The following is a 144,179-nucleotide window of genomic DNA, read 5'->3' as shown; positions in this document are numbered from 1 at the left end:
TTGGCTACCTGCTCTTCCTTCCCAAAGGGAACAACAGTTAGTGTGTCTGAGCCAGAGAGTCTGGCTGAACCATCCTATTACTGTTTTATATAAAGCACTTACAGAATTCCTAGAGGGGAGAGGAGTCTCCAAGGGGAAGCCATCTCATTAAACTGCTGCCTGCTTTCCAAGTAGCCAGAGAGGATCTGAGCAGAGAGGCAAGACCTTGGGGGGCTTGGTGATGCTAATGCACTAACCTCTGGGTACATAAGCAACATAATGGGGAATGACCTCAGAGGAGAAAGTGGGAAATGTGCTTTTCTCCTTTGCCCCATTTAATGAGGTCGAAGAAGAAACAAAGGCTTTTTATAGAGTTATAAAAATGGAGCCAAGCTTCTAGAATCCCATGCTTAAAAACTCCTTATGATTTGTTCTTTCTTTCAAAAAAATTTCTCCTTCTGTCTGTGCTCTATAGGACTCTCTACTTAGCCTCAGATTGATAAAAAAAAAAAAAAATGGCCTCTGAAGATGTGGTCTTTTAAAAGCCTACAGAAGAAAGACCAGAAATTCCTTTAAAAGGCCTCTGGCCATGATGTCTTTCAACTCTGATTTATAGGAACTATTCAAAGGAACTCTCTGGAAAATGGCTTTTTTTTTTTTTCTCCTAAGAAGGCATCACAGAAAACAAGCCAACTCCCAGGTTGACAGGATGTTGTCTGGAGAGAGCTTGGGGATTGCATTTGCACAGGTTTCCTGCATGATGCACCTGGATGTGATGTACTCTGGATGCCAAATCATGAGGGAGCTTAGTTCTGCTGCCAGGGTTCGGTCTGTAGTCAGAAGAGAAGGAGGCCTGCAGCACAGGGACAGACATATCAGGGCTGTTTTCTGAATCCATCCTGTCCCAGAACGGGGTTGGCAAGTTTCTACTTTTTCCCCCAAGTTGCTCAGCATAGAGACGAAGGAGGAGCTCAGTTCATCTCCCTCCTAGATTTTAACTAGGCCTTTAAACATTTATACCAAGTGGCCAGAGAAAGTGTGTGTGTGCGAGTGCATGCCAAACAAGTGTGGCAGCCCCACTTCCGAAATCTGAGAACACCAGGATAACTCAGAAAGGGCAAGTTGGAAGAAAATGCTCTTCTGACCTTTATTTCCCAGGATATAATTTCTTTCTTTGTGCATAGAGCTCTTGTCATTAGATTTGAAAGCAAATATTCTAAAATTCCTTCTTTTTAAAAAAAAAAAAATTTCTTCCTGAGTTCTTTAGGACCTTTAATAGAACTATTTATTCTTACCTTCTTGGAAATAAGTTGTGGACATTTGATCATCTGACTTGCTAGCTCACTAAAATGTGGGCAGAAATAATTGTGTCACTTCCTTGTTGAGGTTTTAAGGATTACTAGGTAATTTAACCTTTTTACTTATCAAGGTGAATGGCAATGGCCCATGTTATGGCTGCTTCCAAAGTGAGGATGACTTGGAACAAAGTCTTATGCCAGCCCTTGATGGACACTCAGGAAGAATATGGAATAAGCTCTTGCTATTATAAGACACTGAGGTAACTGGCTTGTTTGTTACTGCATCATGGGATATCCTTTTCTATCTAACTCTCACAATACCCTCTTCAGAAGAGGGGGACTTCTAGTTGCCAATAGAAGTGCATTTCGTGGGAATAATCTAGTTTCATAGGAACATCTTTCTAGATGAGGGTTTGAAAAGTCTCACTTCCAGTCCAGGAAAATATACATGATCTAGGCCAGAGGAAAGAACCAAGTTTCATGCAAATTTAGCCTCATGTGATTCTGCTGTGGAACGACAGGTAATTAACCACTTTATTTCAAATGCATTGTTAAAAATATGATTAGACGGATAGGTCTTTCTCCCTAGGACTGTGTGCAATCTACAGTCTGGACAACATATACATATATACTATTTCCCCTCTTTACCAGAATGCATTTTATCCCTTGAACAAGATTAGGATAGAAGACTATGAACTAATCATGCCTCAACAGTGATGAAATCTGGCAGTCTTCTTGTCCTCAGCATAATTATTTTCTTAATGAACTCTTATATCTGTCATCTGCAGAAGAGACTTTGGAACAGATCTACTTTAGGACCAATAAGAGTAAACAAATTTTATAGACAGTATATTATCACCATTTTACTGACATCAAATGGGCAGTGGAAAATACTGTGTGTGAAGAGTCTGCAGAGTAAATTTCAGTAGACATAAATCATGGCTGTGATTATGTTAAGGACAGGGAAAGCCCTTGGATCTATGGACTTGACCACCTGGGTTCCCCAGAAAGGGCTTAAGGCAGAGTTTAAATGCTCGTGCTTCCTGGGGAATATAAGTTCAGGGCATAAAGACTCCAAGGAAACATGCAAAGCAAGTCAGAAGTAGTCCTTTCTGAGCCCTCCAGTTTCCACAAGAAACCCTGGTTACTTGAAGGCTCTGTAGGTGCCAGGAGGAGACACTGCACTTCAGAACAGTGTGCTGGGGAGGATGGGAGCAGTTTCCTGTTGGTCTCTTTCCGCCTCCTGCCTCCCTGCCTCTTACTGATCAGACTTCTCACTGAGTATTAATTCCCCCCCACCCCAGTTCTCTGAGTTGTTCATGCTTTATGGAAAACACTTAGCCCCATGCCCTGGTGTTTCTATCACTCCCCAAATGAGAAGAATCCAAGACTTCAAGGATTCAATAGCTCTGTTAAAGCACCACCTTCAGTGGTGATAGAAAATGGGATAGCAGCAGCTATGGCTCTCCATTGAGCAAAATTCAAGACCTGGAACAGAGTGATCCAGGGGAGACACAGACCAATTCCAACACAGGTGCTCGGCTTTTTTTTTTTTTTTTTAAAGAGAGAGAGAGAGAGAGAGAGAATTTTAATATTTATTTTTCAGTTTTTGGCAGACACAACATCATTGTTTGTGTGTGGTGCTGAGGATCGAACCCGGGCCGCACGCATGCCAGGAGAGCACGCTACCACTTGAGCCACATCCCCAGCCCAAGGTGCTCGGCTTTTAATTTTAAGAGTTATATCCCATCTGATTCAAATGTATGATATGTCAAGATCATTGTACTGCCATGTGTAACTAATTAAAACAAATAAAAAAATTATTTAAGAAAGTTATGATATGTCTGTGTGAAGATGACGATTACAGTCCTTGAAATTTTATTATGTGCAGGCAATTAAATGCTATAATTATTAATGACTGACAATTTTATATGGAGGGCTATGGAGAAAGAAGTAGTCAAATAAAGTTGAATAAGAGGTTAGCTGCGCATTGTGGTGCACACTGTAATCCCAACTACTTGGGAGGCTGAGGTAGGAGGATGGCAAGTTCAAGACCAACCTCAGAATTTAGTGAAACCCTGTGTCAAAATAACAAAGATCAAGGGCTGAGCTCATAGCTCAGTCGTAGGGCTCATCTGGGTTTAATTCTCCTATTGCAGGAAAAAATGCATGCGCGCGCGCGCACACACACACACACACACACATAAAATGTTTAAACTGGTATACTGGACATTACATGTTGAGAGCCACAGCCGAGTCAGAATGGCCCCTGGCATTTTGCCAGAAGTAATGGTTGAGAGGTGAGCCATTAAGATGATGCTGGATTGAAACAGGCTGTGTATTCAATTGTATATAGACCCCTGCTGTCCACCTCGGGTGCCCGCTACTTTGGAGTTGTCTCGGGGATTCCTGGGGAGTTCGCGTTGGTTGGTGAAGTTCTGGTGGAGGGAGTTCCGGTTGGTGTGTGGTGTTCCTGGAAGGGCCGCGTGGGTGGTGTTGGGGGGAGTTCGTAAATAAAGTTTGTTCCTGCTTGAGTGGCTCGTGATTTGTGCCCAGCCAGACTGCGGCAGTTACAAATCCCAGTTAGCCTACTGGAAGACTTGAGAAGATGACGGCTGACTTAATTCTATGATGGTATGATCAATAAGTCCTCGTGCCATTTCAAAGTCAAGGGGCTGGAAATCACACTTACGACATCACAGTCAAGCAGAGCTTGCCAGCACACACACATGCCCATACACAAATAAGCAAAGCCAATGTATTGAACTGCTGATGGCTGAAATAGTTGGAATAGTCGACCATGCCTATTGGGCCCAGTAATCATCCACATACCCAAACTGTGTCATGTATATACCTGGGAGTATGTCTGCAGCACCAAAGCTAAGAGGCATTTTCTTGTAAAGAAGCCTGTTCAAGTCAGCCTTTCCTAAACTTGTTTCATTGTAAACCACTCCTTTTTGTATAATAAATATTCACCTACCAAGGAACTGGCATTCCTTAGAAAACAGGCCACCTCTAGACTATTTGGAAGGACACTGTGATCATGGAGGAATTCAGGCAGCCAAGACCCTGAGCACTCCGCTTGAGTCATGCTAGTGACATTAATTCTCTGTCACTTTAAAATCAAGTCAGACATCCACACCCTAATCTTAGTTTCTTCATTTTCCAAGAAGAAACAGGTGGTATGTTTCAAGGCTATCAGGAAGGCCAGACAAAGGAACGAAGTGAATAGAAAGTTAAAGGAAAGGAAAAATAGGTGAACTCTACTCTTCAAATGAACAGTGCTCTCTACGATTGATTCAATAGGCACTCTTTCTTTCTTTCTTTCTTTCTTTTTTTTTAATTTAACAAATGAGTCCTGCACTGATCTGAGCAGGTTTTGTCTTTTTCAACAGACTCTCTCATCCTTTTATGAATGCACACAGTCAAGAAGAGCGGATGTTGAGTGGTTGCCAGAGTGAAATGAGCAAGCCCTGCTGTCAGCTTCCCACCAAAAAGTAGGTACTTAGACCATTTTATTCGAAACCAGTTCTTTGAATGCACTATGTGCTGAATAAATATTACTACAATACATGTGTGGCTTCTCTGTTTTGGAGACAGGAAATGAATAATTGAATTTAGGGTCCACTCTGTCCACACATTTCTTCTTGCATGTTCTTTCTTAGTAAAAAAAAAAATGGAAAGAAGAGAGTGAATCATAAAGCCTTCAAATGACAGAAAGGAAAGGGATTCTAGGAGTCACCTGTTCCCTCTCCTCATTTGGTAGAGTGGTAAACTGTGACCCAAGAGATATATTAACCTCCCCTGGTCAGAGTGGCTGTTGGGAGTCCAGCTAGACTCTACTCCATTCAGTTTCAACCGAGTGCTTCTTCTATGCCATTCTTTCTCGTTTCTTCCTCCTCAATGATCTCAAATGACTACCAGAACCCACCAGCTCTTTAAACATTAATCATCCACAGAGGAATACTGTTATGATTACAGAAAACCTCCATGGGACAGCAACACAGCAGAGCCATCTGCCTGTCAGGTAAAATGGCTTTACTAGAAGGGGGTTATATTGAATGACAGACCGAGGAGAGACAGGCTGAAGCAGGTTGGGTTCCTTAGAGGCAGAGCCTGACCCAGGGTAAGGCAGGGGAGAAGCCCTGCCAGGATGTGGCCTCAGCTAAGACTTAGCAGTGGTCTAATGGACAGGAGGAAGGTTCTGGTGCATGCACCATACAGAAGAGCTCTGCCCTGTAGGCAAGAAGATACCTTTCATAGTTGGTATCTGTCAGGCATTGGCTTGGGTCTCTGAGAAGTATGCTTTCCTTTCCTGCAAGGTGGCTTCTGTCTTCCTCTGAGGGTGGCTATCTGGGGAAGGGGGCAGCTGTGAGTTATAACCGCCACCCACACAGCAGAGCGGTTCAGTGGACCTGGGCCTGACACCCATGAATCTGCCAGAGGAGCAGAGTACAGGTGTAGGAGAGGGAAAAGCCTTGGAGATGGGCATTTGCTCAGTCCTGTCAGGGCCAGCAGGACAGGCGGCCAACTAAACTGGTTTGCATTGTCTCCTTTTATGATCACGATCAGAGAGTCTCATCCCTCTCTACCTCTCATTTCTTTGGGGGCTTCTCCTACATTTTAGTTGTGATGGTGTGCAAAGCAAGGAGCAGGGTGGTGGTGGGGGGATGTGATGATGTCCCTGAGGCCTTGTCCAGCCCAGAGAAGTTGCCCAGAACTTTCCCACTGGAGAAAAAGGCTGACCATGGTTAAGTACTCCCTGAGTAAAAGTGGAGCGTGGTGCTTCTACCTTGAAGCACTTCTACTGGAAACCACGTCTCTTATCCCCCTTCTCAGTTCCCTTTGGTATGTGAACTTCTGTTCCAGGCCAGATGAGTCAGCAGAGGTGGGAATGTTAATTTGCACAAATGTGTCAACATTACTCTCAAAACAAACTCACTTTTCTTATCATATTGGGAAGAAAATATTCATTCTTCACTTTGGAGAGATTAAGCCTCCGACACCTTATCTCTAGCACAGCAATGTATGGTTGGGAAAGGCTTTGGGACTATCCTAGCTCAACTTCCTCTCAGTAAAAGGGAGGAAACTGAGGCCCAGAGAAATGGAAGTGGTTTGGCCAAGAGTACAGTGCTGAATAGTGGCAGAAACAGTAAATGCCATTCTTTAAAAGCAAACACAAAAGCCTAGGAGGCTTCCATTGGGTGCCAAAGTTATGCTGGGAGCCAAACATACCAAACCAGTGGCTGCCCTCCAGCAAGGCACGGGGCACAGTGAACAGCACACTAACCACTGTGCAGATTATGCTTCATTTGAAGTCTTCAGAGAGTACTGGGGAAGGGTGCTGGTGTTGGATGACTGGCATATGAGTTGGCCTGGAGGAATTTGGGGAAATCCTTCCACACATAGATGATGGATCCAAGTTTGAAATTCAAGGAAAGGAGGAAGAAGCACTAGGAACGCACAGCCTGAGTTAAGATGGAGTGAGAGGAAGCAGAAGCATTTCAGGGAAGGCACAGGTGGACGGGAGCAGCTGTCCCCGGTGGGGCTGGAATGAACTCAGGAGAGAAATGGGTGTGAGCTTTGGGTTTAGAAGTCAAGCTGTGAATGGGGAGCTGGGAGAGGAGGGAATAGAGAAGATGGAGCTCCCAAAACAAGTTGGACCTGTGGCCAGGGATTTGAAGAGCAAGGATTAGGGCCTCTTAGCTATAAAATCACTCCCTGACTCTACTAGTTAGGGTTACTAGTGCCCTTTCAGCCATATGCTTAAAATACATTAGGAATTTATGCTTAAAATTCATTTAGGATTTATTCCTTTGGGTACTAAGGATGACTTTGCTTTAAGTCCTATTAAAATGTAATGCCTCTGAGTGAGATTAGTATAATCTAGCAGGTAATACCTCCAGGAAATTTGTTGACAGCTAAATGACAGCTAGCTGAAAACAAGATCTGCAAGGAAAGAAAACAGAGCAGGCACCTGGGGGCAGGGGAGGCAGGAAGTTGGGTGCTAAGAGAGAGAGAGAGAAAGATGCTCAGACAGGAGGTTTTGAAATTTGTGCCTGTGTCAGGCACTGCCTGAGGATGGTATGTACAGGGTAGATATGAGGTCAATAAAAGAACTTTATCTGGCCAAGAAAGTGATGGGTGCTGTTGTAGAGAATTTATTATTTTCCTTCTGAAGTTTTGATAATTTTAGCCTATGAATTGAACTGACAATGCACAGATAAACAGGAAACTAAGCATACAAAATTATTAACATGCATAAGCACAGGAGCCATACACAAAACATAAGACTCAAAGAAGGGTAAGATAGCTGAACTTTATATCATATCGAGCTAAACAAAGAGACAGGCACTTGGCCCTCTGGGGGGAAGGGGGGTGGCACAGGCTGTAGAAGGTTGTGGAGAGGAGGTAGACAGCAACCTTGTCTTATTATGCAGATGAAGCCTCCCGGTGACACCCACCTGTGGTCATTGCTATCTGTGCCAGATGTCAGAGCCCCAATAAATCTCTTCCTGTGAAAAGAGCTTTCCCAGGAAGAAAAGGAGAATATCAGAAAAACCTCTGCCTGCAGCTGCTGTTTACTAATGTGGATGGATGTAAATTCATTTTCACAAAAATGCAGGTTTTTCAGAGCCATTCCTGTGTCTGCACAGGTCTGCAGTTTCTCAGAATAACCAACTGGAAGTATGCCAAAGACATGTATTTAGGGTGGCAAATTTTGATCTTTCTCGGTGCCCAGGTCTGCAGTTATGACAGGGAACACAGCATGTGTAGACAAGGAAATGTCTCTTCAGCTGGTGGCCTCAGGGAACTGGGAGCCCAGCTTTGGAATATGTCTACCTTATTTGGTTTGAAGGGGATAAAGAGAGTGCTGGGTTTCCAGGAGACTTTTCCCTCTTAGCCTGTGGGAAAACATGATGAATACAACTCCAAGCTGGGATATTCTTAGACTCTGCTAGAGACCTGCTTCTCCACACTGCAGGTTTCTATGTACATGTGCAGGTTTTACATTCAACTTGCTTTAGACATCTCTAAGATACATCACCAAATTTACATTATCACCAAATTTGGATGATATTTTCTGCTTATTCTATAATAATGAAAAATTTATATTACTAAGTGAGGTATCATTTTAGCCTAAGGCTATTGCTAAACCATGAATACCATCTTCCTATAGTAGCCACCCTCCAAGATGGCCCTAGTAGTCAGGCTTTTGTTAGCATTCCATCCTACATGGAATTGGGCTGACATGTGTAACAAATAGGATATTTGCAGGATTGTTAGATTGTGATTTCTGAAGCAAGGTCATAAAAGACAGTGGTTTCCAGCTATACCCTTGTGTCACTGGAAGTGGGGAAAACTGGGTGCCATGTTGTGAAGACTTAGGCAGCCCATGGAAAGACCAATGTGGTGAAGGCCTTGTACAAAACTGGAAGCAGATCCTTCAGCACTATCAAGTCTTTAAATGTCTGTACTCCCAGCATATATCTTGACTGCAACCTTAGGAGAGACTCTTAGCATTTCTAAATTCCTGACCTTCAGAACTAAAAATAATAAATGCTTATCACTATAAGCCTTTAGTTTTGGGTTAAGTTGTTAGACAACAGCAGACATTGTAATAAATTAAATTTGGAATACATCTTATTAGATGTGAGAAAGTGCTGAACACCGGCACATATTACTTTAACCTATAAGAAGCATATGGATTTCTCTAAATACGTTACACACCTTAAAGTTCTATTTAATGACGTAGGGGCCTAGGTGGATTACCAGAATTGTCAGGGAATGTACCTGTACAAATTTATTCTTCATCAAGAACATAGGTGATTGTAAGGGAGAAATTGCTCAGTCTTGCCCTATGGTCTGATACAGAAGGGGGACTGGTAGAGGTACGTCCAGATGAAAGAAGCGGCAAAGCAATGATCACATGGAGAATCTCGAGAATTAAGTGGCCTTACTGTGAACCTCATTAACTTCTTGCTTTCTCAGAAAGTGGGATTGTGGAAAACTGGGGAATGATCAGCCACTGGGAGACCTGACAGGTTTAGTGAATGATGAACATAGCACACCTAAGTAAAATCGTGAACTCAGCCAATTCCCTCCCCCTGCCCCTCTAGGCAATATCCCATCTGGCCTTGATAAAGATGGATTCAGATTCAAAGATTATCATAAACAGAATGGAATCAATACAGAACTTTATGCACTCATGTTGAGCAGTGGAGGGAAAGCAGGGAAGGAATGTAAGAAAGGCATATGGCCAATATTTTCTTTCTCCTAAATGTAGTAATAGCACCTGCTTTTCCTTTGGAGAAATAAACCACTCTCATTACATGGGACTCTGGTGTGATTATCAAACTTTTTCTCTCATTTTGTCCTGAGGTATGTGATACAAATCTGGCCAATCAGAATAACCATTCATCTAGCTAGACCCATATCCTCAGGGGTGGACATCTGATGGAATCTAGCTGGGCCAACCTGATACTAAATAATTGACTTTGAGCCTTGGTTGAGATGGGAAAGTGATGGCACCCACTCCGAGAAAGCCTAAGACATTAGATGTTCCTAAAGCTACCTTGTTCCTGGGCTCCTCGATGACAGGTGAAAACAAATGGGCTTTGCAATAAGTTAGTCTAGTTTTAGTGTTCATAATTTACAACCAAGTGAGTATGAGTCCATTCGTGGTCACAGAAAACAGAAGAGTTCACAAAATAGTCCTCTAGAGTTGTAGAAAAATGAAACATGATATATATTTTCTAGGGGGAAAAAAAGCTCAAAAAGAAAATAATACGAAAATCAAAGAAAAGAAGATAAGACAGCTAAAAGGTTGAAAACCGAGCTGGCAGAGTATAGAAAAGAAATGAAAGAAAAAATAAAACTGTTACAAAGAAGAAAGCCATGCAAACAAAACACAAAAAGAAGAAAAAGAGATTGGATATAAACACTGTCAGAGACATGAACAACAGGCACGATGTTAAAATCTCTATTTAAATGTTTAGTTTAAAAGTAAAGTGATAACAGTAAAAGGGTAAATACAGATGGCAAACAAAGGCAATTATACACATGATATGAATGATTTGTCACACAGGTTTTGTATATTGTATATAAAACCAGTGTTCATAATGATAATGGCTAATATTTATATAGTGTTTCTTATATGATAGACATTTTATAAGACTATGGATTAACTCAACTTTTTATAAGAGTTCTGTGAAAGTTGGTCTCTACTTTATAGGTGAGAAAAACACTAACAAAGAAGTTAGTTTATCCAAGGCCACTTAGAAGGTGAAAGGCAGAACTGAGATTTGAAACTTGTGGTCTGGCATGTTCTAAACTGATGGACTGATGCAGCCTTTCATATGCAATACAAATCAAATGGAGTCTTAAAATATCCGATGATTATAATAAAAGAAAAACTTATGGAAATGTTAGTAGTAATAGTAAAATGTTATCTGATATTTAGTATGTATCAGGCTGTGCAAAATAGCATACCGTATCAGCAGAAAAAAATGATGTGAAATTATCTACTTGTGATCAAAGTAACTCATGAAAAAGGATAAAGCAAGAGTTTCCAGCATCCAAGAAAATAATAAGTGTAATAAAAAAATATCTGAGTGGTCTCAAACCTCTATGACAACATTTAATGATAAACTGTACTTGACCGACCATGTGAAAATCCATATGAAAAATAATTTCAATAATTTCATATACGTCTACCTTAATTTATACTTTTGGTTTAAACATATTCATGTTATATAAAAATTTCATTTTATTTTGAAATCCTTGGCTCATTACTGCCAATAGAACATAATACAAAAATCTATCTATTATAAAAATATGATTTTTTTAAAGTACAAAAATTAACATATAATACTTAGCAAATTTTATTATTTAAATATCTAAGCACATCATTAGGGACAAAAATAATTATGTTCTCTTGCCAATTATTATATTTTCCAACTTTTAATTACATTACAAAACACTATATGTTTACCAATTTTGACATACATGTACAAAATACATGTTTTTTCAATTTTGTTTTATGAGGGTGTATTTGTTAAGGTAGGAGGATAAAGTATATTTCACTTAACAGTATTTATAACATTTAAATATATAGGCAAAAGATGAGTTTTCATTTTACTGTTGCTATAGCCCTCACAAATGTTAGTGCCAGACTAAACAGCATAGAACCAATAAGAACTGTGAAATGAGTTGGGCACGTGGGCACATACCTTAATCCCAGCTACTTCGGAACCTAGGGCAGGAGGATCACCACAAGTTTGAGTGTAGACCGGCAACTCAGAGAGAACTTGTCTCAAAATAAAAAAATAAATAAAAAGGGCTAAAGCTGTAACTCAGTGGTAGAACACTTGCTTAGCATGTGCAAGACCCTGGGTTCAATCCCTGGTACCAGACATATGAGCATGCGTGGCACGCGCACACACACACACACACACACACACATACACACACACATACACACACAAAGAATCATGAGACAGAGAGAAAGGAGAGAATGCTAATTTCTGTACCACTTATAGAAAGGATCATTAAACATCATTTAAAGCCCAAATAGTGAACTGCTTTTTTTTTTAATCATCCTCAGTCTTTCAATGTTATCATTCTTCTTTTCCAAATAATAGGTATACTTTAGAAACTTTGAAATTTTTATCTGAAGAACAATATATTTTATTTTACTATATTTATTTATATCATGTTAACATTAGGTAAATTATATAATATTTTTAAACAAAAATGGCTTATGTATTAACTTCATTTTTGTGAAATTGTGTCCCCACCTTCCTCCTGAGTAGAGCCACCTGGGTCATGTTCCCCAAGGTTCTGTAAAGCTGAGGCTATTTCTGGCTGGGATGCATTCCATGTTTTCTTAACTTTGCTCTTTGTATTCTGTGTTCTTGATTTTTTTTTTCCCCATGAGCAGCTATTATTCTTATAAAAAAGTAAAAGTAAATGTGTATGTGTGTGTTCATAGAAAAAAAAAATTAGACCAGCTTCTTTTACCAGGGAATAGTAATTGTTTGACAGGTTGTTTAATTGGGGTTCCCGGCTCAATGATATCAGCCAGTGGCATCCTGTTAGGGTCTACCTGAGGTGATTTGCATCGTCCTTACTGATTTGCATGGCACCATATGCTGCCCCGGCTGAATCTTTGCACAGTATGAAATAATTCCTTTTGACAGGATAACTGCTATTACAGCAGGTAGGCCAAACTGGGGGAAAAGAGTAATCAAATTAAGGAAACAGTAAGTAGACAATTACATGTCCCCACCACCAAATGCTGGCACTAATCTGTTCAGGATGTCTGTGGAGCATTTGGTTGGGAACAGCTTGAGGGCCACTTAGAATGTTACTGCATTGTGAACATGGGACCTTCTGCATGTACTTATTCAAAAACTGCTTAGGCCTTATTAATGATGTTAAGTCCTGATTTTTGCCATGTTTTGAAAAGTCAATGTTTTAATTCATGCCTCAAAATCCTAAAGTATAGCCCCAGGACCAAGAATGCGACCACAAATTGACTTTCCTGTGTAGCCTGATGGCCTTGTGCATTAGTTTAATAACTATGTTTTTTTTTTTAATTTTAGTATCAAAGGTTGTTAATCACCTGACAGAAAAATACAGTCACATAGTCTGGAATGTAATGCTCAGATGACCCTTCCTATCCTCCCACCTGATACTCCCCACACCCCGCCCCCAGCTCTTTTCTTTGCAGTCAAACAGCAAACCATTTCAGTATGTCTCAGGGTGGGAACGGATTTTACAGACTATTTCACAGAGTTCTGCAGAAGTGCGCTGTCCACAAGGCACTCACAACCCCTATATGTTCAGAAGCCTCACCCTTCTCCAATGGCATCAAGAAGTTGACTCTTATATGCCCCAGAAAATTGCAGCTTCCCCCTACCCCTAGGGTATGACCCTGAACAGAGCTGAGACTCTAAGCCAAGCTGAAGCATCTGGAAGTGAGGGGGATGTGAGGGGTCAGAGTTCCAGTGGACAACTCCTTTGGGAGGGAGCAAAGCTGCTTCAAAGGAGGCTGAGCAATTCTAAGGATGCCATGGAGGTGAGGACACTTAATGTCTCCTGAAGTTCCAAGAAGAGATTCAGATAGTAATTGTGGGGTCTGATAGCTTTTTTTTTTTATAATAACCTAGGTCTTTAGAAACAGTCAATTAAAGTTTACCTGCTGGAGCATTTTGCAAAACAAATCGATATCTCATTTATTAAAAATTAAGAACCCATAAGCTTCAAACACATGAGTGAAAAAACAAGGAGGCAGTGTAGCAATGAAAGCTTGGGGGACTTGGTGGGGGGAAAAACCTCAACATACATTTCTAATTTTAAATATACCACAAAGTCCAGGCGTTGTCACCCTGCAGTACATGACATTTGCATAATCAAGTTTCCTTACTTTTAGTTTACGAGCTGTGACAGCAGTTAGGCTTGATTTGTATTCTGTTTCTTCTAAATCATGGACTTCAACCCTGAAAGCAGGAAAGTAGTTAAAGAAGGCATTTACAGAAGCTGAAGAGAATGGGAAGTTTACTAGTTTTCTTTGGAATAAAATAGGAAAGAGAAACATGGCAAAGTGGAGATTTTTCTTACTGAACTTCCCATTTGTGAATTCAAACTGGGTTTCTGCACCCAAGAAAGCTCCCCAGAATACAGTCCCCTTCCCATCCTTACACCCTAACTTTAAAAGCAATCATCTATTGACATTTCAAATGCTAATGCATGCTGCACAGCTAAATCACTGATTGGTTCATCAGATCAATACCTTCAGCCATAGGTTCTCACACTTGCCTGTGCATTTGAATTACCCTGATGTGTTTTTAAAAACAATGATGTCTTGGACTGACTCCACAAGATTCTGATGTAATTGATACATGGTGCAGCCTGGACATTAGGATTTTTAAATTCCCCAAGTGATTTTGATGAGCAGACAAGTTGAGAAACACAGCTGTAAGCGAGTGGTTCTCAAAGGGTGTTCCTTTAACCAGTAGCATCAGTATTGCTTGCAAACTTGTTAGAAAGCCAAACTCTCTGGCCCTGCCCCAGGCAGACTGATTCAGAAACCCAGGGAGTGGGCCCAACAATCTGTGTTTTAACAAGTCCTCCAGTTGGTTCTGAGACAGGCTCAAGTTTGAGAGAAATTGCTTTAGAATTTAGTTTGAGAACAAAAGCTTTAGAATTTAGTTTGAGAGAAAAAGCTTTAAAAACCCACAGAGAGTATGTCAACACCATTTATGAAGCTGCTCTTCATCTCCCAAATTGGTATCTTTTTTAGGGAGCAACTACAATGAAAACACAATGGGCTTTGGAGTCAGGCCAGACCTGGGTTTGAATCCTAGTCCCATCATTTATGAGCTGGGTAAGCTTAGACAAACATGCATTATAATTTTTTGAAGCTTCAGTCTCCTCATCTCTGAAATAGTGAAAATCTTATCTAGCCCACAATGCTATTATGAAAATATATGAGATAATAGTATCTAGAATGGACTCAGAATACCTTTAATTAGATCTTTCTCCCTCCTATTCCAAGCAACAGAGAAAAGTAGCAGAATCTCTATATGAGTTCAGAGTCTTCACTTTCTTGTCAGATCATAAACACTCTTTTCTACTCTCTTTGATAGCATCATTAATTTTTACTTGAATTAGCAGCATGACATCAGACTTTATGATGTGGTGAATCCCATGAACTAAGCACAGGACCAGGCTGTGGCTATTGGGCCAATAAGAGAAAGTCCAACCATAGTCTCATCAATTAATGAGGAATAGAAAGCAAGGTCAGGCCCAGGCAGACCCCTTTTCAGTGGCAAATTTATTCTCAGAGGCACCAGAGTTCTTAGAAGTAGTTACCTATCTTGGACAAATTGCATAGTTTATTCCAATAATTTCTTGATTCTGACCTGTACTAAGAATTTGCATTTATCAGGGACTCAATTGCCCACACCTGCTTAAAGAAAAGGCATCCAAGTCCACTCCAGGACAAATGCATCCATGTAGTATAATGCTTGATAATAGCAGTATCATCAATTAATATCAGAATAGATCATTACTGTTTAACCTCATCATCTCTGCAACTCCATTTCATTCTCTCAAAAACTCAGTAAAGGAGGCATAATATTTATTGTCATTTTACCAATGAGGAAGCAGAAGCTCAGAAAGGTTGAGTTGGTTGACTTGTCCAGGGTCATACAACTAGGGGAGTGGTCTTCTTGACCCCTTTCCCACGATCTTTTATTCTAATTGACCTCCGGCTATCATAATGGTAATGACAATAAACCATAACAATATAAGAATACAGAGTCCCCTGTGAAATGTATAGAATTGGCTACTAGAAGACAGGTGCTCTGAGATTTATGCACAAACAGCTGGATCCAGAATGGCTAATACTAATTCCCTACTCTCTACCTACTGCTCCCTCTGTCATCCCCCTCCCCATAGTGGTTTCAATATACTTGGTTGCTAGCATGATGTGGTTTTCATGAGAATACCTAATCATGTTTTCCAATTTTAGAGCATTCACTTCCTCATAAAACTAAAAATAGAACTACCCTAAGATCCAGCTATATCACCCCTGAGTGTTTATCTGAGGAAAAGGAAGTCAGTATGCAAAACAGACACCTGCATACCCTTGTTTATTGTGTCACTATTCACCAAGATATGGAGTCAGCCTGAGTGCCCATCAACAGACAAATAGATAAAGAAAATATAGCATATAAACAAAACGTAACATTACTAAGCTATCAAGAAGAATGAAATCATGCAAGAAAATGGATGGAACTGGAAGATATCATGTTAAGTGAAATGAGTGAGATACAGAAGTATGTATCACATGTCTTCCCTCTTATGTGAAGATTAAAAAAAAGAAAAAAGAAAAAAAAATTGAACTCAAAGTCAAATAGAAGAAATATCGTTAAGGGTGGGAGGGGAACCAGGAGAAGGGGAAAGATGGGAGGCAGGAGAGAATTGAAAGGAAGGTGGACATGATCAAAGCATATATAGTGAAACCCATTAACTTGTACACTTAATATGTGTTAATAAAAAAATCCATAAAAATATAAAAGTAATTGCCTAAAAATGAAGAGAGTAATGTGCTCTGAATCTACCAGATGTCCTAGAGCCAAGCTTGTTTTGTAGGACCAGCAGGAGCAGTGTCACCAGAGAGAAATGTAGACTCTCAGCATTTACCCCAGAACTTCAAATCAGAGTTCAGCATTAAACAAGATTCCAGGTAATTATTCCATATCTATGAAGCTCCTGAGAAGCTCCTAAAATGCCAATAACGCTGGTCTGAAGATTGTACTTGGGTACTAGAGTTCTAAATCCTGCCAGCATAGTCAGTCAGCTTCAGTGCTGTGGCAGAGCCCAGCACGCTGATTTCTAAACTGTGGCCTACACTGAGTCCGCCTAGTAGCCCCTTCCACCTGAGGAAAGGTGGGAGGTCGGAGGAGGCTCTTTGAATCACTCTGGGCTCCATGGCTTCAAAGGGGGTACTCTGAGCTTCAAAGTGGAAGTCTCTTGCCCATCTGAATGTGGCAGTGGAAAACTTATCTATGCAGTTGACTCTATGTGTCCCTCTATAAACATGTTCAGGACAGGGGAATTGCTGGCATAAGGTAGGTCTCCAATGGATCATACATCATTCAGGAGGGTGGCTCAAAGGAGCTGGATTTGTAGCTCAGTGGTAGAGTCCATATTTAGCATGCACAAGGCCCTGGTTTCAAACCCCAGTATTGGGGCAGGGGGAAGTGGCTTTAGAGTCACATCAGGTAAATAAAAGCACATTTTATAAAAGGTTTTATGGAATATCTATCTGTAATGAGTGTCTTCTCCTGCTTTTTATTGTTTATTTTTATTTATTTATTTTATTTTTTTGTGGTGCTAGGGATTGACCCCAGGGCCTTGTGCGTGTGAGGCAAGCACTCTACCAACTGAGCTATATCCCCAGCCCTCTTCTCCTACTTTTTAATAAATGCCCATTCCTCTTTGTGCAAATGAGCCACACTGCCTTATCTGTCAGTCTTGCCTCTTTCCCAGCGATCTTATAGCACTGACTTGGCCCATGCAGCTCTGTGTTGTCCCTCATACCTGTGCTCCTGACAGTGTCTAGTATGTGGTGTTTGAGTTTTGCTGAACTGATCCACGCGTGCCTGAATGTCAATCCAAGTAGCAAAGACCCATTTTTCCTGTTGCTCTTTTGACCCTGGGAACAAAAAAGGAAATATAGTCAGAAGCACTTGAAGGTCTCATGTTCTTTGGATGAACTAACTTATCCAAAGCACAACTTCTAATTATTGCACCATGTCAAAATCTGTTCTTCTACCATGGAACTTTCCCAGCTCAGGAGAGAGCATCATCATCCATGTTGGCTCTTCAAGCTGAAATCCCAGGTATGACTAATTATTGAATTCCTCCTTAGATCAAGCCCACATCCAGTACATCAGCAAGCCTGTCAGCATTTCATCCAGAAAACCTTGCAAAAGTGCACACTTCTCTTCCTGTCAATCACTACTGCCCTGATCCATCATGTCTAGGCTGCAACTGCTCCCTCACCAATCTCCCTTCTACTGGTCTTAAGTTCCACAAAGAGGCCAGATCTTTTCAAAACAAGTTTCTCAGATTATTGTTGCAAACTTCCCTTCCCCATTTCAAAATATCCAATGGCTTTTGGAGAAAATCCATCATGGACTTTGGTTTGTCCTTATCTCTTTCTTAGTTTTTTTTTTTTTTTTCTATTAATCTATCTCCTTCTTTCTACTCCAGCCACATAGGCATATCTGGCCTATGGGTGTCCTTGCTGCCTCTTCTTTCCATCTGGGGCACTTTTTCCTTAGAGGATCACACTATTTCCTTTCCCTGCTCAAATCTAAATTCAAGGTCTTGTCCACAGGGAGGGCCTCCCTTGGTATACTATCTGAAGCAAGTTCTCACAGAAACCCAATAATACTATACTGTCCTCTAGGCCTGTCACTGTCTAAATTACCTTGTTAACCTTTTTATTTGTTCCTGTTTGTATCAACACTGGACTATAAGCTCTTGAGAGCAATTACTATTTTGTTCATGTATACTTGTTTTTCATAAATTGAAAAAGAAAGCAGTGCCAGGAGATATAAACAATACCACCTCCATTTCTGTATTAATTTTTTATAGTATTTACAGTAACACAGAATGTCAAAACTATCTGTGTGGGTTGGAGAATACCATATGTAAGGAGCCTTCCTTGGGCAATGCTGGGATCAACTATAACTCCAGAGAGCTGGGCCACCAGCTGCCGCCACAGGGATGAATCACAGCTATCTTGGCTCGGGAGCCAAGGAGAAAAACTCAAATGGAATATCCTACTGATGATGAGTCAGCAGTGTCATGTGAAAAGGAGTAGATGAAGCTGAATCAATAAATCACTGATTTGCCCCCCAAAAGAAAATGTTTCCTACTTGGTTTCAAACTTCCAATTGAGTATGCTTCACCCAAGTTCAGAGCCAACATTGCATGCAGACAGGCTGATCTGTATATCTTCTGTAGGCTGATCCACATGGGAACTCTACACTCTCACTTCAGAGCAAAATAGTTGTATAGCATGTCTCAAACTATGCCAAGTGTTGTCTAACTACTAAAGGATGACCAAAAAAAAAAGAAAAGTCAAAAAAAGACAACAACCTAAGAAATATACTTTGCAAATAGTGTCCTCTCTATCTTCTTCATGAGTTCTTTCCCTTTGCCTGTTCCCAGTGTCTATGTTCCCACAGATTTTCATCTACACTCATCCATATTTATGGTCTAGGACAACTAAAATATTAATTCCTGTGTCTCCAACAAGATCTCTTTCCTGAGCTTTAGTCATTCATCTCCATCTGTTAGATAGAAATTAAAACCAATAGACTTGCAAGGCCTGGTGGCCTAAATCTATAATCCCAGCTACTTGGGAGGCTGAGGCAGAAAGGTGGCAAGTTCAAAGCCAGTTTCAGCAAGTTAGTGAGACCCTGTCTCATAATAAAAAGGCCTGGAGATGTAACTCAGTGGTAGAGCACCCCTGGGAGTAATCTCTAGTACTGCAAAAGAAAAAAAGATTGATATACAATGGAGTTCACATCTTGAAGAGTAAAATTTCACACATTTGACTATGTATACGGCCAAAAAATTAGCACCGTAATCAAGATAGGAACATATCACTTCCAAAAGTTTCCTTGTGCCTCTTTGTAATTCCTTCTCTTTCTCCTTTACATTCCCAGGCAAACACGATCTGCTTCTACTATTGATTATATTTCATGTTCTATAATTCATATGAAGGGGCTCATTCAGTTTATTCTCTTTATTTTCTGGCTTCTTTCAGTGACCATAAGTGTTTTGAGTCACACTCATGCTGTTATGGGTACATTCACTTTTTATTTCTGGGTAGTAGTCCATTGTACGAATATAGTACAGTATTTTTTTTATCCAATTACCTGTTGGTGGACATTAAAGTGATTTTTAGTTTATGGTTATTACAAACAATGCTGTTATAAAATTTGTGTACACATCTTTTTAGAGTTTCATTTTTCTTGCATAAATGCCTAGATATGGAATATTTAACTTTTTAAATTTTTTTTTACTTGTAGATGGACACAATACCTCCATTTATTTATTTTTATGTGGTGCTGGTGATCGAACCCAGTGCCTCACACATGCAAAGCAAGCAGTCTACCACTGAGCTAAGGCTCCAGCCCCCTGGAATATTTAACTTTTTTTTTTAAGAGAGAGAGAGAATTTTTTAATATTTATTTTTTAGTTTTTGATGGACACATCTTTATTTTATTTGTATGTGGTGCTGAGGATCAAACCCAGGGCCCCATTCAAGACAGGCGAGTGCGCTACCGCTTGAGCCACATCCCCAGTCCCCTTACCAAACTTTTAAGGTCATTCTTCTTATTTTTAGCCATTAGGGTGTATTTCCTGAGATTGGGATGTGATTACAACCTCACTGATTCATTGCAATCTCTTGCCCTCAGCTTTCTTCTTCCATACCTTGACTGAACACTTTAAGACTCTACGCAGGTCTGTGATGTCTTCCCACATTTCTTACCACCCAAAGAAACTCATCTCCCACAGACCTTGCCACTTGACAGTGCCACATCTATATTATAACAGATATACCTGGTCGGTGTGTTCTAGCTTGTCCTATCTTAAAAAGGAGGAAGAAAACAGAAGAAGGAGGAGGAAAAAAAAAACCCACAGCATTGCCTGAAATCCATTGAAATTCACAACAAATGTTATTAAAAGTTTCACTTCCTTAAGGAACAGTGAATTATGTCACAATTCAGACTGAGGTTTAAAACAAGCTTCTCTTTCAGATAGCTTTTCTTTTTTTCATAATTTCTCCCTTTCATGAAAGTGCCATTTATAGAGAAATATGACATTCCTATTTCAGAGAAATAAACCAAAAGAGGGCACTAGCAGGAGATGATTGCAAATGATGTGTCCATTAAGAATTTCCATTCTTTTCAAGTTTCAGGTTTACAACTTAAGCACTTATAACCCTGGGGAAAAAAGAATTCTAGGATTGCTCAACCACAGTTTATGGTAAGAAGCAGGACTGTTTCGTGGATGCCCCCAGGGGCCCCCAGGGACCTTTACAAAAGCCTGGTAGCTGGAGGACCACTTACTGCCATTCCCTATCAGGACTGAAACACAAGCTGAATAAGTGAAGGAAGGGAGATGGAGCGGAATAAAGGAGATTAATTTGCATTATTCTCCCCTTGTGTTCATCTTTCCTTTTGCCTAGTCAGGTATCAGTAGAAGATGATATTTTAACTGTTTCTTCTCTAAAATAAAAAAGAAATCATGTTCTTGTAATGTGCCCATCTTAGGCTTCACCAGCCAGTAAGCACAGATAGGGTTTTGAAGCCCAAATCTCAGAGGTTTCTGTTTAGCTGCACACCCTGCCCCACTTCACTCCCCAGGGCAATCGGTCTTGTTTCGATTCATTTCTTTTGCTTTCCACTCTTGTTCTCCTGTAGTTCATGGAGCCTCTGCAGCCCCGCCCTGATATTCCCAAGGAGAGGCAGTTCAGATTGTAGAATGCAGCTCCAGTCCACGGGTTGTTGCCAGGATCCTTCAGGAATTGAAAGCCAGCTGTTCTTGATGTCAATGAAACAGGAACCCTGCCTCAAGCCTGGATGCCAGGGATCCTTATTACCATTCTTGCAAAGTCAGGAAAAGAGGGTGCAGTCTGTATGGTGGAGAGTGGAAGGCAGGATTTCCTGTAGAAACTCAATTTAAGCCTCAGCAGTAAGTGATACAACTTTTTCCTCCTGCCCAGGTGGTGGGGGTGAGCCAGGATCAGTAGCCCACAGGCTAGCAGTTCCTCAGAGTCAGGAGCTGCAGCACTGAAGGTAGGAATCTGCTCATCTCCAACTGTGTGCATCAGCAACCCTTAAGTGAGGTGTACCTAGCATGCTGCCCTCCACCTGCTTAGGGCAACATTTTTGAAGCATAAGGGAGAAAATGTTTTCATTTTCAGCTTGGAAAGGGAGTATGGTTCTCAGAGCAAGACTGCTTGAGAAGCCCTGAAATGTTTAGAGATTACACTTTTAATGCCAGTGTAGCTGCATGTGGCAGACAGAGATGGTAGCAAATTCTTTGGCAAGCTTCCCATGGAGTTGTGTGGCCTATCTGACCTCCCTGCAAATTGGAGCCAGACTGGCCTGTGAGCACTGAACCAATACAGAGTGATGGAAGTGAATTTAGGTAGCACTTGGGCCTGACCTTCAAGAGGACTGGTAGCCACTACTTGGCTTCTAGAAGTGCTGTGCTGCTTGCATAAGAAGCCTGGCTACTGTCCTGCTGGAGAAACCATACAGAGAGGCTTGAAACTACGTGCTGAGGAAGAGGCCCCAGCTGAGTCCAGCCTTCTGGCCATCCCTGCCAAGGTTCCCAGGTCCTTTGGAGCCTGCAGCCCAGCCCAGCCACCAGCTTCATACCTCTGAGTGACCTGTTGGTTCTACGTGAAGTAGTAGAATCAGTTCTTATTCTGTACAAAGTGTTTTATTGTTGTTTGACTTCACTATGGTTTACCAGTTGTATAGCAACAGATTCTTGAAGCCTGAGTAAGGACAAATTCTACAGCAGCCTCCAGGCTGTGTTGGGAATTCCTGTTCTCTTTCAGGACCTCAGCCCTTCTCCTTGTCTGGCCCTCCTCACTGGACTCCTTCCCCTTCTGTTCAGATCATCTGGAACCTGGGGAGTATAGTTTCCATGGGACCAACTAGGCTTATTGCCTGAGTTTTCTCTATTAGATACAATCACTACACAGGAAGGGATACATTGAAATAATGGAACACCATTCTCTGCCCATCCAGGACACACTGTGACATGAAATTTGCTAGTTGCTATGACTGTTATTTTAAAGTTAAAAAAAAAAAAAGATTACAGATAAGGACTAAGCAGGAGGAAAAAGTAAACCTATTCAAAAATTTGCTTCTTACAATTGGAGAGGAAAGATAAATTCAAGGCATAGTGCATGGATAATTATGGTACTTTAATTCTTCCTTATTATTATTATTATTTTTTTGTTCATTGCTTTCTCTTCCCCAGTGACCATGCCCTAAAGGCCGTGCTGCATTTTTGAGAATACAAATTCAAAAGTTCCCATTATTAGTGTCTGTTAGAGCTATTTTCTCTTTCTTTCACCCTGCTAAAATTAGCATTCCTAGCTGGGATCTGTAGTTAACTCAGTACAGGGCTCCAGCTCTAAGTTAGATGCCAAGAACACCTTTTCAGACTGGTTCCCAGGGAGTACATTGATGTACTATGCTGGGGGCATCAATATGATGTTCAGTGAAGCATAGTTGTTTCTATTCTAAGGGATACGTTTGACTGTTTATAGAGCAGCAAGAAACAGCCCAATCTTCACCTGCTGACAAAATGAATGTGGGTGAGATGCTTTCAGATTCACGGCACTGACGTTTGTGAGCAGTGATCAGCTGAGTTTAAGTGTGGCTTGCAGCAAGCAGGAGCTTACTGGATCTCAGATCCCGAGATGCCCTTTTTATTTGATCTAAGCACAAAAAGAGAACTTTTCTTAGCTGGGTAAAAACAAAAAGGGTTTAGGAATTTAATGTGCCAAGGTTACTATGTCCCATTTAGCAAGAAGTCATTCATTATTTTCTTATCGTCTAACATCAAATTGTAGGATATTTGCCAACAAACCAAAAAGATAGCAAACTGGACTGAGGAAGAATCGAATAGATTAGTTAGGATTTGTTTTAAGGAATAGAAAAATTAGGACTGCCTTATGGTTTATACTCCAAACTGAACACTTTGAGAGTGAAAGAAGGGTGCCTCTGATAGCCACATTAGGGCAATGGGAATAAATTTGAACAGTCCTGGCCAAACAGGACTAAGTTTCCACCCTTGAAGTATCCCACCTCAAACTGACTTAAGCTATGAAGAAGATTCACTGGTTCACATAACAAAAAGCCCAAAGGCTAGACAGGCCTTGAACCAGGCTCAACAGGTGTCTTCTAATGTCTTCACTCTGCCTTCCAGGTGGTCACTTCATCCTAAGTCTGCCTCATCTTGTGATTGTAGGATAGTTGGCAGTAGCAACTGGATTCCTTTTTTCATTCAGCAACAGGAAGAACCCTCTGTCCCAGCATTCCAAGCAAGATTTGCTGGGCTCAGACACTTAGGTTACATGCCCACTGGTAGGCAACTGACACAGCCAAGGAAATGAAATGCCTTGATTGGTTTCCACCCTTAAGGACCCCTGTTGAAGCTATGAGTGGGGTCAGTTTCACACAATTTGGAGATGAGAGGCTTTTTCCCCCATTACAATATAGGTAATGTTAAAAAGAAAGAAAAAAAAAAAGGAGGGGGAGGCTGTGTTAAGACTCGGTAGATTACCGTCTGACCTATCAAAACAAACCTGAAATTTAATAAAATGGCTTCCTTTATATTGTAGTAGTTAAGAGGGGGACTCTGGTGTAAAATTTCCTATGTGTAAACAGAGGTGTTCATCTCAGACAAACTGTTTAACCTAAATCCTACTTTCCCAGTCTGGGAAATGAGGATAATAATAGGAACTGCCTTATAGGGTTGTTATAAGGTTACATGAGATACTATGTGTAATGTGTTTATGACAGTGTTTGGTACATAATAAATGCTTAATAAAGGTCAGACTCTATTGTAATGGTCCTGAAGATAATTTCTTAGGAGGATTGTGATATCATAATATATAAATTTGGGTTTTTTTCCATGGCACCTGGCTTATAACCCCTTCCAAGGCAGCCATACAAACTAGTGTTTCTCTTCTCCAAGGGAAGTCACAGAAACTCTAATCTTTCCCACCTATTGTCTTGGAGGTGGCTATAAAGGAGTTCTCTGACTTCCCTTATCTGATGGTAGGTCATAAGACCCTCCTCATTCCAGAAGGGTCCTGTTCCCTGCCCTGGTGGGAGGACTGCTACACAGAGAGATCAAGAAGAATCTGAATAGACAGGCCTTGCTGGGTTTTCCACTGGGTCTATTAGCAGTAGATATGAAATAGTCTATAAAAACCCCAAAAGAATGGGATTCCAGAAGCTCTTGATGGCTGAACACAGGAAGGCTCACAGGAAGAAGAATGAGAAATCCACGGGCTGGGAGGGTGTGCACCCCAGCTCCACAGAATGGAGGCTCCTGGGTCCCTTGAAACTTCACCTTGGGTACCTCTTCTTCTGGCTGCTTATTCTCATCTTTTAAAATATTTTTTTATAACTAACGGGTAGATTAAGTACACTTTCCTGAGTTCCGAGAACTACTTTAGCGAATTAATAGAACCTGAGGAGGGGTTCATGGGAACCCCAGTTTGTAGCTAGTGGGTCAGAAGTTCCAGAGCCATAGATTTGTGCCTGAAGCTGAAGTGGGTACAATATGAAGGACTGAGCTTGTGGAATATGACATGCTATCTCCAGGTAGATAGTGTCAAAACTGAATCAAGTTAGAGGATGCTTAGTTGGGGTCCACTACAGAATTGTTTGCTTGCTGGTGAGGAGAAATCCCCACAACTTTTGAGGTCATGGCATCTTCTATGAGAGAGCAGAATAAAAAGCAGACTGTTTTTCCCCCCTAATACACAAGATGTTCAAGGAAATTTGTTTAAAAATAATAAGTTATCAGCAGCAAGGAAATTCATTTAGTTGGTTGAGAAAGAAATAATGAAGACAGGAGCTGGAGGAAGGCCTGGGTAAGGACTCTATCAGGGAGAGAAGAATGTTCCCAAATAAGAGATGAGTCGAATCTCAGAAAATTTAATAGTTTCCATCCAAGGTGAGTCTGTCATTCTTAAACATCACCACAGTCTCACTTAGGGGACTTTTTCAATGTTTCATGGTCAAGAAATTCTCCCTTATATTCAAGATAAATCCCCATGGTTGTCACATAAGCCCGTTTTATGTCTTCACACAGGATAAAACATGGGTAAAGGTTTTAGAGACATGGAAAGCGAAGATGGAGCTTTAGAGATGCTGCAGAGGAAAAGTGACAAGGCTTAGTGACATCCATTTCTTAGTGACAGGAGAAAAGGGTAGTGTCAGATGCAGGCCTGTGATAGTGTGCATGAAAGACGAGGGAGACAATGGTATCTCTGACAGAGAGGGAGAAGGGAGAGGTTGGTCTGTTAGATAAGGAGTTGGATTTATAAATATAAGGTGGTAGCATTACCAGAGCTTTGAGAATAAAATCAAAATGGTGCCAGAACAGGAAAGAAAACATTTTCTCTTCTCTGTCCTCTCATAGATAAGTAGGAAGCTAAAAAGAGAGAAGACGGGAGAATGTTGCATTAATTTCTGGCAACCTGAACACGTTCTGGAAAGTTTACTCATTACAAACATAAAAACAGGGATAGTATCTAGTCCTACTCTTTGGTGCGACTGTGGGAGGGGGTGTGGTAGGTGGTGTTTGGCTTTTCTTTGCTTGTCAGGGGCTTTTGTAACAGAAGTGGTGCTTCTTTGCTTCTGCCATCATTGAAATGAGCCTGCTGCCTTATAAATGCATCTAAACCATTCACAACGATTACATAGGCACCGTGAGTTTAGTTTTTGCTTTCTTCTCTTCCTGTATGATTTTTCCACAGAAGTAGATTTGGGTAGACTCTTATATTTATATATACACACACGAAGATGTAAATATATAAGAATATATAGTACCTGGCATTACTGGCATGCATCACCACACCCAGCTATCTGAGGTTTTATGAGTACTTAATTTTGCTCACTATACACAAAACACTTGGTAATCTTTTTTCTTGAAAAATAACACAAAATAAGCGTTTGCCTCTGAAGTTTGCACTTTAATCTTGGAGGTACACATATCTAGCTGTATCTTTGGTATAAAATTAAAATCCTAAAAAGGACTGTATTCCACCAAAAAGAATATGAAAAGAATTTGTATTTTTTTTTCTTGTGAATTTGCTCTCCCAATACACTGTCTTATCTCCATTATCCAAATAATGGCAAATAACATGCTTTTTTTTTTTTTTTTTTGCAATAGTAGTTGTTCAAAATATAATTGAAAATGAATGAATGAATCCATTTTCCTTGAGAAAATGAATTCAGAGACCCAAGTTTGTTCATAAGTAGCACTGAAATATTATGTACATTACTGTAAAGTTATAGACCCTATGAAGTTACATTTTGTATTTTAAACTCTATCTTCCCCTAATTTATTAACAGGTTTAAGAATTTAATTCTTGCTTAACTACTTGACCTATTACTGTCCACTAGTCTCAATTATTTAACAGCTTAAACTGACACTTAATAAGTATGTAAATGGAAAGCACCCCAACGTAATACAGGTATCTTCCTGAGTGCCAATTATATGCCTCAACATTCCCTTCAATTTGAATGTGTTAGTAAGAATCTAATTACACTGGTTTATAGCTGATGGAATTACAGAAGGAGAAGATTTCTCTCCTACATACTTATTAGACCTCAATAAGTGTTCCTTTGCAATCTGTTGCTATTCAATTACCAAGTAATAACTGTCTTAATGAATCTAATTGAAATGCTTATTCCAGACTCCTATCACACCAAAAAAGAGGCTTTACTTGGAGTGCTTCTACTGAATGGGGCCTGACTTGTTTATACAGAAAGAAGGGACTTCACTGGGAAGATGGTCACATTTTTAAAAGCCAGGCAGAATTTCAAAGGCATCCATGTATCACAAAACCTAAGCTCCTCCCTATGACCTTGCTACTCTAACACATACCAACATGAACTCCCAGGCGATTGGTCCACCTGCATTTTCCACTCAAAATGAGAAGCCTCTATTTAACTTTCCTTAATGAACACAAAATAATAATTAGTAAAACACCCATATGCATAGGGTGTTTGCTAATAGCCATTATTTTATTCTCCACAAACCCCCTAAGGTAGGTATGTATTATTGTTCCCATTTAACAGATTTGGAAACAATATTATTTATTTTTAAAAGAAGAGCAAATTCAGATAAATTATGTTAATAAATGACAGAGATCATGGTGCCATAGGCCAGCTGGCTCTTGAGCCTACTTCTAGGTATATAAACTAATCGCAAAAGCCAAGTCGTGAAAGGAATGTTAGTGTTTAGTTGATGCAACTTCTTATTACTTGAGAATTGAGGCTTCAGATTTGCAGAGCAAACAAAACATCAAAACCCCTTCAGCAAGAGCATTCTGCAATAGTCTCCCGACCCTAACCCTTTTATAACTCTTGTTTGGATCAACAACTGGGTCGTAAAACTCATTCATCTAAAGGTCAAGAGACCATTTGCTTGAAAGAATATATAGGATGGCAGCTCAAAATGGGTGCTGTTTATTTTCTTAAAGAAGAAATTAAAAACTTTATTGGCTCCAACATAAAAATGGAGTTGATTCAAGGAAGGGCAAAGCACTTTGATAATGCACAAATTTTATGCAGATTTGGTATGTAAAATCACTTTTAAAAATCACTCTGGTCACAAAACAGCTGACACAGATGAGCTAAGACTTAGCTGGGCAGGATGTGATCCTTCTCCAGTTGTTTCCTCATCGTTATGACGATGGCCAAATGCCAGGTCCACATTTGGGATACAAATGGCATGGATGTTCTTTCCCTCCAAAAACGATGATGGTGATGAGGTCAGATGACACTCTGGTGATTTCAAGGATGCCTGATGAACACTCTCTCTGCGGAATTCATAAGGATTTCAGGTGAAAAGAAATGAACTGACAAGAATAAAAACAACACTTCATACAAATTACCAAGGCATGTCAAAGAGTCACCTTCTGACTTATTCCTAGCCATTGGTCATCTCAACAGAGGCTGATTTCATTGCTCTGAACAGCCAGGCCTATTCCTGCCCCATGCTGTCATCTGAGCTACACTTTTTTCATTTGAAACTGTGGCATCTCTGATGTTATGTCTAGGTTCAGGTGCTTAAGACTGTTTGTGCATTTACTCAAAAACAGTATCTAAGGAGCAGTTGTTCTTGTATTTACCACTTAACACAGTACCAAAATTGCAAAACTGCTAATGGTCTACATGACTTTTCTATGGAAAGAAAACAACAGAATAGAAGTGAGTTCTTTATCCTCCTGCGAATCCCTGAGTCTGCAGCCAGTCAAGTCAATAGATTTTTGAGTTCCACGAGTGTTCCAATCACAGAACTGAGTTCCCTGCCTCAAGGACTTACAGCCTAGAGAAATGCAGCCAATCATTTCTTGAAAACTCCCAGAAATGCCCTTATAAAGATGTGAGGAATTTGAAGTGGAAGTTGGAAACACACAATGGAGAAATAAGAGTTGCTTAATCCTTTCTAAACAGCAACCCTTCAGCACAGGGTTCTTAAAGGCATCCACAAGGCAGGGACAAATTCCATGCAGACAGAGTGGTTTATAGAACAAAAATAAAAATTGACAAGAGCTTTTTAAGTCTCAAATTAATTTTTAAAAATATCACTACTTAAATGTATAGGAGAATCACATAAATTTGAAATCTTTAATTTGAAATTTAAAAAAAATTAAAGTGAAATTGTTTAAGTATATACTATAGTTATGAGCAGTAAGTTTAGTAAAGTATATGGAATTGTTTTCCAAAAGGGAATAGGTTATATAGCATTTATAAAACATATACTATATGTAATATTCTTATTGGATGTTTTTTCCAAAATGATGGGTAGTTTGTCTTGAACTTTTGCAAAAATTATTTATTCATTAAATCATGACTATGTTTCTTTTTCTTTTGTTTTACTTTTCCCTTTTGGTACTAGGAATTGCACTTAGGAACACTTGGCCACGGAGCTATATCCCCATCTCTTTTTATTTTATATTTTGAGTCAGGGTCTCTCCAAGTTGCCCAAGCTGACCTTGAACTTGTGATAATCCTGCCTCAGGCTCTCAAGTGTTAGGGAGAATGTCACTTAGGCAATACTATTTTGAAACTTATCTTCTATCTTAGAAAAACTGTCATTCTACAGTCACTCTGATCCAGAACAAAGGTCAACCTGACCTAAAGTCCAGACCGTACCCTTTAAGGAGCCTGGTTATCTGGAATTGAAATCTTGAGAAACACCCTGTTTGACATGGAATAGTAATGACCACAAAGAATGACTGTGGGTGAGAACCACAAGAACTCTTCCCTGACAATCCCTAGCAACAGCCAAGCCACAAAAATTCCCCACCCTTGGCTCCCCTATAACTTCCCTAGGCTGTAAGTAGAAGACAGGCTTCAGTCTCACTGGGCCTCCTCTTCTCAGGTTTCTCCTGAACAAACCTGTGTACTGTTGAGCCGCCTATCCTGTCTCCCTCGTTTTTTCCTTCATTTTGTTCTTTCCTTACATTTTGCTACCTGGGACTGGTATTCAAGGTTCCCACCATGGGCAGCCCCTTCTGGCCACCCCTTAACCTGGACTTGGTTTTTCTTTCCCTCTTATTCTCCATCTTCTCCCTCTGGTGGTTCTAGTAAGGACCACTTATATTACTGGACTTCTCATCTACCATGGCCACTGTCTATTGGGTGAGTGACTTTTTCTGATTCCTCTACTACTCTGGATTCTTGGAATCTCTGCCTCTGTTTCTCTCTCTATGGATACTCTTCTTCTGATAAATCCTAGCACTGAGTGAGAGAACCCCCATCACCCTAGGTGACAATGACATGATCACCTGTCATTTCCATTCTTCATTCCTGGAATGACCTAAGAGAAGCCAAAATTCTTGGAGAGATGCTCCTTGATTTCGACTTTGCTCTGTCAAAGTTCTTGGTGTTCCCCGCAATCTTTTTGTCCAGCATGAGCCAGGTCCGTCAAAACCCCCACAGGACACTCCCTTGGGGTGTCTCCTAAAACACATTCAGACACTAGGTCTCCAAATCTAAGAGACTGGTGCTCTTCTGGAACACTGCCTGGCCCCAATACAAGCTGGACAATGATAGTCATTGACCCAAGAATGGCTCTTGACTTTCAGATTCTCCTACGTCTTGAACTTTCTCCAACACAATGGCAAATAGTCTGAGGTCCCATATGTTCAGGTCTTCTGTTACCTATACTCCAGGCCTTTTCTCTGCCAAAATTGCTCAACTTTTCACATTCTTCTCCTCAGTGAAATAACTCCTCAGGCAATTATATCTATCTCCCTCTGCCTTCTTCTGATTTTGACTCTGCAGATGAACCTTCTCCCTCTCAGCCTCACAATCAAGCTCTTCTTTATTCCCATCTTCACTCCACTTCACCCCTTCTCTCTTGACACCACACTTACTCCCGTGCCCTTCCTCCCATGGAGCCCTCTGCTTGCTCCAAGGTCTTTGCCCTCTGTGAGGTGGCAGGTGCTGAAGGCATTATATGTGCCCACGTCCATTTTCCCTAAGTGAACTCTCAGAGATAGAAAGATGTTTAGACACTTTAGCCTTAGACCCCACTTTCCCCAAAGGATTTCTACATATTCCTACACCCAGTCCTATGACCTTCCCTGGCATCCTTTCCTCCTATCTCTCCTCTGAGGATATGAATTGTATCTGGTCAGCAGTCAAGGCTCACATAGACACCCTCCACCACCAAAATCCTGCCTACAATAATCCCATCAGAACCAAGCTGTCCTTCATCCTGATCCCAGTTGGAACTCTTAGGCCACTTCCATTGACAGAATCAAGCAGACCCTAATTACCTACCTCCTGGCAGGAATGGAAAAACCTGTCTTAAATACAGTCAACTATGAAAAGAGTAAAGAAATTAACCAAGGCAGTGATTAAAAATTTTGCCCTCTTTCTCTCCCTCCTTTCAGAGGCTATGACTAATATACAACCTTAACCCTGAATCAAACAAAGGCAGACTTTAATCTTAATTTACATTTCATCTCCCAATTTGCCTCAGATGTCAGAAATAAACCCCTAAAAGCTGGAGGATGGACCACAGGACCCTCAGCACAAACTTGTAAAACTGGCCTTCAAGATCTATGACAATAGAGAAGAGGGACAAAAAAACACAACTCATATGAAATCAGGCTAAATTCCAGATGTTGGCAGCCATACTCAGACAAGGGCCCCCAAAGATCCCATAAACAGGGGTCCTCCAAGTCCCACTCCACACCTCCAGGTGCCTGCTTCAAGTGTAGCCAACAGGGACATTGGGCAAATGCCTGCTCTAGCCCTAAACCTCTCCTAGGTCATGTCCCCTCTGTCACCAAAGGGGACACTAGAAATGGGAAAGCGCACAGCGAGGCTCTCCTCTGACAATGGCTTCCAATTCCTACAGGTCCATGGATGGACACAACAACAGACTGGCAAACATCCCTGGCTTGGCGATGTACCATCTGTCAATGGAGGACTGGAAGCCCCTGGGCTCATGACCCCTACCACCATCTCTCTACCTGAGCCAGGGTAACATCTGGTAAGCCTCCCTCTCTCTTTTTAAATGGAAACTGGGACAAGTTTTTCAGTATTTTCCAGAATTTTTTGGTCCCCTCCAAGCTCCCTCCACCTCTGTTGTTGGTGTTGACGGGAACTCCACCACCTCTAAACAAATGTGTCCTTTACTCTGTAACCTACTTAACATTCTGTTATCACGCTCCTTCCCAGTCATACCCCAATGCCCAACTCCTGTTCTCGGCAGGGACACCCTAATCAAATTCAATGCTTTCATTCATTTTAGCTTTCATTGTAGCCCACACTTCTCTGCCTCCTTTACCCTCTTATGCCGATTGGATGCTTTTCTTCCCCTTCCAACATCCTGTCAGCGCTCCTCGCTGAGAAATTGTAACACTCTCATTAAAATTTCCCTGCAAAATCTTGCCTCCTCCTTTCAACAATCCCAACACCCACCAGTCCCCAGGGCCTCAGAGGCCTCAAACCCATCATTATGCATCTTCTGGAGGCTAACACCCTTTGATCCACTGACTTCCCTCATAAAACCCCACTCCTGGCCATTAAAAATGCTACTTTTCAATTAGTACAGGACCTTTGCCTGACTAATCAGGCTATTGCCCCAATTCACCTATAGTCCCTAAACTTTATACCTTGCTCTCTCATGTTCCCCCACTGCAACTCTCTTCTCAGTCCTTGACCCCAAGGATGACTTCTTTACCATCCCATTGGACCTCGCTTCTCAAAATCACCTGGACAAACCCCAATACCAATTTCTCCACCTAGCTAACCTGGGCAGTCCTTCCTCAGGGCTTTAGAGATAGCCGTCATTTGTTCAGCTAAGCCCTGTTGCATGACTTAGCTGATCTCAATCTCTGACCCCTAGTCTCCTGTACTGTGTAGATGCTCTGCTCCTCTGCAGTCCCATGACCTTTCTGTCAAACACACTACTCCTTTGGCATTTTCTCAATACATTAGGAACACATTTCCAAATCCCTTGACACTTCTCTTCCTATTAAGACTCTTTTCTAAAAATCAAAACAGCCCTTTCCATAGTAAGCAATGATCAGATTATACAATCGGAGACCCTAACTCTCCAAACCACCTCTCAACAAACTGAGTTAATACCTCTAAGCAAAATAATCCAGATCATTGCTGACTCCTCCCCTTAGCCTGGATGTAAATTCTTAAACCTTCACACCTACCAAATTCCAATTGCAAAGCCTCAACCTTCTGATGCCCATATTGATCTCCAGCCCCACAGAGCTGTACCTATGGCTACCACCTTTCTTTTTATCAGGGATGGATACCTTCTAGCAAACATGGTGGTTACTGCAGCCACCTCCAGCTAAAGTGAGTTGTCTCCTATCACTCTATGGCTGCCTTGATGATGAGTAAGGAATCTTCTGTGGAAATAATACTTTCATCTGTTTATCCACTGACTGAACAGGAACGTGTGGGTTGGCCTTCCTCACACTACCTATCCTATATTCCACTGTGGAGGGACCTGTATATGCCTATTTCTGCTGTCCCTCTCCTGGTAGATCTGGGCAGTGGGCGTAGGAGTGGCAGGAGTAGGAGTACTGTCCAGAGAAGTGGCACATAGCCTTAGAGTAATTTCAACCCAACTATTTACCCTTCAAGACCAAATAGATTTCATTGGCGGTGGTTGTCCTCCACAACAGATTAGGACTAGATCTCTTAACCACAGAAAAAGGAGACATCTGTACCTTGCTACAAGAGGCCTGCTGCTTTTACACTAATGTGTCTGACCTGGTGAAGAATGGCATAAAAAAATTAAGTGACCAAGCTACCAAAGTCCATCCATACTTGTCCTCATGAAATATGGGATGCTTTTCTTCTTTGACTGTTTTCTCTTGGTTAGCCCTTTGCCTCTTCCCAATTCTATTTATAATTATTGGCCTTGCCCTTAGATCCTCCCTGTTTTGTCTATTCACTTATTTTTTACAGAAGACCATCAATGTCACTACTGATGAGAAGGGCCAAGACATCCTCCTGCTTCATTCCATTAAAGCTGCTCAATACCAACACCTACAAGAGTACTCTGTCAACACTCTCCTCTCCCAGCAGGGAGTAGCTTAGGAGACACCAAAGCCCCTTCTCTCATTCCACCACCCCTCTATCATTTTTTTTTTAAGGCAGGAATGTTAGAACTTGACTTAGGCAACACCATTTTGAAAGTTATCTTCCACCTTAGAACAACTGTCACTTCACAGACACTCTGATCCGGAACAACAGCCAGCCTGACATAAAACCCAGACAATAAATACCCTTTCAGGAGTCTGGTTATCTGGGACTGGAGTCTTGAGAAACACCCTGTTTTACATGGAACAGTGATGGCCACAAGAACCCTTCCCTGACAATCCCCTAGCAAGAGCCAAGCCACAAAAAATCCCCACCCCTTCACTCCCCTATAACTTCTCTAGGCTGTAAATGGAAGTTGGCTCCAGTCCCATAGGGCCTCCCCTCTGCAGGTTTATTGTCCCAAACAAACCTGTGTTACTGTTGAGCGGCCTCTCCTCTTTCCCTATTTACTTCCTTCATTCCTTTGTTTGGTTCTTCCTTACACCAAGTAGCTGGGATGACAGTCATGAACCACCGTGCCAAGTTTATTTTTGTTTCTTCAAGGTGCAGGATATGAACAACCTTTGAGGTGTTTGCCTTACTTTATGAGTAACCAGAATACTCTAGTCTTAAATGCAAATCAGAGAGTGATTCACCTGGCTTTATATATTTGTGTCTGCCGCAGGTTTGGTGCTCCTTTATCAGAGAGGGCCACAAGCAACTCAAGCGTGCCTCAGTCCTGGGGAATTTCACTTTGTCTTGTCCCATTCTCCTTTCCCTCCTGTCCACAGCCACCGCTACCTCCTCCTCCCCGTTCTCTCATGAATTTTCCTTTTAAACATCAAAATCAACCTTGAGACTTCCAGTATTTGCTCCAAACAGTTGATTTGGATGGAGCTGAATCCACACACTTTTGATTTGAAGATCTTGAAAGTAAAGGAAATAATCCCTGGTTATTATGAAAGAGGACAGAGTGTACAGGGAGGCTCAGAGCATTGCAGGGAAGAATCTTTGTTTATACAACATGTATTTCCAGAGGATAAAACCAGGCATGAAACAAAGCCCTCCCTCTGCAGAGCACACATTCTGATTGGAGAGATCAAGTAAATAATACACCAACAGATAAAAGACTACTTGATAGTGGTGAGTATTACAAAAGGGACAAAATGTGACGGCAAGGCTTGGGAGTATACAATCATTTTAAGTAAGAAAGGCTGTCTGTGAGAAGGTACCATTTTATTTGAGACTTTACAAACTTTAGATAAATTACTCAACCTTACTGACTTTCTCAAGGGTAAAACTCAGGAAAAAGTACTCGGATCTGAGTTTATTATAAGAACAAAGGAGAGGACAATATATGTGGAGCGTTTCAACAGATGGTAGCTGTTACTGCTGTCATTGGCAAAATATTGTGTCCCTTTAGGATTCATGTACGAAGCTGAGGACACACTCACAGTGGGATAATCTGAGTCAAGTTTAAAAGAGAATTTATAAAACTGTGGGCAGAGTGTAGGGAAACAGGAAGGGACGAGCAGTAACTGGAGTCTAGTAAAAGCAGAGAACCACGACCAGAAGGGAGAGGAGGATGTGGCTGTTAGCCTGTGGAGGTCACGAAATCTGCAGTGAGCAGCCGGACCAAGCTCACACCTTCAGTCTTAGCCTTGAGAACTTGGAGGGTCCATTTTGTGCAGGACTGGATTAGGCACTATGGGGAATTACAAAGATGGGCTAGAGATGGAATCTGCCACCAGGGCTTGCAGCCTCCTGCAATTGCCTATAAGCAATAACATGTACACACATAATTTGATGGCAATATAGAAAGTGATAAGGATTATAGGAGATTTTCAGATAAAGGCTGAGGAGTTTTGCAGGGAGTGGCAGGTTACTTCTAGCCAACTGTGGGAGAGTAAATTATCCCAACCAAACACACTACTTTGGCATACTTCAAGTTTGTTTTTCAGAGAGACTGCAGATCTCTGCTGACACTGGAGTGGCTCTGAAAAAAAAAAATGTCCTTTTGTAAAAAGAAATTTACATTTATTTACATCAGTAAAGTAGGCAGCAGAGGCTTTGGGTAGAATCTCCCTAGGGGCAGAGAAAAGCTCTTTTCACATGAAGAAGAGATTGGGGCCTGTTACCTGGCCCAGCCAGAGGTTGCCATAGGTGGTCTTTGGAGGGTTGCCACCTGCGAAACTTTGCATCCTAAGACAGCCCTTGCTCACCACAAAGCTCCTCTCTTTATCTTTTTCATTACTGTGGCCACCTCCCTGCTCTGGCAGCCTGAGCCCAACTGCTGGATGTTATACAAGATATCTTATAAACTTCAACCATTTGGCCCTTTCTTTAAGTCTTATCCTTTGCACATGGCCTCTGTGCATAGGCATGTAATGAATTTTGTTTGGTTTTTCTTTGGTTAATCTATTGCCAGTTCATTTTATAGACAAACATTATCAAAAGTTCCGAAAGAAAAGAGAAATTTTAAAACTTTCCAACATAACAGGTCAGAGAGATTGCTATATAGGAGGTGGAGTGTTTGCCCAAGACCCTAAAGAAAAGCAAGGATTAAGACATGCAGCAGCAAGAGGCAGAGGAACATTTTAATGGAGGGAATGGGAGGGGAGAAGCAAGCGTCTGTTGATGGGAAAGCTCTATTTTCATAGGCGGCAGATAGGAAGTGCAGTTTGACAGGGCCTCTGACACATGAAAAGACTTAGCTTTTACTGTTTCCGTGACTGTCCAATCTTTACCCTGTGGCTGATCACCTTTCCTCTTCATACCTATACTTTCTCACTCCCTCTTTTGTTGACTTTCTCTCTTTAATGAGAAAAACATTGGGTGCAAGGGCGAGTGAGAGAGGTTGGGTGCTGCAGAATGTCAGAAAAGCAAGCTGAACCTAGATTTTCCTAACTCAGTCCTCTCCCTGGGATCACCCAGCAGAATGGGAAATCTTGGGGGAAAGAAACAAAAGGACCTCAGAGCAAAGACTGTTTATTCACTGCATCCCTATAGCCCATGTCTCCTGCTATTTTCTCTGTTTTCCAGAAACCCGGAGGAAAACAAACTAACAAACATGAGAAAACAGAAGATAGACTTTTAGAGAACGTTAGCTTGGCCTTTGTCTTTCAAGGACCAAAGGCCATGTCTGCCACTACCAGTTTCAGGGAACAACTGATTCATTTCATAACCGCACCAGTGTACACTACTTGCTTTCTCATTGGCTACAGGACAGCAATACTGCCCAATACGCTAGACAGTTACTCAGACTAGAGTCCTTCCTCCCTATGAGGTTAAGGTTTATTTTGTTTGTTTATTTTTAGTTATACACGAGAGTAGAATGTATTTTGACATATCATATATACATGGAGTATAACTTTCCATTCTTGTGGTTGTGCATGATGTAGACTTAAACTGGTTGTGTATTCCTGTATGAACATAGGAAAGTTATGCCTGATTCATTCTACCGTCTTTACTATCCCAGTTCCTCTTCTCTTTTCCCCATTCTCCCCCAACCATCCAATCCATTGAACCTCCAATACTCCCTCCCCCCATTGTGAGTCAGCATTTGCATATCACAGAGAACATTCAGCCTATTGTTTTTTGGAATTGGCTTATTTCACTTAGCATGATATTTTCAAGTTCCATCCATTTACTGGCAAATGCCATGATTGAATTCTTCTTAATGGTTGAGTAATATTTCATTGCATAAACGTACCACATTTTCTTTATCCATTCATCTATTGAAGTACACCTAGGTTGGTTCCATACCTTTGCTATTGTGAATTGAGTTGCTATTAACATTGCTGTGGCCATGTCACTATAGTATGATTATAGTCCTTTGGATATATGCCAAGGAGTGAGATAATTGGGTCAATGATGGTTCCATTCCAAGTTTTCTGAGGAATCTCCATATTGCTTTCCAGAGCGATTGCACCAATTTGCAGTCCACCAGAAATGTATGGGGACCTTTCCCCCAATACCCTTGCCAACATATATTGTTACTTGTATTCTTGATAATTGCCATTCTGACTGGAGTGAGATGAATTCCCAGTGTAGTTTTAATTTGCATTTCTCTAATTGCTAGTGATGTTGAACATTTTTTTGTGTATTTGTTAACCATTCATATTTCTTCTTCTGTAAAGTTCGGTTCAGTTCATTTGTCCACTTATTAATTGGGCTATTTGAGTTTTTTGGTATTAAGTTTTTGAGTTCTTTATATATCTTGGAGATTAATGTTCTACCTCAGGTGCAGTTGGCAAAGATTTTTTCCCATTCTATAAGCTCACTCCACATTCTTGATTATTTCCTTTGCTGTGAAAAAGCTTTTTAGTTTGATACCATCCCATTTATTGATTCTTGATTTGACTTCTTGCACTTTAGTAGCCTTCTTGAGGAATTTTGTTCCTAAGCAAACATGATTGAGAGTTGGGACTACTTTTTCTTCTAGTAGGCGCAGGGTCTCTGTTCCAATGCCTATTCCTTGATCCACATAGAGTTGAGTTTTGTGTAGGGAGAGAGCTAGGGGCCTAATTTCATTTTATTACATATGGATTTAAAGTTTTCCCAGCACAATTTGTTGAACAGGCTATCTTTTCTCCAGTGAAAGTTTTTGGCACCTTTGTCTACTATGAGATAACTGTACTTCTGTGGGTTTGTCTTTGTGTCTCCTATTCTGAACCACTGGTCTTTGTGTCTATTTTGATGCCAATACCATGCCATTTTTTGTCACTATAGCTCTGTAGTATAATTTAAGGTCTGGTATTGTGATGCCTTTTATGTCACTTTTCTTGCTGAGGATGGCTTTGGCTATTCTGGACCTCTTATTTTTCCAAATGAATTCTACGACTGCTTTTTCTATTTCTAAGAAGAATGTCATCAGAAACTTAATAGGAATTTCATTAAACCTGGATAGTGCTTTTGGTAGTATGGCCATTTTGATAATATTAATTCTGCTTATCCAAGAACATGGGAGAATGTTCCATTTTCTTAGGTTCTCCTTCAATTTCTTTCTTTAGTGTTCTGTAGTTTTCATTTAGAGGTATTTTACCTGTTTTGTTAGATTGACTCCCAAATACTGTATTTTATTTGAGTTTATTGTGAATGGTATAGTTTTCCTATTTTCTCTTACAGTTGATTCATCACTGCTGTATAGGAATGAAATTGATTTATGTGTGTTAATTTTATATCCTGTTACTTTCCTGAATTCATTTATGAGTTCTTGAAGTTTTCTGGTGGAGTTTTTTCTAAATATAGAATCATGTTTCCAGCAAATAGGGATTGTTTAAGTTCTTCTTTTCCTTATATCCCTTTAATTTCTTTCTTTTGTTTAATACTCTGGCTAGAGTTTCCAGGTCTATGTTGAATAGAAGTGATGAAAGAGGGCATCCTTGTCTTGTTCAAGTTTTTAGAGGAATGCTTCCATTTTTTTTCTTCATTTAGAATGATGTTGGCCTTGGGTTTAGCATAGACAGCTTTTACAATATTGAGGTATGTTCTAACTATCTCTAGTTTTTCTAGTGTTTTGAACATAAATGGATGTTATATTTTGTCAATTTTTTTCTGCAACTCTTCAAATAATCATATGATGTTGTCTTTAAGTCTATTGGTGATGAATTATATTTATTGATTTCCATATGTTGAAACAACATTGCACCCCGAGATGAACCCCACTTGATTGTGGTGCACTATATTTTAAATATGTTTTTGTATGTAATTTGCTAGCATTTTATTATAAATTTTTGCAAATCCATGTTCATCAGGGATATTGGTCTGAAGTTTTCTTTCCTTGATGTGTCATTGTGTGGTTTTGGCATCAGAGTGATATTAGCTTCATAGAATGTGTTTGGATGAGTTCTCTTCTTTTCTATTTCATGGAATGATTTGAAGGGGATTGGTACTAGTTATTCTTGAAAGTCTGGTAGAACTCATCTGAGAATTCATCTGCTCCTGGGCTTTTCTTTTTTGAAGGTATCTTCAATTGCATTGCTTGAAATTGATCTGTTTAAATTTTGTGTGTCCTCCTGATTCAATTTGTATAGGTCCTATGTCTCTAGAAATTTGTCAGTGTCTTCAAGATTTTTAAATTTTATTCAAGTATAAATTTTCGAAATATGTTCTGATTATCATCTGTATTTCAATTGTGTCTATTTCCTTTTTCATCATGAATTTTAGTAATTTGAGTTTTCTTTCTATTTGTTAGCTTGGATAAGGGTTTATCAATTTTATTGATTTTTTTTTCAATGTATCAACTTTTTGTTTTGTCAGGTTTTTTTTTTTTTTTTTTTTGATTGTGTCTTTTGTTTCAATTTTATTGATTTCAGCTCTGATTTTAATTATTTCCTGTCTTCTACTGCTTTTGGTGTTGGTTTGTTCTTCTTTTCCTAGGGCTTTGAGATCTAAATATTTGATTATTTATTTGGCAACCTTCTATTCTTTTAATGAGTGAGCTCAATGCAATGAACTTTTCTCTTAGCACTGCCTTTATAGTGTTGAGAGATTTTGATAGTTTTTGTTGGTATCCTCATTTACCTCTTAAATTTCATTCCTGATTTCTTCTGCTATCCTTTGGTCATTCAATAGCATATTATTTCATATTCAGATGTTAGAGTATCTTCTATTTTTTATTTTGTCATTGAATTCCAATTTCATTATATTGTGATCAGATAGGATACAAGGTATTTTCTCTATCTTTTTTTTTTTTTTTGTAATTTTTAAGAGTTGCTTGTGGCCTAAGATATGTTCTATTTTAGAGAAGAATCTATGTGCTGCTGAGAAGAAAGTGTATTCAGTCACTGATGGATGAAATAGTATATACACACACACACACACACACATATATGTGTGTATATCTATATCTATCTGTTAAGTCTAAATTATTAATTGTATTTTTTAGTCCTATAGCTTCTTTGGAGGATCTATCCTGTGGTAAGAAAGTTGTGTTAAAGTCACCCAGTATTATTGTGTTGTGGTCTAGTTGCTTCTTGAAATTAAGAAGGGTTTGTCAGGGGTAAAAATATTTATAATTTTACATCTTGTTGATGTATAATTTCCTTAAGCAGTATGAAATGTCCTTCTTTGTCTCTTCTAATTAACCTTGCTTGAAATCCACTTTCTCTGATATGAGGATAACAAACCCTGCTTACTTATAAGATCCATGTAAATGATTTGTTTCTTTTCATTCTTTTACTTTCAGTTTGTGGATATCTTTGCCTATGAGGTGAGTCTCTTGGAGATAGCACATTGTGGGTCTTGTTTTTTAATATAATCTTCCAGTCTATGTCTTTTTATTGATAAGTTTAGGTCATTTTTTATTATTGAGATATGATTTTTTAAAAATTCTCTGTTATTTTGTTTTATTTTGGTGTTTGTTTATTTGGTACCAAGGATTGAAGCCAAGGGCACTTAACCAGTGAGCCACATCCCCAGCCCTATTTTGTATTTTATTTAAAGACAGAGTCTCACTAAGTTGCTAAGGACCTCGTCATTGCTGAGGCTGGCTTTGAACTTGGAGTCCTCCCACTTCACCTTCCTGAGCTGCTAGAATTACAGGTATATACAAGCATGCCTGACTCTGGCATATATATTTCAATTTTAATTAATTTATCCACTTTCACTGTTCTTTTAGTGTAGTTCCTCCATTTGCTGGTTTTCACTTTTATTTTTATTTCTTCTTCATGAAATATTTTATTGAGTGTGTTTGTAGTACAGGCTTTCTGGTTGTGAATTCTTTTGACTTTTGTTTATCATGGAAGGTTTTTATTTTATCATCAATTCTGAAGCTTAATTTTTCTGTGTATAGTATTCTTGTGTTTGTTAGGCATTTTCATAATAATGTGCCTTGGTGTGGGTCTGTTGGAATTTTGTATATTTGGGGTCCTCCTTTGTTTGATTTTCCATTTCATTCTTTAGTTTTGGGAAATTTTCTGATATTATTTTATTGAAAAGATTGTGCATTCCTTTTGTTTGTATCTTGGGACCTTCATCTACCCAATAAATCTTAAATTTGGTCTTTTTAGGTTATCTTGTATTTCATGGAAGTTCCATTCATGGTCTGTTATCTTTTCTCCATGGTCAAATTTGTTTTCAAGATTATATAATTTGTCTTCATGGCCTGAAGCTCTATCATCCTAGTGATCTAGTCTGTTGATGATACTTTCAATTGAATTTTTAATTTGGTTTATTGATCCCTTTATTTCAAGGATTTCTGCTTGTTTTTTTTTTTTCCCAGAATATCTCTTTATTGAAATGTTCTTTCATTTCATGTACTTTTTCTCTGATTTCACTCCTTATACCATCCTTTAATTCTCATATCATTTTAACTATGTGCATTCCAAACCCTTTCTCTGATATTTCTTCCACTGTGGTCTTGATGGCTTCTGTTATTGAAGTACCTTGGTTTGTTTGGGGCAATTCTTCCCCTACTTTTTTATGGATTTTTTTTTTTGTGTGTGTGTGTGTGTGTATATGTATATCCATCCAAGTCTTAAAGATTGATACAATTGGCAGTAGACTTTCTACCATATGGTCTCATTGTATCCCTGGAGCTTTCTAGTACCTCACTTTCTGAGAAGCTGCCTGATTTCTTTCTTCATTTCATGGAATAGTGAGGAAAGAGACCTCCCCTATTCCACCATCTTGAAAACTCCCCAGTGAGTCTATTTTTTTTATTTTTGGTACTGGGGATTGAACCCAGGGTTGCTTAACCTACTGAGCCACATCCCCATTCCTTTTTGTGTTTTATTTTGATACAGGGTCTCACCAAGTTGCCTAGGGCCTCCCTACATTGCTGAGGTTGGCTTTCAATCTGTGATTCTACTGCCTCAGTCCCCTGAGCCACTGGGATTGCAGTGGTGGGCCACCAAGCCTAGCTTGGGATGAAGGTTTAAGAAAGCTTTATGACGTGTACTGAAATCACCTGTGGTTTTGATTTTTGTTTCTTCATTCACCATCAAAGCCCTGAAGTAAAAAAATTCAGTGCACTGCCTCTCACATAGGACTCTATGTTCTCATGAAACTGCAGTAAACACTCAACAAAAGCACGTGGAATGCATGAAAGTTGCGAAAGAGTCTCTGGTTTGGGGAATCATCATAGTTACCACACTAAATGTGCTTTAATTGCCCGTCAGTATCTTTCTTCCTTCCTCCAGTAAGCCTTTTTACTTCCATTCCTCTGCCCATTGTACAGAGAAATAATACTTTGAATTTTTGCATCTTCAGCTACTAGAAGACTAGATATGGCCCATAAAATGCCCTCCCATATATAGTTGTTTGAATGAATGAATGGTTAAATCACTGAATAAACATTCCTGTCTTCTAATCATGATTTAGAGAAACAATGGAGGAAAATGAGGTTCCATTTTTAAAGCCAAGTTGGGAAGGGCTGTGTACAAGAATGAGGAGGATGTTTTTGTTTTTGTTTTTTTTCATTATTTATTCTTTTTGCTTCAGGGAATGACAGAAGCATTTTAAGCAATCAGGGAGTGATTTAGTGTTCAAGGCTGTTTTAGTAAGATCATTCTGATAGTTGTGTAGAAGATCGATTACTGTAGTGATAAATCTCATGTATGTCTAAGCCTTTGTTGTTTTCTAAAAGTGACAATGGAAACTTTGCTGAACAAAAGTCTTTGAAATTCAAACATAGGTGCAGCTGTCTTAATTCTATTGTTCACTAATGGAAAATAAATATACTTTACCCACTTTACATGATCCAAGGGTAGAAAACATGATCCATAGTAGAAAACAAATGTCCTCATGAGACTAATATAAGCTGAACATGTTCCATTATTTATCCTTTTCATAAAGTAAAAACTCATCAGGAACTTACAAAACTATCTTCAACTAATGTTCCCATTTCCATTTTTTAATATCCCTCCAAGGAAAAAAATATTATTTGATTCTAATAACCCATTAAATTCTTGGACATCCAATTGTATGACTTTGAAGCTACTCTAACATTTGAAAAGTTAAACTTTTAGAAGATGTTGTTTGCTTCTTCCCTGTGAGGAGCTGGTACCTAACAGTAACACTTTGGCATGCTTTTTGGGTCAGTCACTCAGGATTTGCTCGGTCAGCACTAACTGAAATGGGTTGGGCTGTAGCTGGGGTGACTTAGGCCCATCTATTTGTTTTTGCACCTGTAAAGCCATCCAAACACCTCTTTGTTAACATATCATCATAAATATTGATTATTTCCTGTAATGTATTATATATGACTCTAGATTCCCTACAACTCTTCTACAAAGCAGTGGCATCTGTTTCCTTTATTCCTTGAGGATGACTGCCTTTGACCAAAGGAAGCAGCAGATTAGATTTTGTGTGATTTCCAAGTCCTTGCTTAAAGAGTCCTTGGAGCTTCCATTCTTTCTCTTGCAATGCTTGGCCTGCACCACCTTCTAGACAATGTGAGATATTATGAAAAAGATGAGAGATCTCATGTGACCATAGAGGTCCCACTGTCCCAGACATCCTAGAAGATACATCAGGTCATCAGCAACCAGCCAGGCTTATAGACAACTCTGCAACTGACAGACTGCAAATGCACATGTGAGCCAGTCAATGCTCAGAGCAGAGGTGACTGTCCCAACTGAGTCCTGCTTAAATTGCCAACCTACATAATTGTGAGAAATAATGGGTTATTGTTGGTAGCCATTAAATTTGGAGATACTAAGGATAATCCTAGATGTGACCCTATTAAGATTCCCTTTCCATGGTTATTTAGGCAAGTACTAATCTAGTACATCTATGATGGAAATGTTCAAAAAGAATGAAATCTCCAAGTCTGTTGACCTTAAATATGTTCCTTATGTGATTTTTAAAAAGTGCTCAAGTGAAAATGTTAAAAACAGTGAGTTTTCTCAGACTAGAGTAGAAGGTAAAGTCCTAGAGATTCAAACAATATGCAAGATTTGATGTACCTTTGTTGGTTTAAAGATGGAAAGGACTGGCCCCCATGGTGGCACATGCTTTTAATTGTAGCTACTTTGGAGACCAAAGCAGGAAGATTGAAAGTTTGAGATCAGCCTTAGCAAATTAGTGAGACCCTGTCTCAAAATACAATTCAAAAAAAAGATGTGGTTCAGGGAAAGAATACTTTCTTACCATGCCCTGGATTCAATTTACAGTACCATCAAAAAACAAAACAACAACAACAACAAAAAAAAATAGAAAACAAAAAAAGATGGAGAGAGCCTCATGACAAGAAAAATGGGCAGCCTTTATAAACAAAGAACAGACTCAGGGAGCAGGAAGATGGCAGGCCAGAGGGAGGCAGCATTCTGTGTCGCTCCGTGATCCAGATCTCACCTAGTTGAAATACTGCATCTCTGAGAGTGTTAGAGGACCCCTATATAGCTGCTCTCCGCAGAAATTACCAGCGCTGTGACCCACACAAGGCTCTAAGCCTCAGTGTTTGTGTAGGACTTTGGACCTCTGGCTCCTGACACCTAAAGCTTGAAGTTCTAGCCAATGCAGGGCTCATGAGCGCCATAGCAGACTCACCTATCAGCACCTCTGCAGAACTCCCAGACATCACTCGACTCCCACGCAGGTCACTCAGCTGCCATCTACCCCCTACATCATTGCCTGGCTCTCCTCACCTCACCAGACACGCTGGTGCTGGAAGCAGAGTGCCTCCATCTTGGCTCAACTTCCTCAGCATATTTGGTGGGGGCAGCTCCCAGATCAGATCCCAGCTGGCCAGATACCAGGTTTCTAACACCTCCCTTTCCCCAGTGGCAGTAACCCAACACAGTAGCTTCCCAATACAAAACAACTCTTAGTTGGACAGGTGTGTAGTGTGACTAGGGCACTGTCCATGGGAGCCCCAGTGTGAGAGTTTCCTCAGTTGGGAAGTGTTAAGGAACAGGGAGATGGGCTAAAGTTCGGAGACTAACAGAGAGGCCAGGAACTGGGAAGTCTCCAGGCAAGATATGGAGCTAGTATCGGGTGCTCAAGTCATATGAACGGTCCCAAAAAGAGACCCGTAGGTGCAGTCTCCCTGCAGGGAATGGCGGGTGCCACTTACCACTTCCAGGCACCCTACCCTAGGACTAGTCTCCCTACCCTGGCTACCTCCACCATCCTGAGGGCAGAGACATCAGCTTACAATAGACAGCCCCACCTATTGGATGAGAAGAGAAGCAGGAAAGAAATGGATCTCTAAAACTACCAACAATCCTGGCTTCTTCCTTCAAGTATTTTTTTATCTTCTCCCTTTTTCTTCTACCCTATATCCTCCTGCCCTCACATCCCTAACATAGGTGAAACAAAGAACTTTGCATGAAATGGGATTCGAGGACTGAGTCATCTGAATAATATAGAGGTGTTGTATATGCCCTTTTTTCTTCTTTCATTTTTCTTTCCCCCTTCTAATTTTACTATTTTAACATCCTGTATTTTTCTAAATACATATGTGTGTTTGTTTTCTGCACTCTACTGTCTTCCCATGTACTTGTCTATCCTAAATTACTTCCTGTCTATTCTCTTGCTACTAACCCTCTTCATTAGATTTCTCATTCACACTTCCTAAGATATATTAACTCTATATCCTCACATCCTACCTTTTCAGTATATTGTCCTACACCGTACTCCAAGTTCATGGTCCATCGACAGAAATTATAAATCCTTTTACAAAACTACTGATTATATTATAGACAATAATTGAATCCAACATTTCTGTACATTGAAACTAAGCTGTAAACATCTTAATAACAACAAATTGTTCTTAGGTGGTATATTGTTGATATTGGAATCTGTTAATATTGTCCTTTCCCACAAAGGAGAGGTCTTGGAACCCTAAAAAAGCACTACAAACCTATAGGGTAAAAACAATAACACCCCAGACCAACAAATCTGGAAAGGAAGACACATGAGTAACATGAAAAGACAAGGGAAGAAAGTGTCCCCAAACAAATTAAGACATCACATTATTAGAATCATTGGAAGCCACAGCAGAAGAAATTATAGAGATGAAGTTCAGGATGTTCATGGTTAAAATGTTCTGTGAACTCAAGGAAAATATAAGAGAGCAAATATAAGCAGTGAAAAATCTCTTCAACAAGGAGCTACATAAACAAATACAGGAAACAAAAGATCACCTCAACAAGGAGATACAGGTTCTTAAAAAAACGCAAACAGAAATCCTTGAAGTGAAAGAAACAATAAACCAAATTAATAGTTCAAATGAAAGCATCACCAGCAGAGTAGACCACTTGGAAGATGAGACATAATGAATATAATCTTGAAAAGAACGTAGATCACACAGTGATAATGTTATGAAACCACGTTAGAGTTTCTTGGGATAGAGGCATAGAGGTCCAAACCAAAGGAATGAACAATCTATTCAATGAAATAATAATAGAAAACTTTCCAAACATGAAGAATGAATTGAAAATCCAAATTCAAGAAGCCTACAGGATGCCAAATGTACAAAATCACAACAGATCCACACCAAGCCACATTATAATAGAAATGCCCAACATATAGAATAAGGAGAGAATTTTAAAAGCCATCAGAGAAAGGAATCAGATTACATATAGGGGAAAACCAATTAGGTTAACAGCAGATTTTTCAACACGGACCCTGCAAGGTAGAAGATCCTGGAACAACATATATCAAGCTCTGAAAGAAAATGGGTGCCAACCAAGAATCTTGTATCCAGCGAAATTAAGCTTTAGATTTGATGATGAAATAAAAACTTTCCATGATAAACAAAAGCTAAAAGAATTTATAGCTAGAAAACCAGCACTACAAAACATCCTTAGAAAAATATTCCAAGAAGAGGGAACAAACAACAATAAAAATTAGCAGAGGGAGGTAGTACCCTAAAGGAAAAACTAATCAAAGAAGAAAATCAAGTCAAGTTAAATAATAAAAATAAACAAATATGGCTGGGAATACAAACCACGTCTCAATAATAACCCTAAATATTAATGGCTTAAACTCACCAATCAAAAGACATAGACTAGCAGATTGGATTAAAAAAAAAAAACCAAAATGCTGCCTCCAGGAGACTTATCTGATAGGAAAAGACATACACAGACTGAAGGTGAAGGGTTGGGGAAAATCATACCACTCACACAGACTGCGGAAGCAAGCAAGGGTTTCCATTCTTACATCAAATAAAGTAGACTTCAAGACAAAGTTAATCAAAAGGGATAAAGATGGACATTACATACTGCTCAAGGGACCCATATACCAACAAGACATAACAATCATAAATATATATGTCCCAAACAATGGAGCAGCTATGTTCATCGAACAATTTCTTCTCAAATTCAAGTCAATTTGCCCACAACACAATAATCTTGAGTGACTTTAACATACCTCTCTCACCACTGGATAGATCTTCCAAACAAAAGTTGAATAAAGAAACTATAGATCTCAATAATACAATTAATAACTTTGACTTAACTGACATATATAGAATATTTCAACCTGTATCAAGAGGATACACTTTCTTCACATCAGCATATGAATCCTTCTGTAAAATAGACCATATAATATGCCATAAAGCAACTCTTAACAAATACAAAAGAGCAGAGATATTACCATGCATTTTGTCAGATCATAATGGAATGGAATTGGAAATCAATGAGAAAATAAAACATAAAAATTACTCCAAAACCTGGAAACTAAAAAATATGCTACTGAATGAGCAATGGGTTGAAGAAGACATCAAGGAGGAGATTAAAAGATTCCTAGAGGTAAATGAGAACATAGACACAACATATCAAAATCTATGGGACACTATGAAAGGAGTACTAAGAGGAAAGGTCATTGCATAGAGTTTATTCCTTAAAAGAAAAAAAAGTCAACAAATAAATGACCTAACATTACACATCTCAAAGCCCTAGAAAAAGAAGAAGTCAACACCAAAAGCAGTAGAAGGTATGAAAGAATTAAAATTAGAGCTAAAATCAAGGAAATAGAAACAATTAAAAAAATGACAAAAAAGTTGGTTCTTTGAAAAAATAACTAAAATTGTCAGACTCTTAGCTACGCTAACAAAGAGAAAAAGAGAGAAAATTCAAATTACCAGCATATGTGATGAAAAAGGTAATATCACAACAGACACTACAGAAACATAGAGGATAATTAGAAATTATTTTGAAAACTTATACTCTAAAAAATAGAAGATATTGAAGGCATTGACAAATTTCTGGGTTTAATTCTCAGTACCACATATAAATAAATGAATAAATTTTTTTGTAACAAATATTTTTATTTTTTTATTTTTTTAATTATTTTTTTTTTAATTTTTATTGTTGGTAGTTCAAAACATTATATAGTTCTTGACATATCATATTTCACACTTTGATTCAAGTGGGTTATGAACTCCCATTTTTACCCCATATACAGATTGCAGAATCACATCGGTTACACATCCACTGATTTACATATTGCCATACTAGTATCTGTTGTATTCTGCTGCCTGTCCTATCCTCTACTATCCCCCCTTGCCTCCCCTCCCCTCCCTTCTTCTCTCTCTACCCCATCTACTGTAATTCATTTCTCCCCCTTGTTTTTTTTTCCCCTTTCCCCTCACTTCCTCTTGTATGTAATTTTGTATAACCCTGAAGGGTCTCCTTCCATTTCCATGCAATTTCCCTTCTCTCTCCCTTTCCCTCCCACCTCTCATCCCTGTTTAATGTTAATCTTCTTCTCATGCTCTTCCTCCCTACTCTGTTCTTAGTTACTCTCCTTATATCAAAGAAGACATTTGGCATTTGTTTTTTAGGGATTGGCTAGCTTCACTTAGCATAATCTGCTCTAATGCCATCCATTTCCCTGCAAATTCTATGATTTTGTCATTTTTTAATGCAGAGTAATACTCCATTGTGTATAAATGCCACATTTTTTTTAATCCATTCGTCTATTGAAGGGCATCTAGGTTGGTTCCACAGTCTTGCTATTGTGAATTGAGCTGCTATGAACATCGATGTAGCAGTGTCCCTGTAGTATGCTCTTTTTAGGTCTTTAGGGAATAGACCGAGAAGGGGGATAGCTGGGTCAAATGGTGGTTCCATTCCCAGCTTTCCAAGAAATCTCCATACTGCTTTCCAAATTGGCTGCACCAATTTGCAGTCCCACCAGCAATGTACAAGAGTACCCTTTTCCCCACATCCTCGCCAGCACTTGTTGTTGTTTGACTTCATAATGGCTGCCAATCTTACTGGAGTGAGATGGTATGTTAGGGTGGTTTTGATTTGCATTTCTCTGACAGCTAGAGATGGTGAGCATTTTTTCATGTACTTGTTGATTGATTTTATGTCCTCCTCTGAGAAGTGTCTGTTCAGGTCCTTGGCCCATTTGTTGATTGGGTTATTTGTTATCTTATTGTTTAATTTTCTGAGTTCTTTGTATACTCTGGATATTAGGGCTCTATCTGAAGTGTGAGGAATAAAGATTTGTTCCCAGGATGTAGGCTCCCTATTTACCTCTCTTATTGTTTCTTTTGCTGAGAAAAAACTTTTTAGTTTGAGTAAGTCCCATTTGTTGATTCTAGTTATTAACTTTTGTGCTATGGGTGTTCTATTGAGGAATTTGGAGCCCGACCCCACAGTATGTAGATCGTAGCCAACTTTTTCTTCTATCAGATGCCGTGTCTCTGATTTGATATCAAGCTCCTTGATCCATTTTGAGTTAACTTTGGTGCATGGCGAGAGAAAGGGATTCAGTTTCATTTTGTTGCATATGGATTTCCAGTTTTCCCAGCACCATTTGTTGAAGATGCTATCCTTCCTCCATTGCATGCTTTTAGCCCCTTTATCAAATATAAGATAGTTGTAATTTTGTGGATTGGTTTCTGTGTCCTCTATTCTATACCATTGGTCCACCCATCTGTTTTGGTACCAGTACCATGCTGTTTTTGTTACTATTGCTCTGTAGTATAGTTTGAAGTCTGGTATCGCTATACTGCCTGAATCACACTTCCTGCTTAGCATTGTTTTTGCTATTCTGGGTCTTTTATTTTTCCATATAAATTTCATGGTTGCTTTATCTATTTCTACAAGAAATGCCATTGGGATTTTGATTGGCATTGCATTAAAACTATAGAGAACTTTTGGTAATATCGCCATTTTGATGATGTTGGTTTTGACTATCCATGAACAGGGTATATTTTTCCATCTTCTAAGATCTTCTTCTATTTCTCTCTTTAGGGTTCTGTAGTTTTCATTGTATAAGTCTTTCACCTCTTTTGTTAGGTTGATTCCCAAGTATTTTATTTTTTTTGAAGATATTGGGAATGGAGTGGTTGTCCTCATTTCCATTTCAGAGGATTTATCGCTGATATACAGGAATGTCTTTGATTTATGTGTGTTGATTTTATATCCTGCCACTTTGCTGAATTCATTTATTAGCTCTAATAGTTTCTTTGTAGACCCTTTTGGGTCTGCTAGGTATAGAATCATGTCATCTGAAAATAGTGATAATTTAAGTTCTTCTTTTCCTATTTTTATGCCTTTAATTTCTTTCGTCTGTCTAATTGCTCTGGCCAGTGTTTTGAGAACTATGTTGAACAGAAGTGGTGAGAGAGGGCATCCCTGTCTTGTTCCAGATTTTAGAGGGAATGCCATCAATTTTTCTCCGTTCAGAATGATGCTAGCCTGAGGCTTAGCATAGATAGCTTTTACAATATTGAGGTATGTTCCTGTTATCCTAGTTTTTCTAGAGTTTTGAACATGAAGGGATGCTGTACTTTGTCGAATGCTTTTTCTGCATCTATCAATATGATCATATGGTTCTTATCTTTAAGTCTATTGATGTGGTGAATAACATTTATTGATTTCCGTATATTGAACCAGCCTTGCATCTCAGGGATGAATCCTACTTGATCATGGTGCACAATTTTTTTGATATGTTTTTGTATCCAACTCGCCAGAATTTTATTGAGGATTTTTGCATCTAGATTCATTAGAGATATTGGTCTGTAGTTTTCTTTCTTTGAATTGTCTTTGTCTGGTTTAGGAATCAGGGTAATGTTGACCTCGTAGAATGAATTTGGAAGTTCTCCTTCTTTCTCGATTTCCTGGAATAGCTTGAAAAGTATTGGTATTAGTTCTTATTTAAAGGTTTTGTAAAACTCTGCTGTATACCCATCCGGTCCTGGGTTGTTCTTAGTTGGTAGTCTTTTGATGGCTTCTTCTATTTCCTCAATTGATATTGGTCTGTTTAGGTTATCTATATCCTCCTGACTCAATCTGGGTAGATCATATGACTTAAGAAATTTATTGATGCCTTCACTATCTTCTATTTTATTGGAGTATAAGGATTCAAAATAATTTCTAATTATCTTCTGTATTTCTTAAGTGTCTGTTGTGATATTGCCTTTTTCATCCCGTATGCTAGTAATTTGAGTTCTCTCTCTTCTTCTCTTCGATAGCATGGCTAAGGGTCTGTCGATCTTATTTATTTTTTCAAAGAACCAACTTTTAGTTTTGTCAATTTTTTCAATTGTTTCTTTTGTTTCAATTTCATTAATTTCAGCTCTGATTTTAATTATTTCTTGCCTTCTACTTCTTTTGCTGTTGATTTGCTCTTCTTTTTCTAAGATTTTGAGATGAAGTGTGAGATCATTTATTTGTTGGTTTTTCTTTTCTTAAGGAATGAACTCCAGGCACTGAATTTTCCTCTTAGAACTGCTTTCATTGTGTCCCATAGATTCTGATATGTTGTGTCTGTGTTTTCATTTATCTCTAAGAATTTTTTAGTTTCCTCCTTGATGTCTTATATAACCCATTGATCATTCAGGAACCTATTGTTCATTCTCCAAGTGATGCATGATTTTTCCTTCCTTCTTTTATCGTTGATTTCCAGTTTCATTCCATTATGATCAGATAAGATTCATGGTATTATCTCTACTCCTTTATAATGTCTAAGAGTTGCCCTGTGACATAATATATGATCTATTTTTGAGAAGGATCCATGTGCTGCTGAGAAAAAAGTGTAACTGCTTGATGTTGGGTGGTATATACTATATATGTCAATTAAGTCTAGGTTATTAATTGTATTATTGAATTCTATAGTTTCTTTATTCAACTTTTGTTTGGAAGATCTGTCCAGTGGTGAGAGAGCTGTGTTGAAGTCTCCCATAATTATTGTATGGTGGTCTATTAGACTCTTGAACTTGAGAAGAGTTTGTTTGATGAACATAGCTGCACCATTGTTTGGAGCATATATATTTATGATTGTTATGTCTTGTTGGTGTATGGTTCCCTTGAGCAGTATGTAGTGTCCCTCTTTATCCCTTTTGATTAACTTTGGCTTGAAATCTATTTTATTTGATATGAGTATGGACACTCCTGCTTGTTTCTGAAGTCCATATGAGTGATATGATTTTTCCCAACCTTTAACCTTCAGTCTATGTATGCCTTTTCCTATCAAATGCATCTCCTGTAGGCAGCATATTGTTGGATCTTTTTTTTTTTTTTTTTTTTTTTTTGGATCCATTCTACTAGCCTGTGTCTCTTAATTGGTGAGTTTAAGCCATTAACATTTAGGGTTATTATTGAGATATGGATTGTTCTTCCAGCCATATTTGTTTATTTATGTTACTTAACATTGTTTGTTTTTCCTCTTTGATTATTTTTTCCGTTTACTGTACTACCTCCCACTGTTGGTTTTCATTGTTATTTTCCATTTCCTCTTCCTGTAATGTTTTGCCGAGGATGTTTTGAAGAGATGGTTTTCTAGCTGCAAATTCTTTTAACTTTTGTTTATCGTGGAAGGTTTTAATTTCATCTTCCATCCTGAAGCTTAATTTCGCTGGATACACAATTCTTGGTTGGAACCCATTTTCTTTCAGTGTTTGAAATATGTTGTTCCAGGATCTTCTAGCTTTCAGAGTCTGTGTTGAGAGATCAGCTGTTATCCTGATTGGTTTACCCCTAAATGTAATCTGCTTCCTTTCTCTTGAAGCTTTTAAAATTCTCTCCTTATTCTGTATGTTGGGCATCTTCATTATAATGTGTCTAGGGGTGGATCTCTTATGATTTTGCACATTCAGCATCCTGTAGGCTTCTAGGATTTGGGATTCTGTCTCATTCTTCAAGTCTGGGAAGTTTTCTCGTATTATTTCGTTGAACAGATTGCTCATTCCTTTGGTTTGGACCTCTATACCTTCCTGTATCCCAATGACTCTTAAGTTTGGTTTCTTTATGTTATCCCGTATTTCTTGGATGTTCTGCTCATGGTTTCTTAACAGTCTCGCCGAGCTGTCTATGTTCTTTTCAAGTTGAAATACTTTGTCTTCATTGTCTGATGTTCTATCTTCTAAGTGTTCAACTCTGCTTGTAGTATTCTCATTATAGTTTTTAAGTTGGTTTATTGCTTCCTGCATATCTAGTATTTCTGTTTGTTTGTTTTTTATAACCTCTATCTCCCTGTATAGTTGATCTTTTGCTTCTTGGATTTGTTTATGTAATTCATTTTCGAAGTGATCTTTCATTGTCTGATTTTGCTGTCTAATGTCTTCCTTGAGACTCCAGATCATCTGAAGCATGTAAATCCTGAATTCTTTATCTGACATTCCATCTGCTGCAGCTATTACCTCTTCTAAAGTTGAGTTGACCTGCATTGCTTGTGGTCCTTTCTTTCCTTGTCTTTTCATACTGCTCGTGTTTCTTTCTGCTTGGTGAAACTGTTGTGTTGTTGAATTTTCCCCCTATACATTTATATTGCTCTTGAATAGTTGCAAAGTCTCTCTTGCAGGGATGGGCGGCAGCTGTGCTCCTCCTCCAATTGGGGTGATCTGTCTATCATGCCGGCGGGCTGCTGGGCCCCTTCTCCAGGTCACGTGGTCTGCCTACCTTGCAGGCAACGGCTGGGCCCCTCCTCCAATAGGGATGATCTGTCTACCATGCTGGCGGGCCGCTGGGCCTGTTCTCCAGGTTGCATGTCTGCCTACCTTGCAGGCGCAGGCAGTGGCTGTGCCCCTCCTCCAATTGGGGTGATGTTTCAACTAGGCCGGCGGGCCACTGGGCCCCTTCTCTGGGACGCACGTTGTGCCTACCTTGTGGGCGGCAGCTGGGCCCTTCCTCCAATTGGGGTGGTGTGTCTACCACGCTGGCGGGCCGCTGGGCCTGTTCTCCCGGTAGGTCACAGGCGGCTCTGCCCCTTCTCCAATTGGGGTGATGTGTCTACCATGCTGGCGGGCTGCTGGGCCTGTTCTTGAATAAAATTTTTTAATCTCCTCCTTGATGTCTTCTTCAACCCATTGCTCATTAAGTAGCATATTTTTTAGTTTCCAGGTGTTGGAGTAATTTTTATTTTTTATTTTCTCAAATTTCTTAAGTCATATAATTTGCCCAGATTGAATCAGGATGATATACACAATTTAAACAGACCAATATCAAGTGTTGAAATAGTAGACGCCATCAGAAGCCTACCAACCAAGAAATCCCAGGACCAGATGGAATCACAGCCAAGTTCTACAAAATCTTTAAAAAAGAACTAATACCAATACTCTTCAATTTATTTCAGGAAATAGAAAAAGAGGCAGTACTTCCAAACTCATTCTATGAGGCCAATATCATCCTGGTTCCAAAACCAGGCAAAGACACATCAAAGAAAGAAAACTTTAGACTAATATTTCTAATGAACATAGATGCAAAAATTCTCAATAAAATTCTGGCAAGTCGAATACAAAAACATATCTAAAAGATTGTGTACCACCATTAAGTGGGATTCATCCCAGGGATGCAAGTTTGGTTCAACATGCAGAAATCAATAAATGTAATTCATCACATCAATAGACTCAAAGATAAGAATCATATGATCATCTCAATTTTTTTTTGAGATGATGAAATTTTTTTTGAGATGCAGAAAAAACATTTGACAAAATATATCACCCCTTGTGTTCAAAACACTAGAAAATCTAGGGATAACAGAAACATACCTCAACATCATAAAGGCTATCTACTCTAAGTCCCAGGCCAACATCATTCTAAATGGAAAAAAATTGAAGGCATTCCCTCTAAAAATTGGAACAAGACAATGATGTCATCTTTCACCATTTCTATTTCACATAGTTCTTGAAATACTGGCCAGAGCAATTAAACAGATGAAAGAAATTAAAGGGATACATATAGGAAAAGAAGAACTTAAATTAGCACTATTTGCTGAAGATATGATTCTATACCTAGAAGACCCAAAAACCTCCACCAGAAAACTTCTAGAACTAGTTAATGAATTCACCAAAGTAGCAGGATATAAAATCAACACCCATAAATCAAAGGCATTTCTGTATAGCAGTGACAAATCCTCTGAGAAGGAAATGAGGAAAACTACTCCATTTACAATAGCCTCAAAAAATAAAAATAAAAATAAAATACTTGGGAATCAACTTAATGAAAGAGGTGAAAGATCTATACAATGAAAACTACAGAACCCTAAAGAAAGAAATCAAAGGAGACCTTAGAAGATGGGAAAGATCTACCTTGCTCTTGGATAGGTAGAATTAATATTATCAAAATGACCATACTATACAGATTTAAAGCAATTCTGATCAAAATCCCATTGATATTCCTCATAGAAATAGAAAAAGCAGTCATGAAACTCATCTGGAAAAATTAGAGACCCAGAATAGCTAAATAAATCCTTAGCAGGAAGAGTGAAGTAGGTGGCATCAGTATACCAGACCTTAGACTATACTACAGAGCAATAGTAACAAAAACAGCATAGTATTGGCACCAAAACATACTGGTAGACGAATGGTACATAATAGATGACACAGAGACTAATCCACAAAATTACAATTACCTTATATTAGACAAAGGTGCCAAAAACATGCATTGGAGAAAAGATAGCCTCTTCAACAAATGGTGCTGGGAAAACTGGAAATCCATATGCAACAAAATGAAATTAAACCCCTATCTCTCACCATGAAAAAAACTCAACTCAAAGTGGATTAAGGACTTAAGGAATTAAATCAGAGACCCTGCATCTAATAGAAGAAAAAGTAGGCCCTAATCTTCACCATGTGGGATTAGGCCCCAACTTCCTTAATAAGATTCTTATAGCACAAGAATTAAAACCAAGAATCAATAAATGTGATGGATTCAAACTAAAAAGTTTCTTCTCAGCAAAAGAAACAATGTGTGAGGTGAACAGAGAGCCTACATTTTGGGAGCGAATTTTTACCCCTCAAACATGAGCTAGAGCACTAATCTCTAGGGTATATAAAGAACTCAAAAAGCTAAACACCAAAAAAAAAAAAAATAACCCAATTAATAAATGGGCCAAGGACCTGAACAGACAATTCTCAGAAGAGGATATACAATCAATCAACAAATATATGAAGAAATGTTCATCATCTTTAGCAATTAGAAAGACGCAAATCAAAACTACTCTAAGATATCATCTCACTCCAGTCAGAATAGCAGCTATTATGAAAACAAACAGCAGTAAGTGTTAGCGAGGACGTGGGGTAAAAGGTACACTTATACACTGCTGGTGGGATTGCAAATTGGTGCAGCCATTATGGAAAGCAGTATGGAGATTCCTTGAAAAATTGGGAATGGAACCACCATTTGACCCAGCTATCCTCCTCCTCGGTCTATACCCAAAGGACCTAAAAACACCATTCTATGGGGACACAGCCACATCAATGTTTGTAGCAGCACAATTTATAATAGCTAAACTGTGGAACCAAACTAGATGCCCTTCAGTAGATGAATGGATAAAAAGGGCTGGAGTTGTGGTTCAGTATAGAGCACTTGCCTAGCATGGGAGAGGCCCTGGGTTCAATTCTCAGCACCACATATAAATAAATGAATAAAATAAAGGTCCATCAACAGCTAAAAAATATTTTTAAAATGTGGCATATATACACAATGGAATATTACTCAACATTAAAAGAGTATAAAATTATGGCATTTGCAGGTAAATGGATGGAGTTAGAGAAGATAATGCAAAGTGAAGTTAGCCAATCCCCAAACAACAAATGCCAAATGTTTTCTCTGATATAAGGTGAATGACTCATGGTGGGGTAAGGAGGGGGAGCATGGGAGGAATAGATGGACTCTAGACAGGGCAGAGGGGTAGATGGGGAAGAGAGGGGGCAGGGGGTTAGCTAGGATGGTGGAATGTGATGTACATCATTATCCAAAGTACATGTATGATGACATGAATTGGTGTGAACATACTTTATATACAACCAGAGATATAAAAAATTGTTCTCTATATGTGTAATAAGAACTGTAATGTATTCTGCTGACATTTATTTTAAAAAATTCAATAAAAATTTTTTTTAAAAAAGATCAGATTCAGCTGACAGTCAGCCACAGAACTGGGACCTCAGTCCTACTACCACAAGACTATAAATTCTACCAATGGCCTAAAAGGTTGGAAGCAGATTCTTCCCCAGAGCTTCAAGATCAGAGCATAGTCCAGATTACATTCTCATTACAACTGTGTGAGACCCAGAAGATGAGGTAGAATAGAAGAAATGAAGAAGAAAAAGAAGGAGGAGGAGAGGAGAAAGAGGAGGGGAAGAAGAAGGCATATAGAAAGGACAGGAAATATCATTTTAACGTAAGATTCCTTATACTTTTCCAGGCCTGTCACTCCAAAATTTCTGGGAAACCTATGAATCTTAAAGTTAACTGTAAATTCACTCGCTGTGACTATCACATGGTACACTGCAAATTTGTCCATCAATAAATAGATTAAGCAAAGAAAGATATATTTTAAGAAATTTATATTATAGGAAACTTTCCAGCTTCATCCTTTAATCAGATAATGGAGACCATGTCCTAAGGACCCTCAGAACGTGATCACCTGAAAATTGTCATCCCCCCATATCTTCCCATACCCACCCCTTACCAAGTTTTCTTTAAGAGAGCAGCCAGGAACTCCCAACACTCATCTTTCACTGTTTCTGTAGCCCCCATTCTCCCTGAATGTGTAGTACTTGCTGTTCTAAATAAATCTCTGTACCTTTACTGACACATGCTGAAATTCTATTCTGTCATATATATCAAGGAGTTGAGTCCCCCCACTCAGCTTCTGGGAACTCCTTCCAACCCTCTTCAGGAGATATCTCTTCTTCACTAACAGACAACTTAGCTTGCCCATTATTATGGATCTTCAGAAGTGTGAGCTAATAAATGAGTGTGGCTATAATCCTCTAAGTTTATACTAATGTGTTATGTGAGAATATAACACTAAAACAAGATAATTTTATAGCAACAGTTGAACAATATGTACACGAGTTTTTAGAATATATAGGAAAGTAAGGGATTCCAACCCTGACAGCTCATCAGAATATTGTGGAGAAAACTTTAAAATACCAATGCCTGGACTCACCTCAGAGATGTTGATTGAATGGTTCTGAGATGTAGCCTAGACATTGATATTAAAAAACAAAACAAAACAAAACAAAAACCTCCCAGGTGATTCTAATATGTAGTCAAGACCGAAAATCACTAATATAAAGCAAATTATATGTGAACAGAGATATAGATGGGGGGTGTATTTCCATGCCATCTGTTTTCATAACCCATCAACTCTTGAGACCACTTTGACCATGTTGGAGACCATTAGTTTTGGGGGCTCTCATCTGGGAGAAAAAGTATCTGATCAACAAAGGAACAGAAAAATAATGATCTTCCTCTTGATAAGAAATCTAGGCACGTGAGTCTGCAATGTTGGTTAGTTCAGCAACACTGTATATCCATCAAAGTCTTGAGGGCTTTGCATCTCTTTGCTCTGCTGTCATGATCATGTGTGCCTTCCTTCTAGTCTGCTTTCATGGTACCAAGATGGTGGCTGCAGATCCATGCACCATATGTCTATTGCTACATTTCATAGTAAGGAGTTTCTCCTATGTATTACCTTTTTATTAGGGTAGAAAAACTTCCCCCAAGCTCTCAGTCTTTTGCTCAGAGTGTATTAGCTAGAATTGGGTCATAGTTCCATGTCTTCACCTTGTGAGAAATCAGAAGAGGAAGTACTTTGCAGTTTCAGCCTCTGCAGTAGGCAATCTTTTTTTTTTTTTTTGACTACTGGGGATTAAACTCAGTGGCACTTGCCCACTGAGCCACATTCCCAGCCCTATACAGGGTCTCACTGAATTGCTTAGCACCTTGCTTTCCCTGAGGCTGGCTTTGAACTTGTGATCCTCCTGCCTCAGCCTTGGGAGGGAGGCAATCTCTTTGAATAAGTTAGAAGTTAGATGGTGACTGGTAGTTAGAACAAGTTAGGACAGATGGTGACTGGGTAGAATACCTACAATGTTGATCTTCCATGTATTTGTTTCTCCCCATGTAAATTCACACCTGAATTAACTATAACCTATCTGCTCTTTACTATGGTCATTCTCCCTCTCACATTCTGTCATTATTGTTACTATAGTTTTTGGCTTACTGTATCTTACCCAGTAACATATGTTAATACCTGATGTTTATCCTTCAATAATTTTCTCAATATTTATTTAAATCATAAAATATGTATATTCTTATGTGATGGGGTATACCACTATTTATTCACCAAAATAGGATCTTGCAGTATATTTTTGAAATTCAAGTACATACAAACATCCAGTTACCTTGCTTATAATTTTTTTTTTTTTTTTGGTACTGGGATTGAACTCGGGTGTTCTTAATGATTCAGTTATATTCCCAGCTCTTTTCTTGTATTTTATTTGGAGACAGGGTCTCACTGAGTTGCTGAGGCTGGTTTTGAACTTGTGATCCCCTGCCTCAGCCTCCTGAGTCACTAGGATTACAGGCATGTGCCACCATGCCTGGCTCACTTATAAATCTTTAATGTTACCCATGGCTGCCCAACTTCTCTCTGTTTTCATTATCATTCAGCATCCCTTTCTAATTTCTTACACATTTATCAAGGAATCAAATTAAAAGTAAGTACAGAACTTCCTGGTCTACTTAATACTTTATTGTTGGGGACACCAGGGTATCAGAATTATGAAACAAAATGTTCTCTAAATACTTTTCTGTCTTTCATTTAATTGCTTGCATGTAGAGAAATTTTCTGGGCCTCTTGATGTTTCTGTTTAGTTTTTAAGACCCTTCATTCCCTTCTACTTTTCCAGTGCAAGCCTGTAGTTAATTTTGTCCTTCCTAAGCTTCTCAAAGCTGCCCTCTGTCCCTTGAGAGAACCACAAGTCCTTGGAATGATGTTCTGCATTTCTAAACATCCCATGTTTCCCCATGACTTTTGCCCCCCCAATAGTGGACTGTTTGGAGTTGTAGAATGGAGAGGAATTCATCCTCTGCATACTCTCCTTTTTCAAGGTTTATTCAACAGCGAAGGGAGTTTTTTTTCCACAAAACTCTAAAAAAAATTTTTTTTCTAAAATTCAACTATTCTACCAAGGATGCTTATTGTGCTGTGTTATGCTGTTGTTTGTTTTTAGGAACTACGACTTTTACTCTTGTATTTTAATCTGATGTGAACAAAACCCAATAGTTGTTAGATACATTTCTACAGGGATGACCCTATAGATTTCTGTCAAATGTGGTTAATCAGAGTCTTGTATTTCTTCTAAATAGTTCCCTAAATATACGGATGTCTGAATAAGGGAGAGAAGAAAAGATGCAAAAAATAAGATCATTGGAAAAGCCATAAGACCATTCAAAAAGGAATGCAAAATAATAATAATAATAATAATAATAATAATAATAATAATAATAATTGTGGCTCTTAGTCACTATCCCAACAGGCATAGGGCAGCAACTGTGCTAGACCAGGGGCTGCTGGATGCTCACCAAATGTGTGTAGGGTCCAGAGCAGCAGGGGCTCACAAAGTTGTAACCTACATGTTTTTATTGTTTATTTTTTCCCCCTGGTACTGGGGATTTAACCCAGTGATACTTTACCACTGAGCCACATCCCCAGCCCTTTTCATTTTTTATTTTTTTTATTTTGAGACCGTCTTGCTAAGATGCTGAGGGTCCCATTAAATTGCTGAGGCTGGCTTTGAACGTATGAGCCTCCGAGGCCTCAGCCTCTAGAATCACTGGGTTTACAGGTGTGCACCACCACTATGCTGGGCATAATCAATGTGTTTTCAGTGTGCCAAGATACCTATTTTAGGTACTGGAGATTGAGATATTAATGTTATTCAACAGGGGAGATTTCATATGTAAAGTTGACAAAAATACTCTTCCTCCAGAGATATCTGTTATTCCCTGGTGTTATGAGACCAATCTAAAACCAAAAGACATACATCCAGATATGTGATGATGAACACTTTTTCAACAATATATTTTCTCTATAGTGGCTTTGTGTGTGTGTGTGTATGTGTGTGTGTGTGTGTGTGTGTGTTGTTGGGGACGGAATCCAGGGACTTGAGCATGTGGAGCTGCACTACCATTGAGGTACACCCTCTGTTCTGTGTAGTGTGTTTATCCCTTTTATATCATAGGCTCACTTTCAGGGAGCAAGATCGTCCTATTGAATCGCCTTGGTAATTGACACTTACAAGGTGCTATGGAACTGCAGCAGCACCAACAAAGAACAGGATGTATAGCTAGGCCTTGAAACTCCAATTCCACTTTGACCAGCTATACTGGTTCAGATGAAAATCTCCTTAGTCGCGTAAAGTACATTATAGATTCCCTTAATAGCAGGAGGAGCACAGTCATTTCTTCCAAGGGAGGACTTGTTAAATCGAGAAAATTCAATGTTTTAAAAGTGTGGGAGGAGTGGCAGGGAATTTTGTAAAGGGGTGTGGTTCCCTGACATCCTCAACTGGGTGCTGTCACACAGGAGAGGATTTGACTTTCCTAATTATTTTGTATTTTTGCAAGTTGTCATTACCAAAATCATCTCATTGTCCTCAAAGCTGCCTGTTCTTTTATTCATCCTCTGCCTTTCTTTCTGTGTTCTTGAATGTGAAAGAGAGAAGACAAAGGAGAAAAAGAGGCTGTCCAGCTTTCTGAGTCATTGTCCTCTGGGACAGATAGAAGAAGAGCCCAGCAGCTTCTTATCCTGCCTTTCCTCTGGACTCCCAGGCTTCTGCTCACACCCAGCCCAGCTACCACCATACTCCTGGGTTTTTCCGACAAAATGTCTTTTCTGCCTTATGGTAGCTTCACAATTTTCCTATTTCAGAGTTCCAACATCTTTTACTAAGAAAGCAAAACTTTGCCTAGACACTTTAGAAACCAAAGGACGTTAAGGTTGATCATAGTCATTGGCATCTCCCTTGTGGCTAAATCAAACCATTCAGGAGTTTCTTTTTAGTGGTGAACAGGGACCATCTTTTCTTGAGACCCAGTTAACAACAACAACAACAAAAAGTCAGGGGCTGCAGCTGTATACGGGGTAAAAATGGGAGTTCATAACCCACTTGAATCAAAGTGTGAAATATGATATATCAAGAACTATGTAATGTTTTGAACAACCAACAATAAAAAATTAAAAAAAAAAAGTCAGGGGCTGTTTCCAGGATTTCTCTTTTTCGTTCTAAATTCAAACAGAGTAAAAACTTATAAAGAGTTTTCAGAAATATGCTTGAATGAAGCCTATTTCAAACTGATATGTCAGTTTTAATGAGAATAACCCGTTTTTATTATCTTTGTATGTTTCTTTCCAGTCTTTAACACTTGTGTATATGTATATACACATATATATCATTTGAATTCTGTCACATTCCTGTTTTAGTATTTTGCCATTTCCATTCACTTATGATATATCTTAAGTAAATTAGCAAATATCATGAGTTCAATCATTTCTAGCTTGGCGGAGGTGGGTTCCATATGTAGTGGAAAACAATAGTTTCTAAATCCTGGGAATCTGATGAGATTATCCATAGCCTGAAGAGGCTATTGTCAAGTCATAGGAAATCTTGTTTGGGTCTTTATGAATCACCCAGGTACCTACTGAACAACAAAAATTCAGATTGTTGAACCAGTGAATAGCTCTGTATCTCAGTCCCAGACATCATTGAACTAATTTACTGAGTGTTCACTACCACTCAAGATTTTCAAATTCGCGTATTTCAAGGCTTACCTTTCATTTTTGTACTTTCTGAAGCTGTCCCCAAAGCCAGTGGAATGCTCCTTTGAGAATGGTTAAAGAGTGCTATAAACCTTTTATTTGGGAACCTGATTTTCAAATGCCAAGAAAGGGTGTATGCTTCTTCAATACATGCTTATTAGCACTAAGGGGTACTGTCTGGCCAGGCCCTGCCAACTGACTGAGGATAAGATTCAAAGTCTGACATTAAATTTGTTTCTTTAACAGGTCTTTTCTGTATGCATGCTTCTGCCTCACAGAAAGCTAGCCAGCCTCAAATGATTAGAAAACATTTTCCTGAAGATCAAGTGTGACTCCTATGCCTCCCTCTATCTAGGGAGCAGTGGAAAGATTACAACCATGTTTAAATCCCAATATGCAACCCCAGCTCAATATGAAAAAATTCCAAAATAAGAAATAAGTGAATTCTCTCCAGAGATTCTCTGACAGTCCACAGATGTCAATCTGGCAGGATGCCCAGAACCTTAGATGGTACAATTTGGACACATCAAGTTAGTTCCTGTAACATCTCTGAATTCATCCTCTTTGGTTGCTTTCAGCCTAGATAGCGGGGCTAACTCAAAGCATGGATTCTTTTTTCAAACAATTGTTCTGAAATGTATAGTAGAATGGCTCAGCTTGTCCCTGATTTTACTCAGTATTTCATTTTTCACTGGAGTTTTCACACATACCTGTGAATTCTACAGTTATTTTACCTTCTTTATTCTTCCTCATTATGCATGAAGTATTGGAGAGAGGTCATTTTTTTCTGGTTGAACACAGATACTCCTTTTCATCCCTTTCAGGGAGTTGGCACACCAGGCATGAGTGTGAGAATATGTGAATTAGGCCTGGTTTGTGAATTGGTTGTCATTTATTTTTATATTATATGCATAGTTGTCTCAGAACCATTGACCTTAATTTCTTTACCTGACAAATTGCATCCCTTTAGAAAAAAAAAAATGCTTATTGGGGATTAACTCAAAAGCACTGGGAAAACCTAAGAGAAAACAAGAAATTCTGGGTTTTCTTGGTTTCTTTTCAGGAAAAAGAAAACAAGCCAAATGCTGATGCTCTCTTGGGGGCCAATGAATGTGCATATCTAGTTTCTAAATAAGGAAACACACCACAAACTTGACTGTGATTGACTGGGTGATAAAATGCAAGGCCAAATCTTTGTGAGGTCCAAGGGTAGATACATAAACATATACAAGGTGTGTCTCATTTTTTAATCAGATTTAAAAGTCCCATAACTGTTGTGCCAGTTGCAGTGGTTGCTCTCTACACAGGTGCCATTTAATATAGTAAGTGCCTCATAGGTGCTAGCCATACTTGAGGTGCTCAGTAGCCATATGCTAGGCTACCATATTGTATGGAACAAATATAGGACATTCCCATCAGTACAAAGAGTTCCAATGGACAGGGCTATTGGATACTGACAAAACTTCTCTCTCATCCCTTCTCTACCTGGCTTGAAGCAGCACTGATCATAGCAGCACTGATCAGGACCATCTCATAAAATGAAGAGCATTCATAAGTAGTAGTGCATATATAAAGCATGCTATGTTTTTATACTTTCCTTCACCGAAACCCAGTATAAGAGTCTAAGATACACTCAAGTGAATGTTCTAGAGATTTATCAGTCTGTAATCAATACCTAATTTTAAAAAGAATTATATCAAAAGACAAGGGCTAGAAATATGCTGTTTTCCTTTAAATGTGAATTCTAGTTGATTCACGGTCTGAATGTTCACGACATCACTCACCTCCCCCTTCATCCTTTTTCTTACATCCCCCAAGAATTAGATTGATTTTATTATAAGTCCATTCCTCTCTGTTTATGGCATCACATCTATTTGATAAAGAATGCAACACTGGCAGGGATTTAAGTGTTTAACATGTTATATATGCAAAAAGAGTAAACATCAAATATAGATCCAAGCTAAATAGCTTAAAGTGCATTGTTTATCATGCCTTACTTTATTGCTAATCTCACATATATCGCACATCTAACAGGGAACAGGCCTCACACGTCCATAAATAGCCTACAAACTGAGCAACTGAATGAGCAATATTTAAACATAGCATTCATAAAATAAGTAATAGAATTACAGAGTTGACAGAGACCATAGAACTGTCAGAGAAATGGATGTCGAACCATTTTTTTTCAAAAATGAGTGAATTCAAATTCCAAGAGATGGAGTGCCTTAGTCACTTGATGAGTGGAGTCAGAATTAGACCCCAGCTCCCCAGACCTGAACTGAGGGTGCTGTCTTATTCATTATTTTTATTTTTATTTTTATGCAGTGCCCAGGATGGAACCATGCATGCCAGGCAAGTGCTCTACCAATGAGCCACATCTCCAGAGGGCTGTTTTGGATCCTTGTTCTTTTTCCTAGTCTGACAAGGATAAGGGCGAGGAGTGGGGAGAAGATGAGAGAAAGTTGGCCTCTCTCAGATGTCAGAAGGGTGAGAACTCCTGGTGCCAGGCCAGCATCTAGGCCATGATGTCGCAGTGTGGCATGAGAGACAACTTTTCTTCTTAGCCTTATCAGCACTTCAAGTGCTCCACCTGGCTTCAAAGGTGCCACTTCCTAGAGGAACCTATATACTCAGCTAATGGGATTTCTGGAACCAGAGCATGAGAGTCCTGTTCTGGTTAATTCATTTTATTTGTGCCTTTACTGTCCAGTTTTGTCATGTATTTACCATGAAAAGCTCCAAGTTCTCTCATCCTACTTCTCTGAGCATTTATCATGAGGATTCAGAGATGTAGTTTTAGGGGACTGTAAATGTCCTATAAAGAAAAAATGAAAATCATCTTTCAGTCCGTAGCCTTTATTAAACTATCAAAGAATTTTTTTAAAAAGACTAATAACTTTTATAAAAAGAGGAAAGATGTACTTCTTAGAAGGAAGAAATAAACTGAACCCAGAAAAACTGGTATAATAGCTGTAGGTAATAATAAATATCATTTTAATAGAAATGGGCAATGTAAAGGAAGATAACACATTGCTTAAAAAGACCAGAAAGAAACAGGTTGAAGATACATTCCCTTGAATTCTCTCTCCCTTCATCCATTCATCCAAACTCTTTAGAGTTACAAATTTTGCACATGGTGGGGGCACTTCCGCCCTCTGTCTCCAGCACCACAGTGGGCTCAAGTCAGAGACTTCCTTTAGGTCATGGGTGGGGTTTGGATGCTTTGGCCCCCACACTGCCTGGCTGCACACCCTGCTGTAGTGCTTGTAGCTATGAAAAGCAGCAAACAGGCCTTCCACCAATCTATTTCTCTCACAAAAGGATTCTTGCAAACTCATCATCATCTGTCTCGGGTATGGCATGCCACCACAACAATGAAAAAGGACCTCGTGCCACTGCAGTGACCCAAAAAATGCAACACTGCTAATTAGATGGCTGTGGGAGAAAGAGAGAGCAAGACCCGAGACAGGAATATGGCAATGTTTTCTTTTTACAAAAAGCTGCTGGGCTCCTTGGGGAAACATGGTCCTAGTAGTATAGCTGGGTTTTGGCCAGAAGAAGCAGATAGAAGAACCAAGAGGGCAGGTATCTCTGCAACCATCCCATCACATCTCAGAAATGGTTCCTACCCTCAACATCCACAAGGGCAGTGGCAGCCACCAGTCATCACCTGCTGAGGGAGGAACCACGGACTCATATTTTTACCTTCCATGTCAATATTTAGGGAATGTATCTTCTAATATATTCTACTCAACTACAACAATGAAATGGAGAAATTCCATATACCCCAAAGCCCAATTTGTTAGTTATAACTTTGAACTAAAATTACTTTTAAAATTTCACATAGGGATACAAATCATGAATTTTAAAAATGTCTGTTGAACCAGATATATGAGCATTGTGAGCCACTTGTGTGTGTGCCTACAGCATTTGATGACTGATGCTGTGCCATATTTCATCTGGTTCTCTGAATTCTCTCCCTCTCTCTCATTTTTCAGAGGTGTTGGCCTTCAATATCAGCCTTCCAAGGAGAGCACAGTAGTGCAACTGTGACCAGGGAGCAAACATTCCAGATAGGAATATTTTGGTAGATTTTAAAAGAAACTCACTGCTGTCCACTGACTTAGAAAATATGATACATTATAAACCTCTTCAATATCAAGAGGCAGGATATAATGATTTGTATATTTTATTTTGACTTTACATGCGGTGTTAAAAACCCAAAGTACATATTATTTACACATCCACAATACAAGTTTACAAGATATCTATACATGTTAAAGTACTCTATAAAACAGTATAGAGCCACTTCACTTTAGGGTTACTTTTTTTATGCCGTACCATTAAAAAAGATACAATCTGTGTTTACCTTTGCACAAATGGATAAAGCATTTAAAAATTAAATTAACAGGATAGAGACTAGAGTCAATGTTAGAAATTCCAACATAAATACTGATAGAACTCACATTACAAACTACAAGGCAGCACAATGTTACAAAATGTTATCTGGGGTCACACAGAGTTACCACGCTGGGATTAATATTGGTAAGGTAAATTCAAACACGTTTGTTGTTGGTGGACTGAGTAGTGTTTATCATTGGTTGGTTTAATTTATTATTAATCTGTAATATTTTAGTTGCAAAGCAGAAGTGTTTCAAGAACAGACATTTTAGCTTTTGAGCTTCCAGAGATCACAGGAAATCATGTTCTTTATAAAAACAATGTTCTCAAAGGAAAAGAATAACTGCATCAGTATTCTACATTCTGTATAAAAATGATCTGGTCGTCTGCATCCCATCCTCCCCCAAGTAACATCAGCATGATCACACGAAATCAGTTGAACTTATTTGTCTGACTAGGTCAGGAGCCTTCCTCTGCCGCGTTCCTTTCTAGATTAGGTTCAATAAACAATTGGGTGGTGTGCAGCATATTAACTGAAATAGTCATTGGGGTTGCACATCATCAACTGTAAGTGGTTTCTGCCAAACTATGCACAAATGACTCTAGATGGTTTCCGCAGGTGTCACATTCCCCGGGAAACCTCATTTGACTTCACATTATCACCGTCTCATCCTTAGGAAAGCAGGAGTGGAATGTTTATCATGGCAAAGGAGGTAATGCTGCTATTCAGATGGATTGTTTAACAATTAATTGTTCTAGGTTGCTTTTATGGTTTTTGAAAAGTCTTTTCAGGTGCTGGTTGGAAAACATTTACAACTGGCACTCAGTAAATGATGTGCTATATTGAAAACACTTGACATATTTTAGTACTTCTATCATTCTCATGAATAAGGCACAAAATGCACAGATTCAGGTAAACTCACATGTGGTATTTACAGTATATTGTCATTACCTGCATGACTTAGGAGAAAATTCTCACATAACACAACATAGACAACGTGATTGCACCACGGGTGGGTCATATGGCCCTTCCTGCTAAGCCAATTACAATGTCCTCATATGCCTTTCTTTTGTCTTTCAATTTTATATTTTTCTTTTACCTTGGGGGTGGGAGGAGGTCAAGGAGGAAAAAATTAATATATGGGAAACAACCGAATACAATCAAAATAAACTCTTCATGGTGTGTCCAAGGTTAAATAGCGTGACTCAGGCTTTGATTCACAGTGGACGGGCAAATTTTACTACCGAATACTGGTGGATAAATCAAGGATACCTCATAATATCTCTAGCTTCTTAAGGTGGCAAGACTGGAATAGAAGTTTTAATGAATAGCAGCACAAAATTACTTGAAACTCTTACATTCTGGCATTGGGTACCACATAAATTAAGTTCATCATTTTGACAGCCAAAGGAGCCTCGATTGTGTTCCTTTCTCAAAGCTGAACCCAATGGGCTGTAGGAAGAAGTTGGTGTCTCGTTCAGTCATGCTCAATGTAAACAACTCCATAGCACAAAAAGACACAATGGGCACCTAAACACATCCTAGTGGGTGCAGAACTTCTCTCTCTCTCTCTCTGTCACACACACACACACACACACACACATACACACATGCACACACATACTTGCAACACAGTTTGTTGGTGGCATGAAAAAAAAAATGCCACACATGAAAAAAATGCTACAGTTTGGGTCAAAGACTGAATTTTTAGCAAACTGCTTGGTAACCTACAAGTTTGTTTCTTTGAGACATTACCATCTTTTTTTTTTTTTTGACATTTGTGCAAGAGGCAAGGTGAATGCATACATATTAAAATGTTCACATTTAATGGGAAGACCACACACAAGGGCAGTCTAAATTGAACCCATTTTCAAGTATTTGTTCACAGATTCTTCTGAGTACTGTATCAGCTCTTGATACTGGTAAGGTAGCCCTTGGGAGCTACACATCGCTTTAGCTTCCAATAAAATAAATGGAATGACCAGCACCTTCCTTTGAATTTCAGGCCAATACACAGAAGCCTCGCTGCCGCCGCTACATGTGGCAAGTTCTGATGTTGCCAAAGTGACAGTCTCTTTGGCCACTTGGTTCTTTTAAAATACAAGCAAGTCTCTTGTCCTAAGGTACCCTTACAACATCATCCTCTCAACAACACGGACAGGATAAAGCCACACAGGAATAGCACACTCGATGCCTAGTAAGTGTATTTATTCAGTGGTCTGACAGATGTGGTTTGAGGAACAAAGGAAGGCTTTGGTGGCACATCAGGTTTTAAGGACGGTGTCCTCTTTAGTCCCGTCCTGGGAAGGGTACCATTACTGGTGTAGCTGCTCTGTCTGGAAAGGGAAGGCTGCAGATGAACACTCACGGGTGTCCCCTGAATGTAGTCCACCTTCGCCCCCGTGGGGGTGGGCATGTATCCTCCACGGTTCATGGTAGGCTGTCTAGATAACAAAACACCATTTGGTGAGTTTAAGTTTTTAGGCATAGCAGATATAGAGTGCCTCTGGGAAGAATTTTTGTGATAACCCCTTTGTCTTTCCAGAGAAGTCATTGGGACCCCAGGAGTGGTGGGGACGTCCACTCGCTTGGTTGGACTATTCCTGGGGAGTGTTGAAGGAGGTGAATAGAGTGATGCCTCCCGGTTGGGGACCTTGGGTGGGACCTCAGACATAGGTCCCACGGGATCCAGCATTAGTGTCTGGTGGGCCATTTGGATGTCTCCCATGATGGCTTTGGGGTTACTGTTTGGGTCATTCAGATGTTTCAGGAGATCATTGAGGGTATTTCTGGAATCCACAGAACGCCGGTGATCTCTCTTACCTGATGACTTTGTAAGAGGGTGATCAATACTTTGAAGCTTCTTTTCAGCTTTATGAGCATTGGAGTTTGAGAAAGATGTATTGTAGTCATGGGTAGCATTGGGAAGAACAATGGCACTGGGGATATGCCCATGACTTAGTGGGGAGTGGGGTGGAGGACTAGAAGGAAAAAACTGGGGGGTTTCTTTCCTTGAAGCTGCATGGCCGTGGGCCTTGTCTGAATGGCCCTTCATGGCCTGCAGGGTCTTCTGGTGAAGCACAGGAGTAGACTCTGGTGTGGGGAGAGCGGCCAGCTCTGGAGGTTGGCCTCGATGGTCCATCACCATGGATTTTGTATCTCCACTGGGTGGCAGCTCTTTTCGACTGGTCAGCAGGTTACTATAGAGTTTAGGAGAATCAATATTCTGTTGGTATTCCTTGACGGGGCTGTCAAAGAGACCATTCAGTTTTGCAAAACTTCCACTGGAATCTGTGCATGACTGGGCGGATTCTGCGTCTTTATGGATCTTTCTGTTCTTCCGGACAAACATATCACGATAGCAGTATACTGCTACCCCTGCAATGAACGCCCCCAAAACAAAAGCAGCAAAGACACAGGTGATGAGGACGTTCATATGGACCATCTGGTTGGACTCTCCAGATTGGACTTCCCATCGCACACCTGCAACAGACACACAGGACAGGTTTGAATGAAGTGCTTTTAACAACAACATTAAACAGCAAATGGCTTCCACTGAGATAACACTACCTTCGACACTGTCCATGTGCTTAGCTTGGAGGGTCAGTTAGACTCCAAAATTCCACATATGTTATATATTTTTCTTTAATCACAATAGGAGCCCCAGAACCACATATGATTGCTGCAGATACCAGAATAACTCTAATCTTCCATTAATCTATATTTTTCTGTTCTTTCCCCCTCCAATCACTCTTCTTAAATAGTTAGAAATGTTAACAATTTCTGCCTTAAAAATAGAGTTACAAGTTATGTATTTTCTAAACAGCTAATTTTAATCCCATAAAATATTTTGTCTCATGATTTTCTCCTAATTCATAAGTCAGGATTAAAGGCAGCTGCTGTGATTAGGGAAATGTATGAGTTAGCATGAAGATATATTATGTTAAAATAATTATGGTTATACAATTATGTTAAATTAACTGGATAAAAACACATAAATTGGTCACAAACTTAAAGCATCTACTTGGTCATTGTTAGCTACATATAGCTAAATATACTTTTATGTTTGCTTTTTTTTTTTTTCATTCTATCTTGGGTGAAGCACTCTTGAATAACCTGCTATGTAAGAAATCCAGACAGTGTAAGGAAATATATTATGCATTAGTTAAGTAATATTAAATTATTTGGAGGTATTTGAGAAATATTTAAATTAGACCTAGAAGGAGAAGATTGAAATAGTTTTTAATTATTGTAATTTGTAATGCAACCACAGACATCTAACAGTCAATCAAAGAAATGTTAGTTTAAGAGGTATCCAAGTCTGTTACACGCTATACACACAGTTGTCCCAGAATAAGTAAGTAGGAGGGATTTTGAAGATTGTGTTGTTTTAGGTTAGTATTAAGGCCTTTGAACATTAGTTGTTCAGGGTTATGGAATTCAGTGGCATAGTTAGAGACCAAGAAAGAAAAGCAAAAAGAAATGATGTTACTAAAGAAAACAAAGCAGAGAGAAGAATGATTATAAAATTGTTTACAATGAAAATATATAAAACCAAAATCAACAGAAGTAAATCATAATCGACAAAACAGTGCATAAAAACTGATTGGAAACCTGATACCATGGTTTAGTAAGCACTAAGGAATAGATTTTTTTTTTTTTTCTGGAGTAATATATCTAATAAGCAAAGGCAATAGGCAGCTATTTTATAACTGCTGCTGTTATGGACTGAAAGTGATAGTTACGGACAAGTGCTCTGTTATGCTTTATTGCTTGTGGCATTCAAGCAACTTGTCACCTCACATATCCTTTTAATATTGCACTTTGGATTGAAGCTAAACGAGAGGCTGGGAAAGGCTCCTAGACAAAACATCTGATATGAGGATATTTGCAATTAGTGAGTTTTGTTTTTTGATGTTGCAAGGGCAACCCTCGAAATTCTCTGATATTCAACAGCCTCTCAGCTTCCCCAGACAGAAATCAACACAGATTAGATTGTCTGAGTGGCTGTTTCACGAGCCATGTCTTCAACAGCTTTCCACCCCTTTCATCTCTGCACAAATGCACTCAGATATAACCACAGAATGCCAGAGTCTCTGTGGCCAGTGGAACTGGAGGGGCAGTAAGAGCAGCTCCACTTGGATCCACCTTAGAAGGGCACCCTTTTTGGAGATGTTAGGAATCAGGTTTCTGCACAGTTAGAGATGAGTTCCCTGATGTGGCCTTACCCTTTGGGATACCCGATAAAGGATCAGAAAAATCAGAAGTGTTTGGGTCATCTTGAACTACAAATTTCCGGGAGCTCGTCAGTTTAGGTCTCCAGGTATCAATCACTTTGGGTGTAATTTCTGGGATACTTGCCACTGTGATAACAGAAGATGAAGATACCTCCATGTCTGTGGTGGCAAACAGATGTTCATTAACATGGGCAATAGCAGAATGCTTTTCTGATTGGTCTGTTGCATTTTTAAGTAAACTTTAAGTTAATGTAATGAGAAATCTTGTTCTAAGATTTTGTACAAACACACCTGAGGAAACTACACCAAATCCCTTTTTTTCAAGGGATGAATAGAACCTCAAATTTAACAGTAAAGACACTTTAAGCAGATTTCAAAAGACATTAAGCCATTCCTACTGAAGTCTGTGTGGTATTAATGCTGCCCATGGAAAAGCTAACAGAAATCCCAGTGCAGATTATTTGCCATTTTCTCATTCTCTTGTGTGACAACATCATTTCCTCTCTCTCTCTCTCTCTCTCTCTCTCTCTCTCTCTCTCTGTGTGTGTGTGTATTTTAAACAGTACTTTCCTAGATGGTTGGAAACTTTATTTCCTTTGCTGGGGAAGCTACAATGTAATTTCATCATAAAATAAATGGTTAAGTCTGAGTAAACACTTGATTTTGGACCTGATAAACCAGCCCTGCCTGAGAGATTGTTCTGCTTTTTCACTGGCCTCCTGTCTATCTGTAGACTTCTCAACTGCACTGAGGGCCTCCTGTCCACAGTAAAGTACCATGTTCTTCAAAATGCCTGGGGAATTTCTTCCAAAGAGTTAGCATCAACTCACGCAAAAATAAATGGTATTTACAAATAGAATAAGGGTGTTCTGATACATAAGATCTGCTATCCTTTTCTCCCTCCTGAGAAATGAAATCACAGTGTGTCCCAGAAGAAGCAATAGAACTGAGAATAACTTAACCTTTTAGCAGACCTGTTATTGATTTCTACCAAGTAGATTTCCTCCAAATGTAGGCCAATGCTTTCAGGCTAAAACAGAGACCCCAACTAGGAATGGTGCCATAGTCACAAACTGAGGCTCTTCAACAGATATAGACAGAGGATGTGGAGAGCCCATGGACATCGTAGTACATCAAAACCCAGCAGAAGCCTTTTTCACAGCACTGACTCCATGACATTCAGAGATCCCAGGATTCCCACAAAACATTCAAAAAAGGTCTTTAAAACTCATAAATACACATTTTTTTTGGAGGGAAATGTGTATTTGTTTACTAGGTCTTAGGGAAGGTGAGAAGGGGAAAATTATGAGATCCTGCCATCCATTCAACACAGATGGCCACAGGGAACATTCATGATGCAAAGGTGAGAAAGAAGGAAGCTCGGGTGGGCGTGCGTGCAGCTGGAATGCAGTTCATGTCAACCCACTTGACTTTTCTTAAGGGGTGTGCCTTGTCAATGATGACTGTTAACATGCTACACAGGGGGAAGTGCTGAGTGAGAAATAGTCTTCTGGTGCCGTCAGTGGGATTATGAGTCAAAGCAGAAAAATGAAGGGCTGCCAAACTGCGCAAAAGGAGGGGAGAAGGGGCTGAAAATGCTGAACTGAAGGAAAGAAAAGGTTGTTAATTCAAAAAAATGAAAAAAAACTAACCAGATGTTGGACCGCCAAATATTTTGTAATCTGGTGTAGTTGAAGTAGGCAAAATTTCTAAAAGAATTAAAGGAACAAGTAATCAGTAAAAAGTAACCAAATGAAAGCAAAAATTTATGAATTCCAATTAACTAAAAAAGTCAAAAGAAAAGACTACAAACTAAAAGATTAACCTACTGGTTAGACTACTCTTCTCTAGATTTTCTACAAAATTGTAAATGGTGAAGAAAAATAAAAATTAAAAAAAAAAAAGTAAGATTCTTTTCTAATGTATCCCCATGACCAAACGGCTCAGCTTTTGCGAAGTTCAAGTTAAATGCTAGGTGGTATGTGTCCCAAGTCATTAAAAGGCTGATTGTAAAATAATGTTCACGTGCAAATGTCAAAAGAAGAGACAGGAGGGAATGGAAGAGTGCGTCTTACCATGGCAATCCCCTAGATGGGCCGTGTTGCCATATTCTGTGTCTTGTTCATATCCTCCAACGCTGTGGTTATGGAAAGCAAAGAAGTCTTCAGTTAGCGGCCTTCATAGGAACACAAGTGACATCCAGAGCAGAACCAAGAACACAGACTGATTAGTAAGAACGGGCAGAGACAACCAATCCACATTTCAACATAGCTAAAATGGCTATTTCTGTTCAAATTTTAGGAGAACATGTAACAGAATAGAAGTGTATTTTTTTTTTTCTGCTTCCCTTTTCCATAAATATTACCATGTCTACAATTTCCCAACCCTCTTACATTTCAGGTTTTCTTTTATCCTTCTCCCATATCAAAAAAAAAAAGAAAGAAAAAGAAAGAGCAAAACAATAACAACAACAGCGAACAAACAAACAAGAGAGCAAAAGAAAAGAGAAAAGTAGTGTAACAGTTACGTTTTCTAAGATTTCCAGCTTTAGAGACCTGGAGGAGACAGTTCATAGTTAATATGGCAGAGTGTACTTACAGCATCCCTGGGGTCACTCTCCCACAGGTTCCCTGGCTTAACCAGCCACAGTATGGGTCACGAGATGCAATACAAGATCTGTATGAAACCAAAAAGAATGTGGCGTGAATTTTCTCATCATCCAAGGTTTTGAGACTATAAACCCCTGTGTACCTAAAGAAACAGGATCTTACTTTTTACATGATCCATACCGCTCGCAGCGGCTCAGGGGGATGCGGATAACGCAGCTGGAGAACGCCACATACAACACGTGGTGGTCTTTATCCAGCTGTAATGAGATGACCTTTTTGTCTTCTTCGTTCTCAGCATTGCACCTATTTTATGGGATACATGTTGAAGTCATAGGTTTAGTCAATCAAAAACGACACAAAACTATACAAAGCAGGTGTGGTTTGGTGTTGCAATTCCAGAGAACTGGGGAAATCCTAAGGAATAGTCTTGGTAACAAACCAGGCAAGGACACAGTTTGGGAATTAATAATTTATGTGATTCATCTGCTATGTCTTTGCATGGATGGCTAAGTTTCAGGCTGGACATGGGTTTATAAAGATTGTTTTCCTGTTAGGATGCTCAAAGGGAATTGCATACGTGAAGGACATGTTGGACCCTAAGGAATTCAAAGGATAATGATTCATGAATTTAAATCTTTCCATGCAACATGTTTCTGGATCTCTCCTAAGTCTCCTTTGCTTCATGTTATGTTTGTTTTAATTTTCCAAATAATCTCTTATATTTTACTGGTTGGAAGAAAATGCAAAACTATAAATATATTCTGTGCAAGTGTGTGCTTGCAACCAACTGTCTGCCACATGTAGCATCCTGAAATATATCTACAAGGTAAGAGGGGTACTGCTAAAATGTTCTCATTTTCCACAGGTGAAAAACAGGGCTGAATTATTTTTAAACTTATCAACTGTTCATCTTCCTTGCCTTAGTGAGCTAAGGAACAAAAAACAAACACACACACAAACAAACAAACAACAACAACAACAAAAAACTAAAGAAGTCCAGGACTTATTTCAGTGAGGGAAAAAAAAAAATCACTAATATGCCAAACCACCACTAATTCAGAGAGCTGAAAGGAAATGACTAGCTGAAATATTCAGGAAATTTTTGGATAGTGCTGAAGAGCGTTCTCGTAAAATATACGTACTTTGCATGGTTGTAAGCTTCAATCTCTTCCAGTAATACGCTGTCATTCAAAGAGAAAGGATTGGTCTTTGCCAAAACTTTAAGTACCACACCGGCTTCAGAGCCAACAAAGATGACTGTGTAGTTCTGGTGGGGCCCTGCAGAACGGTCCACGGCGATGGCCGTCAATCTGTACCTGTCAGAGAAGGTGGGGAAGTCAGAGCTGGATGCCAACAGCAAGAGAACAGGCAATATGCCAACGGGTCCCTGTTGCCCATGCAATCTCACCTGACCCGCGTCTTTGTGAACCAGGGCTCGTCAGCAATAGGTGGAACAGCAGAGTCCATCAGGGGGTGGGATTTGATGAAGGACAAGGTTTCATCCGGGAAATCGATGGAGGTTTTGTAAGCTTCGGCAAGGCCATGTTTTGCACAACAGCCAGGCCTGAAAGGAAAACAGTACTCATTTATCACCACCCCACCCCAACTATATAGAGGAGTAAGTGCACATTTTGAAAGAAGAGGTCAAGAAAGCAAAGAGAGTCAGCAAAACCAGAGAAGCAATCTATTACCCTGAATTCAATGGGTTCTTCACATTCACATTCTTGGGGTGGTAGGTTACAGGGTCATGTTTACTGATTTTGTCAGAGAATTGCATAGGACCCCTTCCTGGTATGGGAGGTTGGCCCAGCTGTTCTCTGAGGATGGATGGATGAGGCTACCAATGTCCACAGGGTTTTGTTCAAGACAAAAAATCCTTTTCAATGCTTTTCTTTACCTTGGTTTTGGAACTTTATCTTCAGGGACTGCTGTCCAAACAGAATCTGGTGTTTTCTGTTCTTTGAACCGACCTTTGAATACTTTTTCAATGTCATCCATGCTAAATGCACAGACTGCAGAACCAGGAATGCTAAAAGAGAGAGAGAGAAAGAAAGAAAGCCATCAAGAAGAGGCTGGTGACAACGGGCCCATGCTTGGTTCTGACAAGCAAGCTTTGAAGTGCCAGGGATCTGTTCTTACCTGTTGAGCTGAGTGGTAAACACCCCTACCACAGTGGGGATGCCATTGATTTGTATTATGTCTGTAATAGACTGCAGAACATCAAAGTAGAAAAACGAATCTCCAGGGACAGAACAGTTAAGCCTTGCCTTCAGAAATGATGTCCAGTGTTTCTCCAGTACCCGCTGGGAGCCACCCATGTCGTTTTTACATATGCGGGCCACACGGGAATAGACAGCCTGCCCAGGGACAAAAGCGAAGCAAGTGGGTTAGGAACAAGGAAGAGGAATGGAGACAAAATGCTGCTATTTCAGGGAGGGGCAGAAAATGCTAAAGATATCTGGTTCAAAAGAATCTAGCAGCCTTCTCTCTAGGGGTCTGTATGGTAAGAATGTAAACTAGATTTACCTGCAAGTAAAGAGGACCAATTTCTTATTCTGCCAAAATTGCTCCCCAGACCTGAGCTATCTGTCTGCCTGCTGAATGAAAATCATTCCTACTCTTTTCTAACTTTGCTTCTCATACTGTTAATGAAATGTGGCATAGAAGGGACTGCAATGCTTTGAGATCACATGTGTTTTTTCTTTTTCTTTTTTTTTTACTGAAACACTTTAAATTGAACAGGAGCCTCTACTTTCTATATTGCCTTTTGACACTGAAAAAAAGTCTCCACTATGAATGGATTTCAAGAGAGTAAAAGGAGCCTCCACAGCTCAAGGGTACCTGTAGAACATTCTCTATGGTGACAGAAAAGAAATGAAAACGTCTCAAGGCCCAAGACTGCTGTTACCACTCTGGCCATTGTTCAGGTGTTTTCTAGCAATTATTCTCACCATAAGCAACCCAGCTCTGAACTTGGCCTTACATGCATTGAACTGAGTGCTGGAAAACATGCTAAGAGAGCATCCATAATTACCAAAGTGGTCTCAATTCCATGCAGTATAAATCCACAATACAAATCAAGTACATATACTTGCCTTGCCTAAATTATTATGTTCTACAGCAATTTCTCGAAAGAAGAAATAGACATAGTTTCCGTATTCTATGGCATGAAGAAAGTGTGGCTCTGAAAGAAAAATGGAAAATGAACTGGTTCCTAAAGGATAATTTAATTAGCATATGACCCCGACTGCTAGGTATGACTGACAGATGTTGCATAGTTACATTCAAGGCCATGATTTAGAGGAGTCCCAATATGGGTGCGTTCAAGCTTCAGGGAACCCACCGTCTTCAAAGTCAGCTAATGGACTGTAAAAAGGCCTGCAGGGAACTGAACCTCAGCAAAGGTCTTTGTTTCAACAGATTTATTCATTAACCTATTTAACTAGGGAAAAAAACTCTTACACTGAGAATAAAAAAAAAAACAAAACTCAACTTCTAAAATCTAAAGAACAAAACGACTACAGATATAGACTAATCAATTAACTTTCCAAGACAGGTAAAAAGGAGTGAGCACATAGTATTATATGCATTTAGAGTTAGACAAATCAGTACATCAAGAGAAGATGGGTCTCATTTTGTTTTGCTTTGAGGTCATCTTTGGATAAAGGCCTGGATGAACTAACTCTCCTGACATGCCTACTAGTCTCCTCAATCCTCACAGAGGCTCTCATTCACCAAAGCAGGTGTCCTTATTCCAGATGAACAATATAAAGTCATGCACTGAGCTTCCTGATGGCCTTGGCTACTCTTCCCACATGAGTTATCCCACTATTCTCGGCGACCCCACGCCATTGCTCTTCAAAGGTACCTTTTATCCATTTGGAATCATATTTTATTGTGCGAAGGGCAGATCCATCACCCATGCTTCGATAAATTACAGCATCACTGGCCAAGAAGTCAGCCACTGTGGCAGAATACAGCTTCCCATCTGAAACCGAAGTTATAATTTGGTAAAATAACCATAATTATCCTGCAGTGTGTCAGCCTACCTAGCATGCTGTACCTTCTGTGGTGCTTTCACCTGTGTTACCATTATCTACACGACAAACCTGCACCTGATGCTCACAATCAACCTCTAACTGTTTGGCCCAGGGCATTACTTAATTTTATAGATTAGGGATCTAAATATCAAAAGCTAAGCAACTTATTCAAGGTCACTGGCTTAGTTGACAACAAAGCCACGTGTTCAGAATACCTGAGCACCATAATATCCTTGCTTTTAATTTCCTCTTTAAAATTTTTGTTCATAGATTTCAGCCTTTGAAATGCTGGTGTCAAGGTGTCTATGAGCTTTTTTTCCTCCTTTAAATTCTTCTGCACCTTCTGCACCATGGATCATTTATATTCATTACACTAAAGGTTCTTACCAGCAAAGAGGGCAACATTGGTTTGTCTGGCATCAAATGGGCATCGTGCCAGGCCACTAATTTCTTCTCCATCGTACTCTAAGGTATTCAACTACAAAAGCAAAATAAATAGCTGGTGTCACATCTGTTCAATGTACCTGTTTGAAAGCAATATTGCTTTATTTGCATTGAAATTCTATTTGAAGAATTCTGTTTTTATTCTTTTCTAGCATTAGCGATAAAACAAATTACTGAGTTATAGCGGAAAGGATCCAACTCTAACAGCATACCAGTGAGGGAAAAACCAGTGATCAAAAGAAGCACATCATATAAAATATACTTACCCTATAGTATCTACACATAGGATTGAATGCGTTGGTACCACAAACAAAAACCATCTCATCATTTCTTGGAACAAATACTTTGATAAAGTTGTGGCATTCATCCTAAGAAAAGATAATAATTAATATTAGATATTTCACATGCTGACATTGTGGTATCACAAAGCCCACAAAAAGACTGAGTAGGGCAGGCCCTGTGAACTCACTTTATGTTTGCCTTTCATAGCACAGTTTTCTCTATCCTGTTGTCTTGACCTCCATGTCAGTTTCTGTATTAATCAAGCAAAATCAAAAGTTCAATTTTTAACAGATCATTTTTGGCAAGGAGGGGGGGGCATTATTCAGTTTCTGAGAGAAAGAAAATTAATTTGCCATAGTTGCTCACCTTGCTTGGTATTACTTCTGTTTTGGGGATTTCATTTAAGTTTACTGTATAAACTTGATCCCTGTTGGAAACAAGGCAATAAGTCATATCATGTGAATGTATAAAAATGTTAAGCTGCTTCTTATTTTATTTTTACAGATCTGCCTTTATTATGTTTTGGAGATCAGCTGGATTTTCGATATCTCAAACAAAGTCAACAAAGAGTACTTTTTCATTAGTGAGATGCTTTTATATATCATTGTAGTCAAGGAGCTAAGAAAGCTCTTCTCTCTAGGCATGGGTCAAACTGCTACTTGATATTAGCATAGACATATTTCTAATATTTGCTTGAATAATTCTAAGTTAAAAAAGAATAAAGAGAGATTTTTTTTCCCCTGCTGCTTTAGGAAAAAAGAATGGTGAGTGATTTCTTGATGGCAATAATAAAATAGCACTGCTGAAGGCTTTAGCTCTGTATTTTGTTCCTGGTACACAACACTGACTCTTCTCGGTGAATATTTTTGGCTACTTGCAATTCTTGATCACAATCACATATTAGTTTTTCATGAACTAGACACATTAATGCAAGCACCACAAGAGAAAAGAATTTTAATCTAATAAACCAACGAGAGGAAAATTACCTGCCAGCAATATAAAGTGTGTCTCGAATTTTCAACATCAGCTGAAAGTCCAGCCTGTGCTGCGATTCATTGCCTGAAGGGCGTCCTCTAAAAACCGGATATTGCCTTGAATCTGCAAGTAAAAATGGGCTAAATCATCAGTCAGGATTATGGAGCTGAAGAATCAATATACAGCATTGATTAGCTGTATATACTAGTTGTAGAAGGGTTTTAACTAAATTCCTCTCTTAAGGTCTTGAATATAAATGAATAAAAGACGATGAATGTCAGCAAATGGCTTTTTTCTTTTTACTGAAAATAAACAACCTATATACATGGATTGCTGCAGAAAAGCACCCCAAACTGCCCCATTGTCTCCAAACACTAGGAAATGATTATAGGTAAATTAATATGCAAAACATTTTAAAGACACGAAAATCTCTCTGAAAATAGATATACTTGGAAAATTTAAAAAAAAATCCTTTCTAGAAAAGGAGCTGCTCTGGATGACTTACAGTGATAGTCGACAGTATTGAGGGGCTCATCGTCTTCAGGAAAGCTGACGGCCCTCAACTGAGGAATCATCAGGAGCAGCATGTAGACACAAAGCAGGAAGAATCTCATGGTGGGCCACAAGGAAGTCAGGGCAGCCCCCTCCTCAGAAATCTCACTTAGCTACCTGGAAAACAGAAGCAGGTAAAAAAATTGGAAAAATTTCCAAAAAATTTAGAAAGATCACTACACTCTCATGAAACTGCTTTCTCATTTGTAATCAGATCTATTTTCACCCCCAACTCCTTCCAAGGCACCCCTTCCATCAGGGATGCTGGTGGTGGTGGATCAGGTATTTCCAAAAACACAGGCAAAAGATGGCAGTGTGCCAGATTTGGTTAAAGCGTCTGGTGAGCATATTGCTACTTTAGGCAAACTGACCAGAAGTTTTGAGGTAACTACTCTGCACCCCTTCCCCCAGTAGTGAAATATATCCAACACAGGTTGTCTAAAATGCCCAAGCTGCCTCAAAAATATCCAGAGAGCTGAGACACTGTCATCCCTCACTGGCATTTGGCTTAAGGTGTTGCTGAGTTCCCAGCATTACCAAGCCTTTGCCTAAATTTTTAGCTCCTGAAGCTTAAGACCAACATGGACATGATGCCATGAGTGACCTTGAATCAGGGGTGAAAGGGAAAGAAATGAAATGATTTCATGACAACCAATCAAGCAAAGCAAGGAGGGACGAAGCAGCACAGCTGACACCCGGCCACTAGGGACATCTACATTTTTACATAAAACCATTTGGACACAAACCAATACCCTAAGTACGCCTGTCCTCTTAGCTTTATTGGACTTGAGAGCTATAAGGGGCCTTAGGGACCATCAAGTACAACCCCCTCGTTTTTCAGATGAGAAAACTAAGGGAAAATAAAGGGACTCAGTGAATTGCATGGAGCTAGTCAGGACAGGACTCAGCTGGGTTTTTTTCTCCAGGGTAGGTAGAGAAGATAAATGACTGGATTTTTTACTTCAAAAACATAGCATCACAAAAAGACTTTGGCAGAAGGAGGGGCATATATATATTCATCATTTTTATTGAAGTGATGTTTCACAGGTGGTTAAATTGTACATTAAATATGTATAGTTTACTGTATGTCAATACTTCAATATAGCTATAAAAGCAGAACATTAAATTGTATAATAATTGCAGTAAAAATTTAAAAGATCTTTAAATGTTGTCAACTTATTACTTATTAAAAAATAAATTAGGACCCTGTGAGCCCATGGGAAGGGCATTTCTATGAAACTGTAAAGGATCCATTTTGCAACAATACTATCTCTTCTGGAACCAAAATTGTCACTTCTGGCTACTATATTGAGCATAAAACATTTAGCTTTATCCTCAGTCCTATATACCTAGGAAGTTTTAAGGTGAGTACAAAGAACCACTTCAAATTCTGTGTAATCCAATCACTCAACCAAGTACTGCCTGTTTTACCTACTTAATATCAAATATACAGGTGTGTGCACATGAATGCTGTGCAATATTTCTGTGATTAAAATAAAAATCAAGTATATGTGAATTTTATAAATCTAGTTTTGCAAGGAGAGAATACTATTCTAGTAAAATTTTTCTTAATGGATGGTTAATCCAGCAGCAAATTAGTGTTTTTAAAATGCTTTACAAAAAAGGCTGACAAAAAGCGTGGCTTTTGAAGTCATCTGGCTACATAGCAGATTCTGAGCAAAGTTATACCTACTTATAACCAGGCTGATGTTAAGAGTCTGAACAAGATTTGGGAAAAAAGATATCTTAAATATTAAAGTGATCTGCTCTCCCTTCGCACCCCCACAAATGAATAGTTATTCTACAAATTCTTTACAACTTGTGCCTATTTATCATGCATAGAAGATGAAGTTTAAAAAAAAAAGATACCACTATTCCACAATCCAAACTCAATAGCTATGCTAATTTGGTTCTTTTATTGGGGTGGGTAGTATGGGGGATTGAACTCAGGCGCACTCTACTACTGAACTATAACCACAGCCTTTTATTTTATTTTTTTATTTTGAGATGGGATCATGTTCAGCTTCCAAGACTGGCCTCAAACTTGGGATCCTCCAGTCTCAGCCTCCTGAGTAGCTGAGATTACAGGCAAGCGCCACTGCACCCAGCTGGTTCTCGTTTTTTTGTTTTTTTTTTGCCATATGCATATGTTTTCAATTGTTATGACAAGATGGCTTTTTTCTATCTCCTATGTCTCTGTCTCCAGAAGCAGCATTTCCCTGTCTTGCTTTTCCAAAGTGTTTTACCACTTACAAAGGCTCTAGAGAGTTGAAGCATAAAATAAAATGAAAAAATGTTGCCCTTAGAAGTAGATTCTGCTATGGCACCCATTCCAAACTTCGCCCTCTAGGTGGAAAGTCACTGGATCCTTCTACTGGGTCTCAGGAAAAAGAAACAACCACGATTTCTAAGGAAATGTGGAAATATCTGCATGAAAACAACAAAATAGTTCTGTGAATATTCCTCCTCCATCACAGGTAAGTGAATGGCTCATATCAAGTAGGCAAGTCCCAGAGAGCAGGTCTCTCAGCTGTGTCCCACGACTCAAGCTGAGATGGACTCCCTGCTGACTCACTGGCAAGCACAGAGCTGCCGGCTGAACTATCATTTCCTGTAACTCATTCATTTGACATTGCAGAAAGCACTTTCTCCCCACACCCCACCTCTTGCCAACCTAACCCTCCAAAAATAAAGCTGTGCCACTAACTGCTTTCTGTCCCTACATAAAGCTTTATTTAAAAAATACTTAAAGATTTGCTGTAGAAGTTATAAACAGAAATATTTAATGTTCTACATATATTCAAATAAGGCTAGGTGAGAACAGAAAGAATCTGGAAATATATGAGAAAAATGTCCCAAGAAGGAGAATTTTATGTAAGTGAATCCTTCAGACTACTTAGTCCTCACTATTTAAGGAAGAACCCCAGGATTTCAGGGCTCAGTAAAATCAGAAAACTAGTTATGTTGAATGAGGACAAGCCCAGAGGCAAGACAAATTATTAGACAAGAACATGGTCCTTGAGATTAGAAAAGCCTGAGTTCAAACCGATTTATACCATTTACTTCCTGGCTCTCAATCTTATTTAAGTTGACTGACTCTAGGACTCAGTTTCCTCAAGTTTAAAATGAGAGTAATTATCTTTACTACCTCATCAGATCTTCTTAGGGTTAAATGAGATAATCTATATAAAGCATCTAACACAGAACTTGGTTTGTAGTAAATTTCTAGTAAAATTCAGTAAACGTTATGACTATTATTGTTAACATCTCATTGGACAGAAAGAATTTTAAAAAGCAATTTTCACTTGTTTATCTTGTATAGCTATTTGAAAATTTATGTATGTCCTTGTAACAATGACAGAGGTTTTCCTAGAGGATAAGGTACCTCTTCTTAAATCTAGATGCCCACTAATACAAGGAGGGACTTACTCTTCTCCTGTGTAAACTGATATTGAAGATCATATTTCTATGAGGTTATTGTTTTTAGTCAGAGAGCAAGGTACCCAAGTAAGCATGTTTTGTCAATTTTTTTGGCATTACATTCTTCCACAAATTCCTAATGTTGAATCCCAAATACAATGAGGAAAGCTCTTAAAAGGAATTCTGAGCAGCCAAGACATTTTGTATTTGAGTGGCATGATTCTCCAGAGAAGAGAGGTGCAAGGAACCATACTCAGCACTTGATTTTACTCTGGGGGATTTACTCATCCTTAAGGTCTATACAAATGTGAGTGTAGCTAAAAATGAGAGTCATATTTTTGGAGTCTTGAGCTTAGGAAAAACTACAAGCAAACATCCAAGGGTTCTCTGATAAGCTGCTCTACAAGAAAAACAAGAGGGGAGCTTTATAAGAATTCCACCCCAATCTCCAACAATTTAAATTCCAAGTTGGGAGTGTATGATCTCTCAATCTATGGCTTGCCTGAAAAGATAAGGTGAAATTTTTCTAGAGAAAGATAACATCATCCAGAGAATAGCTTTTTTTTTTTTTTAAACATGCAATGTTCAATATTCATTCCAATACTAAGAGAAAAATAAAATAAAACAACAGAAGTAGGCCCAAAGATAACTCGGATATTACAGTTATCAGACATATGTTTAAAAAATAACTGTACTTATTTTATCAAAGAATAAATATAATGAGATGTAGAATTTCACCAGAGAATTGGAATCCACTAAAAAGAACCAAATGGAAACTCTATGACTAAAAACACAATAATGAAAACTTCCTAATAGATGTGTTTAGCAACATATTGGTCTTAGCTGAAGAGAAGATTAATAAACTGGAAAATTGGTTGATAGAAATATCACACAAAACCAAAAGCCTAGAAAAAACAAATCACAAAATAAGAGATACGCATAATCTTGTGGAACTATCTAACACTGGAGTTGCTGAGAGTGAAGAGACAGAAATAAATAGGAGCAATATTTGACAAGATTAACAGCCGCTTTCTTTTTAAAAAATTGACAAAGGTCCACAAGCCAAGAACTTCTAAATACCAAGAAAATCACTTAGAAATATCGTAATCAGCCAGGTGTGGTGGTACACGCCTATAATCTCAGTGACTCTGGAGGCTGAGGCGGGAGTACCGCAAATTCAAGGCCAGCCTCGGCAACTTAGTAAGGCTGTAAGCAACTTAGCAAGACCCTATTTCAAAATAAAAAATAAAAAGGATGGGGGATGAGGCTCAGCAGATAACCTCCTCTGGGTTTAATACCCCATACCAAAAAAAAAAAAAAAAAAAGGAAAAGAAAAAAAAGAAACATCATAATCATTAAAATGGTGAAAACAGTGGTAAATTTTAAAAAAGTTAAAAGATATATTACCTTCAGAAAAGCAAGAATAATCCTGACAGCTGACTTATCAATAGAAACAATGGAAAGCAGAATAAGATTTTTAAAGTGCCAAAAGAAAATAAATTTATAGCCTAGAATTTTATAACCAGTAAAAACAATTTATAAAAGGAAAAAAAAAATAAGGGTGCTTTAGACAAATAAAAACTTAAAGATTTGTTGCTAGAAGGCCTGAACTGAAAAGGAGTTCTTTAGGCAGGAGAATTTATGTGGGAGATTAATGCAACTTCTTATGTTGCCATATTGAAATTAATAATCCCCAGGTAATGAAACTGGCATGTAGTCTCTGGCCCTTTAAAAGTTATATTAGTGCAAAGGAAATGAGATCTACTTTATCCCTAGCCCAGAGAACCCAGAGATAACAGGGTGATTTTAAAGCTTTCTCCAAGCTCTCTTTTGGAGATGCCACTTCTCAAAGAGGAGCTGCTTAGATTCGTATTCCACTTACCTCAGGATCTGGAAGTGGAGTTGGTTCCCTCTGGTTTCCCAATGACTCTTTTGAACCTTGGGCCTCTGGGATCTTACAAAAAGTCTTTGCTTACTCGAGGTTCTGCCCCTCTTCTCTCTTTTATCTGGTAACTTTTCATACTTTCTCCAGCTTTCCAAAGATTTTGTAAGTCCCAGTTCATGGTTCCACCCTGGGAGGTCACCTTAAGAATCATAAGGTCAAGTATTGCATACTGTGATACTAATCTGCTGACATTCCAGCTTGCTTGCTTGGGGATTACATGACCAAGTTTACCTCCTGAAAATTTAATTCTTCTTGTACTCAGAAAATGAATGGGAAACAAACAAGGTGCAGACAGGCCATAGAGTAAATGGTTGGATGAATGTGGTATAAAGGGTAGCAAAAAAGGAATGCAGTCATGGGGGTCAGCTACCGGCACATCTGGATGAGGACATCTGCTCTCAAAAATATGGAATGCTTCAGAAATCCGTATGTCATCCTTGCACATAGGCCATGCTAGTCTTCTCTGTGTCACCCCAATTTTAGTATATGTGCATTGCTCTTCTTCTCCAACCTTGACACCCCTCTTCATTTATCTTAGATATAACAGTCAGTGCTCAGACATTTCCACAATGCTTGCTTATGTTCCAGACTCCCTCATCCTCTGTCTGCCTGTCAGATTTTCTTATAAAGTCCTTGCCTTGGATGAACACAGCCATTCATATCTGCATCTCCTCCAGAGCACTGAGCGCTGGTGAAGACAACCACACTGTGAGAAAATTGGGTAGTAATGTAACAGAATCCTTGATCACGAATTACAAATAGCACCATAAAACTCCATAGAAGTCCTGTACTTCGCTACCACATCTGGCCAGGAATATACTTGCTTTCTGCTCACACTTTTTTCAGGGGCAGGTACTGGAGGTTAAACTCAGGGCCTTGCTTATGCTAGGCAAGCACTCTACCACTGGGCTATTAACCCCAGCCCTTTTTATTTTTGAGACAGGGTCTCACTAAGTTGCTGAGGCTGTTCCTGAATTTGCTAATCCTCCTGCCTCAGCCTCCCAAGTAGCTGGGATTACAGGGTTGCTTTCTCTCCACACAATCTTCTCTTCTGCCCCATAGCCACTGCACATAGATGATAAAAGCCAGAAGACAAGAAATTCCTTAGTCTCCCTTTCTTCCCATTACAAAGTACATCAACTGTTTGTATGTTCTTTAAACCCAACTTCTTCATTCTTTTCTGGAATAGAAAGATGTTACTTATATTTTTCTCTGATTGAATACTGTTCATTAGTATTCGTGCATGCCTCTCTTGTGTCAAAAAAAAAAAAAAAAAAAAAAGGGGAAAAAGCTCCTATGACCCCAGATCCTCCTGTCTCCCTTTTTTCTTCCACTCACAGACATTGAATGTTATTCTCACTGGCCTCACTTCCTCACTCCCCACTCATTCTTCCACTTCCTGTTTGCTGGCTCCTCTCTTAACAATGTCTCTCTGAAAGACACTGATGACCTCCCGGTGCCCAAGTGCACTGGATATTTTCCAGATCTATTTCATTTGCTTGTTGAGTAGCTTTACACACAGTTGATGGTTCACGGGTTTTTAAAACACTCCCTTTCCTCACTACCCCTACACCATATTTGCCTGACCAAATTTACTCTCCAATCTGTCTACACCTTTTTTGTCTCTCATTTATTTTCTAGATACAACAAGAATTAAATTTTCATGAGGCAAACCAGTTGTGGGAAACCTGGTCACATAATCTCAGAGGCCTCTAACAGCTTTATATTGTTCCCAGTAAAAAGTCCCATATTTTGAATGTGGCCTTTAAGGCTTTTCATGTTTTGAGCCCTGCCTCCCTCGCCAGTCCCATCTGGAGCCTCTGTTCCTCTTGTGCTTCTACCACTCTGACTCCATTTTTGGTTCTAGAATATTTCATACCACTGATTACCAGCACGCCTGGCTCTTGCTTGCCCTGTAGATAGACCTCCTTGAATTCCTTAGCCCCATTAGTCCTCCTGGGTTTTTGTGTTTGTTTTTGTTTTTTGTTTTTGCTTCCAGGGATTGAACCCAGGGGCCCTTAACTACTGAGCTACATCCCAAACCTGCTTTTTTTTTTTTTTTGTGACAGGGTCTAAGTTGCTCAGGGCCTCACTAAATTGCTGAGGCTGGCTTTGAATTGTGATCCTCCTGCTTCAGCCTACCAACCCACAGGGATTACAGAGATACACCATTCTGCCTAACAGTACTCCTGTTTTCAGAACCCTGGGAATTTCTTCTCAGTTCCTGGGGACAAATATGTCTCATAATTGTCAATGCTTGAGACAACTGTACAAGAACTAGGGGTAAAAGGATAAACAAAAGTACAAATCCTATATCCTGCATTGCACAATTCTGTGGAATCTCTCAGGGCTAGATTGGCATTTTGGACTCCTGTCTAACTTAGTTTTAAATAAAACTATTAAACAAACAAGACAGAGCAGCAGACCCCAAGAGAACAGGCATCATGAGTCCTACTCTTAACCAGAATTCTATGTTGAGAATGTTGGGCACCAAAGGGAGGAGAGGTGTGGATCTACAGTTGCAGCATAGGAGCACAGATACCCCAGAGTCTGTACAATTCTAGGGGCACTGTCCACAGTGGAGTTGATGAGAATGATGGCCTTGGAATCATAGGAAGTATACTGCTTGGCATCCTCACATGACAAAAGGAAAAAGGAGCCAAGGGCTTGGGAAGATTGCAAGACAGCAAAGAGAAGCAGGTTAATTGATATGCTTTAGAGCCTATCAATTAACAGAGGGTTGTTAACTGAAGGTCAATTATGAAAAAGAGGGCTAGGTTTATACAGCATTCATTCACTTGTCTGGATTCCAAGCAGTATGTTCTAGGTAGGACTTTGGATTTTAATCAGTGATTGATATCAGTGTTTATTTAGAATGGTCCGAACACTAGGCTTACAGCATAACCTTTGGAGTACAAGAAGGCGGTGTACATTGAAATGTAAGGCCTTCTTTCACCTTCCATGTGTGGTGAGATGATGGGAGTAGATACATTCAGATTCTGAAGACCCCTAAGTAGAGTTGGGGCAGGGTCCTCTGAGCCCTTCTGAACAGTGTGGGTAGCAACTTGCATCTGAGCTCACCAAGGAACTTTTGGCTGATGGGGTGTCCTGGAGGGGCATCAGCTCTTGTACTGAAGGAATCTCTACTGTGACCTCACCCCGTGTCTCCAGCACAAAGGTTTGGGAAACAGGTCGCATATGGGAATGATTCTATCTTCCCTTCTCAGGCCAGGAAGAGATGGCTGAAAGGTCCTTGACGGAGACCCTTCCTCCCTCTGGGAGCTTGGGTTAGAAGAAGCTGCCAGCACTGCTGTGTTAATGACACTTCATCATTAACCATCTAAAACCTTGCCCCCTGGCATGTTGAGGAAGTGACAAAGCAGATCTCTGACTCACCTTCTTCACAGCTGCAGCTCTCCTGACACAGCAGAATCTGTGAGGACATGCCTTCTCAAGGAGCAGGGACCAGCCACTGTGGAGGACTGCAGACTCAGTACCATAAGGAACAAAGCAGGGACCCTTCTTCTCCCAGACACAGGCAGTAGAATTAGTCAGAGACCAGATACCCAGAGATCTGGGATCTCAGGTTTGCTGTGTGACCACAGACAAGTCCCTTCACCTCTCTGGCCTGAGTTCATTCATGTGATAAATAAATACAGATGAGAGTTAAAAGTGTTGGGAACATTTTTTTTTTCTCCAAAACTCTGTGATCTCCTAAGGCCTGGAGGAAATGTTCCTACATCCCCTTACTATTATAGTTTGGATTTGAATGTCCCCCAAAGGCTCACATGTCGAAGGCTTGGTCCCCAGCTGGTGGCACTGTTGGGAAGTGGTGGGAACTTAGAAGGTGGGGCTTAAAATTGGAGGAAGTAGGCCCTTGGGGGCCTATCCTTGTCACCAGACCCATCTTCTTCTCTCTCTTTCCTTCCTAGTCACCATGAGATGAGCACCGCTACTCCAACACATGCTCCCCACCATGATGTTCTGTATTGTCAAAGGTCCAAAGCAATGGGTCCAGGTGATCATGTCCTGGACCTCTTAAACTTTAATAAATCCTTCTTCCTTTAAGTTGATTTTCTCAGGTATTTTGTCACTACAGCAAAAAGCTGACCTACCATACTCAGATTACCCTGATGTGAGGCCACCATTCTTTTTCCTCAGTGTATAAACATCCAAGTGGCTCTCATCATAAACAGCATCCCCCCCGCCCCCCCCCCATCCTTGAGGCTGCCTACTGCCATCTCCCCTTCTCCACCTCCTAGCCAGGCTTCTTTGAAGGGAAGTCTGAGGCCACTGTTTCCATTTTCTCACATTTCAGTGTATTTCTAACTTATTTCATCCTAACTTAGCTCCTGCCTATCAACCACTCAGCTGCCAAATCCAAGGCAATCCTCATTAGAAATCTTCTTTCGTCTCCCTGAAGCATTAAGTCGTGTTGGTCACTCCACTGATCTTGAGACTCCATCACCGACTTCCCTATTTCTCTACCTCTCTAGCTACTTCTTTTCAGCAACCTTCCCCAAATCATCCAATACGTTCACCCCTGAGATGTGATTTTTCATGGTTCCAGCCTGGGTCCCTGGAGATTCACTCCCATTACATCTAACTTCTTCACTACCGTCCATTCTCTGAATCTCAAATTCACATGCCCAGCCCAGACTGTGTTCCTCAGCTCCAAAGTCTAGCTATCTAACTTTCTGCTAGATGCAATTTAAACTTGACCATTCTAAAACTCAACTTAAGATACTTTGCTAATTTCCCTGCAGAGCACAGGCTTGGAACTCAAGAGTTTGGATTTAGGCACCATCACTTATTAGCCACGTGATCTTGGACATGTTACTTAACTCCTCAAAGTCTGAAGTTTTCCTGTCTAAAATGAGGATATTAATAGCATTAATATTATGATGGTTGCATGTGGTGGTGCCCATTGGTAATCCCAGTGACCTGGGAGGCTGAGACAGGAGGATTGAAAGTTCATGGCCAGCCTCAGCAACTCAGCAAGACTCTGACCTTTTTTTTCCCTGTGCTCAGTGGTAAAAGTGCCCTTGGGTTTAATCCCCAGTATTCCCCTTTCAAAATATCACTATAATGATTCAGTGAGATGCTCTACATAACTATAAAGGCAAATCCCTTCTATCCAATAAGAATCCAATGAGTACAATTATTATTATTGACAGTTTTCATATCACTTGAGTCTTAAACTTGGAGGTCAACCTTGATTGCTTCATCTCTTATCATCCTCTCTTTAGATCCTGTCAGCACATACCATTGATTTTGTTCTTCATTGTTCTAGAATACACTCTTAACAGATTTCTGCTCTCCTAGACTTGTAGTTCATTCTCCTCAAAGACAACAGAATCGTTCCAAAACACAAATAGCATCACATTACTTTCCTGTCTAAAAGCATGTTAATGGTTCCCAAAGGCCTATATGTAAAGTCCAAATTCATTTCCAAGATTTACAAGGTCTCTACAATCTGATTTTTGGCAGCTTCTCCTTTTCACCCACGATCCCTCCCCACCTAGATCTCAAAACAGTGTCTTCTGCACACATTATTCTCCCTGTCCTTCCCCCAAATTATCTACTAACCAACTCAGAACTTCCTTGATCTTCTTCCCTTTTCCATTTCTCCCCTCACCCCAGGGTCTTCTCTACCTGCCACAGAGCTCCACTCAGGATGGATAATTGCACCAGAGGAAAAAATAAATACGTGAAAGAGAAAATAAGTACATAAATATGCAACAGAACTCAGGCGTTTCACATCAGCACAGGCATCTTCCTGCTATGACCCCAAACACCTAGTGGTGAGTCTACTGTCCTCCAACAACTGTGGCACACAGTCTGTATGAACTGCTAGGCTGTGAGTTTCAGGTGCTGCAAAACCAAGAGGTTCTCCACAAATGGCAACAGATGCCTCTTTTCATACCTCTCCATCACTGGCAGATTGCTCTTTGGTTCAGGAGGCACACGCAACACAGGACAAAGAGCTAAGTTATTTCTGTTACATGCTCTCCTCACTCCTGCCATTGAAATTTCTGTTACTCTGCACCTTTTCCAGAACAAAGGGGAGGAAAGCAAAAGTGTTCCTGAGAGTAGAGAGCAGTGTGCCTGGGAATAGCAGACAAGAAGCCTACTTGACACCCCATTACCAGCAAACAAACATAATGGAAATCAGCCTGTCTATGGCTGGCTTATGACTGAAATTCCACAATGGGAAATTCTTTCCTTTGGTGGATGGCATTTTTTTTCCCCTGTAAAAAAGTATGGCTGAAATTAGCATGAGTACATTTATAAGATCTTTTCTTAGAAGTTGATTTTTACCAAGAAAGATGGGCAGCAATAGATACCATTGAAGGGAGTAAAGGGCAGGGAAGAAGTACGGAAGCCTGTCGTGTTCATGAGTAACACCTTGCTTTTAAAAATCAATGTCTTGGGCTGGGAATATAGCTCAGTTGGTAGAATGCTTGCCTCACATGCACAGGGCCCTGAGTTCAATCCCCAGCACCAAAAAAAAAAAAAAAAAAAAAGAAGTCAATTGTCTTTCTAAAATTTGGGTCAAGTTGATTTTAATTATATTTTATGTGCATGAGAAGGCTGACAACTTAAGGAAGTTTTCTGAAAACTGAAGTAGCAATTAGGGAAGGTTTTCACTGTAAGTCTGGGTTTTCTAAAAGCAAAGCATACCAATATCTGAATCAGTAATGTTTCTGGTCACATATTAATAATTCAAACAGAAATTGAACTTTAAACAAATTGGGCAGGAAGGGAAAGAAAACAAGATCCAACCTGTCTTTGCCAAATTCTAAGCAAACCTGAACAGGGATTCCAGAATTTGACCTCTGATCAGAACCACTGCTCTAAGAAGCAGAATTCCAGTGACAACTTGCCTCCTAGTTTTTGCCCGTTGGCCCTAACAAATCAGACAGCATTTTTGAGGCTAAATTGTCCTAAAAAAAAAAAATCTTCATTTAAGGTGAAAATAACCCAAGAAGTCAATGAAAGGACAAGTTCCATATCTAAGCAGGAAGATGACTAAACAAATCAGCTCCTTAAGAAGATCAAGATGGGGCCTAGCTTTGTGAAGATGTAAAGAACCGGAGCCTTCAGTGACGAAAAAAAAAAAAAAAAAAAGATACTTGGCAGGAGAGTGGGGCAGAAATGAACAACGGCATCTCCTCTTTTCAGGGAGGACCAAAGGGTTTTCAAGGCTACCTAGTGGGAAGAGAAATCCATAGCCTTTTCCTTTGTTATCGCCTCTACACACAGTTCCAGCCAGGTTGGACTGCTCCCCTTGGCCTCCAGGAAAAGGAGCTTTTGTAGACAGAGGAAGGGCCCAGGGCTCCAAGGGATGGCTGGGGTGCCAAGGACTCAGCCCGTCTTTGGAACACTGGCTTATTCCACCGGATGACCTGCGAGGGCTGCCATATGGCCTGCCTGTGACATTCTGTTCAGGATAATGGGGCCTGGGTCTTGCCTGGTTCTGCCCTCTAGGCCGGGATGACAGAAGTAGAGCATGTTTGTTCTGATTCTGTGGACTTGTCTGAAGCAACAGCTCTGTAGCCATAGCTTTCATTGTGGTCCATGGTACCATTTCAGGTTTGCAAAGAATAGGAACACAATACTTAGGCAAGGACTGGGGAGGGGCTTCTGTACTATCTCTGTCTGAAAAGGGGAGAGGAAAAGCAAATAAATTAAGGGACTTAGGATCCAAGGATGGTAAAGCCAGTGCACAACCAGGTTGTCACAAGAGAGTCCAATGATCTATGTTTATGGCCACTGCCAACAACAACAGCAGGAATCTGCTCTGTTTTTAAGGAGCTCATGTCTTCATGCTTCGTATTCTACAAATACCTATTAGAGGTTCCCAGGTGATGTCATGCTTGAGAACAGCTGTCGAAAGGTTTATAGAAGGGATAAAACTCTAACAATCCACAGGGGGGAAAAAAAAATTCTTCTTTTAATTTGAAAAGCCAAGAATTCCTGATCCAAGTCTTTTAATTTTTCAGTTGCCAGAAGTACAGAAGTATGGCCTTTGTATATGCCCTTGGTATTTGATAATATAGTAACAGTTGCTTGTCTCTGGCAGATATCAAGAAGGACTACGAATTATTTAGAGGGACTGAAAACATCGCCCTTATCAGCATTCCATGAGTCAGTTCTGACGTGTCTTTAAAAATGTACCTTCTGGGTCAAAGGGACACAGGACTCTTGTAATTCTGTTGCAACTTCCTGCAAGTTTAAAATTATTGCAAAATATTTTTTTTTAAAGGTATTCTGTCCTACTGAGGGAAATGAAGCCCCTAGTCAGTTAGGTTCAGCCTGATAGTTCTGGACTAAAAATGAAGGCTGTGACCAAAAATGAAGATCAATTGAATGCTATGGCCAGCAAATTTCTGGGAGGGCTCAGCTGGACTCATCTGTAGCACTTTGGGCTCTGAATCTGAGAGACTAGGAACATTTGACAACTTTGGACTCACAGAGTCAAGATGGGAGTTTGTGTAAATCTGCACAAGTCTTCACAATCTCAGTTGCTAGTTTTTACTAAGTCAAGTCAAGAGGAGGAGGATGTGAGCACAGCTCTGCTCTTCCTACTGTCAGGGGTGGAGGCTGACTGGAGTGTTGAGCAGTGGAGTACAGGATGAAGGGCTCTGGAGCCTTCTGCCTGGGTAGGAATCCCAGCTTTGCTATATAACCAACTATCTGACCTTGGACAAGATAGTCAGCCACTCTGTACCTCTGTTACCCTATAAACTGGGCTGGTATGAGCTGCTACCTTACAGAGTTGCTGTGCTAACTAAATGAGTTTTTTAAAACTCTTATCCAAGTTCCTGGCACATGGTAAGCACCATCATTGTTGTTAGGCAGGGAGACTATCAGGAAGTCTGTTCAAGGCCAACGTCACAACCTTGAGGAAGGGTGTGTGGAGATAATTATTCTTTGAAATTTATATTGCCCTTATCTACATTTATTCTGGCTTCCCTTATGAGTCACTTTAGGGGATATTAATATTACCCCAGAAAACAAAGACATCTAGAGAAAATAGGGCGTTGGGGGAGTCTGGATTCTACTCTCAACTCAGCCTTTAAGCAACTGAGGGACCACGGGAAAGCCAATTTACCTTCTTCAGCTTCAGTTTCCTCATCTCTATAATCAGAGGTGGGGCCAGAATGTAGGCATTTGCTAGAGCTGCTACAAAGTTGTGAGATTTTTATGATTCTGAGTCTTGTATCTAAGTTGATGAAGGCTTTAACCTCAAGTAAAAATGATTCCCAATTCACATTTCTAAATTTCTTGTACAGTATCAGCGTTGCCTAGGATACAGAGTGCATGTGCTCCCTCGGAAACCCTGAGACAGGAGACCTCTGCAATTGCTGTCTCTGATCTGTGACGCCAAACCAGAAATGGGTTCTGTAGTGCAAACTGGTCTCTGCTGGCAGTTAGGAATGGGGACTCGGCACTCTGATGGAGTCCCAGATGGAATGCAGAGATGCATTTTTCCTCCTATAACAATGTGGACTTGGGAAACATGGCCTTTGGTGTCAATTCTACCTTTTCTGAACCCAGGGTTGAAGAGCTGCAGGCTCTGTTGCAACTTCCTACAAGGAAGCGCTTTCTTCTTTAAATTGTATAGTGTGTGGGAAGCTCAGTTTTCAAGCACTCAGGACTTTGCTTCAGCTTTCTAAGTCCCCTCAGGGTCACCAACTGTACTTTGTAGCCGATGGAAGTATTTCATAAACGCCTTCTGTGTATGAGGGTAGGGGTCAGGGGACCCAGCTCCCAGGAATATTCAGTCTAGATTAGGGACAAGGGAATGAGCTGCTCACTTTTATAGAAGCTTATGCTTTTCAAAGTGTACATGTCTGTCTTATCTAGTTTTTCATCCTTCAAGCTGCCCATAATGGTTTAGGGCAAGAGTTATCACCACTGAACTCCACGAAGACAGAAGTCATGTTTGTCCTGTTCTCTGTTTTATCTTCATAACCCACCATAGTGTCTGGCACCCCATATCTACCTGGTGAGTGTTTGCTGAATAAATGAATGAATGAATCTCCCCTTTACAGGCAAGGTCACACAGCTAATAAGAGGCTTCTTGATCAATTGTCTCCAAGTCCACTGCTCTTTATATCACCTCAATGGCTAACCTCAGAGAGGCTCAAATGGATCTGTGTAGACAAAAATAAGAACGAGGTTCCACAATAACATTCAGCTATGGTCTTCCAATGATGGGACCGGACTGCTCTCTTAACATCCTATGTTCTGGATGTGGAAGGAGTCACTTAATTCCAACATCAATCTCAGCTTCTCCTACCTCTCTGCCCTTGCACATTCTGCTCTTGTCACCTGGAACATTCTTGTCCTTTCCTTTCCCTTTCCATGGCTCATTTCCTAATGAGAAATCACTTCCCACCAGGATTCTCCCACTTTTCTTTCTAAAAAACTACCAATATCTGGTCTCACTTTTATCATAGTAAACCATACAATATGATGACACTTCCTTATTTTCTCCATTTCTCCCTCTCCCCCCAACCCTACTGTGAGTTCCTTAAATTCAGGGGCTGTCTCTTTTATGTCCATAAATAAATTCCTAATTGCTCATCACAGGGGGTTTAACAGTTTATTGAATTAATTTTTGAGTAACCCTAATACCTTATCAAGAAAAGAAAAAGCTGAAAAATCTCCAAAGAGCATTTTTGTCATTGACAGTGAACTATTATTGATAGGTTACCCACAACTTTTGTTTTTTAACACAGACACACACCAGCACATTGACACATTAACACACCAACACTTTATGCTGTGTATGTGTTGGATACTTTCTTCTTTACAGCTGCAGATCTGACCCTAGGAAGATTTGGGCTGCTACCGATTTTGCAATTACTCGGATGGACATGTAGGACTGGCAATACTACAATGATAAGACTGGCACATTCTCTATAATGACCAATGACCTGTTTCTGGGGCTCCAAACTCTATCCTCATCATAGGAAGATCATGGGGTAGGGACTTGTAGGCAAAATGGCTGTCATAGACATGCAAACGCGCTGAAAGATTGGGAAAGCACTGAGAGAAATTGGTCTAATTACCCTTGGAGGGACAAGTGTGGTTGGCTTTGGTTTTCCCCTCTTATCCTTAAAATAGACTCACAGCTTTCAGATGAAGAGAAAAGATTTATAAAACTAGGGGAGGCAGAGGATGTGCAGTCTTTTGCAAAATGGTCACAGGGGCAAGGTGTAGCTCCTGCAGGAACAAAGCCAGGAGGCCCTGTGCTGCTTCTTTAATGGTTGTTATCACTTGCAGCTGGGTGGAAGCAGAGCTGCCTCTTTCCTATCATCATGCAGAGGGTCCCAGAGAGTCTTTGGATCAATGTGAACTCAACAAGAGGCAAAGGAACTGAAAGGCAACTTCAGCCCAGTACTCGTGCTCTGGTGAGAGGTGCTAAGCCCAGTTCCTAGGCCCTGAGCTCTCCCTCCCTCGAGGGCATCTGTGACATCTTCTCTGCTCACTTTGTCCTTCCATGGCATCCAAGCTGCCCAAGGGAGAGGCAGAAACAGGCTTCCTTCTGTGAGGAGGGAGGATCCCAGGCATGTAGCCCCCAGCTCCCTCCTGTCTCACCACCTCTGAGGTAGGATAAAGGAGCAACTCTGCTGACTACCTCAAAATGTTTTTTTTTTTAAGGAACAAGTGAGATAATGTGAGTAAAAATACTTCATAAATTGTAAAGGTGTTATCTGGGTGTAAAGAAGTAGTATTATTATCAGTGCTTTATTTAGTCACAGTTTGCATCAGCCTAGTAGACTGACATCGCTTTTCCTCAATAGTAACATTCCTATTTCCAGGGACAGATCCTCTATAAGTCACCAGCCCTGCTGGGGCTTCCTGACTTTTGTTCCTGCTGTTATTTGGACTTGGAAAGTCTTCAGTAGCTACTGTAAATGGTGATTTCCCTGTTATCCACTAGGACCTGTCACCAGTTTGACACCTTTCTCATCCTTCCCCTCAGTTTCCTGGTCTCCTTTTCACAACACTCCATCCATTTCTACAGTGGAATTTGCCAAGATGGCAACACTGTCCATGTACTTGTCTGACTTTCAGATGGGATTGAGAGTTCCTAGAAGGCAGGGCCTACCACTTATTAGGGGGATCAAGTGCACTGACCAATATATGAAATATTTCCTCTGCCTGTACCTCTCCTCAAAGAGAGAATTTGTCTGATAACATTCTCATTTGTTTGCATGTGACATACCTGGAGTTGTGTGTAATAGGCAGATGCTAGAGTCAGAAGAAATAGACACAATAAAGACCACAAGAAGCCAAGGCTAAAGGCTAAAAAAGTACTCTGCATTGTGCTCAGTCCCATTAGAAAGTGGGTACTTTTCTAAATTTGCAGATGAAGATCTGCAGAGGTAATATGCTTTTCATCAGAAAACTAAATGGCAGGGTTTAAGTCAATTTGACTCCAGTGTCTGAGGTCTTAATCACTGCACCAGAAAAAGTTAATGCAGAAGAAAAGGAAAAGAGAAAGAAGCATTTGCAATTATTAAGATAATACTGTCTTATTCTTTAGCTCAATTTTATTACTGTTATTTTAAGATATGAATGGCACTATTTCCCTCAAATTCTTTCTTCTGGTCTAATAATGTAGCAGGTAAGGTATCAGAAAAATAAGAAAATAGAAGTTTCTATGAAAAAATAATAAGTGAAGATTCATGCAAGAAGCAAGCCAAGATCTTGTTTTTCTAAATTTTGGGAGTTGGTCTCTACCTCTTCCTCTTACCTGCACCTGTGAAGTTAGGGGCCAGCAGTGGCCAAAGGCTTTTTCTCTCACTGACCCAACATCAGAGCTTTAAGTGGTTTCTAGGGAAGAGAGTGCAGTGGTGTGGCAGGAACCACAGTGCACTGGGTACCTCCTTGTTCAGGGGCTCTTGCCAGGAGACAACTGGAGGATCAAAGGCTCAATGGGCTCCCTCTCCCCCCAGGTCTTTCAAAGGTAAAGAAAGTCTCCCTTCGGTGTTTAGCTGGCCTGGCAGAGTAGATGTAGGGAGGGAAGCACATGAGAAATACATCTCCACCACTGAAAGGCTTGTGAATGTTTCAAACTTACTATTTTCAACAACCAATAAAAACACAGCAAAGGGCAAAGTTCTCATTTCCACCCCACCCCCATGGAATGGCTTAAAAAGAAGTGTAAATGCATGAAATCCTCAAAAATGACAGTCTATGGATGATAGCCCATGTTCTCACCAACTGTAAGCATAAACATCTCTACAAAACCCAGTAAGGAAATGAGCTTCACTTTAAAAATATGTTGGCTCCACCTCTTATTAGCTGTGTGACCTTAGAAAAACGACTTCACCTTCCATACTCAGAAATAGCAGAAAAAATGGAAAATAATTGGACCTATCTTATACAGTTTTTATGTAGGTTTACAGACTTATTATACAGAAAACATTTAAAACAGTATAAATAAGTAGAAGGGATAGCAATCACTGTGGCCATCACTGTGGTCTTGTTAGTATCATTATACTTCTTCTTTGTGGGGTCTCTTGCTTTATTTCTAACTTTTACTGAAGACCACCTCTGATGATTTCAGTGTTTTCTTCTAGTTTCCAAATTCTCTCTTGGAATAATCATTGGAAGGCAGGATCAAGAGACTTCAGTTCAAAAATAATTTCCCTTTTCCTGGCACCAGTAACAGAAACACCTAAATCACCTACTCGGCATTCAAGCGGGATTCTCATAAATATGGCTGTCAGTGCATTAGGAGTTATGTGTTTTGCCAGTGTAAATGCACCAAATATACTTAATGTCATTATTCTTCTTGAGATGCTGCACACACTCAGGCCCACCTCCCGAATCTATCTTAACAGAAAGGATCAATGACAGAGATGTTTGAAAGTTCCAAGACCTGGTTTCTTTGGGAGGGTTGGGGGTAAATGGAATTCTTCTAGATTCTCCACAATGCATAATTCAGTTTAAGAGATGCTATACTGAACTCCTTGCTGTGGAAAAGAGGGATCAGGTATAAGGAGAACCTGCCTGGGGAACTCTCTGGAAAGGAATGAAGGCTATTGCTCAATGCCTCCCAGGCCCTAGTGTTCTAAGTACCTAGGTGTTCAGCTTCTCAAAGGGCTAGAAATGCTGGGTGGTAGTTTAGAAATGTGATCTCCAAGTGTTTTTATATTGTTTCCATTTAGAAGTGGGTGCCTGAACCTTCCCTATGAATCTGGGCTACAACTGTTTAAGTAAAAGAATATGTTGTGCCAGTTCTGGGTCCAGGACTTAGTACATGAGCAGCTTCCACTTTCTATTTCTCCTGACATTTGTTGCTGGAACTCAGCCACCATAGCATAAGGAAGCCCAAACTGCTTATAGAGCAGCCTTCATGAAGAGGCCCACACGGATGAACTAGGACCATTGCTCTCAGCCTTCACTCTGCTTGAGCTGACACGCAGCACTCATGGCCTCGTGAGTGAGCCAGCTTAGAATCAGATCTTCCAGCTTCACTTGAGCCACTCTGGTTGATACTACTTGGAACACAGATGAGACTCTGCTAAGCTCTGCCTGAATTGTAGACCCATGAGCTAAATAAATAATTGTGGTAGTTTTCAACTCTGGGTTTTGGAATGGTGACATACTCCATGTTCTGGAGAAGACTTCTCTCCTGGATCCTCTCAAGCATTATCTCTATTATGAAATACTACTTCCTTTGCTCTATCCTTTTAGTTCAGCTGAAGATTGAAATAAGCTGTCAGAGCTAGATATTCTGCAGAGACACAGGGAACCTCTACTTAGAGTGCAGATGTTATGACAATTCCCCAGCAACAGTCTTCAGATTGCCCTTCTCTGTGTCAAGCAGTACAAAACTTGGCCCTAAAATGTCTTGTCTCAGTCTCTTAAAAAATCAAAATTCTTGTTAGCAATCATAGAAATGCAAATTAATTAAAGGAAGTATAATTTTACACTGGTGAAATAAGTCTCTTTTTTTTTTTTTAAAGTATAGATACTGGTGAAATTGGGATGAAATCAATATATTGCACATGGCAATGTAAATCAGCACAACCATTTAAAAAAAAATGATTTGGCAATGCATAATGCACACACATGCATATTAACATTGAGGTAGAATAGAAGAAATAAGACATAGATAGAAAGGAGACATAAAGGAAGGTCACAGAAAAAAAGATTTTAATTTGGAAGGTCCTCATACTTGTCCAGGCCTGTTACTCCCAAGCCAGTTTTTTCCCCAGGCCTGTCATTCCCAAATTCCTGGGAAATCTGTAAATCTACTGGTACGCTATTACTATACCTCCCTTTCCCAAATAAATAGATTAAACAAAGAGAGAGAAAATAGATATGAGGAACCTATAATTTGGGGGACTTTCTAAATTATAATAATTATTACAAAGATCAGAGGATACTGAGACTGACCAGACCTACCAGAAACTGTTTTGGGATCACCAGACTCATATCATTCCTATATCTTTCCAAACCCCACTCTTCACCAAGTTTCCTTTAAAAGATGAGCTGGGGACCCCCGAACACTGTCTTTCACTCTCAAGATGGCCCACGAACTCCTTGAATGTGTATTGATTGCTTAATCCCCAAAGGTATCTCTCCTTGAGATTGCCCTCATTCTCCCTTGAATATGTATCTACTTTCCTAAATAAACCTCTGTCTATGCCTCTCACTGGTGTGTGCTGAAATTCTTTTCCCTCATGTAGGTCAAGAACCCAGCTGGTTGTAAGTAGAGTTCCCCCTTCTCTCCAGGAGTTCCTCAGACCCTATTGTGAAGGCACCTCTTCTCCTGTGACAACACTACCAATTTTTGGCTAAATTTTACTTCTGATAATTTATCCTAAACAATCTAAAGTAGGAAGAAAAAAAAAAAGAAACATTATAGGATTATGCTTATTTACGTAAGTGGAAAAAAAAAAAAAACTGGAGACAACTTAAATTTTCAAACAAAAAAGGTAGTTAAAATAAAGGTATATTATACCAGCCTCATGAAATACTATGCAACCATGGAAATAATATTGAAGACCAACAACCCTCAGTTTTTAATGTAATACAAACATTAAATATCATGAAAATATCAGAACATAAAATTCTATGTTTTTTGATCACAAACTTATAATAACAAAGATATGTAAGAAATAGATAAAAATAAAAGAAGTTATTTTAAGGCTTTGTTCCTCTTTAAAAATAATACTTTGTAATTTTTTTTTGAACATTTCAAAATAGAAGAAGAGATGCTCCCCTGATAAATAAATAAAATAAGTCCAGTCACCTTCTACCTAAATAAGCTGAGCACTTCCTGGCAAGGATAGTTATTGGCTGTCTGTTGAATAAACCAAGATTTAGTACTTGGATCCTGTGGGGTATTTTCTTGAAACATGTAACTTATTTTTGAGGATAACTTCCTCGAGAACAAGTCCTCTCTCATTGTCTGTGTCACATTTATACTATGGATGTGTAGTAAGAGGGAAGGCAGGTAATTTGGATAATTCATTTAAATTAGCATATTGCAATTTTGGCTTTGCTCATTTCCCTTTTCTACCTCCTACTTTTTCCTTCCTCAGCTTCCAAATATAAAGCGCTAAAATAAAAGCAGCAACAACAGTTTCTATTTTTAAAGTGAACTTTAATCCGATTTTCGCAAAGATCCATGCCAATTCAAAAACCACTGCTGTTCTCTCAGTGCCAGTAATACCAGGATGGTCTTTTGCATTAAAAATTAAGAAAAAGCAAATGGAAAACTGACTGCAATTGTATACTTGGACATTGAAAGCCAAAAACATTTGTATCCCAGTTGTTCAAATATTGGCATTAAGATCTCCTTTCTCTACTCTGAAGCAATGCACAAGAAAATCGAGAATAAAACCTTCACAATCAAGTCCCAAACCTCCCTGGAAAGTCTTAGGAGTATGGTGGCAGGAAGAAAGGCTGTTTTTCTCTGTCAGTCTTCTTGCTGTTCACTGAGACCATCACCCTATATCACTGTGACCCAGATAAGTGACAATCTAAGCATTAAGAAAACTTCTATCTGAATGTGTAACAAAACATTAAATGCATGTTTTCATAAACTAATTTGTACAGCTGAACTGTTTACATTTTGCTGTGAAGATAAATGGCTGCTGGAATACTGAATCTCTTTCAGAGTTTTGTCACACCAAACTATTTTTCTTAGTCATAAAATAAATACTATAGTAGATAAGGGTGATTCTATAATTCTGCCTTTAGTTAGAGCAATAAGTTGGACTTCAACTATCTGAGGTCCTTTGTAAATCAGCCCCCTTTAGTGCTAATATAAATGTAAACACAGCAATCACATCCTGTGATTAGGGGCTGTGGAATATCTTGGGAGCTGAAATGTAAACCCCATTTGGTTCCAAGGCTTCTAAGCTAAGCATCCTACTGTAACACCATAGAAACAACCAGAAGTCAAAATGTTCTCCAGTCAAATGAAATTAAATAAAGTAAGGTTAAATAAATAAATGAATAAATAAATAAACCCCACAAACTGGATAACTTTTAGAAGATCCAATCTACAGCCCTTGAAAGTAGAAAAGATTATCATTCCTTTTTTCTTTCTCAGCCTAAATTATTTGAGTTGTTTAAAAGAATCTACATTAACACCTCTTGATCAGTGCCAAAGTAAAAATTGCTTAATATTTAAGTGATGAAATTCGTAGTACTAAGAGTGGTGGCTTTGATCTTAATTGGCTTCTGATACTGTGACTTACACGAAGTTGTTTGTGGCTTTTAACATGATAGAACCACCCCTCCCCCCTACCTCTACTCTGCTGCAACAGGACTGAATCCTTGTGAAGCAGAGTTTAATGATGCAAATGCTTAGGTGGGTGATTAGACACTCTGAGCACTGAATTCTCTTGTGATCTCAAATCTGCTCAAGTAAAAGGTGATTTTAGACAGAACTGAAGGTTTATCTGAAAATGACTGCTGAATCTCAGTAATTTAGAGTTGTTGTTTTCTTTGAAATGTCTTATTGTTGCAATTTTCCAGTGACCTCAACTTGATGAGAAAACGAGTGTATTTGATGTATGTGCCTGCCCTTAAACAGCTAGAAGTTTTAATGCAGAATTTATAGCAGTGTTTGGCCAGATTAACTCGACACAGCAAGATCTCTGTTCCTGCACTGAGTAATATTGAAGACTCAGTGGTGGTAGTTCTTTCTTGAAACTTGGAGACTGGATCTTTGTGAATTTGGGCCATGATGGCTATAACAGTATCTTTTCCAAAAGTTAACACTGAGGTTTAACACTACAGAGAATATACCCAGAGCTGATATTCATGTGCAACCACACTGTGGGATCTGTTTTGCTTGGTTAGTGCCCATGCCAAAGACCTGACTAAATGTTTTTATCACTGCTTTGCAATACACAAAAGTTCTTGGGCTGAAAATCAGAAAATTCTCAGGTATGCCAACATTTGTATATTTGTATACTTGAGTTTTAAGGTCTGGAATATAGATTTTTCTTTTCTTTTCTTTTTTTAAAGTGTGGCAAAAGTACAGGAATGAGTTAGTTCTCCTCTGGGAAATTAGCATAAAATCTATAGAGAGGAAAGGACAGATCCAAATGAAATGAGCAGAATAATGCCAGTGCTCAATCAATTTGATTTTATGTTGTAAAACAACCGAATAGCATGTAGGCCCAGGCTAGAAGTCAAAGGTCATGACTATATAGCTCAACTTTCTCAAGAGTGCTAATTTTAATATTTTTTCTTTTGGTCCTGTAATCTCCATGTCCTAATTTCTATTTCAGAAAACATGGTGATCACATCTGAGCTCTTCAGAGATGTGAAGATAATCAGCTAAGACCCTGGGGATCATGTCAATTCTGTCTTAGTTCACAACTAAGGAAACTAAGGCCCCAGGAAATTATGTGACACAGTAGGAACTCAGACTCAGAGCTGATGACTTTTTCCAACTCATGGCTGCCTACTGCAAACAATACTAAACAAAAATGTTTTGGTGAAAAGAAGCCATCTAGACAAGCCATGTGATAGGCAGGACCTAATGCAAAATGAATCTTTGATCAAAGAGTAATAAGAATTTCAAGATGGCGGCAGCAAAGAATTTTTAGCACAAGGTTAAGTACCACTCATAGGTCACACGTCCATGAAACTGATCCTGTATGCAGACTATCTGGTGCACAGACAAGTGAATGAATGAATAAGTGCAGGAGTAAAAGGCCTAGAAGCACCTAGAAAATTACTATTATGATTTAGAAGCAGGTTGAGCTATACATTAAACCATCTTGAGTTCTTGTTCGTTTAAATGTCACCCAAATAATTTGAAAACATTCATAGCATAATAACCTTCCAAGTCCCATCACAAATACACTGCCTGAACCATGTCTAAGAAGGGAAGAGCTCTGGTGTGCTTAAGAAATGCCGAGTTCTTACTGGAATTGTTTTTGGCTATTTTCTGACTGTTTATGCATTTTAAAGTAGCCACCTGAATGTTTTTTTAAACCAATCCATGTACAAAATCTAGATTCATATATGAATATTTCATATATTGTCAAACATCCTTGATTTGAAAACAACAGTAATAGTAATAACAAAACCACTACAATTTACTGAATTTTTATTATGTCAGATTCTATGCTCAGGGCTTTGTGTATATTCCTCCCAAAGACCTTACGACCTCCCAATGAAGCTGAAACATTATCCCAATTTCCCAGTGAGGAGAACAAGGCTCCAAGACACTGAGTAGCAGAATCAGAATGTGAACTCAGGACCATTCAGACCCGTAACAGCGGGGAAGGCAAATAAGGGAGGTCAAGTATACAAACAACAGTGGAGCAAAGGCTATTGTTTTCCTTTAAGGAGCAAGACTTTCTTGATAAAGCCGGAGTGAAGTTTCACCTTGTGAACAAAAACGCAACTATAGAATACTAGAAGTAGAAATTTCAGATATTGAAAATCTAGGCAGTTAATTTTTATAGCTTCATGAAAAGGCAGATCAGCTGTACAAAGAGACATAAAGGAGGGGCTCCTCCCTCATGGTTTATGGTGCCTTAGGACTGACTGATTGTGTTGCTGCATTAGGAAAAGAGGTTAAACAGTGCAGACTGAAGAATACACAGCCAGGATAGGATTTCAACTCAGGTATCCTGCATATATGCTATTAGGTGACAAGAAAAATTAAAAAGTGGTAACTTTCCTCAGGAGATACAGGATTTATCATATGTAACAGAAACACATGAAACTTTAACTTCGGAGCTTCAAGGGTTATTGGTTTTTTTTGAAGTAGGAACCACAGAAAATGTGAATTTATAATCATGAAATGTCTTACAGAGTTCAAGAGAATTGAGTTAGTGTTTCTGTCTCTACCTCTCAAGAGATAAAAGCACCTTCATAATTATGGCTTATATTTACTGTGATGTTTCCAAGTGTTAATCTGGCAGGAGTATCTTATTTCTCCTTTAAAACAAGCTACGGGGGGAAAAAAGGAAGCTTAGTGGAAGCAATCTCATTTTCTATATTCTCTCTACTTTTTGGTAGCGTTTTCCTCCAATGTCATATTGTTTCTATTTTTATTTGCTTAATTATATGCAAATTCTCTTCCAGGTCTGCAAATTTTTAAAATAATGGCAGAAAAAAAAATAGGGCAAAATATCAAACTTTTATAGTTTGGGTACTCTTACAAATGTGTTTAGGTAGTGCACAATGTGTGTACATAATATGCAAAATGTAACAATGTGCAGAGAGAAATGCTTTGTAACAAAGTACTGACTTTGCTCCTGTATCCATGGGAAAGCAATTCTCCCCATATCTAGGTCAACTCTGGTGCCTGCCCCGCTGCCCAAGACTGCTTTAGACTTCAGGCTTGAGCAATTCTATCCTAGGAGAACGAGAAGTCTGTCACTGGGAAAGGTTTTCTGGGAAGAGCTGGCCTTTTGATCTGTTGAAATGTACCAGTCTTATCGGGAACTGAAAAGAGCTATTTAAGGAGAAGGCCGATAGGCAGAGAATGGCAGAGAAACCCATAGAAAGCACCTGTGTCTCAGACGCCTTGTTTAGCCAAACAACTAATCAACCTTAAAGCCACCACATCTTAGACTTCTTATAATTTGACTTAATAAGGTCTTAATTATTTAGACAAATTTGAATTGGGCTTTCTGTTCTTTGTAGTACAAAACATTCTAATAATGGAAACCCCAATATGACTGAATACCTTAGAGTGAAGGCCAATTTCCATGCATTATCTCTAATTAATTTGACAAGTCTTTAAGAATATTTTCTCCATTTTACAGAAAAGCAAATTAAGACTCAGAGAAACAATTGATATACTCAATTACTCTCATGTAAAGAAGAGATTTTAGGATTTCAATCTAAATCTAACTTTGAAGGGTATCATATACAACCTCTATATGGGTATGTGCACACACGCATTTGTGCATATGTGTATGTGGTAGTATTATAGTTTTATATATGAATATACTTATGTATGCCAATATATGGGGGAGGTGAAATCTAGTAGCATAATCATTTATTATGTTTTTGATAAATTGCCAAAGGTAGTGGGAATAATTGAGGATTACACAACAAAATAAATCAAGTGGCCAGAACTAGGTAGAGTAATCCTTACAATTTTTCCTTCTGCATGGGAGTTACGTATCTTCCTTCTCATGAGCCATAACTCAAGTTCTGTTCTTGCAGCTAGCTGAGACTTCAAATGACATCTGCATTAAATATTTCCCAACCTGTACAGAGATCATGCCTAATGAGGATGAATGTTTTGAGGAGATGTGTCTCTAAAGACAGTAGTCCCCTCTTATCCACAGTTTTGCTTTTCTGTGTTTTCAATGAACTGTAGTCAACTATTATCTGAAATAATTACCTGGAAAATTCCAGAAATAAATAAATCAAAAGTTTTCCATCAAGTATTGTTCTGAGTAGTATGATGACACTGCATCATCCCAATCAGCCTTGTCCCATCCTACCCAGCATGTGACTCATCCCTTTATCCAGAATATCCATGTTGTATAGGCTACCTGCCTAGTACTCACTTAGTAGCTGTCCCAATTATCAGAGAGACAGTTGCAGTATCACAGTGCTTGTGTCCAAGGATCCCAAAACACAACAATAGTGGTGTTGGCAATTCAAGTATGCCAAAGAGAAGCAATAAAGTGCTATGTTGAAGTGAAACAGTAAAAGTACAAGAAGATATTTTAAGAGAGACCACGTTCACATAACTTTCATGACTGTTATAATGGTTCTGTTTTATTATTATTGTTGATTTCTTACTGTACCTAATTTGTAAATTAAACATTATCGTAGGTATGTATGCAGAAGTAAAAACAAAACATGCAAGATACAGTACCATTTGAGGTTTCAGGCATCCACTGGGGGTTCTGAAATGTATCCCCTGTAGATAAGGAGGGACTACAATATTCACTCAAGGATGGAAAATTCATTTTGTTGGCCTACCACACACCTCCTTTTTCATATAAGACTTTGCTAATCAATAAAGGCATTATTTTTCTCCCTGACCTTGAATGCAATCCTCCAAATTTCTGCAACACAAGCTGCAAACAGCCACACCAATCAGTCAGGTTTAACTTTGCATTTTGAACCCCATCTGCCCTACTGGTTCTACCTGTTCATTGTGGGACAGCTCTTCAGGGACATAACCAAAAATTACAGAGAAATTGTGCAATGGTAAAGTATGAACCTGAGAGCCGAATGAGGTGCAATTGCTGCTAACTGAAAATATTATCTATGTATTTCTCAAAATTGAGTCTAAAAACTGTATTAGCCGCAATGAAGTTTAAGTGATCCCGAAAGAAAAGGGCAAAGTGTTGTAAAATGTAAATGGCAATAATAAATTTGAAAAGTTGGACTATCCATGTGTCTGTCTCTTTATACAGATAGCTACATCCACATTCATGAAATGGATTCATGGTTTTTAAAATCATCATTATATTTGGTCCTACTTATAGGTAGTTAAAGCATGTAGATAAATAAAGCATTCAAGAATCCTATTCCTAGAGCCTTGGCAGTTATCTGTACTCTCTGCTGCCCATCCCCAGCTCACTTTGTTCTAAGGAGAAAACAAAGGCCAGCAGGGCCAAGGTCTCCTCCTCAGACATCTGGCTGGCTAACAACTGAGAGAGGCTGGGTTTCAGACTCCCAGTTCTACACTCTCATTCCTTTTTCAGATAGCTCCGACAGCCTTTTCAGTGATGGTTATACATTTTACACTTCAAAATTTTATTAAACCTCATATATTAGCTAAGTGTGTGGTGGAGAAAAGAGAGGGAGAGAAAGAGAGGGAGAGGGTGAGGGAGAGCGGGGGAGAGAGAGATAAAGAGAGAGATTTCTGATAACTTTCTTCTATTCTTTGGAAATCTAGCAGAACACAGGCTCCTAATTTAATGGTTGACCTCTCAGGACATCAGGCCTCACAGGCTGGAGATGGTTTCAGCCATGCATGCATGGGGTGCAATAGTCTCACCTGAGGAACCCCATCCAATGGAATAAGAGATGATGCCAAAACCAGCAATCAACAGAGTGATTCTGTCATGTTTCTTTAATCATTCTTTGCTGAAATGGGAGCTCCACTAAAACACTTTCCTACAGACCCCAGACCTCTAAAATAATTCCCCAACCTTCAAAATGCTTGCTCACACAGTTACCCAGGGACAGATGAATGGATTTAGGGATCCCTTTACATTCTGTCAATCAACTAAATAATATCCACCCTCAGAAATCATGAATGACTGTAGAATGCTTAGTACAAAGTAGGATGTAAAGATCAATAAGGTTAATGTTTATATTGTTACTATGATGATTATATTTAAAAAGCCCCTAATTGATTATCCTGAAAGCAACAGAGCTCTCTCACCACTTATGTCCTATGACTTTATTGTTTCCTTCACTGATTAAATTGAGGAGGTTTATGGTGAGTGGTTGAGATCATGGGCTTTGAAGTCAGACTTGGGCATGAAATCTGACTCTGCCATTGTATGCTCTTGGCTGGATACATACCCATGTTAGGCAGAATAACGTCCCCACCCCTCAAAGATGTCCATGTCCCAATCACAGAGACTGGGAATATGCTAGTTTACATGGCAAGAGGGACTTTGCATATGAGATTGTTAAGGATCTTAAAAGAGGGAGTTAAGTCTGGGTTATCTGAGTGGACCCAATGTAATCACAAGAGTCCTTAAAGAGAGAAGGAGACAGAAGAGTCAAAAAGACACAATTATGGAAACAGAAGCTGGAGTCATGAGATTTCTGGCTTTGAAGGCAGAGGAAGAGGTCCCAAGTGAAGGAATGAAGATAGCTTCAAGAAGCTGGAAAACCAAGAACAGAGATTCTTCCTGGAACTGACACCTTAATTTTAGTCCAGTGAAGCCCAGGTCACACTCCCGACCTCCAGAACTGTAAAATAATAAATCTGTATTGATTTAGGCCATTAAATTTGTAGTAATCTGTTACAACAGCAATTGGAAACTGATATTCTTTGAGCTTGTGTGTCGTCTTCTACAAAATTGAAATTAAAAAAAAAATGTGTTCCCAAAGACTAATATGAGCATTGTAGAGAGAATGTAAATAAAACACTTCAGTGCTTGGCACAGATTAAAAACTCAAGAAATGTTTGGTCATGATGCATATGCTATTACCACATATAAATTTGTATATCATCGATTATAGTAAACAGTGATTTCCATGAAGAATATTTCATTGCATTAGAATAATACCTTATATATGAGGAGCACTTATCTGGTTTTCACCCAGCATTTCCATCCATGCTGCTTTATCTGATGCTTGTCTAATTGTGTGGGACAGCAGGACATCAGTGGATGAGGAAACTGGGTGTTCAAGGGGAGGTGCCTCCCCCCAGGCCACTCAAAGGCCAGTCTGTTGGCCATGGCTGGAGCGCAGGGCATCTTCTTCCAAATATAACAGGCTTCCAGCCTCATCATGTGGCTTACAGAAATATATACACATGGTGCATAGAATCTTAATATGAAACAAAAACGATAAAGCCAAATGATGATGGGGTTGTTCACTGCAAAACAGACCATTTCACATACGATCTCAGCCAGTGGAGTTTTCTGCCAGGGCCTCCAGCCCCCTCTCTTCCATGCGTAGCCAGATACACTTTCTAATGCATCGAGTCATTGTGCAAGGCACAAGGGAAAAAATCCCATCCTGACCACAGCAGGCAATCACCTTATGCCCTGAAGCATGAAGTTTGATTACCCTTATCTCAGTTTATCATTAAATCAAAAACTGGTGGTATAAATACTAGACCAGAACTCCATTTATGAAATGATATAGGTCATTCAGCAGAAATAAGTGAGTGCCCTTTTTCTTTCATAATTTCAGCTCACTATGAAGCTCTTTTGCAAACTGGTAAGGAAAAAAAAAAAACCTCTTTAGTTGTGATCAGATTTTACTTCTTTTTCACTCTTTTGGGAGCTTGCTGAGATGTCTTTGGCTCATACACATTCTCCTTGTGCTTTAGGCAAGAGGTCTCAGATTTACCTCGTGGCCCGCTACAGGTAGTCTTGATGAATCACACTGTGCTTGGATGGGAATCTGTGTTTTAACAAGATGCCAGGTGATGTGCAGGCACATTGATGTTTGAGACGCTCTGGCTGCACTGGGATACCTTCTCCCGAAGTGTGATGAAGGGGTGGGCATGAGTTGTCTGGGGTGTCTGTTAAGAAGGCAGGCTCCTGGGCTCCACTCCACACCCAGACAAATAGACCCCGGGTGCCAGGGTTCTGCAACTCTGCATTTCAATGCTGTGTGATTTGAGGCATTTTGAAGTGCAAAGTCCACAGAGAGACATGGGAGATGAGGGTGATGATAGGAATGGTTTGAGAGTGCCTGAATTTTCATGGCACTGTTCAAGTTTCATCAGCCCTGGGGCCACCAGCATGGAACACATACCAGATATCTACATTTGTCCTTTGACGCAATCAACAGTGGACACCAGATTCCTGACAACATGATGCTGACAGATCTGACATCTGGATTAAGGATCGTCAACTACCATCAAGGTCTGGGGTAAATCCAGGCCATGGGGCACCTGCTGCCGCATTCCCCTCTCCATTCTGGCTGGTCTGTGGCCAGAGTTGTGGGTTAGAGTAGAGGGTAATTGTTGTTGAACTGGCTTCAAAGTCTATGTCAGTTCAAGAGAAATGATAAAAACACATGTGGACAGATAGCACAGGAGAAGATCTAAAAGCATAGGCTCTGGAGCCAGACTGAATTTATTTTTATTTAAAAGACACTGATATATTTATAGCACTCACTATATGCCAAATACTATTATAAGTGCTCTTCAAATATTAATTTGTTTATGTCTCACAGCAACCCTTGGAGGTGGGTACTACCATCAGTGTTCACCTTTTGTGAAGGTGAAACAGAGGCTCAGAGAGGTTAAGTATTTTGTCCAAGATCACGCAACTTATTAGTCACATAAGCTAGGACATACAACCCCAAAAGTCTGGTTGAGTTCATGTTATGAACTACCATATTACACTGCCTCTCATGGATCCCAGCCCTCCGGTTCCACTGTTCACTAGCTGTTTGACCCTGGGAAAATTACTCTCCCATGTCTCAGTTTCTTTCCATTTAAAAATATGTATATTTTTAATAACAGTATCCATCTCAAGGAACACTGATCCAAAGATTTAACATATTTACATATAAGAGTATTAGGCACATAGTTAAGTACCCAGATTAGTGCTCAGCTATTAGTCTTACATTCTCAGGGGTTGCATGAGGATTAAATTAGATAACATATTTAAAGTGCCAGGCACAGTGCCATGGCTCTCGGTGAGCACACAGTAAGTGCTAGCTGTTATTATTAGTCTAGCTAGCCAGCCCAGTTTATTTTAGATCCTGTCTGGAGGCAACTGTGCTCTGAGCAGGGGGAGGCAGCTTGCCCTTCACTTCAACAAGCAACTGGGTAGGAGCCAATACAATTATTAGACTAAACACGTTCTCTGTTTTATGTCACTGGAATATTCCTGAAAAGTTCTCATATTGAATTTGTTTGCGCTTAATTCCTTTTCCCTATTGACCTATGTTATAATTTTTGATTGGTCTTTAATTGGCAGCAATGATTCAGACTTAAAGACTCTTCTCCAAGACGGCCCGTCATGTAACTATAACTTGTCAAAGACTTACATATACCATGGGAAACTGAAACACTGGAGCAATTCTTGGCAAAGCAATTGGTTTGATCATTTCCTAATGCAACTGTTTTCACTTTATTTTTCCTTTATTATGTGTTCTAATAAGCATACTTATATGATGGAACTTCTGGTCTTCCCTCCCTTGAAGCTTATTATATTCACTATTAAACGTAACTCTGTGTTGCTTATAATTTATGTTAACCAAGGAGCTAATGATGGATTAGAAATCACATGCTCAAACAGCCTAGCTTGGTGGAAGTTTTGGCATAAGGGGTGAGAGCAAAAGTCGTGGGTGACATGGTGGGTTACTGATGGCAGGTAGGTTTATCCTGAAAACTCAGAAGCACAAAAGGATGCTGAATCCTCAGGGACCTAGTCAGTTTTCCAAAAGGATTCATTGATAACTTTCCAAGTCATTTATTCTCTGTGAGTAAAGACTGTCAGAGCCCCAACACACTGCTTGCAATATACCAGTCATGATGGCCAACATCTGCAATGTAGTAAACAGTTACTCAATTATCACGTTTATTAAAATATTTGCAGCATATCTACTTTGCTAACTTGCAATAGTGACCAGAAAACAGTCTCATGGAACCCGCAATCCAAGTTAGCACCTAGACTCCAACTTAATTTACTATCACGGTTTCAATATGATTTTACTGTCTTTTCCACTTTTTATCTCCACATCCTCTTCTCTCCCCTCTCCAAATGCCCATATATTACAGAGTCTATATCTAGACTCCTTTCAAGTTAAAAAAAAAAATAAAGATAAAGCTGATGAAGCAACAACCTTCCAATCTGGTTCTGCTAAACAATTCTGTGAGGAAAATCGTCTTGCTGGGTAATTTGAGGCAAATCATGTTCTCTCTTGCAATGTTTATGTGTACCACTGATCCAGTTGGCAACTGACAGAGTATTCTTTTTTTTTTTTAGTTCTGATCACAGAGCAATCTACTGAATTGCCACAGGATTGATCCCATTCATTCTGATGTCTTCAGTTGCGGGCCCATCTGCTGAATAGCTAAGTACAGTAGCCCAAAGACATTCAATAAATCTTTTGGAATTGCATGGCAAACTGCCTGTACACACCTGAAATGAAACTCTGTTGTAGGTAAGGACTCAAATGTGGACAACTGCTCTAGACCCCGACTCCTGCCCCACCCCAGGGCATCTGCCTAAGCTGTTCTCTATGCCTGGAATGCTCTCCCTCGCACCACCTCCCCCAAAACCCCTCACTGTCCACCTGTCCAAATCCTACCTAGTTCAAGGTCCAGCTCAAATATCAGTGGCTTCACAAAGCCTTCTCTGACCACCCTACCCAGAAATAACCTCTCACTCTTCTCAGTTTCCACTGGTCAGTGTTTATCTCCTTTGGCACTAAAAACATACCTTGTTTTGTTTTTGACTTTATTTACTTCATCTTTCCTATGGCACTAGGTTAGGTCCCTGAGCTCTGAACTGCATCATGCCCTTCTTTGAACCCTCTTCCCTTGGCACCTACTAGTACAGAGTGGACACTTGGTAGAAGTCAATTGAATGAACAAATATTTGTGCCAACAAATTATGAAAACAAAACCTGCAACATTTTTTTTTCTTTCTTATGCCTCTATTTCTTCTTTGTAGCTTAAAAAAAAAAAAAAAAAAGCAAAACAAACCTTAACTTGACCTACTAATGACCCAGGGAACATTTGGAAACTTCATGATATATGTAGAAAACTCCCAAGACCAAAAATGCTTCCAAAGACCCTTCTAGGAACAAGTGCGGTGTGGGAAACATGGGGAGCGTCCCAGTCCCTGGTTTGCTGACAGCCTCCTCCTGGGGAATGCAAGTGTTATTTTCTCAAGAAGCTTCATCTGCTCTGGCTCTGATGTGCCAGTTCCTCAGCTGAGTAGAAACTCCTCACTTTATTTTTAAGTACAGACTCCAATAATAGGCTAAGTAATTGCAGATTTGCCTGAGGCCTTATTATACATGTACCAACAGATTGAACTTTAAAAACCTGTGTTTCCTTCCCATAAATATAAGTTGAAAACCTTAAATTTCAGCATTATGTGTAGTGGTAATATGCATTTGTTGTTGTTTTCCTCTCATAGGAGTCCTGGATTAAAAAAAACACAATGACAACATCAATAACAAAATGCTAATGCACTGGGGACAACATTGCTCTGTTGTAACTAAGGAGAATGTATGGTACAACATAATATAGTCAAACTTCAGTAATACACTTTCCATCCTGGGGCCACCAATGCTTGAATAGCTGCAGCTCTTACTATCTTTGCTGATGGGGTCCATAAATACTCCTGGGAAACAGGACAAAGATATGTAATGGATCTTCACCTGCCAAGATCAGGGAAATGAATGTCAATCGCACCCCGACGCAGAATCATTTTTTGGTGGAGAGTGATGAATATTACCATTTGTTCTAATGCCACTGTAATCCTGAACGGGAAAGTCCAAAGCAGAGAAAAAAAGTGGGAGAAGACACTGTTCTGGGACACTTGAAAAGAAGTACCTGTCATAATCATTTGGTCAACAGGAATAAAAATGCTGAAAGAATTTTTCAGAAATATCAGGAGGATAAAAAATTGCAGGTGCTCTGTGTTCCCAGACACAATTCCCTGTTATGTGTGATGAAAACACGGGCTGAGAGGCATGAAGATCTGAATTCAAATCCTGAGTTCTCTACCTCCTATGTGTGACCTTAGAACAATGGTTTAACTTTTGGTACTTCAATTTCTTCCTTGATAAAGCAGTGATAACAGACCTACCTACTGCAGTTGTTTGAGGGTGACATGATGTAATAAAGATAAAGATCATATCATGGTGTTCAGAATTTAATAAGCAGACTAACATTCAGTACTGTGTATTATGTTGGCTCCTGTTTTCCTTTCCATTTCCTCCTTCCTCTTCCCCTCCCAGCTGTTTCATGGTGGATTTCATTCATCAGTGTCAAGTAGAGAAGAGAAGATAGTAGCTAACTCACACCAAAATATGAAACAGTCTCCTCTTGGCACATGGAACTCTAAGAATAATATTCCTAATTATAAAAGTTTAAACAAACAAATGAAAGGCTTGGCGATATCACCTAGCAAATACACAGACCTAATTCATGTTATTTTGACTTTAACAAGCAATGGCTACTCTAACAGGTACCTCATTAAGTAAAAAGAAGAAAATGAAACAAACAAAAAAATGTAGTAGAAAGCACCGGGTTCTATTAGGCATAGACCCATTTTTAGGTATATCAGATGTTCTCTGTGAAAAGGGATGAAGGAATAGCATGCTCAGCTCACCCCCCTAGACAGGTCCTTTTCTGTCTTCAGTCATTTGGGATCACAGGCTAAAGCCTACCTCATTCATTTCTTCACCTTTTCAAACGGAGACAAAAGAATGAATTCTGATGGTGTAAGATAAGTAGGATCTGAATGGCTCCTTCTAATTCTCTAATTCTAGCGGTTTAATCTTACCAAGCCCAAAGAATCTTTGCTGTGGTCACTTAAGTTGGGGCAAGCTCCCTCTTAAGTGGAACTCATCCTTGCAAGCCAGCAGGGACTGCAGCAGGTGTGCTTCTAGAACTGGATAAGGGGTCTGACACAGGTTGAAAAATAATGGAAACGTCCCGTTCTGGGTGTTAACTTTAGTTACCACAGCCAGACAATGTTGCCAGTGGTGTGGAAGAAAAAATTGCTGTAGCCAGCTGTGCTGTTCACAGTCGGATGGATTCTGTGTAGCTCCAAATGGTGATGGAGCCAGCAGCCTGTTGTAGCCAAGGACAGAATGATGGATGATCTACATACTGTTTCCAAGTAGAGAGAATGGCGGAAGTTCACTTCAGGGTTGTTAAAATGCTAATCTGGGTGACTTAACAAAAGCCTTAATAGAAAAGAAAAGTTTGAGAAATAAGTATACCTCATGTGGTAATCTGTGAAGACCACTGATTTCATCGTCTTTGGTTATTTTATGGTTGTTTTTCAAAGTAAGAAGGTTTAGTAGTTTTCCTGTTGGGAGAACTAGAAGCAGTGACATTGATTAGCTGCACTGCCACTGGAGGAAGGGAGGTCTAAGAAGGATAACTCAGCCCAACAATAGCCAGCTCAACTGAAAAGTGTTAGGGTGTGCTTAATATAGTTATGTGTTTTTTTATTGTCCCAATATGGCATGGGAATAAATCAAAACACACTTTTTTTTCCCCCAACGAAGTTGGCAGCTGTTCATAAAATAATCACATCCTAAGATACTGGCTTTGGCAGATCTTAAGGCTAAGTCTCCATTCACATAAGGCACAGAAAGTGTCATCTCCCACTCTAGTAGGAGAGTATAACTCTATGTGAGTTATACTCACAATGCATTTTATCATTCATTAGTGATAAAGATTTGACCACTGTAAATATTTGGTGTGGACAGTATTGCTTTAAACTCTCTAGGATAAAATAATATGCTTCAAAAGAAAGGTGCATATTTACATTTCTTGCCAGAAGACCTCCCTTGCCATTCTTTATTTCTCTTTATACTTGCTCAAGTTGAACATAGGTAAACATGACTGGCCCACCTGATGTTGGATCACTAGCTAACATAACTCCTTGCAAAGGACAGGTACTCAATAAACACTAACTGGCTGACATACCCTAACTGCCTCCTGTTTCCTCTAGAAATAAATTTAGAACACGCAGGCGTAAGGTCTATTAATTGAAATAAAAGACAATATTTTATCCTGCAATGTGCTAAGGAAAGAGTTCACCTCCTATGGTTACACTAATAATGGTTAGGCATTCAGCCAGGCTCTTAGCTCTGCATAAAATGCATCAGAAGAGTGAAAAATGATCCTTTTTCAGATGCATTTTTCACTCTTTGTATCTTAGTGAAACTCACATGCAAGAACAATGACTAAGCTAATTACCATGGTTCATTAGATAGAGCAGCAAGAAGTGAAGAACTTATCCAATTTCAATAAGTCCTTAACAATTATGGGTATCATTGTGAATCAAAGCTCTGATTCCTGTTTACTTGTTTATGGCTTTTCAAGCAATAGAAACCATCACACATGAGGCAAAAGCCCACTTACCCAAATTACAGTTACTGGATAGAGTCTTCCTGTGCAGCAAACAAGTAGACTGAAGTCCTTTGGATTTCTAAGTTGCCCTTACTCTACCAGGTTTACGTCACAGCCATCTTTCAAATCCATCAAACCAGGGGAGACAAGACCAGATGGTGCTATTAGAGGGCACCAAAAAAGAAAAAAAAAAAAAAAAAAAAAAAAGGCAAAATGCCCACAAATCTAAATCAAACTCAAGTTAACCAGCTGTCTGGTAATAGGGAAGTCACAATATTCCTGGCACACTCTCCTGCATAACAGAAATGTGCCTCAAAAAAGGTTATCTATGTCACATCTCTAGTAGAAATGAAGGCAGGTAGCAACTTTCTGTAGGATCCAGCAAGAAAGGGTAGTGGATTTTTACCCTAACTAAAAGTTCCTATGGAAGAAAATGGTCTGATAAACTACACATTTTGGAAATCTTAGCATTATCTATTTATATGTCTTTCTGTGAGAATATTCTGGAGACCTAAACAAAAGCACAGACACTAATTGTAAAAAAAAAACAACACAGAGCTATAGTTTATTTATCTTAAGATATTTAAGTTCATGGCAATATAGACCTGAATCTCAGAGCTTATCTGGCAATTTCTATTTATCTAAGCCAGAGTAAATGTTTGTGTAATATCTGCCAGCTTGACAGAATATGCCTGTCACTCACTACATTAAACATGACTACACACAACTTAATTTCCTGAGTTAGATACCTAAGACAGTGAAGGGATTTGTTTTTAACAGGATGAATAAACCAGCATCAAACCTATTGTTTTAAACCACCAAAAGGAAAGCAAAATCCTCCTCCTGAGATGTCCAAGGTAAGATTTATCAATACTACAAGAAAGAAATCTTGTAAAAATTTCTTCAAATGTATTTTTCTTATTCTGAGGCGACACAGAAGAAATTAGTTTTAAAAAATGTTAAACCTTTCTATGGGACTTCAGCCTTGAAATTTAGAAAGAAAAAAAAATCCACTTTGTTATCCTAAATATCAAGTATATCAAGTAGAGGGAAGTACAACTGTAAGAACACACACACACACAAACACACACACACAATTTTGTACTGCAGACTTAGAATTCATAGTAGCCAGAAGTTTGGGGGTGGGGGAATTGCCCTACACATTTTTTCCCCAAATAACCGGAAACACCACAATTTTATTTTAAGCAAAGGAGCCACTATGCTGGTGGACACAAGGTCCAATTACTATGTGGCATCTACAATAATAATGATCTGTTGTCCCTTCTGCGAGAGTGGAGAGGGTTTGGGAGGCTGGAATACCAGTTAGTTACTGACTGGTCGCCTCTGAGCAGGGTGTACTGCCCCAAGTTCCTCTAGCGCTGTAATTCACACTATACTTCAATTGCCCCTAGCTCGATGACATTTAGCTTTTTACAAGTTCGGGATTTAAACAATCACCTGACCGCAATGGTCTTGATGGCGGATTGAGCCGAAAAAATTCAAACCCAGCTCTCCTTCACATCTCCAAGTCCTTCATGACCTTTCATTTAAATCCAGCAGTTATACACGACAAAAGGATGCTTTAATTCCTTCCAAATTACTCAGGGCATGCTGCTGTATCAATTTCTGCAGACCACGGACAAACATCACTGTCGTTAAGACGAAGAGAAAAGTTTCCCTACCTTCCTCTTCACCATGCCCCCGCTAGTGGCTCCCTCCCGGCTGCAGGACGCCTCTCGCCGCCGGAGAAGGGGCTCATGCAAAATTGACTCTTCCTTATTTGTTTCCATCCATAATTGATGGGGAGATGAGAATGTAACACATCTCAGCGCGGAGCTCTTGCCGCCTGGCGGAGACCCTGTCTAAGACGCTTCCGTAAAGCATTTCCAGTCGAAGAACAAAGCACGGAAAGTTGCCTGGAGAGTGGCCGGGAGCAGAAACCTGGGCGCCGGGTGGGAAGCGGGGTGGGCTGTAGGGAGCTCGGGGCAGCGGAGCCCCGCCGCAGCGCGCTCAGCCAGTAGAGGGGCAGGGAGAGTAGGAAGTGGCCGCCCTCGGGGCAGGAGCTGGTGATCGGCCCCCGGGGTCGGGGTGGTCTTCTTGCCGGAGCCTCCTCTGTTGGCCAGCAAGCTCTCTCCACCCGACCGTCCCACCCGAGAGCGCACTGACAGGTAGCCTTAGGCGCCAGGGGCTCCTCCGCCTGCTCCCAATCGGCCCCGAGATGCCAGATCCCTGGTTGTCCTGGCGTCCGTTCCAGGGCGGGCAGGCTGGATGGGGCGGCCGAGCTGTGGCCGGCTCCTGAGACCTTAGCTCGGCTCTCTTCCAGGGGCTGGAGCTGCCGTGCCCAGTACCCAAGCAGCCCTAGCTCCCCCTGACAATGTGAAGGGGAGCGCTGGCCTTGTCTGGCTAGAAACTTTTACTTGCTTCCCCACTCCGCTTTTTCCCCCCTTCGGAGGAGGGGTGTGTGCACAGTGTAGGAGGGCCTCCAAGTCTACGTGCCCCTCCCCCACAAGCAGCCAGCTTTGCCAGTTTTGACGGGTCCGCCAAACCTCTCTACGCGTCCCTGGCACGGCTGGAGAAAGAGCTTCTCAGAAAAGAAATCAACTCCCCAGTGACACTGCACACACAAACGACACTGAACACACAAACACATGCACACGCACACACTGTGCGATTCAGGCTCTCAGGTTCTGGTCCGACCCCCATTATGCAGCCAGAGCATTAGAACATTATTAAAAGACGGTCTTACCTCATGGAGGGAGGGTGATTTAAAAAAAAAAAAGCAGCTTGGCACGATCAAGGTAAAGAGAAAATAATGACAGTATTCAAAAATAGATATCCCTCTGTCTCCTTAGGTCTTGGCTTCCTCGATATATCACGAAACTCGCTGCTACCAGTCCTTGCAGCAGCAGCAGCAGCAGCAGCGGCAGCAGCGGGACAGAGCAAGAGCAAAACAAACTGATGCACGGCAAATGGTGTAATTCGATCCATCTCCAAGTCAATCCATCAGGCGAGCCCGAGCCTGGTTCCCTCCGCGCACTCCGCAGCTCGCGGCTTGGGTCCCACCCCCGGGCGGGCGCGGACGGCAGGAGGCGCGGGCTGCCCGGCGCGCTCACCCTCGCCCTCACTGGAGCACCGCGGCCAGCGCCGCCTGGAGGCCCCCACCCTGGCGCCGCGGCGCAGCTGACCCCGCGGTGGCCTCCGCGTCCCTTCTCTCCGGCGCTAGGCTGCGCGCCTTCTCTCTCCCCACCTTTGAGGAGCTGTTCCTTCCAGCAACTCCCAGCGCCTCACTCATCCAGCTCACTGTGGCTGCTGCAGCCGTAGGAACAGCCTTGTCACTTCCCTCCCTGTTTTCCCTTTTTTTTTTTTTTTTTTTTTACGCTCCCTCACTTCTTTGAGAGCTTTCCTCCAGACATCCAGGGGACAAATCATTGCAGTCCAGTAGAGCTGTGGGCGCAGTTGTTCCCTGAAGTTCTGCCATAGTTCTAAGATTTATCTTTTAAGCAACATCCTTACAAACCCGCCCCCCCCAGTTACTCCCCCCTCCCATTTCTCTTTATAACCACTAAGCAAAACATCTGGGAAGAAGCAATCAAACATTGCTTTATCTTTATAAAATACAGAAATTGCCTACTAAAAATCCCATTTCTACTTTGAATGAAAGCCATTCAGTACAGTATAATTTTGCAGGCTAATGAGCCGGTTTTACAGGCAAGTGTTTCGTGTAAAATACGTTGTGGGAGAAATGAAAATGTCCTTGAAGTGACATCATTTAAAACTGTCACAAATAAAAGGGGGAAAAAGTCACATATTCCAAAACAAGAGGATTTTAATCCAAATGATATTTCCAAGAACAGGCTGTGTTTATTAATTTCTAGTTGAGTAATGATTACTATGAGGCTTTAAATGGCAGGAATGAACCATGATGTCCCTGTTTAACAAAAACAAAACAAAAAGACAGATTTTCCTCTAAACTTTTAATTTTCTTTTGAGCATGGTTAATTACTATAAAAGAAAGAAGGGGGGATGGTGAGCAGAGAGACAGGATTTTCCTTTTCTCAATGCTTCCTGCTTTCTCCCAAACACAAAGTTAAGTTACTTTACATTTAGGAAGAATGCCCTGTTCCTCCTTTTTCTGAAACTTCCAATGACAGCATTGAAAAGCAACTCAAAAAAGGACACCCCAAGAAACTACTGCAGGACTCATCGGGAGAACTGTTTCCTCCCTAGTTAACACTTTGTAACCAAAAAGAAGAAAGGGAGAGGAACTAGAAGTCTTTTAAAATATAAACTCTCTTCCTGCTGTTCTTCCTATTACAAGAAAAGGGTAGGGGGCGGAAAGAACAGCTTTGGCAGCACAGCTCTGTGATTTTTCTGTTGTTAAGTCTTTTGTTGCTTGCCTGGCTGGTGTTTTCTGGTTGTGCTGGGCTCTGACATCATTGCAAGTTACTTGGCAGTCAGGGCCCTTCCCCAGCCAACTTCTGACCCAGAAAGCTTGCCTGTTTCCTGGCGTCCAGTCATTCAGTATTTTCTCCATCAAGGGCACAAGCCCCACTGCAGACAGAGGACACTGTGCATTGCATGAAGATGAAAGGGGGTGATCATTGGCTTGATGAGGAATCAAATCACCATCCACCTGGAGACAGAGCTTTCGAGTTGTCCTCTGCCTGCAGTGGCAGCAAGGGGAAAAAGTTTAGTTCTCTAGATTACTGAATTCTTTGCTGAAATTCCTCAGTAGTCAAAGTTACAGAGCAAAACACCAGAAAGTACACTTTAACCTTAAATCTAGGAATAAAAAACTTGTAGATTGCAGAAGGATATGCGGATAGGTCATTTCATAGCCATGGATTATTGCCTCACTCTGGCTGGGCACAAATCAGGTGCCACTCAAGCAGGAACAAACTTTATTTCACCAACACGAACTCCCCAGGAATCCCTGCAAGAACTCCAAAGTAGCTGGCGCCCTGAGTCGGACAGCAGGGGTCTATATACAGTTGAATACACAGCTTAACTTAACCATCATCATCTCAATGGCTCGCTGGCAAAATGCCAGGTGCCACCCCGACTCAGCTGTAGCCCTCAACAGATTACACATGTTTTCAGTCTAAGTATCCTTGGGACCTCAGAGTCAATCCTTGTATTTGGTCTGATGGAGGAAAAGAGGTAGGGAAGCAGGCAATCCACTGGCATGGAAAAAATGTATCCTTTACCTTTGGCTCAAGACCAAAATAGTGCAACTCTTGGTTCTGAGAATCTGATAGTCAAGAAAATTGCACTTAAAAAAAAAAAAAAAAAAAAAAAACTTTAGTAGAATTCAGGGAAATGGTTCAGTCTACTCTTCAGCTACTACTATTGTGGTTTATTAGTGTTCGGTCCTATCAGTTCATTTTAGAGTCTTTCAACCCTTGATTCTGTTTACTTCTCCTGCCCAACACCCCTCTATCCACATCTTGTGCTTTAGGCAAATACTTGCAGCTCTCATCGTGACATGATATTTCTCTTCTCTTCTGTGCTGCACTTTCCCTATATTGTCATGTAGCTCTTTTTTTTTTTTTTGCCCCCTTGTTTTTCTTGACTTAACAACAACAAAAATGTTTAGGTTCCAAAATTTCCCTCATTCCACTTACCCTTGTATGGGTCTAACTGCCTCTTCTGTACTCCTCTAACAAATACGTAATTTATCAAATTAAAAGACCATTTTCAGCTTGAGATGTCATCTCACTTGATTTTTTTTAAGTGTCATTTTTTTTTTTTTAAATTTTATTCTAATTAGTTCTACACGACAGTAGAATGTATTTTGACATATTGTGCACAAATGGAGCACAACTTCTCCTTTGGCTACACACATGCGGTCACACTGGTAGTGTAATCACACATGTACAAAGGGTAATAATGTCCATCTCATCTCACCATCCTTTCCATCCTTTCCATCCTCCCATTCCCTCCCCTCCCCTCAGTCCTCTCTGCACAACCCAAAGTTCTTTCATTCTTCCCTACCCCCACCCCTATTATGGATTAGCATCCACTTAACAGACAAAACATTTGGTCTTTGGTTTTTGGGGTTTGGTTTATTTTATTTTACCATGATATTCTCCAGCTCCATCCATTTACCTGCAAATGCCATAATTTTACTATTTTTTAAGGCTATGTAATATTCCATTGTGTATATGTACCACATTTTCTTTATCCATTCATCTGTTAAAGGCATCTAGGTTGGTTCCATAGTGTAGCTATTGTAGGGAAAAAGATACACTCATACCTTGCTGGTAGAACTGCAAATTGGTGCAACCACTATGGAAAGCAATATGGAGATTCCTCAGAAAACTTGGAATGGAATCACCATTTGACTCAGGGATCCCACTCCTTGGTTTATATGCAAATGAATTAAAATCAGCATTCTACATTAATGCTGCATTCTACATTAATACACAGCCACATTAATGTTTATAGCAACTCAAGTCACAATAGCTAAACTATTTAACCAACCTAGATGCTCTTTAAGCTTCATCACTTAAAAAAAATAATTTTTTATTTGTTGGATACTTCTTAACAGCAGGATTCTTATTTTCCCTACCTGGACAACCCCAGTGCTTAGCACAGTGATGGGCACTAAAAAAAAAATACCTATTAATCAGGTCTTATATTGAAATCTACAACTTTCTTATACCATTATGTACTAAACCAGAAAGTATGGATGCTCCTTCAGAGCAAAGATTTACTCATTGTGACCCCAGGGCTCAGCACACTCCTGACATGAGAATGTTTGTTAAATGGAGTGAATGAATAAATGAATGAACAGAGATATTTGGCTCTTTTCACAATAAGAAAGAAAACTTTAAAGGCTTGACTCTGCATGATTAGTGATTATACTTCAGTATTGTCTATACGTGTCTCCCATTGGTGATAAGTAGTAACTTAATTTAGAATCTAATTTTAAGCATAAAAGCCATCTGAAAATTAAAGATCTTTGTGTCTAATTGTCAATAAAAATTTATCAATTGCCAGAAAGTACAACTCTTTAATTATTACAGTTATTAAACAGAACACTAATACTTAATATGTAACAAGTTATTTTCTAAGCAGCTTATAACTACCAACTTGCAATAATTCTATGAAGTAAGTAATATTATTATCATTTTAAAGATGAGGAAACTGAGGCTTAGAGAAATTTAAGTGACTTGGCAAATGTTACATGGGTAGTAACTAGCCATTTATACCCTACCTCTTACTTAGTTATAATAGATAATAGAGAGGTCACCTTTAATAGAGATATTTAATAGCAAACTCTTTGGAGGCTATGTAGACTGGATTACAATGCAGGTTCCTCCTCTCACTATACATATGACTTGGGATAATTTATTGAGCCGCACTGAGCTTCATTCTTCTCATTTGTGAAACAGGGATAATGATAATATTTGGAATGGATTTTATGAAGAATAAATGTGATAACACATGTTAAGTGTTTAGCAAATGCCTGGAAAACAGTAAGCAATGAATAAATACTAGAAAGTTTTTACAGATGCTATGAACGCAGTGTAGTCTTGGAATTCCACAGAAGTGGTTTAGAAACTGTAATCCAAACTCATATTAAAATGTGAGACTTAGAGCAGTCATACATGGTACACAATAGGTTTGCAATAAATTTTTGTTCCCTACCATCTCCTTTTCCCCCTCATCTATGGGTATATGTCTATTAAATCAGGTATACACACTACTTACTATCCAGTAGATAAGAAAAAAACATTTTGTATGAATTTTAATGAATCATAAAGTTTAGGATGTAAAATTTCATATTTCAAAATAAAAAGATGAAGGTATTGAAATTTCAAAGGTAGCTGCAGCTTCCGTGATTACTTTAATTTGGAATGCACATACAGCATTCCTGGCGTTTGCACATTATAGAAAGTGCTTTTGTGGCAAGGGATTGCTTTCAAAACTAATCTGAGCTCCCCATGACATGATAAATCATTAATAATATAGACTGAATCTTGAATCTGCATAGGCACAGCTGGCCTCCTTGTGTCAACCGTCTGCATATGAAAGTGACTCTGCCAAGATATTTCACTTTAATGAAAAATATTTATCATGGTAAATCTTGAACCTCAAGATTTTACTGACATAATTCATTTCTATTATTATGTACTATGATAGTGTACCACCATACTATGCTTATGTTTGGAATGATAAAAATGTGCTTTTTAAAGTCATTTTGATTACTCTGCCTTAGCATGAATAAATTTTGCTATTCACTCTAAGGAAAGGGAATGAACCATGCATTTATGGAAATAATAAATTAGTAATTTATCTGATTTTGCTGATGACTCTGCAGGTAGCACAGGGTGGACAGTGAGTGCTCAAGCCCAAATAAAAAGAATCAGCCTTTTAAAAACATCTTGTTATTTCTAACAGAAACATGAATAGCATATAGCTTTTAATAATATTAGCTTTTGAAAAGAGAGAAGAGATATGAATATTATCATCATTTTACAAAGATCTTTTGAAAAAAACAGAAACAAAATAAACTTTTGGAGGCAGGATCAGATAAGAAGCCTCCTGGTAATTCAGAGTTGGTTTTGTGCTTCTGTGTACTTTGGAAGGGAAAACTTAGGATTCAAGAATGCCAGCAAAAATAAGGCTGAATCTAAATTTCTGACAGATTTTTCTCCATCAATTGATGATAGCCAAGTCCCTGACCTTAAGAATTGGAGCTAAATAATATCTATTGAACGTTAGAATGTATTAACAAAGGAAAAAGATAATGAATTTAATCCAAAGTGACTGAGAATTAAAATATTTTGTCTTGCTTTATTTTTGCAGTGTTAGGATAGAACTCCAGGGCCTCCTGCATGTATATTAAGCAAGTGCTCTACCACTAAGCTGCTTCTCTGGCCCTATTTTTTTAAAAAAATACCCTTTAAAATTTGTTTTAAAAAATAAATATCCCCTATGAACATGCCACAATAAAATCCACTCTTCTGTACAATTATTATGCAACAATAAAAAAATCTATAAAAAATGCAAGTAGTGCCACAAAGATTATAATTAAAAAACAAACAAACAAAGAACAACAAAGTTTCCTGGCTCCCTGCCACCCTTCCTCATACCATTCCTACACTTTCAACAATTTTATCTATTTCTATAATTCCATATTTCTAAATAACACATTCAGCCATTGGTCTGTCCTCATCATTCTTAGCATTATCTATTCATTCATATTATTGCAAAACAGTATTTTAACTGATTTTTCATCCCTATCTTCTTCTCATCTTGCCAATATATTATATTTATATGATAATTTATGTTAAATCCTTAGTCAATTTTCATTATTGTAATGAAACAAATATTTTTTAAAAAACTGTACATAATCTTTATTATTATTATTATTATTATTATTATTATTACTTCAGCTAACATTAAAAATCAAACCAATGAACGGGAAGGAACTAGCTGGATACTTCTTATGGACTGGCTAGACACGAGAGCATCATTTAATTCTCATCACAGTTCTTTGAGACAGACATCATTTATGAACAAAAGAACCCAGGCTTGAATAAGTTTATTATCTTGAAAGTGTTTTCTGCCCCTAGTTAAGTGGGGAAGCCTAGATTCTAATTCAGATGTGGTTGGCTCTTAAGCCTAATTTTCTTTCTAGTATACCATGCCATGAGCAAAAAAAAAAAAAATCACAGTTTTAAAAAATGATACAGGTTGAGGTATCCCTTATCTGAACTTCTTGGGACCAAAAAAACTTCAAATTTTGGAGGTTTTCATATTTTGAAATATTTGCAGAGACTATACCAGTTAAATATCCCTAATCTGAAAATCTGAAATCCTAAACTTTCCAGTTTTAAGTTTCAGATCTGGGAGCATCTCTGATTTAGGATTTTCAGATTAGGGATACTCAACCTGTATGTCTTGGATAACATAAAAATAATACTACTTAAGGTATACAATTAGATATTCAAAGATAAGCTTCAAATTCAGTTTCTAATTCTTTGGTAGTTTTTGCTTGTGACATAAAATCTAGTGTCAGAACCTCTGCTTAAACTTAAACCTTAAACTTCTTTACATTGCATTCATCCTATTAGCCATAAACTGCTCTGAGTCACTTATGAATTATAATTAGATCTGTTTTACCCCATGCAAATCTATATGGAAATAAACCTAGATGCGTAAGTTACAAATGCTTCCACTAATGTTGGGACCATATGATCATACCTCTCCCCCAAATCTTAACATTGCATATTCTATATACAGAACCTTCTAAACACTAGATGCAGGAAGAGTGGATTCATTGCTTGGAGCCACTTAGAGCCATCTACTGGTTAAAAAAACAAGACAAAACAAAATAGAATTCTGGGTAATTTCTGTCTTTCCAAAGTAATGTACTCAAAGCATACAGTTTTTTCTTTCCTTTTTGCCTTCTCAGATAGGATGTTCCCTATCAGGGACACTTTATTAACATTGGATATATTGGAATTATCAAAAAACATACATTGCTAATAGGCAAGGGAATAAAAAGTGATATGTATATGGGAGACAGGAATAAGTTGATATCCTGGGATAAAAATCAATAGTAAACACTATGAGCATTCAGCTGTAATAACAGGGTTTTTTTTTTTTTTAATCCCAAATGACTACTGAACTATGATGTCTCAGCAAGGCCCAGCAGCATATGGGAACTAAATTTGGCTAACAGATGTTTAAATCTGGGTTTCGCAATAATAACAGTGATATGGTACCACTGAGTCAGCCATGACACAAACAAGATGACAGCAGGTGCAATCTCTCCACTAGTTGCAGTTGCAATGGTTTTTTGTATGTCCTAAGTTTCAGGAGAGACTTTGAGTTTGTCTAACCTTTGTTAGGTACTATAAAGTGTTCTACCCAAGTTTTACTTGTCCCCAAGTCCCTCTGGCATAGGAGCATATCATCAATTGCCAGTTAGCAAGTACAAACAATTCACACCTATACATTTTTATGACAAACTTTCTCAGCAGGTTGGTCACAGAAACCGAGGTAGATTTAAACATGATCTGCTTCCTTTTACTGCCAGCCAGGATGAGCTCTTCAGTGGCTGTCTTCTAGAAGCTTGAATTATGGTGTATGTTGAAAAGATCACCTCAAACTTATATTTTTAAGGAAAGCCTAAAAAAGGAGCCTAAGAGAATTTGCCATTGCCTTTGTGTTTCAATTACAAAGCTGAAAGAAGAAAGTATTTGGCTGAGAGCTTTCCTGAAAAATCCAGAGAGGTTCATGAGGATCGATCAGAGGTTTTTAACAGTATCACACAACCATTAAATTTGAATATTACCATGTTAAAGTTTGTATTCAATGGTTGATTTTTCAAATCTTGTTGTTTCTGGATCCATGCACACATTGTGTGTGTGTGTTTCCTCCAAGAGTTTATGTTTAAAGGCTTTATGAGTTCTTTTCCTACATTAAAATCTTTGGAATTATGCTCATAAACTACTGCAATATGCTCTGAATTTCTGGGTCATAATTACAAAATAAACAAATTCATTTCTCATCACAAATTTTAATTAAGAATTCCAGTTATGTAATTATTCGCTAATGAATAATAGCTATGCAATACCAAGTCATACTATTAAATATGTTTACTCAAAAGTATGTTTTCTAACGACAATTTCCATAGGTCAGTTTCTCATTTATAAGCCATCAACCTCAGTAACTGACATATTAAAATAAAAGGAAAATCCTTATTCCCTATATTATTAAGATAGGTGGGGATTCAGGAGACAGGAATAGTTTATAATTGCTGTAAATGAATAAATAATAAAAACTAATCAGCTATGATTTCAGCTTTTTGTAAATTCTGAGCTCCTGCATTTTGTGATTTATTTTTGTTTAGGTCATTTGCTTGTTCATTGGCTGGTCTTCTTCCTATAGAAGCAGGCAGGGGAAGAACTTATTTGCCCCATGTTTATTTATTGTGCTTCGGAAAAAACTAGCCTGGTCTTGACTGCTGATTCCTTAAATATGCTCTTAGTTCACATAGTAAGGAAACAGTTTGCTTTTGATTTATTTGCCAGCTTTTATGTTGAAGAACAAAGATATAAATAAGCACAAAAAGGAATCCATTTTTGATATGAGGTAAGTGTACAGGCTGTAGAAGAAAGATGTGGGCTTCTTATAACCTGGAAACAAAGCTAACCCTTTCAACTCAAACCACCAGAAATACAAAGGCCTAGATTTCTGCAGATAGTCTTAAGAGTCAGTGAGTTCCCAGGGAACAGGGGACCTCCCAAATCAAATCAGGACATTACAAAATCTAATCAAGGTGACAAAGATATATCCCCAAGATAAGACTGTCACTACAGTTAGAGGGGGCAGGATCATTCACTTGTTCATTCTTGCATACATTCGTTTCACCATTTGTTATTAATAGCATCAATCTGCTTTGTGTAAAGCACTGTGCAGAGATAAATGAGAAGTACCTTGCATTTAGACAGCAACTTAAAATTTGAAAAGCAGTTTTATCATTCAGAATTCTGGCAGGGAACACATGGCATGCTTGACTTGGGTAATTTGGGGAACTAATAAAGGGACTAATTGTGGAGGAATGGGTAGGGTGCAAGAAGACCATGAGGGGTCAATTGTCCCCGAGGTTCAAGGAGCCAGAGGAAGGAACAGTTAGCAGAACCTGGAGACAAGAGACAAGCTCAAGTGACCCTCTTGCATGTTCTTCAGCCAAGGGACTCTGTTGGCCTGAGGTGAACTGCAGGGAAGGAGGGACTAAGAAAATAAATATCACAATGTACCTTCTTCCCTCTCTCTGATTTCCTGTTGGTGCCTTTTAATGGTTCAGCCTCACTGGAAGCCAAAAGGCAAAGGGCCCAAGGATACAGTTTTTAGACCTCAACCTCTGGGGAAACCAAGTGGGGAGAAGGGAATTATTTTATTTTACTTTGGTCTGTATAGAATACTATGTAGTAAAGATCTTCCTTTTGCAAATGAGAAAATTTCCACTGGGGGATTTGCTTATTATAACTCAGTTACATAGCAGGGTCAGACCTTGAGCCTGCTCTTCTGAATCTCATTCTGGAGCTTATCACACTGTTTCGCTGTTCTCTGCCCTTTGAACTTCCTTATTACATGTATTTCACCACATACTTTTATTTATGTTTTATTGCTTACATGGACTGAGCTCCTTGGAAGACAGAGCTAGGTCTTTGTGTGATTACTGTCTAGAATAGTGGCTGGAACAGGAACCCTGGAGTCTTTTGAATGATGGAATAATTAGAGTGTGAGCAACCTAGGTGGAGAGACAGATGTACAAGGAACTAGCTTCACACGTGGCAGAATGCTATCAATACCAACTCTATAGGTAGAGGAAAAAGATCTGCAGATGTATAGACAAGAGCTAATGAGTAAGAGTGAAGGTCCTAAAAGATTTTGACTGGTGGCCCTATGTGCTAGGTGAAGCACATTGAAAGACAAGTGGCTGAAAGTGGAGACTATTGCAAAGGTCTGGTTATAGGGTCCAACCAAGGCAAAGGAGGATGCAAGGTCATGGTATATTTGGGACTGATTAGTGTTCTTGGAGGAAAGTAATAAGAGATGTGACTGAAAAGATCAGATAGGATCATTGCATGGAGTTTATTTTTAAAAAAAAATATTTATTTTTTAGTTGTAGTTGGACACAATACCTTAATTTTATTTATTTATTTTTATGTGCTGCTGAGGATCAAACCCAGGGCCACACACACACACGAGGCGAGTGCTCTACCACTGAGCCACATCCCCAGCCCCTGTACGGAGTTTCTTAATTGGCATGTGCTAAGTATAAATGTTTTTCTTGGGTGTTTAGAAGATATATTGTTGAGGGTACAGATTATAATAAAGCTCTTGAAACATAGATTTTTGAAGAAAGGATTATCAAGATGCTTTTGAGAGCGAAATAGTTCTGAAGCCAGAGGAAGGAAAAACTTGGAACAGAAAGAGGTCTCAGAAGGAAGGGAACTAGTGTACAGGTGAGGACAGACAATGATTTCAGGGGAGGTGGAACCCACAGAAAAGTAGGAATGTACACCAGGGGATACAGCTGAGTCATTAGGTAGGGCAGTGTGGGAAATTCTTTCAAGTTTCTCAGTCCTGTTGAATTTAAGAAAAGTTATTATAAGAGATGGTGACCCAGGAGGTGAAATATATTTGCAGAAGGGGGATAATTGAGTTTGTTTTTGAGCAACTGGAGTTTAAAGTGCTGGCATGGTGACCATAAGGGGATGCCCAGCAGAAAACTGGAAATTATTATTATGATTACATCTATAGACAAGGAAAATTTCTATTTTCCAGAGGAATAACAAAATCTCAATGAGCCAAATATAGATGAGGAAGTAAGAGGAAATCCAGTTTTTATCTAGTGATGCAGGCTAGCCATTCTGCCTCCTAGAGTTGTATGCGTGCCTGGGTGAGAGGCCTTTCCTCCCTCACACCTCCCACTGTCCTCCAGCACAGAAATCATGTAGTGGAGAATTGTGGAGTTATTCCCATTCATTGACCACTGCTTATACCTATAAGAAAAACAGACCTGGAAACTCATCATATTTTATCTAAAATCTTTTTTGAGACAACTGTTCAGTGATATCCTTTCAGCCTGACATTTATACAGAAAAGGCAGATGGAGTCTAAGAAACTTTTGGTGAAATTGTTCAAAACCATTATTTTAGAAATGCTTAGGGAACTCTGGCCTTTCCTAATGTGGTGCAGCTAAGGAAAAATATGTACACAATTAATTTACGCAGCCATTATCATCCATGAAAAATTAGGTGATCTTAGGTTCTTATGATCAATATTTGCTTCCAAGACCTCAATGAACTTGGGAAAATACAGTTTAGTGGCTTCTTCTCTCAATACTCTTGGACAACATGAGCACTGCCATTTTATTCAATTTGTAATGTTAACTGGAAATATAAAAGAGAGTGGCTCATTCAGAATGAGGGATCACATCTTGACAGCTAGGTGATAAAAAATGGAGGAGGGGATCATGAGAATTGGGGTATTATTTATGATCAGGATGAGCTTTGAAGTAGTGGTCATTTTAAGACAATTTATAATGTAATAGCCATAGGATCATAAAAATGCCTACTTCATTATTCTTTTTCTCCCTCTGTCCTTCCTTCCCCCCCCCTTTTTTTTTTCTTTTGAGACAGGGTCTCAGCTCTGCCACCTAGGCTGACCCCAGGATCCTGGGCTCAAATGGTCCTCCTGCCTGCCTCAGCCTCCCAATAGCTGGGACTACACCCAGGAGTGTGCTGAGCCTTGCTTCTTTTTTCTTATGATTAGTGTTATGTAGACCATTTGTGTTATGTAGACTTACTTCAAAACAACTTATGTCTCCTTTTTGTAGGATGGGGCGTGGAGGGGAAGTAGAGAGACAAAGTGAAACGGAAGGCAAATGAGAAATCTAATTAACTTTAATGGCACATTTCCAAGAAAAAGATAAAGTCTTTAGCCACATCAGCAGTTTCGATTTCTGAATTGTAGGTACTCACATTGGCAGACACTTACTCTTTCTTTTTCTTTTTGTTTTATTATTTGTCACTAATGGAAGGAGAAATAAAATAGAGATAAGTATTTGTTCATTTCATAGAAACCATTTCAAATTACACAGAATGTCACAGAATGTATGCTTAATTACATAAGCAACCTTTGTATTAAAAACATCACTTTATTACCCTCTATAAACATTTTATGAATCCGTTTAGTTTATGGCTAAATTAAGAGGAAATGAAAAGCAGGGATTAAACTACAAAGGAGTCATTCCTCATGTTTTAAACTGACTTCATTAGACCTATAATTTAGTGCTATGGATAGCCGAGCAATTCAAGAGTAGAGATGGGACAGATCTATACTTTTATTATTTAGTCAAATGTTGAAAAAGTAGTGTTTGGCTTTTGATGAATATTTAATATGCTGGAGAGCTCTCAAGATTCCATTTTAGCACTGAGAGCTGGGGTGGTTTTCAGAAGAGACTGCATTGCCAATCCAGCCTCCTGAGTTCGTTCTACCACTTTCCTTCTTTTGGTATTTCTTAAGTTGCAAAGAGGCAGGCAGGAAAATATAACATCCTTTACTCAAAAGGCCTCCTACCTGTGCTGTGTTAGTGAAGAAAAGGACTCTGGGAGGGAGGCAGCCCCCACTCCAGAGGAGCAGGCTGCCCTTGGTTAGAGGCTACAGATGATAGCTATCTTCAAAGTCAGCCAAGGTTTCCGACTCCCCAGCAAAAGCTGAAGGCCTGAGAACTGGATAGAAAGTCAACATTTTCCAAATTTTGCACAGACTTGGGCCCTTGGCTGAACACTTTCTCCCTTGCCCCTTGATTATCACAAGTCAGTGTGAGACAGAACCGGGCTCTCCTGCAAGACTGATCTTAGGTAACCCTGCACTTAAGAGGATGCGAAAGTAGTGGTTGGGAAGGGCTGCTGTGGTGGTTAACAGGTCAGTGTCCTGGATGAATAGAAAATGGGAAGGATTGCGTAAAAAAACAGGAGGACAAGAATTTTTGATCTTTCAGAGAAAAATTATGATAGTTTTAAATCAGATGTTATTCAATTGTTTTACTAAGATAAGTGCAAAGAGCACAGGTTTTGACTTTTTTAACTTAGCTTTACGATCTTGGCAATTTTGAGTTTCAGTTTCCTCTCCTTTAGTGCTGCGATCATGCTTAACGTGGTTATTGTTAAGAGCAAAGTAAATTAGGTTTGAGAAAACATTATCTAAGTTTTATATGGAAAAGCCTGTAAAACATTATATTAAAGTTAGATATTACTAAAGTCCAGTGTACAACCTAGTGGCCATTTTAATCCCCTGGGAAGCTTTGTTAAATGATATGTGCCACACCTGCCACCTCTCCTTCCCATGTGACAAGCCCCTCAAGGGTTCCTTCTTCTGTTCTTTCCCAATGACTACCATTGTTTTTGTGGTTCAATGTTGTGTTATATTCCATAGCTTCTTCGAATAAAAATGGGTTAAAATAACTGCCTTTAGTAGTGGGTAGATAGCATGGACCTTACTGGTAGCTCAGGATAGTACCTAAGTACATATTTACTGAATGGATAGCTTAAGCCATAACACAGAGGTGATTACCAGGAAGGTATTCACTATCAAGAGATCTTTTAAAAACTTTAAATACATCTTGATTATAGCCATGAAATAAAACTAGAAATAGTATAATTCTTTAACATGATCAACAGGTAAACTCCTCATATCAAAATTTAACATAGTTTTAAAATGGCATACTGTAAGAATTCCTTTTAAAGGAGAAAAATAAGTCATGGATATTATTCATCAATGATTACTATTATTTACCATGATTTTAGCTAATACAATAAGACAAGAAAGTGAAGTGTGGTCATATATATTGGAAGGAAGAGGCAAACATACAATTTTTTTGAAAGAAACAGCATTAGGATTTAGCAATGTTAGCAGTTTACAAAATAATGCAAAATTCACTATCTTTCTTATAGGTCTACTATACACACAAATATTTTTGCAACATGTAATAGGAAAGCTATTCTATTCATGAAAGTAAATTAAACATAAATTACCTGATGATAAACATAAAATATGCTGGATGTATATGAAAAAACTATAGTATATTTTTTAGAAAAATGTAAAACAAGAGTTGACTAAATGAAGAGTGAGATTTTATTTTTATAAAATTTCAGCATAATAAATATGTTCATGATCTCCAAATTAATCTCTAAATTCAGTGTAACTATAATTAAATTCCCAGGTTTTTTTTTTTTTTTTTTTTTTGGTGGGGGATATAAAAGACTGCCTTGAACAACATTTAGAATTTTAATGTAGTACTAGTTTGAAAAGTTCTGGACAAAGAAAGTAATTTTTTCCTATTCCATGTAATTATATGTATTTTCAAACTACAGCAATTAAAACTGTGCTGTGGTAATTCAGGAGAAAGCATCCAAGTGAGTGGAACAGAAAAAAATGCACAGATAGACACAGGTATATGTGTGAATTAAAATATAATTATGCTAGCACTTCAACCAACAGGAAAAGGATAAATTATTAAGTGATTAAGTTGAGACAACTGTCTGTCTGAGGAAAAAAAGCTGAAATTCTAGTTCACACTTCATTGCTCACTAAAAAAGTTTCTAATGAATCAAATATCTAAATTTTAAAAAGGGATTATAAGAAAATGCAAATGAGTATTTCCACAAACCTAGAGGAAAGAGGGACTTCCTACATATGAAACAAAATAAAAATCATAGAGAAAAAACCTGATATTTTACTATCAATTATAAAAATTTATATGTAATTAAAAACCACAATAAATGAGTGTTAAATCACCAACTAGAAGCTATTTACAACATAAAAACAAAAACTAACATTTTTTTTTACCATAACTGCTATACTGAGATTAACTCATTGAACCAAAATTTAACTCTTTTTAAAATACAGTTTAATGTATTTTGGTATATATAGAGTTGACATCCATCACCATGTCTAACTGCAAATTTTTTTTTATCACCCTCTCCCCAAAAGAAACACCATATCCATTAGCAATTGCTTCTCATTTCTCCTTTCCCCTGCCCCTGGCAACCTCTAATCTATTTTCTATCTTAATAGAGTTGCCTATTCTAGACATTTCATATAAACAGCATCATATAATATGTTGTCTTTTCTGTCTGGATCCTTCCACACAACATTATATTGTTAAGGTTCATCCATGTTGTATCTTGTATAAGTTCTTTCTTTCTTTCTTCTTTTTTTATTTTCAGTACTGGCGAAAGAACCCATGGCCCCATGCATGCCAGCCAAGCACTCCACCACTGAACTATATCCCGAGCCCCTTCAGTCTTTTTATGGTTAAATAACATTGCTTTGAATGGACATATCATATTTTGCTCTTCATTCATCAGTTGATAGACCCTTGAATTGTTTCCCATTTTTGGTTATTAGAAATAAAGCTAGTCTGAGTATTTATAGACAAGCATTTGAATGAATAGGATTTATGTTTTCTGGCTACATATCTGTGAGTGGAATTTCTGTGATAGCCCTATATATTTGACTTTTTAAAGAACTGTTAAATGTATGAAGATCCTAATTACTCCACACCCTCACCAATACTTATTATTATTATCTTTTTTTATTATGGCCATCTTATTGGATATGATATGCGGTATCATATTGTGGTGGAGATTTGCATTTCCCTAGTGACCAAACATGTTGATCATCTTTTCATGAGTTTATTGGTCTTTTGTATATCTTTTTTGAAGAAATGTCTGTTCAGATTGTATTTTATACTTGGATTCTTTGTAATTTTATTGAATCTCATGAGGTCTTTATTTATGTATACAAGTGGTTCATAAGATATATTTTTTTCCCAAGAACTTTCTCTGTGGTTTTTTTTTTTTTTTTGCATTTTACCTTTTTTCCTTTCCTTTTCTTTTTTTCAATCTTTTCTTTTCTTATTTGAAAGATCTCCAATCTGCACTGTTCAGAGAAAAAAGTAAGGCATAGTATAATATAGATCTTATGCACATTTTGTGTAAGAAAGGGCAAGAAAAATAAGAATATGTATTTATATTTATTTGTAAATGCATTAAGAGATGCACAAAGAACCAAAAAAATGACAATTGATGATGGAGAGGGACCTGGTGGAAGGTGAGACAGGATGTGGGAGCCATACCTCTCAGTGTGTTTCTCCTTATAGATTCTTGATTTTTTGAACCATGTGACTATATTACATCTTAAAAATTATTCACAAATAAAAACTATATATATGTATATGCATATACATATACATATATATAGAGAGATAGAGAGTTTTAAAATTTAAAGTTATATAAATGGGCTGGGTTTTTTTTTTTTATTATTTTGTAATTAAATCCAAACCTCTCACTAACAGCATTTGCCCTGTCTGAGTGCCCACAATATAACAACTTTCACAAATCTTTCACTTTATACTTTCAAGGAGTGTGGATCTGTCCAGCAACATTGGCTGGAACTGGGTAAGTCAGGATTGGAATTCTGATCCTCAACTTGGGTCTCAGTCAGCACCATTGTAAAATGGAGTCTGTTCTTTGCACTTTCTTGATGGTGTTCTTTCAAGCACCAAATCTTTTCATCTGAAGTCCAATAGATCTAGTTTGTAGTTTGTTGTTTGCACTTTTGATGGCATATCTAAGAAGTCACTGCCTAACCCAGCATCATGAAGCTTAACTACTATTTTCTATTCTAAGAATATTATAGTTTCAGCTTTTACATATGGGTTTGTGATCCATTTTGAATTAAATTTTTATGTGATGTGAGATAAAGGCCCTAGGTTCCTTCTCTTGCATGTGAAATGATGAATTCTCTTAATATATACAGTGGATGTCAATAAGAAAAATTACAGACATGTTAATAAATAAATTTGACAAATTTTGTGTAACAGGTAATTCAACCAACTGACCTGTAAAAATATATCAACTATAATAGTAATCAAAATGCAAATTAAAACAATGATTTATCATTTATATTCAATAAAATGGCCAGCAAAAAACTCAATAATTGTTACAGTGATGATATGTATTTAAACTATTTAAATAATAGTATATATTAACATTTGTGCATAAAAAGAAATTAACTGTATACTAAGAGATAAAGATAAGCTACAGAAGGCATTATTTTATAAGCTTTCATTTTTGAGAAAAAAAAATGAGGTGTGTGTGTGTGTGTGTGTGTGTGTGTGTGTGTAAGGGGATAAATCAAAATGTTAAAATTTCTTCCTTCTGTGCACTCTGTGTACTATGAGAAGATTTTCTTCTTTCATGGAGCAACAATTAAGTCTACTAATGGAAAAACTTAATCCTTATTAAGAAAACCTAAAATCTTATAAAGATTTTCAGAATGTTCTAATATGATGTACATATATACATAAACTTTCCATCTCCCCTTCCCCTGAAAAGAGAAGAAAGTGGGTCATTATTTAGCACTGAACTCAGACATGATTTTAATCTGTTATTGATTTGAACCAGCAGTTGAGGGAGGTTTGTGGGTCTTGTTTGTTTGTTTTTTAGGTAAGGGATTGAACCCAGGGGCACTTAACCACTGAGCCCTAGTGCCAACCCTGACTCGCTGAGTTGCTGAGGCTGGCTTTGAACTTACATTCTTCCTGCTTCACCTCCCAAACCACTGGGATTACAGTCATGCGCCACCACTCCCAGCTTGGGGGAAGGGGGTTGTTTTTGTTTTTCCATATGAAGACTGAACCCAGGGCCCTGTGCTCCCAAGTGCTCTACCACTGTGCTACATCCCCAGTGCTTGGGGAGTTATGTCTCTCTGTGTATGTTTTCTTTTGCTAGAATTATCTAGATTACTGCATTGATTTTCTACTTTCCTTTAAGGAAATGTAAATTGAAAGAGTAGGAATCATTTTTCATAGGCATCGTTTTTTCCTGTAGGAATTTCTAGAAATTGTGATAAATTAGGTAGCTGCATCATGGTATCTTTTTCTGCAGGAATATTGAAATACATGAAAGTTGCACATCTGACAAAAATGTGTTATGTTATTGATATTATGACATAAATCACAGTTATAGACTATGTTGTAAATTTAAATAAGCAAATGTGTACCTTTATATTTACTTTAAATAGCAAAATTATATTTCATGTCCTATAAAATGTATGAAAATATTCTTATTGGTTATACAAAAGGCTCTGAAGTACTATGAAATGAATGTATAGCCTATAAAAATACAATTCTACCACGCCATAAATTACAGCTATCTAAAGTTAATGGGCTAACTAGAGTAAACATTAAGCACTTGATTAACAATCTGGTTTAGAATTTAGAAATTCTTTTGGAGGATTATTTCAATAGACTATTTTTTTAAGGTTGTATATAAAAATTGGAAGTAAAAGTATTTTTGATCTAAATGAATTTGTTTGCACATAAAACTATATTAAAATCTTTTCATCTATCTTCCTCTTTAAACACACATATACATTACATTAATGTCCACTGTGCACTCATGTACATTAATGTTCACTATGGATTTTGACAAATTCATGTTAATATGTATCTGTATTTTCACTGCCTTAAAAAGTCCTCAATACTCCACTTATTTGTGCTTCTCATTCTCCCTGCTAACCTGTGACAATCACTGATCTTTTTAAATTTTTTAAAATTTCTTCTTTTTAGTTACACATGAAGTAGAATGTATTTTGACATATCATATACACATGGAACATAAGTTCCCACTTTTGCAATTGTATATGATGTGGAGTTACACTGGTCATGTATTCATATATAAACATAAGAAAGTTATGGCACTGATCATTTTACTGTCTCAATAGCTTTTGCTCTCACAAAATGTTGTATAGTTGGAATCACACAGTATGTAGCCTTTTCAAACTGGCTTGTTTCATTTAGTAATATGTATTTGAGATTCCTTCATGTCATTTCATGGCTTAATAGCTAATTTCATTCTGGTGATGAATAATATTTCATTGTCTGGACTTATCCTAGTTTATCCATTCATCTGCTGGAAAACATCCTTGTTGCTTCTAAGTTTTGGCAATTATAAATAAAGCTGTAAACATATCACATGCATGTTGCTGTATAGATATAAATTTTCAGCTCCTTTGGATAAACACAAAGGAATGTGACTGCTGGATCATATGGTAACAGTACGTTTAGTATAATAAGAAATCACCAAAATGATTTCCAAAGTGGCTGTCAATTTTGCCATACTGCCAGCAGTGAATGAAAGCTCCAGTTGCTCCACATCCTCACCAATGTTTGGTGTTATTAATGTTCCGAATTTTGGTCATTCCAACAGATATGTAGTTGTAGCTTCTAATTTTAATTTGCATTTCTGTGATGACATATAATGAATTTTAAGAGTCCTTAATATATTGGGGATAATAATTTTTATCAGACAAATCTTTTACAAATATTTTCTCCCTATCTGTGACTTGAATTTTCATTCTTTTGCAATGTCTTTTAGAGAGTAGGAATTTTTAATTTTAATAAAGCCCAGTTTATCAATTATTATTTTTGGCAAGGTGCCCTTGGTACTGTACCTAAAATATCATTGCAAAACCAAGGTCATGAAGATTTTTTTCCTATTTTACATTCTAGGAGTTTCATGATTTTGCATTTTATATTTAGGTTCATGATTCATTTTGAGTTAATTTTTATTAAAGGTGTAAGATCTGTATTTAGATTCATGTCTTTTTTTTCTTTTTCTAATTTTGCTTGTGGATATCCAGTTCTTCCAACATCATTTTTAAAAAGCTAAACTTTTTCCATTGTATTATCTTTGCTCCTTTTTCAAAGATCAGTTGACTATATTTATATGGTCTATTTTTGGGCTCTTCATTCTGTTCCATTAATCTATCTGTCTATTGCTTTGCCAAGAATACATTGTCTTGATTACTGTAGCCTTAGAGTAGTATGTCTTGATGTCAGTCCTCCAACTTTGTTCTTCTTCCTTAATAAAGGGTTGGCTATCCTGAGTCTTTTGCCTCTTCATAAAAACTTTAGAATCAGTCTGTCAATATCCATAGGACAGCTTGTCACAATTTTATTTGCATTGAACCTGTAGATTCATTTGGCAGGAACTGATGTCTTGACAATATTGAGTGTTCTTATTCATGAACATGGAATATCCCTTCATTTACTTATTTCTTGTTTGACTCCTTTCATTATACTTTTATGGTTTCTTCTATAGGTCTTATATGTACATTGTATATTTATATCTAAGTATTTTATTTTGGGGGTGCTAGAATAATTGGAAATTTAAATTCCATTTGGTTATTGCTGGCTTTTAGTGATGGACTTTTATTTATTAACCTTGTATACAGAAACCTTGCTTATAATTTCTAGAGT

The 144,179-nt window shown here is 39.1% G+C and overlaps 1 protein-coding gene and 1 pseudogene across 10 annotated transcripts; both read right to left on the bottom strand.

Annotated features, from left to right (window-relative positions):
* Nucleotides 1–68,344: 68,344 nt before the first annotated feature.
* On the bottom strand, nt 68,345–123,345 carry Sema6d (semaphorin 6D). 10 transcript variants are annotated; one of them, XM_027925804.3, is made up of 19 exons: nt 123,066–123,345; nt 82,666–82,829; nt 82,172–82,283; nt 81,552–81,612; nt 81,373–81,435; nt 81,170–81,271; nt 80,847–80,937; nt 80,288–80,407; nt 79,515–79,603; nt 78,559–78,776; nt 78,317–78,448; nt 77,828–77,983; nt 77,562–77,735; nt 76,582–76,722; nt 76,409–76,486; nt 75,886–75,986; nt 75,463–75,519; nt 73,802–73,969; nt 68,345–72,056 (listed from the first exon to the last, which is right to left on the bottom strand). In XM_027925804.3, the coding sequence occupies exons 2-19, from the start codon at nt 82,772–82,774 to the stop codon at nt 70,768–70,770; spliced, it is 3,261 nt and encodes a 1,086-aa protein (XP_027781605.2). In that variant the 5' UTR covers nt 82,775–82,829; nt 123,066–123,345; the 3' UTR covers nt 68,345–70,767. The 10 variants fall into 10 exon arrangements, with proteins under 10 accessions (XP_027781605.2, XP_071464324.1, XP_027781607.2 ...); XM_071608223.1 differs by having other exon boundaries at nt 73,802–73,936; XM_027925806.3 differs by having other exon boundaries at nt 75,886–75,947.
* Nucleotides 88,478–88,576, bottom strand: LOC114085141 (U6 spliceosomal RNA; annotated as a pseudogene).
* Nucleotides 123,346–144,179: the final 20,834 nt, after the last annotated feature.

This window comes from Marmota flaviventris, chromosome 2 (genome assembly GCF_047511675.1).
Source record: "Marmota flaviventris isolate mMarFla1 chromosome 2, mMarFla1.hap1, whole genome shotgun sequence".
Taxonomy (NCBI): Eukaryota; Metazoa; Chordata; class Mammalia; order Rodentia; family Sciuridae; genus Marmota; species Marmota flaviventris.
Note: the sequence above shows the minus strand (reverse complement) of the source record. Positions and strands in the feature narration are given on the sequence as shown.

What these genes read in the sequence shown, in the direction of transcription:
- Sema6d (XM_027925804.3), bottom strand. Translation starts at nt 82,774, where the DNA reads ATGAGATTCTTCCTGCTTTGTGTCTACATGCTGCTCCTGATGATTCCT. An exon ending in CAGAAGTAATACCAAGCAAG is followed by an intron (nt 81,436 to 81,551) that starts GTGAGCAACTAT and finishes TGATTAATACAG; the next exon opens with AAACTGACATGGAGGTCAAG. An exon ending in ATTTGGCGGTCCAACATCTG is followed by an intron (nt 73,970 to 75,462) that starts GTTAGTTTTTTT and finishes TTGCCACCACAG; the next exon opens with ACATGGAGGTATCTTCATCT.